The 144,179-nt window shown below is 40.9% G+C and overlaps 1 long non-coding RNA gene across 1 annotated transcript; it reads right to left on the reverse strand.

The window, feature by feature from the left end:
• Positions 1–51,338: 51,338 nt before the first annotated feature.
• Positions 51,339–90,381, reverse strand: LOC140906563 (uncharacterized). The gene is made up of 3 exons (XR_012157149.1): positions 90,223–90,381; positions 84,837–84,949; positions 51,339–51,510 (listed from the first exon to the last, which is right to left on the reverse strand). It is a non-coding gene; the product is annotated as an uncharacterized LOC140906563 (long non-coding RNA).
• Positions 90,382–144,179: the final 53,798 nt, after the last annotated feature.

Below are 144,179 nucleotides of genomic sequence, written 5' to 3' on the forward strand. Positions count from 1 at the left end.
TTATGTAAAAGAAAATTACAAAAATTAATGAAAGAAATGATGAAATGTAGCATCAAGGGACTTTGTTCAATACCAGTGACATTTTTAAAGTTTACTGTATTTTGGTTCCTGTAAGTGATATTGTGTGTGCGTAGTTTTATATAATAGCTCTTTAAAAAGTTTAACTATACAGAATAAAGTTTAATCGTGTATATCATTAAAGTTGAATAGTCTATTTTTTTTTATAAACAGTGTCTCCAAATCTAAAGGGAATCTTCATTTTAAATCACAGGTGTTCAAATTAATTTCCCCCCCACTCATACTCGATGAAATGAGTGTACAGAAATGTAATTATTGCTGTAACATAATATTCTGCCATGCACTCTGATTTACCATAATGGGGACCAGAAATCAGATGTGGTGATTTCTGAGGTGTATATAGTTAGGTGAATGCTACAATTTTTGCTTTCAGCGTACCAAACCTTTATGTTCCTAAGTTGTATACCTATCTGTGTGGGCAGATGAATTTTATGAAGCAGAGTTGATGGAGCATGAACCAATGTTCCCAAAGATTAATGCTCACCCTATGCCTCACCTGCTTTGTGGATGCCATTAACAAGGTCAGACGGGCTACCTTCACTCTAATAACATAATTTCACATCACATGGAAACAAAGTTAGTTGTTGTTTAATGCTTACTATTTGAGCACCACTCCCCCCGCCCTCCCTTCCACCCCTCTTTCTTTTCAAATTTTTACTCAGGGGGAAAGGATGGTTAAAAAGGATCAGCATTTGGTCCTGGACAGTATGTATTGCACACCTAGAGACACATTAGACCAGTGGTGGGCACTGGGAACTGTGGGCGGCCGTGCCTGCGGGTGGTCAATGTAAACAAACTGTCTCATGGCCTGCCAGCGGATTACCCTGGTGGGTTGCATGTGGCCCGGGGGCTGCAGGTTGCCCACCACTGCATTATACAGCTGGACTGTGGCCATATTGCCCCTTGTGATTGTGATGTGCAATCCAACCCTGGTAATCAGATCATAGTACTCTAGCACGCCTTAGTTCGAAATTCTGTCCTGCTGTTAAGTAGGTGCTCTGTGTGGGGAGAGACAGTGGCTCCGAAACCCTTCTCTCCCTTTTAATGCTCCACCATATTACAAGCTGGATTTACCCTAGAGTTTCATATTTAGCAGTTTAATTTTGCACATGCATATTTAAATCTTTCATATCTAACAACAACAAAAAAATCCTTGTACTTTATTCTGTGCTACGTGCTGTTCTTTTCTTTCTGCTTCCTTGAGATCCTGCCATTCGTGGTACTCTCATCATTCTGAACAGCCATACTATTCAATATCCTAAATAGGTTTGGACTCATGCCACATCTAGGAGCTTAAGTTGGCTCGTTGAAAGCCAGCTTAGAATCATGATCTTCACTTAGCTGTTACCTTGAATTTGATCCTGCCTCACAGGCATTGACTATACTTAACATATTGGCCTCTTAGAAATGTGAAGAGATAGGACCGCTGAATGAGGGTTTGCATTAGAAAAAAGCCATAGGTATTGTGAACCTGAGTCTTCCTTTCTAGAGTTCAGAAAGGAGTTTAGTGGATTTTGTAGGGAGAAAGATGATGCCAAAAATGTAACATAAATTGCTACATAACTATGTTAACGTATTCAAATCTTGTAGTGAGGTTTTGTTAAGAGCTAAATCCTTAGTTCCTATTGATGTCTAAGGACAGAATTTGGCCTTCTATATACTAAGACTCTCACTTTCCGTAGTAAAATCATGTAGGAGTCATCTGTATCTTTCCCTCAGGCATCATCTGCATCTCAGGATCTGACCATAATTTATCTACTGCAGCCTCTAAGAGAGAGAGAGACAGCAACTCATATAAATTTACATAAAACATGTACAGCACAAACTATGAGCCAAATACTGATTGAGAGCCAGATTGGAACAGGCGAGCATAGAACAGGCATGACTCCAACACTATTTTAATGTGTATCAGGGAACAGAATGGCATGGCTATCGCACATTGATAGGAGTGAAGCGGAAGGTTGGTGAAAATAATATTAAGATTTAGCACTTAGTACTCTCAATTTACAAAGTATGTTGTTGTTATTAATTAAGAATAAATGCAGCATTCCACCATGAAAGGGCCAGCAGATTCCAAGTCACACATGGGAGGATGGATGGGGTCACCAGATGTCCTCCTCCCAACATATTCAGAGGCCCTAGGAACAGCCACGAATGAATCTGAGCTTGGGAACATAATGATTGTGCCCAATATACCTGTAAAAGTTTCCCAGCTGCTTATTCTCCCATGATAGTATAATATTTCAACAGCTAGAATTAAAAGCTTCAGAAGAAACAGCATAGGTATACAGGTAACATGAATTATGTAAGGTTTATTTAAAACTTTAAAACTCCAGTGCTTATGTAATGTTAGTTTCAAACTCCCACCCTCAAACCTGAAAATCCAGTTGTTACTATCTCAGCAAGAAATGACAACCAGTTTAAGCACTAATGAAAAGAAGTGGTTATAATTATAGATTCCATTATCACCCAGACATAATGGAATAGAACAAAACAATGTGGGAAATTTACAGTCTTCAAGATATACGTCTTCTTAGTACCTACTGCTCAATTATTTTACATGATCTGGATGAAGAGCCTTAGGCTCAGTTCAAGATCCTGACAAGGAAGCTGTCACACAGGAACAATTCAAATTACTGAGTATCAGAATCATTCTTTTTCTAGTGCCTTAGGAGAAGAGGATTATTTATAATTCACCTGATCATCATATTTGGGGTCGGGAAGGAATTTTCCTCCAGGGCAGATTGGAAGAGGCCCTGGGGGTTTTTCGCCTTCCTCTGCAGCATGGGACACTGGTCACTAGCTGGAGGATTCTCTGCACCCTGAAGTCATTAAACCATGATTTGAACACTTCAATAGCTCAGATATAGATGAGAGGATTAATGCAGGAGTGGGTGGGTGAGATTCTGTGGCCTGCACTGTGCAGGAGGTCAGACTAGTTGATCATAATGGTCCCTTCTGACCTTAAAGTCTATGAGACCCTCATCTAGGCAATATTATCCACAAAAAGAAGCATAGCTACTAATGAACTGAGGTGGTTCAGTATTACACCCTGTCTCAGCGGTGGGCAACCTGCAGCCCACGGGCTGCACGTGGCCCATCAGGGTAATTTGCTGGCGGGCCGCAAGATGGTTTGTTCACATTGACTGTCTGCAGGCACAGCTGTCTGCAGCTCCCAGTGGCCGCGGTTCACTGTTCCTGGCCAATGGTTGCTGCGGGAAGCAGCGGCCAGCACATCCCTGCGGCTGTGCCAGTTCCTATAGCTCCCATTGTCCAGAAACAGTGAACGGCGGCCACTGGGAGCTGCGGGTGGCCATGCTTGCGGACTGTCAATGTGCCGTGCCTGCGGACTGTCAATGTAAACAAACTGTCTCGCGGCCTGCCAGCAGATTATTGTGATGGGTTGCAGGTTGCCCACCACTGTCTTATTTGCTCGTCAGAGCCAGTGGAATGGAAATAAAAGCTTTTGTAGATGTAGGGATCAGACCATATAATTTCTGAAAGAATAAAACAGCTAGAAACCTTACATACTCAATACAGAAGCCAATTCCAACTGATTCACAACTTGGGCAAATTACTGATTCTAGGAAAGATTAAGCAGCAGGAAATCTTAAATTCAGACAGTCACTTGTACAAGATTTTTTTAATCAGAATCTTGATGATATTTTTTTTTTTGGGTGGTGTCTAATCGTTAGCCAATTTTGGGTGGTGGTGTTTACTACTTAGAACAGGGGCCTGTGAATCAGGAATCCTGGTTTCTAGTTCTGCGTCAGTCACGGAGTCCCTCCATGGACTCACGCTCTGGCCATTGGCAAAGCATTCATGGTAGTCCCCATTAATAGGTTTTCATTTTCTGTTTGAAAATAATTCCTGTGATACAGTTGACTCATCAGTACTATCTCTCCACAGAATTGTTGCTTGGAAAACATTGAGACCAGTTACATGAAAGGTACTAATGAAGCTCAAACGTTATTATTAGTGAGTTCATAGTGGCCTGAGTTTACAATGCTATTATCTGACAAGTCTGTCTCAATATTGCGGAAAGATTTCACAAATACACCCTGTTGTTTTTTTTAATAAGAGGACAAGTTATTTGGAGCACTAACATAAGCCATTCAGAGAATTGACTGCAGAAGGGGACCAGAAATCCTTGTTTCAGAAGTCCCTTTTAAAAGCAAAACCCCCTTATTTCTGTTTGCCTTTCAGGACTATGTCACTTTGTCTTTTAGGCAAGTCATGTAATGCTGGTACTATCAGATAAAAACCACCACCAAAAATACACACACACAATTTTTGGATCTCACAATCCAGAAATGACTTTTTTCCTCAAGCCCTGTCTCTCTACCATGGGTGGATTCATTCACAAAATTTGTTCCTCAAGCCTACAAATAAAAATTGTTGCAATAATGCAACCACTATCAACAAGCATATGCTGCAAAATAGTTTCTAGAGGGTGTTTGTGTTCCACTAGTCTCATATTTGCAGTACTTACCATTCTCTGTACATGGTGCAAGGAAAGATCAAACTGTTCATAATGTAAGAAATATTGATTAAGCGATCAACTTTGTATTCTTTCTCTGTCTGGTGTGTGCTATATTAAGAAGCTAGGACTGCATTGGTATGAGGCAGGTAATGGGGAGTTTCAGAGGGAGTAGTGGCATACTCTGTGCTTGGAGGTAGTGGGATTGGATGAGTGGTGCATTTGGTCTGTTGGTGGGTTGATTGGTTGACTGTTTGTTTGTTTTGTATGTACAGGCTGCATATTTGGGCCGTGGGTAACAAGGGTGCCTTGCTAAAGGCTGAAAGGCTCTAATTCTTGGAACTTTGATCAACCTAGCTGTTTGAAGTCTGAATGGTTAACTCCTCCCTGGTGGTGAGGGATGAAGGTGAGCTGAGCCAAGCTAAGTAGGGGAGACTTGGTATAAAAAGTAACATCCCAGGTGAACAAAATAGCCACAAACAGAGACCACTAACAAGAGCACTTCAGAGGGAATGTGACAGGCTTTCCTTTCAGATTCAATACTATGTGTGATATCAAGATGGCCAGCAATAGAACTGTGATGACCTGCAAGAGATGTACATGTTCTCTTTCCTGCCTGAAAACAGAAGGGATTTAATGTGCATAACGTGCAAGTTGGTGGCTGTGCTGGATGAAAAGATTATTGGATTGGAGGAGCAAGCAGACATGATACTAAGATTCAGAAAAGTGGAGGAATTCCTAGAAGTTTGGGAAACTCCAAGGAAGAATGGAGCTGGTCACCAAGGAATCAGACAGAGGAACTGAGAGGGGGGCCTGGAAGTTCATAACCACCAGAGGCAAGAGGTCACAGCAGCATTCTACATGATTGGAGACAGATGAGAAAAGACAGGCTGTGGCCACCAGAGAGAAGAGGACCTTAAGAAATTCTAGACAGCTAGAAATTTTGAGTTGATACCAGGTCGTCAATGTGGAAACTTTGCAAGATATCTCTCAAGATCCAGCAGGTCCAAGGGAACACAGAGATGTACAGGACATATGAAGATGGTAGTTTGGCCCAACCTATAAGAAAATAAAGCTTGTCCACAAAGAGTTCTACTGTCACCTAAGAAAGACAGTTGACCCTTGTTGGAGATTCAATACTCAGAAGCATTGAAAGAACGTTCTGCAAGGGACAGCAGACAAGAGGACAGTGTGCTGCCTTCCTGGAGCCAAGATATGCCATAACACTAACATTGACTTTGGAAGCCTATCCAATGGGCAAGGATCTGCTGGTGATGGTTCATATTGCCACTAATGACACTGCGTCAGGATGAATGACTCATGGATGGATGACTTCAGGGAACTCAGAAGTGTGCTGAAGAAGAAGAAGATCCAGGTGATCTTCTCTGAGATCTTTTCTGTCCCCTGATTGAAGGAAAACAGAATGCAAAAGACTCTGGAAGTGAACAGTTGGCTTGGTAACTGGTGTACGGTAGAGGGTTCTGTGGAACTTTGATCCCCCTTCTACTGAGGTGGATGCCCTCCAAACTATACAGCCCTCTCTGTCCAGAAAGAAATGGACCAGTCTCCTCAGGGACAGGCTGACTAGAGTAGTCAGAAGGGGGTTAAACTAACAGCAAAAGGAGAGGGTAAAAAGAGGGATGATATGAGCACTCAGCACAAAATTGAGATGTTGAGAACAACAAAACAAAAACAACCAATTAAGGAACCAAATGATATGAAAAGAAGAAATTCTTTAATTGCCTATACACCAATACTAGGAGCCTGGGTAACAAATAAGAGAGATTGGAATTGCTCATCTAGTTGGTATTACTGAAACCTGGTGGGATGAGTTACATGACTGGAATGTTAAAATCAATTGTCATAAGCTATTTAAGAAGGCTTGCGTGAGCAAAAGAGCAGGAGCAGTGGCATGCCATCAGAAATGGCACTACCTGTCTGAGTCACTGATAACTTGGGGAAACAAATCTTCAATGCTAATGGATCAATGTCCTAACAGATAAAACACAAGGTGGGGTATTAGTTGGTGTCTGTTATAAACCACCAAATCACAGTAGGGAACAGGATGACTACCTCCTTATCTATCTATAATGTGTAAGGCTGGGGTGGGGGGAATAACCTGTGTGATCCTGATGGAGGGACGTATGTTGGAGGTGTCATGCTGCCAGTAATAAAACATCATTGGAATTTCTGAACGTTATAGAGGACAATTTTCTACTCAAAAAGTGTTTCAGTCTACATGTGGGAATTCTATATCAGCCCTTTTCCTAACAGATAAAGAGGAACTGATCACAGAACTAAAAATTAATAGTAGCTCAGGTACAAGTGGTCATGACTGGATCATATAATGTGGAAGCAGAATAAAATCCACACCAGTAGTAGTTTTTTTATATATATATCACACACACGCACTGATTTAAAGGGCCTTTTTCACAAAGCTAAAAACAGTTTTGAGCCAGATCAGCTGTGAGGAAGAATTTAATCAGAAAAATGGTAATGATAATTGGAGATTAATTAAGTACACCTTACTAGATGCCCAGAAAGCCACAACTGAGGAATAAGGCTGATCTGGATTTTTTTTAAAAAAGAAACTGGATTAGAAAGGAGTGAAGGCTGCTAGAAAAAAATATATATAACAAATGGAAGAAAGGGGAACTTGGTAGTAATGAATATAAATCAGAAGTTAGGAATTATAGAAAACTGGTAAGGAGAAAGAGTTAAGGACAATTAGAAGGAGTTTTTAAATATTCTATTAGGAACATAAAGAATCCTGAAAATCATATTGGTCCATTACTAGATGGTAGAATTATTAATAATAATGCAGAAAAGGCAGGTGCGTTCAATAAATATTTGTTCTGTATTTGGGAAAAACAGATGATATAGTCTCTTCATATGGTGATTCTATTATTTCTACTCCACTAGTATCTCTGGAGGATGTAAAACAGCAGGTCCAGATAGTTTGCATCCAAGAACTTTTAAAAGAGCAGGCTGAGGAGCTCAGTGGATCTTAATGTTGATTTTCAATAAGTTTTGGATGACTGGGGAAGTTCCAGAAGACTGGAAGAAAGCTAAAGTTGTGCAAATTTTAAAAAGGGTAAACAGGATTACCTGGGGAATTATAGGCCCATCAGTCCAACATCAATCACAGGCAAGGTATTGGAGTCGCTGATATGCTACTCTATTAATAAAGAACTAAAGGAGTATAATGTAATTAATGCACATCAACATGTATTTAATCAAACTATCTTGATTTTTTTATAAGGTTACAAATTTGACTGATAAAGTAACATGCCACCCACCTGCCTCCACAGGTGGGAAATCTGATGGGAACAGCATTGATTCAGACAGCCCCAGTTAGATGCGGGAGGAGAACTCATACTAAGCAGATGCAGAAGTGCTCCTTCCCTTCAGTCTCTAAACACTGATTGGCTAGTTTGGGGAGGATGGGAGCTCATTGGTCCCTCCCCCCACTACCTTTCATTAATTTAAACCCCAGCCTGTGTCACACAGAGCATCTTCCCCACCCTCCCAACACTGTACCGGTAAACTCAGTTGGGTTTTAATGATGCTGCAAGGTTTTGGGGTCAGGAAGGAATTGTTTTTCTCCCATAAGGACCAAATTGGCAGAGGTTGGGGGAGTTTTTCCACATTCCTTACAACAGTGCTGCCCAATTTTTCCTGTTGCACTGCCCTTTATCTGTCTCTCCCCCACCCCCATTCCTGCACAGTTGGCTCAGCAGAGGAGCTTGGGCTGAAGGCGGAGCTGGTGTCAAATCTAGGGATGAGGAGGAGCTTGGGGATGGAGAAGGAATGAGGACAGAGTTGGGCTGGAGCTGCAGCTGGGCCAGAGCTGGGCTGGGGGGCAGAGCTGTGGCTGGGGATGGAGCAGGGCTGGGGGCAAAGCGAGGCTGGGTGGCACTCCCCAACCCCCATGATCTCTGGCCTGGGCCCTCCCAGGTGCTCCCCGAACATTTCTCCATGCCTCCTAGGGGGACATGCCCCAGAGTTTGGATACCACTGCCTTACAGCATCCTGGAAGAGCAGTTAAATTAGATAAGAATAGAATTTAAAAATCAGTGATAGTACTTGGTAAGGATGTTAGTCCATTGCATCTTATGGCTGGCTTCCACTTTGGTTAAAAGGATAAAAGAATGCTTCTCAGAAACAAAAATTCCCTGAGATTTTACTGATGGACTTTGTGCTCATGGGACAAGGGAAGACCTTGGGGAATTCATGGGCCATAGTCCTTAATTTTAATACCTTTTGTCTCCCTTGCAGTGCAGTGGGTGGTGGGCCTCAGAAGAGTGAGCTGAGTCATAGGGGTAGGCTGAGGAGAGTGTACCCCAAGTTATGGGTTGTAAGGTAGGGGCCCTGGAACCCAACACTGGAATCACCTAAAATGCCTGGTATATGAGAGTAAGGATAACATGGTAGATCATCCCTCCCATCGCACCTCCCCTGTGTTAAGTTTAATAAAGTTGCATCCTGACACTTAAAATCCATCCCTATGTTTATCCTCATTCTCTGCCATGTCTACATCAATGCGTTGCAAATGGATGTGATTGTTGCCTTGACCTAGGGTTTTTTTTGCTTGAGTGTCCAGTGTTGTGAGAAAATATACCCAAGCAACTCTTAACTCTAAATTAAGGATCCATCTCTGGCTGAAAATAGTTAAAGTAGGTGTTCCCATTTCCTTGTTATGTGCCTCTCTTTTAACTAGTTTTAGTATTTTGTTCTTTTTATACCACGAAAGTAGCTGTACATTCCACTGAGACAATACATGGTCTAAACCAGGCTGTCATTTCCATGTAACAAAACTGATACCCAGCTATCAAACAACACATTTTTCAGTTGATAGGCATGTGAACTGCTCCACCAAGTGCCAGGTATTGTGGTGGCAAGTGAGAATGATGGGGGAACCTTAGAAGTTTTTCATAATCTGTTCAGACACATTCCACAAAAAGTAATGCCTCTCTGAAGATTATCTGACTTTAAACCCAAGTAGAGTTGAGTGGAGGGAAAATACTAGAAGGGAATATTTCACATTAAGAAAATATCAAAGCTGTGTAGGAGATGAGACGTGGGGAATTTAAATCAATTCTCATCTATTTCTGATCTAAGGGAGGGTCAGGCTGAGGACTTGTTCTCTCTAGTCATTTCCCCCACCAACAGGTGGGGGGGGAGCAACTTGATTTAAGGATTTTTTTCCCCAGCATTGTTTATATAATGGTAATCATGAAGGGTTTAAAGATATGAAAGAATTGTTCTGACATAGCCAGTTGTGCAGAATGAAAAACATTATACATGTATTATTTAATGATCACTACTCTTTGTTCAGAATATGTTCAGTCACACAATAGGTGGTGATAGGCAAAGTTCCGAAGATTCAGAAACAGTTTGAATTAAGCTCCCAAAAGTACAGGGGCCAGATCCTCAGTCCCGTTAAGGCCCTTTGTGCCACACCGGTGGTATAAATTGAATTTAAAGGTATCTTAACTGATTTCCTCAAGACTCCCCCAGTTTCAGAGTCTGTTTCCAGGTGGGACAGCAGAAGTATAGCAATGGTTCCACATGACCCAGCGTAGGTAGGGGGCACGCCCAGGGAAAGGGGTAGTGCCAGAGGAATGATAGGATGGCCAGAGTGTAAGGCTGTGTTGGAAGGGGGCTTATGTGGTGCCTTCTGGCTTCTGGACGGGGGAGCTAGAATGATGGCATAAAGACACCTTTCTCCCTCACCGCATCCCCATTCTCTGCCTCTGTTTCTGAACAAAGCACGAGGCCCTGTATGTTTACCTAAGTTACCAAACTATCCAGTCCCCAGGGGGCCAGATGTCTCATAGGAACAGGCTCACTGAACAGATTTCTGGTACTGTTCCTTACTGCTTTCAGTCAAGTAAAAAAAAAAAAAAGGCTCCATCCCCACTGAGTTGGGGGTAGCACAGGGGGTAGCACAGGCTAGCTGCCCCGAGTACATACCTGCACGGATCCCATGGGCATGAATCCGGAGGGGGTTATACCATGCCACCGCACGCCACTGCCCTTGCTACCATGGCTACACTGCTGTTTTTTTGTATGCTACCTCAAGCTGGGACTCACACCCTTAGCTCCAGGCATAAATGTAGCCATAGTGAAAATACCACTCTCAGAGACTCTAACACTCCACAAGCCTAACTGGGAAATTCTTCTTCTCAATTTCCATTTCCAGTTGTGACCAGAGGAGCCTTGCCCCAATCTCTCCCCATCACACCTGACCTGCAAAGTTGAACAAGTTTTTATCCCATGTATAAAAAATATTCACAGAAAATGAATCTTGAACTCCAACATGGAAGTATGCACATGGAAAACTCGATTCTAACAATTAGACAGTATGGCCACCATTTTGGCATGGCAACAGGGTTGAACTAGAGCCCTCCAGAGCTAAAAGCATATGTCTGTGTGATGCCGAGCTCAAGTTGTAAAGGGAGGATGCTGACCAGTGGGTTGCCTACACCTCTCCAATCAGGACACAGAAACAATATGATGTGATCCATATCTAAGATAAACTAACAAATGCAATTCAAATGGTAATTAGGGTATGCTAGCAACTGCTCACTGACAACCTATTGACCCAAAAAATGGCAGTAGCAGTTATTTCCGGAGTTACTTCAAGTAATGCATAGAGCTGAAAGCTTGTAAAATACAGAATAGTGAATTGTGACGGGAAGAAGAGGTTACATCAATCAAGTAAACCATTCACTGCACTTTTTCACTGTCTTACTGTTGCATAATTACCACACACAGTAGTTTTCATTAAAACCAAAAATCAGGCACCACCGTTCGTTCCAGCTGCACGTGTGAGTGTCAGGCAATAATGCCCAGCCTGCCTGACGGATGACTGATGATGAGCAGCCAGTTATGATGGGATTGGGTTATTTTATTAGAAGGCTTGAATCAATGTTTACTGTTTGGGGCACAAAACAAAAATGGAACCATAAACATTGGTTTAATGGTGGAATGTGTGAACTAGGAACAGGGTGGATTCCTTCTGGTGCCTTAGTTACCACCCTGAGACGTGGTATCTGTAACAATAACTCTATGGAAGACACACTAAACCGAAGTTATTTACCCACCATTTAAACCAAAGAGTGAAATGAGGGAACTATTTGTCTCTCTAGCAGAGGTAGAGGACCAAATTTAAACACTAAGTTTGGCAGGTGCAACTCCTATGGAACCCACTGGCAACTGCAATGCTCACACCAGCCTGAGTTTGTCCTAGAATGTCACTACACACTCACATTTTAAGGTGAGAAGTGGAAAGGAAAGCAGAAACACGTCTAAAATAAAGAGATTTTTTTTTAAGATGGAAAGCAGAGAATACTTGTTACCCATGTAAAGGTAAGTAGCAGCATTTGTAACATCATCGTTATTCTCTGAGTGTCTGTTTTGTTTGTAAACTTTGTTTTTCTTTTGCTAATGTTAGGGTTTGTTTGACTCCTTTTATGTCACCTGACCCATCAAGTTGATGCATCTATCTATCTAAGGTAGTTATATGGGTCCTCCCCCAATCACCATATTATCTGACTGCTTCACATTGCCCATGTGATGTAGAGACATGCTATTTTTTCCATTTTTACAGATAGGAAAGTGAGGCATAAACAGGCCCATGGCCACACAGAAAGTCTGTGGCAGAGACTTCTCCCAAGTCCTGGGCTACAGCACTAGCCACTGGACCATCTTTCCTCTCTAGCATCTATCCCCATTTTCCAGCTGAAGAAACTGAATCACGAGGCTATGAGGACTTGCCTAAGGTCATCCAGCAAGCCAGTGGCAGAGCCAGGAGTAGAACCCAGATGTCGTCCATTCTCCCTGTTGAAGGAAGAGGCTCTGGCAGAGACCATGGAATCATGGAAGTAAATGTGCAACTACACTGGTGGTTTCGGTGAGAGGGCTTTGGCTTCTTTGACAATGAGCTGAAGTTCCAGGAAAAAGGATTACTGTTCTGGGATGGGCTCCATCAATCAAATACTGGGAAGAGCATCTTTGGACATCCTTTAAACTAGGTTCTATGGGGATGGTGACAAAAATCCGGCCAATGCACTTCTAGGCTCAGGTAAAGACAACAAGGAAAGGGGATCCGGATTTGGGAATCACACCCTTAAATGTAGCCATCATTGATCATCACACTAGCACTCAGATCCCATCAATAGGCTGGTCAGGAAAATAATGAGACTTTTTTTCAAAAAATAGATTTTTATTTGTAGCTCACATGCCAGAAAAATATCCTTGTTTGACCACTGAGAAACTGTATGGAAAATAATATTGAATCTCATCCCTACTAGAATTTAAAATACAGCACAACACTGAAACAAATCATGCATCTTGGCAGGGGGTCACTAGATGACCCTTGCAGTCCCTTCTAACCCTGTGATTCTATCCACTAGGCCACACTGCCTTCAACCTCTTATCATCCTCATCTTTCCCAAAAGAAAGAAAACAGTGATTTTCAGCTTTCCATTCATACCAAACATTTCACCAATAAAAATATCCCAGGCTCTTGTAAATTTTCCAGGACATAGCTTTTTAGGTCAAGCTGAAGGTGGAATACAGTTTCCAGAAATATGCAGCACTTGTAGATGTGAAGTATCTCCATTCATAGGAAAAGTATGTGGTTGGTTTATCTTCATGTTTTCTAAAATTGTATATAGCGCTGTGACAGGGTCAGGCCAGATGGCTACAGGAGAGTGATTATATTGGGATCTGGGAAGAGGGCGGGCAAAGCCCCCCAGCCTAAGAGGGGGATCCACAGGACCTGGAAACCAAAAAGTACAAGGGACAACTAAACTAATGAAATAACAGGGACAGGAGTGTGGTCAAAGGGTCAAACAAAGGGAACCAGACAGGGACACCAAGAAGAGAACCCCAGACAGCGCCCACTGCTCCTCAAAGGCATCAAGGGAGTCGGTGGATGCCGCAGAGAGGAGCTCTGCCTGGATAAGTGAATGGACGGAGGATCGGAAATAGGCCCCACAGTCACGGGAGACTCCATCGGCCAACCTCCTCACTCCGGTTTTATAGATGGCCATTTTAGTTAGTGCAGGAGGAGGTTGACCAGGAGATCCCATGACTTTGTGAGACCACGGATAGGGAGTGCATAAATAAGAAGGTGAGGGGAAAAGTGCAACCAAAGACATAACAAAATATTTGTGAGGAGCGGAATAGGGGCTGCAGCCTGGCACACTCCAAGTACATGTGTGCCAGGGTTTCCCTTGCTCCGCAAAAGAGGCAGGTGTCTGGGATAGGCGTGAACCATGCCAAGTACACACCCGTGCTTACGGCTCCATGAAGGATCAGCCAACTGATATCTCTGGTGGGCCTCGGGACCAAGGTGGAGTATAGGCTGGCCCACCGGGGCTCCTCACCCTCCAGAGGTGGCAGGAGGTCCCGCCATTTTGTATCGGGGCGGGACGTGAGTGTGAGGATGTGAAGGGTGTGGAGCATGAGCATGTATAGATGTTTCCTTGATGCGGTCTGGAAGCAGACTGGCTGCAGCTTGTGCAGCCGGCTCACAGTGAAGGGGCGGGGGGGTCGGTTGAGTCCTTGGGGCAGGTGCCCAATGAAAAGGTGCAGCGGGCCTGGGGTAGAGGGTGGGCGGGACGTGGCCTTGTGCAGGACCCGGTCGAGGTAAACCTGAGCAGCGGGCGGCAAAGTGGCCCTCACCTCCTGAAGTATGCGCTGGTGAGTACGAGGCCTGGAGAGCCCCATGCACTGAGTGAGCGTGAGGGGATCCAGCCAGTCTCCCCAGTCATAGTCCAGGAGGTCTCCAACTCTTGTGACTTCTGCCAGGACCAACCTCTGGTGCACCGAGGGGGACTCCACCACCTGCACATGGATCTGGGGGTTGTATAGCAGGGGCTCCATGAGGAGATCTGCCCCCGCGGTGGCCGCCACGGACCTGTTCGCTGAGAACAGTTTCCAGGTCCGGAGGTCTTGAGGAAGACCTCTCAGATGGAGATAAAGGAGCTGCCGGTTGAATTGGAGCCCTCAGAAGCGGCACAGGAAGGCGTGCACCAGTACGCTCCACGCCGGACTACCTACACCATAAAGGAGCCTCTGCAGGGCCTGGAGGCGGAAGACATGGACCTGAGTGTGTAGACACTTCAGGCCCTGCCCTCCCTCCTCCAGGGGTAAAGGAGAGTGATTAAAGGTAGATATATTAGCCCCAGATTAAGCAGGTCTCTTTTCCCTGAGTAAGATAATGGGCTGTTCCAGAACAATCAGGAAGTTGCTGGAACCAATTAAGGCAGGCTAATTAGGACACCCGGAGCCAATTAAGAAGCTACCAGAATCAATTAGGACAGGCAGGCTAATCAGGGCACCTGCTTTTAAAAAGGACCTCACTTCACTTAGTAAGGTGTGTGCGAGGAGCTGTGAGCAAGAGGTGTGCAAGAAGCTGAGAGAGAATAGAGGTACTGCTGGAGGACTGAGGACTGATGTTACCAGACATCAGGAGAAAGGTCTTGTAGTGAGGATAAAGAAGGTGTTGGGAGTAGGCCATGGGAAGTAGTCCAGGGAGTTGTAACTGTCACACAACTATTACAAGAGACACTGTAGACAGCTGCAATCCACAGGGCCCTGGGCTGGAACCTAGAGTAGAGGGCGGGCCCAGCTTCCTCCCATTCCCCCAACTCCCTATTGGATACTGGATGAGTTGACTTGGACTGTGGGTCCCACCAGAGGGGAAGATCCCTGACCTGTCCCCCGACCCACTAGGTGGGCCAGCAGAGACTGCGAGAATTGTTTTCCTTCCTTTTTCCCATGCTGGCCAGTGATGAGGTTAGCTGAGTGGACAGCAGGTTTGAGCCACTAGCAAAGGTGGTGAAACTGAGGGCTGCCGTGAATCTCTGAGGCAAGCAAATCCGCCAATAAGTGCAGGACCCACCAAGGCAGAGGAGGAACTTTGTCACAGTGGTTATGTAGTTTGGCAGATTGATAGTTGGAGACTGAAGTTAGCTATTCATTTAGAGAATAAAGCATTGGCTGTGTCCCCAACTAGAGTGCTAATATAACTGTCAGAGACCAGAACAAGGGCAACTATACCTAGTGAGTCAGCAAGGAATAGGAGCTCAGGGTGAGATGCTAGGGCCAAGGGTGAGATCCAAAGTCAGGAATCAGAGCCAAGGGTTACAGCCAGGTTACCTGGAGTAAGGCAAGGCAGGAGCGAGGCTTGGAACTAGGCAAGAGCATGTGCTATTGAAGCTCTGGGCAAATGCTTTGAGTAGTCGGCAAACTACTGCTGCTAGGCTTAAGAGGAAGCCTGCTAGCATCCTTGGCCAATCAAGTGTGGTGTTCAGTCAGGTGGTCTAGCTCAGCATTTCTCAACCTTTTTGATACCAGGGACCGGTTAGCTGCCTTCCTAAACTGTGCCAGGGAGATCTCCGAGACCAGCGCCAGTCCATGGACCAGTTATTAACAAACACTGGCTGATGCAGCACAGATGTGCTCATTGGGCTGCCAGGAGACTGAGCAGCCACAGCTGCAGGGCCTTATGCCTGACAGTGTCTCAACATTGACTTGTAGAGGTGGCACCTACAGGTAAGAGAAATCTTTGAGTGCATTAATCCTTCAGATGCCGCTAAATACTAATTAGTACAGTTTCTCTGAGATACACACCTGTCATATGCAGCTATTTTTAGTCAAACAGTTCATTACTTAAATGTGGGTTATATTCCCACATTTAAATTCCCACATTTAATAATTGGTTTTCTGGGGCCAGTTTTGTTCAAATCTTCATTGATGATGGAATGGATTGCACCCTCAGCAAGTTGACACTAAGTTGGTGGGAGAGGTAGATACACTGGAAGGTAGGGATAGGGTCAAGAGTGGTCTAGAGAAATTGGAGGATTGGGTCAAAAGAAATCTGATGAGGTTCAACAAGGACAAGTGCAGAGTCCTGCACTTAGGATGGAAGAATCCCATGCACTGCTACAGGCTGGGGACTGACTGGCTAAGCGGTAGTTCTGCAGAAAAGGGTCTAGGGGTTATAGTAGAGGAGAAGCTGGATATGAGTCAACAGTGTGCCCTTGTTGCCAAGAAGGCTAATGGCATATTGGGCTGTACTAGAAGCAGCGTTGCCAGCAGATTGAGGAAAGTGATTATTCCTCTTTATTTAGCACTGGTGAGGCCACATCTGGAGTACTGTGTCCAGTTTTGGGGGCCCCACTACAGAAAGGATGTGGACAAATTAGAGAGAGTCCAGCGGAGGGCAACAAAATGGTTAGGGGGCTGGGTCACATGACTTATAAGGAGAGGCTGAGGGAACTGGACTTATTTAGTCTGCAGAAGAAAAGAGTGAGGGGGGGATTTGATAACAGCCTTCAACTACCAAAGAGGATGGAGCTAAGCTGTTCTCAGTGGTAGCAGATGACTGAACAAGGAGCAATGGTCTCAAGTTGCAGTGGGGGAGGTTTTGGTTGAATATTAGGAAAAACTATTTCACTAGGAGGGTGGTGAAACACTGGAGTGGGTTACCTAGAGAGGTGGTGGAATCTCTATCCTTAGAAGTTTTTAAGGTCAGGCTTGACAAAGCCCTGGCTGGGATGATTTAGTTGCGGTTCGTCCTGCTTTGAGCAGGGGGTTGGACTAGATGACCTCCTGACGTCTCTTTCAACCCTAATCTTCGATGATTCTATGGTTCCTATTACAAATCCCTGCCTGGATAACAATATTTGGCCACTGACTTTGAGTATTATCTGATCCAATGGTATCCCTGTTCTTGAATCACTTCACTGACCCTACTGTTAAAATGCTGCCTCTTCTGAGATGATATGGGCACTGTTTAACACCATGCACTTTGATAGTACACAATAATAATGAGTGAATATTAAAAAAAAGCTAGTGAGTAATCTAAATGAAGCTATGGGGAAATTTTAGGTAAAGAGAATATAGTTACTTAAACAGGAATTTTGCCAAGACACAGACTACATAGTTGTGCATTTTAGAAGTGGTACATTATAAAAGAGATGGAAAACCTCTGGATAAGTCTTCATAAGAAGTGAACTGCTTTCACAGACCTCTAGAGTAAAAAAGGTTTCTCTATTTTCTACAAGAAAAATTACTCAGAACATATTTTTCACATTTTAATATGTCTTTTCTTTTTATGCTCAATGTGATGCACTGATATGAAGCATTGGATCATGTTTAATGCACAGTGGTAAAAATAGGCTGGAATTAAAAAAAAAATCTATACAGACTGAATCTTGTCTGCAGCAGAGAGACAATGCCCCTGACAATGACGGAATGCTCCTGACAATGACGGAATGCATCACAACTAAATAGACATTTATACATTACAGAATCTCTTTGGAAGGAGTTAAAGTAGTCATCATTGATCATACTAGAGCTCCGATCCCATCAATAGACTGGTTAGGAAAATAATGAGACTTTTGCAAAAAAATGATTTTATCTGAAGCTCACAAGCTGAAAAAGATCCTTAATTGGCCATTGGGAAACTGTATGGAAAATACTATTGAATCTAATCCTTACTAGAGTTTAAAATACAGCACAACACACTGTAATCTTTGTGTAAGGCATACGGTTATACATTTCACTCTCCTACATAAGTAGTTCAAGTCCGAGCACTACAGAGGTCATTTTATATACCCGTGTTATTATTCACCTCACTGAAATATGCTCTTTGGTGCTCAAGAATAGAAACGTGTTTACATCTAAACACCACAAAACAGTATGCTGAATATAATATTAGATAACACAAAACTATGGGAACGACACATGCAATGTTGTAAAATTAGGACTATATTCCATTTCCTTAGAATAAAGACTTCTCGTATCAATATTTTTAAATAAAATGTGCCATGGAAAAAAAAAGAAAAATCACTTTAACTAAGTAACACCAAATATCAACATAAAGAATGCCTGGCTACTCAATATACCCCTAGATTTCTAAAACATATCCGCCACCATCTCCTCCCAATAAGCCATGAGAGTTGCAATTGTATGAGGATATTTATTTATAGAGTATTTTTTTTTTTTGGAATCTAACCATCTGAAATCTTTCCATGTTATGAAAGTGATTTGCAGAGAGGAAGTGAGCTTCTGCTGGAAAGGGAAGAAAAATAGATCTAAAAGTTATTACCCCTGGATGGGAAAATTAGTTAGAATTCATAATTGAGCCTCTCACTTCCAGAGTGCCTCTTAGTGTCCAGGAGCAGTGTTGCAAGGATTCTCTGAGTTTCGGACCCCCTTTAGTCCTTCCGGTGCCAAAACAGTTTAATGTGGCCTAGCCCTCCAGCTAGGGTATGTTTCAGTTCAGTCCCCTGTTGGGAATAGCAGAAGTACAAAACAAGAAAATCTAACATCTAAGCCTGGTCCTCAACACCCTACTGGGGCACATAGGTTCAGCCTCCTTCACTTCACCTTTTAGTCTGGGAAGGATAGAGGAACCCAGGTCCACCCTCTCTTCTGGGTTCCAACCTAGGGTCCCTCCTTTAGTCAGGTAAGGACTGTTTCTTCACCTCTCCACCTTTGATCTGTTTGTCAACATTTCCCCCAGGTTATGGGACTTTCTGCTATCCCCACCTAGATCTGTAGTTTTACGTTTTCTTCTTAGCCAGCTACGAAGGTGCTTCCTCAAAGACCTTTCCTAGCTCCTCTCCATAGAAGCTCGGCTATGGTTTAATTAATTACTGTGTCTTTCATCTTTAGGACAGTTATATTTACCTCCTCCAAATGGCAGTTCCTCCTCAGCCCTCTTCCTGGAGATGAGGTTTGTGTTTCTGGCCTCTTGCCCTGGAATAATCAACTGCAAAACTTTGCCAACTCCCTTCAGCTGAACATTCTCTTCCAATCTTATGGGTTTAGCCTGCCAGCCTTCTCCAGTCAGCAGAAGCCCTGTTGTGAAAGAGTTGGCAGCCTTTATGCTGGTCTCCTTCTCCCAACTCCATCCCACAATCTGGAAGAGCATATTGAGTGGGGTCCCACAAAGATCAGTTCTGGGTCTGGTTCTGTTCAATATCTTCATCAATGATTTAGATAAAGGCATAGCGTAAAGTAATAGTTATAAAATTTGCAGACAATACCAAGCTGGGAGGGGTTGCAAGTGCTTTGCAGGATAGGATTAAAATTCAAAAAGATCTAGACAAACTGGAGAAATGGTCTGAAGTAAATAGGATGAAATACAGTAAAGGACAAATGTGAAGTACTCTGTTCCTTCCTAAGTAATCAGTTGCACACATGCAAAATGGGAAATGACTACCTAGGAAGGAGTCCTGCAGAAAGGGATCTGGGGTTATAGTGGATCACAAGCTAAATATGAATCAACAGTGTAACATTATTACAAACATCATTCTGGGATGTATTAGCAGGAGTACTTTAAGCAAGACATGAGAATTCTTCTGCTCTACTCCATGCTGATTAGGCCTTTACTGGAGTAGTGTATCCAGTTCTGGGTGCCACATTTCAGGAAAGATGTGGACAAATTGGAGAAAGCAATTCCAGAGAAGAGCAACAAAAATGACTAAGGTCTAGAAAACATGACCTATGAGGGAAGATTGAAAAAATTGGGTTTGTTTAGTCTGGTCTGAGAGAGGACATAACAGTTTTCAAGTACATAAAAGGTTGTTACAAGGAGGAGGGAGAAAAATTGTTCTCCTTAACCTCTGAAGATAGGAGAAGAAACAATGGGCTTAAACTGCAGCAAGACTGGTTTAGGTTGGACAATAGGAAAAACTTCCTGTCAGGGTAGTTAAGCACTGGAATAAATTGCCTGGATAAATTGAGGAATCTCCATCATTGGAGATTTTTAAGAGCAGGTTAGACAAACACCTGTCAGGGATAGTGTAGCTAATTTTTAGTCCTGCCATGAGCGCAGGGCACTGAACTAGATGACCTCTCAATGTTCCTTCCAGTCCTACGATTCTATGAGTTTCTGATTCTTGTGGTGATTAATAGTTAAGCAAAAGATGCAGAGCTGTTTTGGGGAAAAAAGTGAAAATATGTAAAATGCCCTTTATCTTAATACAAAGAGTGTCCAAATTGATAATTATAGGATAAAATGAGCTCAAAATACTTGTGGTGCAATATAAGAAGTTTTAGCTTTAAACATTTTAAGCTATATCCTAGGCATGTCTAATAACCTCTGAGCAACAAAGTACAATGTACACTAAAGGGTAGGTAAGTGAACAAAATAATTGATATAACAGAACACAAGGCTATAGATAGCCCTCTTTGAACAAATAATATTGAAATCAATCCTAAACCTCCCTGGAAGCCAATATTGAGACCACAGTGACTGTGAAACATGCTGAGTTGATGTTACTAAATTCTAGAGAAATTGCAGTTTATTCAATACATTACTAGGAAGATCTTTACAAGTGAATTAAAATAATTGTACCTTGGGATAATGAAATCATGGATGGATGATCCTGCTGATGACTGTAGGTATATTTACTGTTATTATAATAGTGGTCAATGGCTGGGTTGCCCTGTTATGGTACAACCTGCAGGAGAGGACTAAGAAAAGGGGGAACATTGTAAGGAACTCCTCATGAAGTTCCTCTCATATTCAATTGGAGAGGTTGTTTTTGCTCCCCCTGTACCTTACAGATCCCAGGAAATCTGCAGGACACCCATCTCTTTGAGCATTCATATTGCTCCATGGCAGTTCAGCTCCAATGAAGCCATGCTACCAGTGTCTATCCCTGGCTGCAGCTGCTTCTGGGAACCCTCTTAAAAGAGGGCTCCTTCACAGCAGAGGGGGTTCTGTGGAAAAGCTCTAGGCTGTATCATCTCTCTCAAATCATCTCGGTAGGCCATGTCAGTGAAATTTCCCCTGACATAACTCTCATCCCCGGCTACCTAGTTCTTTTCCCACCTCATGCGATACCCATCTTTATACAGAACCTTCTGAGGAGTAAGGGGGAAAAGGGACAGAGCAGATCATGGGGGCATAACCTGGACCCAAATGTGGCAAAGCAAAGTTGCCTCATGGTTTGAGTGTAAAAAAATAAATACCCACAAAAGAGTGAAAACTGGAAAGGCTGATGCAACCTCCAGAAAATGTTGAAGACCAAGCAAAATTAAAATTAAACATTAATTAAAACAACAACATGTAAGACTGGGGAACATTGACATGAATCAGAGATTATTCAGCTGTGTTGACAGAGCCCCTTAAAAAAAAAAAGAAAAGAAAAGCTATCCATGTTCCATCAATATGGCAGTGATAAGTTAGATTTGCCACAACTGAACCCAACAAAAATATATACATTCTGAAAAGTAAGGGGTACAGAAAAGAACCATTTTGAGCCTTCACAATACTGTTCCAAATCATGGAAAATAACATCTACAGGAAAAAAAAAATAACTGTGAAAGAGTTATAGAAACTGTTTCCAAGTGATCCTGCAATGTGGTATGGTCCATAGCTCCCCCATCACTGATATAATTTAGTAAACAGGGTATCGCTCTGAGCTTGAGTATGTTTCTAAGCTACTGTTAAACTTTCTGTCTCTGAAAACTTCACCAATTTACAGTTTTATGTTCTATACACTGCACCTTTACATTGCTAAGAACTCTATGAGTGAAAAGGCAGCAGCCATTTTGTTTTCAGAACTGCAGCAGGCTACGCAGAGCACATAGTGCTCCCTCCTTGAGATTTTACTTTTGTGATAGCTCCTTATTTATGGAGACACAATTAGGTTGCACAGAACCAGTGCATCTCCCTGTTATAAAAGGTGTTTTATGGAGTTCTAATTAACCTTCTATGTTAGGAGAGACAAATAGGTTGCCACATAGCTTGAATTCCAGTTTTGTCTCTTTTGTTTCCTAGAGACTACTACACCATCTCTGGAATGCTATGCAGCATGAAGACGTCTAGTGGCTGAATAATACACTGCAAGTACATTTATTACACAGATGTCCCAGTTAAAGCTAACCAATGTTTAATACTGCAGCATCTTTCTTGGGAATACATGACCATGTCCACACTGTTTGACAGGCCAATAGATGACAATTGTCTACTCTACTCAGTGATGGGTCTTGTACAAAATTGTAGTTAGAGCAAAGTAACTGTTTATTACACCACAATGATTGGATTGTTAACATCTCAGATCTGAGATGAAAGTATTCACTTTCAAAAACTAAACTAGACAGAAAGGTGGGAAATGAATACAGAAACAAATCAAAATCTCAGACACTCACATCTGAATTGAATATCATAGTGGATAACCAACTGAATATGAGCTTCCAGTGCTATGTAGTTATTAAAAGGACAAAAGAGACCCTTGGATGTATAAATAGGTGAATATCAAGTAGGAATAGGAAGATGTATACATATCTGTTCTAAGGAATACTGTGCTCAGTTCTGGCACCCACATTTGAAAAGGATGTTGAAAAACTGGAAAGAGTTCTGAAAAAAACTAAAAGGATTTTTAAGGCCTGAAAAAAACTGCCTTACAGTGAGATTCCTAAGAAGCTCAGTCCATTTAGTTTATTAAAAAGTGTCTTCATCATGGTCTACAAGTAGAAGAAGATTTCAGATATCAGACTTTTTTTCCAGTTAGCAGACAAGGACAGCAGTTGGATCTTTTTAAGCTAAAACAAAAATAGTGAGGGTAATTAAGCACTGGAACAACTTACTTAGGATGTAGTAGATTCTTCATCACAGGAAATCTTTAAATCTAGATTTGGATGTCTTTCTAAAAATAGATGGTTTACTTCAATCAGAAGTTAGGGATTTCCCTCAGGAATTTCTGCCTGAAATTCTTGTGATGTTACACTCCATTTTCTTTAAGAATATATGCTTATGATATGGATATGACATATCTGAGATATACTTTATGCAAGATGGTTTATTATGTAAGATATCATTGTAAAGGTTATGATTTACTGAATGTGATTATCCAATCTGTATGCCTGTATCATTACTGTATCTGAAGTTAGGAATATTGACCATGTATCTGGATTTCAAATGTGCTGTGTTGGGTGTCACACATAACTCGTCCTTCAGATATAACAATGAAAAGCCAGACCAGGCTGATGGCCTATTAGCAAAGACAATGGACTGTGAAAGAGCTTAGTCTTCCTGTGGACACTCCAGACAGCCTATGAGTAATGGCTGCCACAGCCCTGCAGACACATGGGACTGAGTCACCTGGTACTCGACCCCACCCTTGGAATGCCAGTGTTTTTCCTCTGGAAGACAAAGGGTTCCCGCCATACACAAGAGCTATATAGGGCAGGGGAGTGCCATCATCAGGGTTCTCCTCTGCCTCCCCACCAAAAGAGACATTGAAAAACATCTGGAAGCAAGAACTGAACTGAGGGGAGAAGAATTGAACCCAGTCTGTGAGGGCATCCAGGCTGTGAGTGGAAATACCCAAAGTCTCAAAACTTTCAGTAATCTACCTTTGACAATCTTTAGGGTGAGAAATTACTATTTGTAGCCAATTTCTTTAGTGAATCAAGCTTAGTTTGCGTGTTTTGTTTTATTTGCTTAGTAATCTGTTTTGTAATGTTTGCTCTCTCTTTAACCACTTAAAATGTACCTTTTGTAGTTAATAAAATTTGCTTTGTTTATTATTAAACCCAGTTTATGTAATTTCTAACTGGAGGTAGGAAGCAAGAAGTCGTGCATCTCTCTCTTCACATTGAGGAAGAGGGCAACATTTTATGAGTTTACATTGTGCAAATTTTTCTATACAGTCCGAAACAATATACTTCTGGGTTTATCTCCCCAAAGGGGTGTTCATGGGAGTACTGGGTGAGCCTTTTCATACAGAGCTGATTTCAGTTTCTGTCTGCCTCAGTGTGTGGTCCTATCTGTGTGTGTGTGTGTTTGTGGCCGGAGAGCCTAAGTCAGCAAAACAGGGAGAGGGAATCCAGGATGGTGGAGTAGGAGAGGCTCAGTTAAACCCCAGTACATCAGGTGTGATCCCGGATGGGGGTACAACCTGTCACAATTCTATGGTCTTCTGTTATTACAGGAGGTCAAATTAGATAATTATAATGTTCCCTTTGGGCTTTAAAATGTATGAATTCAGATGGATAAATATATAAGGAAAAAATCAGAATGTCAGCCCATACATCAAATACAGCTTGATTGTTTTTTAAAGTTTCAATTGTTTTGTTTGACCCCAACAGAAGGGATACTTTTATAGATTTGGAAGCCTTTGATGGGTCTTTGTCAGGTCCAAAGGCATAATAATTAAATTGTGGGGAACCTCTGCCCTTGGAAAGACACCCAAGATCTAACTAGGACAGTTAGCAAGACTCCACCAGAGAAAATAATTTCCATAAGATATTTATTATGTCATATGAAATATAGGGTGTCAATGGTATGCAGAAGGAAGGAGGATATGGATGGGTTGTAGAGAAAGAGGAAAAAAGGAATACATTTCAAGTATTTGTATAAAACTCGGATTCTTATCTGCAGCTTATCTGAATCTAATCTTGAACGACTTTGAGGTTCACCTTCTGCTAAACCAAATGTCAGGACTTGTTTTTATCCACAGCTGTTTACATAGTAACCTCATAATTTTTTTTTACTAATTTATAAAGAATAAAGTAACCTTACAACTAAGGGTACTCATGCTCATAACATTGTTTGTTATTAGTAATACAGCTTGAACTAGATAAGCAAGACAAGAAGCAATGGGCTTAAACTGCAATAAGGGCTGTTTAGGTTGATCATTAGGAAAAACTTCCTAACTGTGAGAGTGGTTAAGCTCTAGAATAAATTGCCAAGGGAGGTTGTGGAATCTCCATCATTGGGAGATTTTTAAGAGCAGGTTAGACAAATACTAGTCAGGGGTGGTCTAGATAATACTTCGTCCTGCCATGAGTGCAGGGGACTGGAGTAGGTGACCTCTTGAGGTCCCTTCCAGTCCTACAATTCTAGGATTCTATAATCAAGACTAGATCCTCATAATTGTATGCATATATTTGGGTGTGCTTAATGTGCACAAATCTTCATGAATAGATCAGGTAATTTACACACGCACATGGCACCTAACTACGACATACACAAGCAAGAATCTGATGTGTGCACACAATGGGCATTTGTGTGCTTAGATATGTGCAAATGTCAGCATACACATGCCTAACTTTGACTGTTGGGTCCTTCTTTTTCATCATTGCCAATAAAGAGGGCTGGAGAAGTAAGATATTTCCAAACTATGAACATGACCATGCTCATTTATACAATGCTGAATTTAGTACCTTTTTGAATGACTGTCAAGTAGAACATAACAGCTAATAAACTAGCTGTTTATAGCAGCACCCACTCTGTCTGGTTGGAGTTAACTTGACATTTACCATCCTCCATTGTTAAGTTTACTGTGGTATGTGTGTTCTTCTCTGCTTTAAATACACAAAATACCACAAATACTTTTGCAAAGGTAAATATCTCAGTATGGTAAATATCAGGATTTTAACGGTATCCACTGTACTTCAATCCTATCCTTTATCATCTGTATTTCCAGCCTGGGCATCTTTTGCTTACTACTTGTGTTCAAAGGATAACGAATGCTGGCTTTGAATGAGCGATTCACACAGGCTTGAGATTTAGGACCACTAAACTCATTTTAGGTGTCCAGTGATTAAACTGCAAGCTCCCATCCCAATATTCCATACTTCTAAATTGCAAGGCAGTTTGAAATGTATTTTAGTATGCCTTTATCTTTTCTGTTTTCCTTCGTTACCACTTGACACTTCAAGTTGCTGGGCTTTCTCTTGGAAAGTGCTTGGTGCCCTTTAAGGTGATTACTTATATCACACACTCCCCCGCCATGCTTTTTTAAAAAATGAACGATTATGCTTGATATGGAATGAGAGGAGAAATGAGTTGGGTACTAAGCTTCAGTTGTAAACATCAGTATTTTCACTTTGTATTTTAATGGAAATTAGTTAGCAGTGTAAAATTAAATGCTTTCTTACAGATTTATGATGATAAAAGATGCATAGTGGGTGTAAATCTTTGGGCAGTTAAGCACTATTTTCTATGAAAAAAGATGAAATTAAAGTACAAGAATAATGTTTAAACCAATTTTTATGCCCTACTATTAATCATTGTTAATAAGAGACTATCGCACTTTAAATGGGTCATATATACTGAATAAAATGCTTTGAAGTATTGAATTAATCTATTAGGTTTCACGAATTGAATCCTGAGTTGGAAGAGTTCTTTAAACCTCTGTAACAGCTACAAAAGCAATAAAACTAACTGTTTCTTCTCTTGAAGAACTAGTTTCATGCAGTTTTGAAGATTTGGTCACAGCTCAGAACATGATTATTATGTCTTTTACATCTGTATGCACATGGTAATCCTTAAAAGCATCTCTATTAAATTATGGCAAACAAATCTGATGTACGTACAAAACAAGCTTGTTAATCTGAGCAGTCAGAAGGGAATGGAAGCAAGGTAGTAGTTTACTATTTAAAGCCACTAGTGTTTGAAAGGGAAAAAAAAAAGAAAATAAAATAGAACTTTTAAAAACAAAATTCAAGCACAGTAAAATCTCCAAAATCTCTTTCTACAGTTCAGACAGGGAACAAAGGGACCAACAGGTGCCGAGGCCATGGAAACCACAGGCACACAATTTAATTTTTTCAAAATATCTGGTAGAAAAGGTCACTAGAATAACCCACAATCAAAACCAAGAACAACCAGTGGCAGACTTGGAGGTCTGGTCAAATTCTGAAGGCAATGTGAGTTGCACAACACAGGCAGGTCACACAGTTATAGCAGGGATCTCTTTTGCCATGAGTCAGAGAATCATAGAATATTAGGGTTGGAAGAGACCTCAGGAGGTCATCTAGTCCAACCCCCTGCTCAAAGCAGGACCAACACCAACTAGTCATTAGAATGGAAGTAACCAGAATGAACAGCAGAAATTGACTGACCTGTTAATGGGGCACCCACATGCTGACTAGCTATTGGTTCATGGCCAAAGACATAGTGATGGGATTCCCCCCACTCATACATAGAGGTCTGAACCTCCATCGTGCCACAGACCACTGCTGAATAAGACCTGCTAGTAATTTTATTTTGTATTCCTCCTCTCTTTACATATTCCAGGAGCATATCACAGTGAGTATTTTAACTGTGCGATTTTTTTCTGGGTCCCTGAAAACTATGCAAGAGGTCTATTTTTTAAAAAAAAAGATAAAAAAATATGATTAAGTTGTGAAGTTGGCCTGGGGAAAAATCTTTATCTCCTTCTCTATGAGGCACCTTTGGCTTCTCTAATTCTTTAGCCTCTTCTCATTCAAATATATATATTTGGGGGCATTATCAGTTTAGTTCTCGATTATAGAATATAATATAAATATTAAACAACATAGAAAAGGCATAAAACTCCCAAAAAACATTGAGTAACATTTTCAAAAATGCCTACAACTTTAGATCCTAACTCTCACTGAAAACCAGTGAGACTTAGGCATTTTCCAAAATTTCAACAATTTACAGCAATTAATCAAGTCTAAGATTGTTTTAGAAGACACTCAGGCATTTACAAGGGAAGTGAAGAGGCTGCTAAAAGAAAAAAATACACATGTGTATTTTATAATGGTCCACCTCTTGTGATTTTTAAAGCCAGTTGAAGGCAGATAAAAAGGAGGAAGATGTTCAAACAGGATGTATACATCTGATTCTTTCTTTAAATATCAATGCATCTGAAAACATAACCAGATGTGTTGCCCAGTTCTGTACCCCATTTCTTACAAGAAAGATTACTGCAAAAAATAACATTATACATTACCATTCAGTATAAGCCAGGATTTGCCTTTAAGGCACAAGGCCCATGTTTTGGGTAGTGCAGAGGTTCACTGTCCCCTGTGCATCCTAGCATGCAAAGAGATTGTGCGTACTTCATTAACCTTTGGGATAGTGTAGGCTGCTCTTCCCAGAACATCTGGGCAGCTCCTCAGCTGGTGTACATTGCTACTGTTCACTTAAGTCCGGGGAACTCTGACAGTATATATCAGATGAGCAGCTGCTTGACCTGATCTTCCACATATTGTGGAGGAGGAGCAGCATGACTGTGACTCTCTGGTCCTTGAACAGTGCCCACTACAGGGTAGGTGTTTGCACCAGGATGCAAGAATTGGGGAAGGTATAAGTCCCAGTGACAATCTGGGCCTTCCAACGGAATATGCGCTAAAGTTGGGTATGTGTGTGTGAAAAACACCAAAGGCTCAGAAATTGATGATATCATATTTATTGTTAGTTCCATATGGTAAGTGAATTGTGAAACAGGCAGTGGACATGATCAGAAAATATTTGCAGTCTTGCAAATAAACAACATTATATCTGATCCTCTTTACTCTACATTACACTTTTTCTCCTGGTGTGGCATGTTCTTTCATTGGTTCATCTTAGGTATATGTGCAAGCTTTCCCCCCATCTGGTATTTCTCAGGCTATAGCATTGACCTTGTGTATACATTAGACACTTAGGATGCATTTTCCATCTTACGTTGCTGTGAGTTTAAGAGAGCACTGCATCATGGGATTGAGCATTCCCACTCTTGTCCTTAATATGTCCCTGCTTCAGGATTTACACTTCATTCTACCATACTCCTTCCACATATGTACTTGTGACAGGGTGGTCTGCTGCTTAGTGGAGTGGTATACATAGGGGAGGTTTTCTTGTCCTTACCTTTTAGAAGTTTCTGAAGTCTGTAAAATTCTTACGTTACATGTGGCATGATTAAGTGAGTGAATGTAATACAAATGGAGTATGAAAGATTTGTTCCCCCCCACCTCATTTTATGTCTCTCTATTCATGTTGCATTTTTCTGTTGTAGGTCTTCTTCACTTTCTTTTGGAAATCAGATGAGTACTAAGAGAGTGCTATCAGTTGGGTTACCATGACAATTGGCCAGAAAAAACATAAACTTAAATGCCCTAGTTTAATCCTGAAAGGCTAGGTGAAGATTCTTGAGGAAAAGCAGAGCTTGGGGATAATCAGGAAAGGAGAAACATCACATAAAGACAATTCTCCTGAGCTAAGAGTGACCAGTTTTAAATGCTGTAAGCAAAAGGCATCCTGCACCTGAATGTTGGGTAATTAAACTTTTCTTGTGTGGGGGTTAAACCTTGGAGGAACGAAGGCTGAAAATCCCACTTGGGAAACTGGAATTTTGACTTTGGGTTTTTGTGTTTGGAATGTTTATGCATGTCCTTTCCCAGTTTAGGGAAAGACAAATAAAATATTGATTTAGCCTTCCAGGGAGAAAGCACCTGTTTTATTAAAGGCAGCCCTATCACATGAGACGCCCCTTTGACAGCACTGATGGAACCAGGTCACCAAGGCAGTTTTTGCTCAACTTATAGCCTCTTTTACTAGTAATTTCCTACCTATCTTTACCATACCTAAACAATAAGTAGAATAGGGCTCTACATTTTTTAACAATGATAATAATTAAACAATAAAGTGTAATCTTTCTCTCGACTCTCCTGCTCTCCTTCTGCAAAAACTAGAAGCTATGAATTATCCTGATAATAACAGGTCTGAAGTTTATGGGAAATCCCTAGTATTGCCATGTGCTAGACTATAATTATTTCTATGTAGCACAGACACACTCAACTCATTCTGTCTATGAAAATCATACTCAAAATCATTTAATTCGATTTGCTAGCTGTGGAGAAACAGACAAAACCAGTAGCAATTATTTCTTGTTGAAGTAACCTTACAAACTGTAAATTAGGTCTGGTCTACCTGCTGTTACAGCACTGTTTGAACTCTGTTAGTTGATTTTTCTTAATCAAATGCAGTATGGTTTTATTATATTTGGTGGTTACTACAATAGACATGTGCTCATATATAGTGTTATATTTATACAGTCCATACTTGTGTGCAGATATAAAAAATGGAAAGCTGCTGGTTTCTTTCCCCTCAGAATAAGAAACAACAGATTGCTTTATGTACAGCCTCCAATAGGGTCTGGCAGCCTTATTCTGTCTTCACAGTGTAATGTTTATCTTGGCAGCTTAATTCAGAGTTGTCATCCTACCTGGGTTCATGGTCCCTGTATTTCAAGTAAAAATATAAACAACAATCCATATTTATTAATAAATCTAAGCTAATTATGTGTAGATGGAAACAATATATTTTTAAAGATTGTTGCATTGAATTGTTTTACTTTGTTATCCAATAGAAAGAACTAAAACTGGCAGTAGTTACTTGCTTTCATGTTAAAGATTGGCAGCTAGCAGGTCAAATCAGAATTTGCAGTGGCACTGGATTTCCAATATTTCCGAGGTTTAAAATAGCTCCAGAAATGTTATCCTTGGGCTATTTGTGTCCTTTGGCAAAGGAAGCTCATTTAATGAAATTACTTATCTCACACATTCAGAGAGAGACATCCATTTCCAAATTATTTCTTTAAAAGAAAAAACGAAGGCCAGATTGCATAAAGAAGGCCTTCCTTATGAGGAACAGCCAAAGGAGGTCTTTGTGATTAGAGAGAGGCCAAAGAGAAAACCTCTCTAGTGTATTAGTTGACAAATCTTCAGCACCCGAACTCTGTAAAGGTCACTGTTTCTGGGTTAATAAACTAAAAAATGTCATCAGCGAGCAGTAGCTTTGAGGTCATTCAGAAAGTTAAGGGTCATAGTAAAATGAATCTAACAGATGATTAAACAAACAACCTTTATAACAGTATTTTAATTTTTTAAAACAGACATTAAAACATAGCGGTCTCATGGCTGTGCTCACTTTGTGTACACTAGGCCAGTGCTCTCAACCTTTCCAGAGTACTGTACCCCTTTCAGGAGTCTGATTTGTCTTGTGTAACCCCAAGTTTCACCTAACTTAAAACCTACTTGCTTACAAAATCAGACATAAAAATACAAAAGTGTCACAACACACTATTACTGAAAAATTGCTTATTTTCTCATTTTTAACATATCATTTAAAAACAAATCCAATGCAATATAATATTGTACTTGCATTTCAGTGTATAATATATAGAGCAGTATAAACAAGTCATTGTCTGTATGAAATTTTACTGTGTGCTGACTTCGCAAATGTATTTTATGTAGCCTGTTGTAAAACTAGGCAAATGAGTTGATATGCCCTCTGGAAGACCTCTGCATACCGCTAAAGGTATGTGTACCTCTGGTTGAGAACCACTGCGGTAGGCTGAATGGACAGTCACTGTTTATTTTGGATTACATTGAAATTGACCGAAGCAGTTGCTTAATCACATCTGGCCAGTTTCATTCTTTGGAGAATGCCATGGATTCTAGCCAGGACTGGCATTAAGGGGTAGCAAGCAGGGTAACTGCCCGGGGAACCACGCCACAGGGGGCCCCACGTGGTGGGGCTCGGGCTTCGGCTTCAGAAATGTTGCAGGAATCCAATGTGTGATCAGGTAAGGAAGGCACGGTGGGGTCTCACTCCTTAGTTTCTGTCTTGGGTCCCACAAGATCTAACGTCAGCCCTGATTGCAATGAAGTTACATTAGCGATTAATTTGATCCCTGAATCACTGCTGAGTTTATTGTAGAATCCAGCTATACAAGTCTCTTCTGTGTCAGTTCATAGGGGTTTTCTGCAATCACTTTCTTCATGTTTAATATTTGTGGATTTGCATCACATGCATTTTGCTTTGTGTGAACCAGTTCCAGGTCTGAAATCAAATCTCAGATGAAACCACTGACCTTCACTCAGTTCTGTTTCAACCAGCTAGCAAAGTTCACATGGTTTTGATGTGAAACCAAAAATCAACCCTAGTTTCCTTGAAATTGGGCTCAAGTTCAGACTTCAGGAAATCTTTTGATGGAGCTGGGTACAGTTTGGCATGGGGAGGAGGTTGCTTTTAAATGAAACTCCACCACCAGCCAAGCTTCATGTGGTTTCTGAATTACTATGAACATTTAAGACAGGTTGAAATTCAGGCAACCTTCTGTAACTATGGTGCCCTCCTGGCCAAGATGGAGTCTGCTCTGAGGGTGGCTCTGGCCAAGAAAAGGCATGCATAGGAACACACCAGGAAATCTCTCTTCCACCCCAAGGGCACCTGTTCCAAACACCCCACAGTAATCACAGAAATACCAAAATAGTACAATGCATATAGAGAAGGGAAATATTTATTCAGAGGGATGAATGGCGAAAAATAACAGGGGAGAAGACAGAGATTACATCCACCACAAGTTCCGTCAGCCCCAGTGGTATCACAATACAAAAGGATAGATGCTGAGCACTGTGCTTAGACCCAGAATCCTGGGCAGCATTTGTCTGCCAGAGAATCTTGCGTGCTCATGGTTGTCTTCAGCACCAGTACACTTTATCCAACAAACCCCTCCAGCTCTCTCTTCTGCTGCTCTTTGCAAACCCACACAGAGCAATAACCTCCCCACTTAGCTAGCTACTGCCTCCCTCCTTATTCCCAATGCAAGGTCACAAGACCCAGTACTCATGGCCCCATGCAGCTCTGGGCAACTAGTGATACTGGGTCCAACTCTGGTTTGTCCTTCTCAGGTGATTCCTTCCTGGCACAGTGCACCTCCTGGCTTCTGTCCTGGGACATCCCCTGCTGGCCACTCTGTTCCTCTGGGGCTCCGGGTTGGTTCTCGGCTGCTTCACCATGTGAGGGCCTGTTCATTGTATGCCCTCTTGTCTGAAGCTAGGATGATCAGATGTCCTGATATTATTGGGGACGTCCCAAAATTAGCAGCTGTGTTGATTTAGCGGGTCTGGTGAACGCATGCTAAATTGATGGGAGAGCACTCTCCCATCCATTTGTGTACTCCAGCTCCCTGAGAAGTGTAAGGGAAATCAGTGGTAGAGCATCTCCCATAGAGACAGTGCAGTGTAGACACTGTGGTAAATGGATCTAGCTACGTTGATTTCAGTTACATTATTTGCTTAACTGAAGTAACGTAACTTAGCTCGATTTACCGCGGTAGTGTAGACCAGCCCTATGTGTCCCATATACCTCACGGAGTTCGGCAGAAAATCATTGATTTAGCTATCACCCCCTTCAAGCAGGGCACCACTTTCAGCAAACTTACTCAGTACCAGCAGGTAAGTCACCAGTGGAGAAATCAAACAATAGTTTCACATGATCCTCCCACCTCTCAGATTCTCTGAGAGGCAGCAGGCAACAATCTCTCAAACCATTCCTGGTCCCAGCCAGGGCTCACTTGCAAAGTGATTGCTGTTCTTCTTCCCAGTCAGCCCTCAGCTGAGCTGTGGTCTCCCCTTTTAGTCCCTCCCCCTAACTCTGACACCTACTTCAGGTGGCACAGTCAATGCTAATTGAGTCCACAGCAGCTCCCCATCACAAAATAATATAACAATGTAAAAAAAAAAAGAGCAAAATCACATTATCAAAATACAGTACCAATTTGTCACCTTCTGTTTCATTTGATATACAACTCATTTCATTGTTCATCAGTGAGGAATGAATATTTACCTGCTACCCAGAAGTATAAACTGACACACAATGGAATGGAGGAGAATTAACATTTTTTGTAGTCAGCATGAGTTGTAAATGTTAAAGAATTGTTGTTGCATATGTCAGATCTTTACATGATCCTTTATAAAGGTAGGGAGATTCTGACATAACTAATTGACACAGAAAATATATTCCCAGTAAGTGGGGGGATGGGAGGGGAGAGGAACCATTTAAAGCCAGAAACCTTTTGTGACTAAAAGGATCTGTGGATTCAGACAATCTGCACTTGGAATAACAAATTGCATTACAAATCCATGGGCAAAATAATGTGTTAAGGTAAATGTACCTGTAATCCTGAATCCATAAAAGTTAAATTGCATGCAATCCATCAGTTTTTAATTGAGTTGTGCATTTAAATAACTCTCTTTAGGAATAATTACATGTGGATGTTTTGCAGCATTATCTAAATATATTGTTTCCTTGTTGTAGTGATGATGAACTCTGAGTAATGAATTGTGATGTAAACTGTTAAAGAAAACATAGCTCTTAACCCACAGGAAACTAAATAGCATGTAGGGACCAAACTCTGACTATAGCATTGAGTGGCAGCTAGGGGAATCCTAGGCCTGGGAGTAGAGTAGATTTCTGACTGTGGAAGCTGGGATTCTAGGGTTGAGCAAGACCATTCTTGCTTCCTCAGTGGTACCACACCCACCGATGCTGACTTTTTCCAAGGCCTCCCTTAGATTGGGCACTGGCGATGTAGGAAGGCTGAAAAAGAAGGCAGATCATTAAAGGAGCAGAATTCTAGTGCTGGAAAGGATTGATATGGAACCCATAATGGCTAAATGCAGAGAGATGGGCTATTGGGCAACAGAAGAAGGGCTGGCAGTTTCAAGCTGGCTCAGTTACTCCAGCATATGAAGCTGAATCCAAAATCAATTGAACTCAATGAAAATCTTTAATGTGACTTCAGTGGACTGTGGTTCAGACCCTTGGTGCATAGACTGCCAGATGGAGAGGTAGCACTTGGGAGAAGCCTCATTGTGGGCCAGAATTTGGCATCCTTAATCATGTTGAGTAGTTCCTTACTCCACAAGCATGGAGTGAATGAGACTACTGGTGGATTTAAGTACTCAGTGAGAGTAAGGGTGACAGAATCCAGCTCTGTGTTTGGGGAGGATCGGTGAAAAGGTCACATATGAAGGAGAGTTAATCAGGCTATTACAAATGAAAAGGCATCACATAGACATCATTTAGCTAAGTGAAAAGTGTTGCAATGCCTGGAGTGACTCACAGCTGAGAATGCCAATGGGGGCAGCGGGAAGTGGCGCAGGCTGAGGGATGTGCTGGCCGCCACTTTCCGCAACCCCCATTGGTCTGGAATGGCGAACCGCAGCCAGTATGATCTGTGGTCAACCAAACCTGCGGGCACTGCAGGTAAACAAACCTTGGATTTTCTTGATGGGCCGCATGCCAAAGGTTGCCGATCCCTGCTCTAGTAACTAAACTATAAATTTATTAGCTAAGAAAAGAAATGAGTTATTAAAAGGTCAAAGCACATAAAATACATTATTATTGGATCAGAACACGAGTCCATTGTTAGCAGAGATATAACGTTTGTTCATTCTCCATAAGTCTCGTAGAGTCCTTTCATGAACCTTTCAGGGTCTCCCAAAATGTTTTTCTGGGGAATCTCAGTGGGATGGGTTCCCCCTGGGGTGCTGCCTGAAACTGGGATTCCACTGTGCCCGTCTGACCCACCAGCCTGGGTTCCTTTTAAACTGTACTGCTTTTCAGCTTGTCAAACCTTCCCTCAGGCCTCAGCCTGCACTTTACCAGCACACATACAGGTAGGGACACACCCAGCTGCAGAAACACACAGATGCTGAAATCAGATCTGCATGGGAAGGCTCAGCTAAGGAACTGCCCAGTATTCAAGGCACACCCCTCCTTTGGAGGGCAAACCCAAAATTATACCATCTTGCGCTGCACAGAGATCTGTACAGCATAAGCTCATGAAATTCACCCCCTCCCTCAATGTGAGTAGAATATACACAGCTTTATGACCCAAGTATGATTTCCATGCACTAGTTTTAGACAAATATTACACTAATATTATGATGGATTCCAGTACCAAGTCCAGTGACTTGGTCACATGTGTCTGTTGGGCCACAACAGCCATAACTCAGAGGCTGTTGGTAAGATCCTCAGGAAGGCTTCCCGGTGGAAGATTAGCATCTCCAAACACCTGTTGTTTTCCCTAATGGCCCTTCCCAGCCAGCCATCTGGACTGATTACATTCTGTTTAGTGGGTGTTCCCCAGGTGTAAACACATTTGTAATAGATGCATAGACAACATATCTAACTTCAGATACAAAAATGATACATGCAAAGAGGATAATCATATTCAGTAAATCATAACCTTTTCAATGATGTCACATGACCTATCTTGTATAAAATACATCATAGTTATGCCATAATCATAACAATATCTCTATGAAGAATATGGGGACATAGTGTCACACTCAGTCCAATGGCTCAGACTCCCCCAGTTTAGAGTTCAGCAGATCAGAGATGTTGGATCAGTCCCATGATCCCATATTTATAGCTCTCTGGTACAGAGAGAAAGCCAACAGGTGGCCTCCCAGAAAACCCTTCACAACATGTGTGTTCCTCTGACAAGGAATAGATACTTGAGTCTGTGAAAACTCCCAATAGCACTTGCTTTGAAGATCAAATGCTTTAGCCCTAACACTTCAGTCTTGCAAACCCAATGTGATAGTCAAACAGTTCTTCATTAAGCAAATGCTACATGCTAAATACGTGCCTTTTGATCTAATGACAATTGAGTACAGTTACATACATAATGCAAATGTAATACAGAGTTACAAGACATGGAAAGGATTTAGCAGCTACAGGTTAATTTGGTTATGCTGGTATACTTTTAACAGGATGTAAATTAATGCATTTAACATCTGTTCTTGATTTTTATCAACAGAAGTGAATGGATTTGTATCTTGTAACCTATTTACATTCCTTTATTACCCACACGCAGTGAATTAACACTGCTTTGAGGTCGTGCCCTGAGCTGGCTAGCTGTCAGCCCCACACCAAGTTAGGTTGATAGTATGCACATTTAGAACTTGATCCAAAACTCACTGAAATCAGTATAAGTTTTTCCATAGACCACACTAGGCTTTGGATCAGACCTTAATGAACTTAATTATTAGAGTTTTTCTATAGGTGTGACTTACCCGCAACTGCAGTTTCAGAACAATCAAGGAAACTATATCAGTAGGATCTCCTGTTACATGCAGTCCCTTCCACCCCACTTGTCCCTAAAAGAACTGTAATTAAAACTTTAGAGAACACTAGTCTTACCAATTAGAGCACAGCAGTGCAAGTTTACATGGCATTGGCAGTAAGCTACTTGTTTCTATCTCTCTATCTTGTGAGGTCGCTAAAACGCTAATCATAGTGCTGTCCAATCCCTCACTAGTGCCACTTTGTCTCTACTGTCAAGATGTATGAGTTATACAGTCACCCAGAGCAGAATGTGGTAAACAGAAGCTGTTTAGCACTAAAACCAAATGTGAATACAAGCAGTTTCATAACAATGTAGTTAGTCTCCAAGCCATGAAGTCACAGGTGTTCTAACTGTTAGGACACCACTGGTATACAGAGCAGCCGATAGCAAACCTCCAAAAGGATAAATTTTCCAATCTCCCACCTGTACTGAGAAAGTCACAAAAGTGGCAGTCCCTAAGATTGGGTTCCAACAGTGGATAGATATTCAGTGACATGCAATGAATAAGACATGGCCTAACTCAGAATCACGCAGCTTAACTTCTGCACTTTTTTGAGGTTCAGATAAAATGGCATCCAATTCAACACTGGAATTTGCAAGACCTGACCAAAAAGCTTGTTTCAAATGATAGGCAAAATACAGAAGCGGTTTTGTTATCTCTTGATTTGTGATTCCCGTTGCGGCCTGATTCTGTGATTTAGGCACCTAAATTCTTTTGTGAAACTAGCCTATACTGAATTGCAGGGGAGGCAAGGCAAGTCTAAATCCCTGGTCTGCAGGAAGAAGGATGAGGGTCCCTGCCAATGGAGAGGTAATGGCTGGAAGCCTGAAACATAAAGGGTCCCCCTTGAGCAGACTAGGGAGGGCTAGATTCACAAAGGGATCACACTGAGATTACTGGTTCTGTGGATGAAGGGAAAGCAGTGGATGTATTGTTTCTTGACTTTAGCAAAGCTTTTGACACGGTCTCCCACAGTATTCTTGTCAGCAAGTTAAGGAAGTATGGGCTGGATGAATGCACTATAAGGTGGGTAGAAAGTTGGCTAGATTGTTGGGCTCAACGGGTAGTGATCAATGGCTCCATGTCTAGTTGGCAGCCGGTGTCAAGTGGAGTGCCCCAGGGGTCGGTCCTGGGGCTGGTTTTGTTCAATATCTTCATAAATGATCTGGAGGATGGTGTAGATTGCACTCTCAGCAAATTTGTGGATGTTACTAAACTGGGAGGAGTGGTAGATACGCTGGAGGGGAGGGATAGGATACAGAGGGACCTAGACAAATTGGAGGATTGGGCCAAAAGAAATCTGATGAGGTTCAATAAGGATAAGTGCAGGGTCCTGCACTTAGGACGGAAGAATCCAATGCACAGCTACAGACTAGGGACCAAATGGCTAGGCAGCAGTTCTGCGGAAAAGGACCTAGGGGTGACAGTGGATGAGAAGCTGGATATGAGTCAGCAGTGTGCCCTTCTTGCCAAGAAGGCCAATGGCATTTTGGGATGTATAAGTAGGGGCATAGCGAGCAGATCGAGGGACGTGATCGTTCCCCTCTATTCGACATTGGTGAGGCCTCATCTGGAGTACTGTGTCCAGTTTTGGGCCCCACACTACAAGAAGGATGTGGATAAATTGGAGAGAGTCCAGCGAAGGGCAACAAAAATGATTAGGGGTCTAGAACACATGACTTATGAGGAGAGGCTGAGGGAGCTGGGATTGTTTAGTCTGCAGAAGAGAAGAATGAGGGGGGATTTGATAGCTGCTTTCAACTACCTGAAAGGGGGTTCCAAAGAGGATGGCTCTAGACTGTTCTCAATGGTAGCAGATGACAGAACGAGGAGTAATGGTCTTAAGTTGCAGTGGGGGAGGTTTAGATTGGATATTAGGAAAAACTTTTTCACTATGAGGGTGGTGAAACACTGGAATGCGTTACCTAGGGAGGTGGTAGAATCTCCTTTCTTAGAGGTTTTTAAGGTCAGGTTTGACAAAGCCCTGGCTGGGATGATTTAACTGGGAATTGGTCCTGCTTCGAGCAGGGGGTTGGACTAGATGACCTTCTGGGGTCCCTTCCAACCCTGATATTCTATGATTCTATGAGGGAGAAGAGATGGGGCAGGACTTAGCATATACCCCTCACCTTGGCATCTCCCCTTGGCTAGATGGCTTCTCATGTAGCATACTGGCTTTTGTGAATCCCATTCTGAGGCACTCATGCCTCCCCATTCATTGTATAGGAACCCTAGGTGCCTAACTCAGCCTTTGTAAATCCCAGTGATTTTTCTAGGCTCAGCATCACCTAAGTTTCTTTCTGAATCTAGCCCTATTATTATCCCCAAAGGCCTGGCCTTGCAATCCACAGCTCACACAGATACATGTAATATTTATAGATACAAACATTTATGAAAAGTCCCTACATCTATAGCATAAAGCACAACTCAATATAATAGTCTTTTCAATTTTCCATGTTTCCAAGGTCTTGCATTTGTCACATTCAGAATTCATTGGACTGGCAGTGACACATTCAATTGGAGGAAAGAAACAGGCTGGCAGATTTTGTCTGAGACAACTCACTCTATTAAGTGGGATCTCTTTTCACCTGAGCAAGGCAGGTGGCTCATAAAACAGGTGGAATAAATGGAGGTGGAATAGTGACTAGAGCAGGAGTAGGCAACCTATTGCACGCGTGCCAAAGGTGGCGCGGGAGCTGATTTTCAGTGTCACTCACACTGCCCGGGTCCTGGCCACCGGTCCAGGGGGGCTCTGCATTTTAATTTAATTTTAAATGAAGCTTCTTAAACATTCTAAAAACCTTATTTACTTTACATACAATAATTTAGTTATATATTATAGACTTATAGAAAGAGACCTTCTAAAAATGTTAAAGTGTATTACTGGCATGCGAAACCTTAAATTAGAGTGAATAAATGAAGACTCAGCACACCATTTCTGTAAGGTTGCCGACCCCTGGACTAGAGAGAGGATTTAGGAGGTAGGCTGAGCAGTTAGGAGGGAGAAATCTAGGAGCAGCCAGTCCTGGGGGGAAGACTTGAGCTGAACATTATTAAAAAAAACATTAACAATAAAACAAGTCAAACTGCAAGAAGAGGTGAATGTTGGGGTCTACAGTGGACTTTGTTTTCCCAACCCGATCTAAAACACCTGCTCATAATGAAACAATGAGTGTAGATCTAATTGCTGATAATGACTCATGCCTGAAAAATATTTAACCATTGTCAGTTATCCTGATAATATTTTAAGGGAATTGGCAGTGTTCCTGTGATTTGTGAATAGTGAATGTCATTATTGTATTGCATCACTAGTAGGGTGAAATGAATAAACTAAGGATAAAATTAATAGAAAAATAGATTAAAATAATGGTAACAAATAATGAGAGAAATTCTATCGTTATCTTCCTGTCACTAAGCATTATCTGTGCCTGATGTTTTGAACAGGACATGATTATCTGAGTCAGAGTCTCATAAATGGAAATGTTAATACAGCAAGAATGAATATTTATATAATTGCAGTTTTGAAAGAATGCTTTGAAAACTATAGTAACAAAAGATGGACACACACTGAGTTATTTTGTATTTGCTCCAGGTGTTGTGAATTAAGGCTATATTTGTCTCCCTCTCTCTTTTACTGCTTGATATTTCAAGGCACAAACAGTAAGATCATGTTGGATAAATTCACATAAAATACTGTGGTGTATCAGAACATTTTTAATGTCCAGCGAGGGCCACACTAAAAAAGGATTAGCTGGTTAAATAACATCCCAAACATCCCATTTGGTGTAATGTCTGTCATACCTATACAGATCCATTGCATTTATGATGGGATAGAAAGTGCCATTCATTTTTTGCTTCCTAAAAGAAGTTCACATACTGGATTCGAATTGTTAAAAATCATGAATAAATATATGTGTACTTGAAATACTAGAAGCCCACGTTCTTTTTCTCTCTCAACTGGATGCCAAAGAAACAAATGAAAAAGACAAGACAATGGAAGTGACATACTTTCATCCGTCTAGCAGTTGTTGATAAATGTTGGTCTGTTTTTCTGGGCTGATTGCATGAAAACAAAGTCAGTGATATACAGTCAGTCATGAAATTGCATGCCTTTATAGTTCTGCATTCACGTGTTTTAATGGAAAATTCCACTTTTTAATAACGTGTGTATAGATAAATAAGCATAACAAAAGGAATGTATACCTAGACTGTAAGCTCCTTGAGGCAGGGAGCACCTTCTTGTTCTGTGTTTGTACAATGCTTAGCGCAATTGGAGTCATTGTCCACCATTTGGGCTCCTTGGTGCTGTCACCATACAAATAATAAATAGTAAACAATAGTAATAATAATTACATGTCAAAACATTAAATATTTGCCAAGAAATCCCAATGTGTATTTCATCTTTTCTATAGTTCTAATGCTTTATGAGCTAGGTTAGTAGCTTTCTGGCTGTGTGTGGCTCTGAGGATATATACTGGCAACTCAGGTAAAAATCTGCCACCGTTTGCACCCTGTGCAATACCATTGATTTACATGGGACTGAACTGGATGCATCTCACTGCAGAATTTGGACCTACAGAGTTACGATAATGATTTTGCAAGCATGATTGTTACTAAATTTCAAATGTGCATAAAAATACCAAAAGTAAACTACACCCACATTGGTATTGCAGTAATTGATAGACTTACACATTGTAGGCCAGATCCTCAGCTCACCAAAGTCAGTGCAGCTATGGACTTGGTCCTATATCTGCTGCTCTTCAGTGATGCATAGGAGAACATCTTTTTTTGGTCCACTTTATTAGCTAAATTACCTCAAAAGAAGAAATAGTTTCTAGCCATTTATTCTCAGTATTGAATTACTATGGTCCTGGGTCTGGTATGACAAATGAGAACAATCTTGAGCCAATCTCTGATTAGAGGGAGATAAAATTAACAGTTTAACATATTTGAGCAGCAATTAGTAATCTGGCACTAGACCTTTTCTCATTTTAGCTTCAGTGTCTTTTAACTTGATAAAATGAAATAAAATCTAGGCTTTTTATCTGTCATTGGGGCTTTTCAGTTACAATAGCCCATGAATAAAGTACTAATATGCTGCCTAGGTGAACTGGCTGCTTTTCCAGACTGCAATTGCTAATAATAGAACTTCATAACATATTGTTAAAACTAATTATTTCAGCCAAAGCTCCTGCAGCAAAGAGCTACAAATCTACATGACTAAAGATAGCACACTAATTCTATATAAATGGGGCATGGTAGGAATATTTTAGTTAGACCTACTATACAGGAGAAAACTAGTAAGTATGTGGTCAAATGAACTACCAAATTCTGACTTGCTATGTGAAAAGCCACCATCAGTGACGAATGTATTCAGATAAGTACACACATTAGCCTTTCCACTTTAGACTTTTTGTTCTAAGATTTAATTATGGTCTTGCCTTCACCCATCATCAAATCACACATCATCACATCATCATACTGTATGAGGCCAGTACTCATTGAGACATTACAATTCATTCCATAAACCTGTGGTAAAATACTAGTAGCTAAAATAATGAATCTTACCACCAGCTTACTCACTGTAAGAGAAAAAAAACAGCCTTTTTAAAAATGCCACTTCTGGCTCTGTCAATCTGTTTTTTCACTTCAGCAGGTGGGTATTGTAGTTTTAAGAATGCTTGATAGAGATCTTGAAGGTGTTTGTCTCTGTCTGAGGGACTGGAGCAAATGTGGTTGTATATTAGAGCTTGGCTGTAGACAATGGATTGTGTGGTGTGTCCTAGATGGAAGCTGGAGGCATGTAGGTAAGCATAGTGGTGTGTAGGTTTCCGGTATAGGGTGGTGTTTATGTGACCATCGCTTATTAGCACAGTAGTGTCCAGGAAATGGACCTCTTGTGTGGATTGGTCTAGGTTGAGGTTGATGATGAGATGGAAATTGTTGAAATCATGGTGGAATTCCTCAAGGGCTTTTTTTCTATGGATCCAGATGATGAAGATGTCATCAGTGTAGCGCAAGTAGAGTAGGGGCGTTAGGGGATGAGAGCTAAGGAAGCATCTGTTCTAAGTCAGCCATAAAAATGTTGGCATACTGTGGGGCCATGTGGGTACCCATAGCAGTGCCCCTGACTTGAAGGTATTTATTGTGCCCAAATGTGAAACAGTTGTGGGTGAGGACAAACTTAAAAAGGTCAGCCACCAGATTTGCCATGACATTATCGGGGATACTGTTCCTGACAGCTTGCAGTCCATCTTTGTGTGGAATGTTAGTGTAGAGGGCTTCTACATCCATAGTGACCAGGATGATGTTTTCTGGAAGATCACCAATGGATTGTAGTTTCCTCAGGAAGTCAGTGGTGTCTCAAAGATAGCTGGGAGTGCTGGTAGTGTAGGGCCTGAGGAGGGAGTCCACATAGCCAGACAATCCTGCTGTTAGGGTGCCAATGCCTGAGATGAAACTGGACACCATTACATTAGGCTTGAATAAAGACTGGGAGTGGATGTGTCATTACACAAAGTAAAACTATTTTCCCATGTTCATTTCCCCCCACTACTGTTCCTCACACAATCTTGTCAACCGCTGGAAATGGCCCACCTTGATTATCACTACAAACGTTTTTTTTTCTCTCCTGCTGATAATAGCTCACCTTACCTGATCACTCTCGTTACAGTGTGTATGGTAACACCCATTGTTTCATGTTCTCTGAGTATATAAAATCTCCCCACTGTATTCTCCACTACATGCATCCGATGAAGTGCTCACAAAAGCTTATACTCAAATAAATTTGTTAGTCTCTAAGATGCCACAAGTACTCATTTTATTTTTGCAGATACAGACTAACATGGCTGCTACTCTGAAACCTGAGATGATGGGGCTTCCAGGATTTCCAGGTTTATGGATCTTGGGTAGCAAATAGAATACCCCTGGTCTGGTGTTTTTTTTCTCCTGCTGATAATAGCTCATCTTAATTAATTAGCCTCTTACAGTTTGTATGGCAATTTCCACCTTCTCTGTATGTATATTGTCATAATATAAAGGGAAGGCTAATCACCTTTAAATCCCTCCTGGCCAGAGGAAAAACCCTTTCACCTGTAAAGGGTTAAGAAGCTAAGACAACCTCGCTGGCACCTGACCAAAATGACCAATGAGGAGACAAGATACTTTCAAAGCTGGAGGTGGGGGGAAACAAAGGGTTCTCTCTGTGTCTGTGTTGCTTTTGCTGGGACCAGAGCAGAAATGCAAGTCAGAACTCCTGTAAAGGGCTAATAAGCAATCGAGTTAGATATGCGTTAGATTCTGTTTTGTTTAAATGGCTGATAAAATAAGTTGTGGTGAATGGAATGTATATTCCTGTTTTTGTGTCTTTCTGTAACTTAAGGTTTTGCCTAAAGGGATTCTCTATGTTTTGAATCTGATTACCCTGTAAGGTATTTACCATCCTGATTTTACAGAGGTGATTCTTTTACTTTTTCTTCAATTAAAATTCTCTTTTAAGAACCTGATTGCTTTTTTTGTTGTTCTTAAGATCCAAGGGTTTGGGTCTGTGTTCACCTATGCAAATTGGTGAGGATTTTTATCTAGCCTTCCCCAGAAAAGGGGGTGTAGTGCTTGGGGGGATTTTTTGGGGAAAGACATTTCCAAGCAGGCTCTTTCCCTGTTATATATTTGTTAGACCCTTGGTGGTGGCAGCAACAAAGTCCAGGGGCAAAAGGTAAAATAGTTTGTACCTTGGGGAAGTTTTAACCTAAGCTGGTAAAAATAAGCTTAGGGGGTTTTTCATGCAGGTCCACAAATCTGTACCCTAGAGTTCAGAGGGGGGAAGGAACCTTGACATATATATATATATATATCTTCTTACTATATGTTCCATTCAATGCATCCGATGAAGTGGGCTTTAGCCCACGAAAGCTTATGCTCAAATAAATTTGTTAGTCTCTAAGGTGCCACAAGTACTCCTGTTCTTTTTGCCAATTAAAAGGGAAGGCAATTGTCTCTTCTCTATGGGGATTTGGGTAGGCTTCCTCCCTGAGACTCATCTGCATAAAGGAGCCACTCCTATTTAAACATGCCTCACGGAGGATTGAGATTGTTACTTGCAGGGACACTCACTACTCTGTGCAGCCCCTCCATGCCATAGGAGCTCTCTCAATGGCCCTGCACCCTGTTCCTTCATTCCCTTTCTGAATTGATCAAAGGTGTTTGATCTGTAATACTCTGCTGCTGGGAGATCCTGAATGGTTCCTGCACCTCAATCCTACACCCATGCATGGTCTGCAGGCTGTTGATGGTTGCTTGTTTATTCCTTAATATCTGGACACTATGATTTGGGAAACCCCAGACCTGTGATTCCAAATTCTGTCATATAGGGGATAGCATTTGCTGCACCACAAGGGCAGTTAAAAAAAGGTCAGAGTCAGATATATTCATTTATGTGGAAATGAAGATCCACCATCCAATCAAGGTGCATCATAGCTATCTGTATATCATAGCACATAACATCTAGCTAGTCTTTTTCTTTATGACATTGCCTGGTTTTCCAAAATAACTCCAGGATAATATTTCTATTTCACTGAAATGTTAGAACAAAGCAAATACAAATTTAAGCAGGATGAATGCCATTTTACAGTATGTGAATTACAGTACACAGAGTTTAGATTTATGTTCACTTGAATAGAAGTATAGATTAGACCTTGGATTTATATAGCACCTTTCATATTCAGGGTATCTTAAAGCATTTTACAATCTAAGAGACTAGAAATGCAATCACTGTGGGAGCAGATACGTATTCAGCAATAGCTCACAGACATCTTCAAAGTTATTTTTATTGAGAGAGAGATATTGGAGTTACCCTGTACTTTTTTCAAAGAAAAATAAAGAAAGAATGACCAAGATTCTTTAACTTCCACCTGAACAGTCACAAGAGATGGGCAAAAGACAATTAATCAGATTACATAATAGCATATGAGCAGCTTTTGAATTTCAAAGCACTACACAAACTCCATGCCTGATTGTATAAATCCTTACTCACATGAATAGTTGCTCTGAATTCAAAAGGACTTCTTGGGTGAGTAAGGGTTTGTAAGAATAGCCTTTTTGTGCCGCCTCTTGCTCCCATTAATAAACAATGTAAACGGGATTTTTTTTGGGGTGTCTTTAATTTTTAAATTACAGGAGTCAATTTGCCACTGTTACCAGATTACCATTCCTTTTAAACTGTCTTGTCATCAGAGTGTACTTTTAGATGCATAATTGACACACTTGTTGTGGTTACAGAGATCAATTGTTTCTAGTTTGGACAATCCAGTGACAAAGATGAATTGTCCAAGCATACATTAGTGAAAATTAAAACAAAGCCTCTTTTTCAACATGTTAAAAATTTGCTTTGTAATCACATCTTGGGGTGCATAATCTACTATTCACCTTCTTGCCATACAAATTAACAAACTCTTGTCAGGAAGTATTGCACTGTATGTGCTATCTTGTGATTTTAGTTACCCATGAAAGAATGATGAATGAATTATAATCAAATTCCCAGTCCTTCTGATAAACACATAGCATGGCCATTAATTAAAGTTTGACCATTACACTCTAATGTATAGATGCCACCGAACTGACATCTGCTGTGCAGGGGGTTAGAGAGTAAAACATAAAAATGGCCACACTAGCTCAGACCAATGGTCCATCTAGCCCAGTATCCTGTCTTCTGACAGTGGCCAGTGCTTTAAAGGGAATAAACAGAATAGGTCAATTACCAAGTGATCCATTCCCTGTCATCTGGGCTCAGCATCTGGCAGCCAGAGGTGTAGAGATACCCAGAGCATGGGGTTGCATCCCTGACCATCTTGGCTAATAGCCATTATTGGACCTATTTTCCATGAATTTAGCTAATTCTTTTTTGAGCCCAATTAAGATTGGAGCAGCAAAGGTGCTCTTCACTCTACTAACATATGTACATAATAAAAATTACACTTTTTCACAAAAAATAGCTAGAATTCCTGTAAATATAAAGGGAGAATAGCAAGCAATATGTGAAAATTATTCTTAAGATGTTTCAGAGGTAATCATATGATTATTATCAGTTCAATTTAGAAGTAACGTGCAGCTAATGTTTGGAAATACATAATGTATAAATGTTGTATCATATTTTATAATTAATTGATAATATTTTTACTTCAACATTTTTAAATAAGAACACAGGTACTCATCCATGGGTATCCCATAAATTAAAAATCACCAAAAAGATTGCCCACAATGCAGCTATCTTAGTCCACACCCACCTCCACAACCTTTACAAAAAGAGCAGGGAGGTGGGGCGGAAGGCAGCAGAGGGAGATTAGCTGTGCAGCATGCCTAGTAGGTTAACAATTCTGAGCTCTGCTGAGCCAATATCCAAAATTAGGCACTCTTTGAAGAGAGTACTCTGCCAGGTGCTCTCTTTTCTTTATGTTGAAGGAGCGACAGATTGACCACCTCTGCTGATCTCAACGGTGGTTCTGTATCCTAGGTCGGGAATCACTCTCTCAAGCAACCAGGTCTTCAACCATTCCGTGATTTATACATTTAAACCAGCGGATTGAATTCCACTAATATGGAGTAATCCAGGAAGCCAGTGAGACTAGAAATTACTTTTTGTGTGAAAGATACAGAATGTCAGAAAAAAATGAAGCAAAATGATCCAACCCTCAAAAGAAAAAAAAAAAGGGAGAAACCCAACAGTAAATGCAGAGGAAGTGGATTCTGAATGCACTTACTGATCAATAATTCAGTTCAATAGTTCAGCAAATATAGAAAGAGGAGCTGCAGTGGTGAAGAATACCATTTCTCTTAGAATGCTCTTAAATTCACAAGAAACTACAAACAACTGAAATCCCAAATTCTAATCACCTGAAATTCAGTTCTGATCTTACAGTTTAATCTTTTCCATGAGTGGACAATTACCACAGTAACTCTAAAAAAAAGGAGGACTTGTGGCACCTTAGAGACTAACAAATTTATTTGAGCATAAGCTTTTGTGAGCTACAGCTCACTTCATCAGATGTATCTGATGAAGTGAGTTGTAGCTCACAAAAGCTTATGCTCAAATAAATTTGTTAGTCTCTAAGGTGCCACAAGTCCTCCTTTTCTTTTTGCGGATACAGACTAACATGGCTGCTACTCTTGAAACTTGTCATAGTAACTCTAATGTTCTTTCTAGGGCTTAAAATCAGTCACACAAATACCACAGAGCAATTCCAGCAATTCGAACATTGGAGCTACAAGCTTCTCTCAGTTTACTCCTAACTGGTTAAAAGGCATATTTTACAGCTAAAATTATTCATTCCAATGATTATGGCCTGAACTGAAAGCAAAGTACAATTTCATGTCAGAGAATATGAATGCTTTACTGGATTTTATCTCTGTGAATGTTAATAACAACTATAATTATATTCTGTCCAAACAAAAATGAGACAGAACTGAATATGAATATTGACCATTAATTTAAATATTTTCTCCTTTAAAATGTGTATTTGAAATTTAAAAAGTTAAATGAATGTTAAAATATTTGGCATTCCAAAGTGCAGTATATCTTGATTCTAAAGAGCAGTATTAGCTCTTAACTAGTGATGAGGAAACTTTAAAAGATTTGGCTCACCACCAAAGAAACATCCACATATTCTGATGCTTATTTGACCTCTTTGGCCTTCAGCTTGAAACTTCTTAAAATCAAAATTGTATACAGGAGGCAATGATACAGAAAAAAATGCTGAAAAATTGTAATTTTGTATCTGATTTCTACAAAGTATTCTACTTACTTTTGCATTGCACTTTTATGAAGCTTTCTACTGAGCCTTATTATGTGTGTGTGTGTGCTGAAATAATTCTGTTTTTCATTATTTAAATGATTTGAAGTGTTTGTGAGCTATTCCCAGTAAAATTACATATCATGCTAACCAATTCTACCAGATGATGAGATACTCTGGTTATGTTTCCTTATAAAATCAACTAAAAATATTATTTGCCTTTTGGAATATTTGCTATCTACAGTAACATATAAAATGTAGCTTTGTAACGATCTTGCAACTATGCCTTTTTAATATTATGATTATAAACTTTAAGAGACTAAGTGTTTGAAGTTACAATGCAAAGTATAACAATTTCTTAATCTCATACACAGTTCCGTACTTCCAAGGGCAATCAGATAAAATGTGTGATGTATCATCTTGCTTTAAAATAATGGAACACGATTGAAAATGTTATATATTATACAATCTTTAGACAAACCTTGAAGATAAACACTACTTTTTTTTAGAAATTGGGACACAGAACTGAAATGGATGTGATTTTCAGCACTGAACTTTACATTTTATTTTTGCCAAAACACTCATTTAATATAAAGCTTCATAGAAATAAGATTCATTAAAATATATTTGTCATTCATGCACTTGAAGTCTGATCACACTGCAGTAAAATTAACAGGACTTAAGACATCGGTTGTATGTTTATGTGATGGTGTGTACAAACCCCACACTGAGCAACAAGGGCTTAAGGGCTCATTTTGGGCTCAGCCAGCCCCGCCCTGCCACACCTGCAGCAAATGCTCCATCTACTGGAGGAATTAAAAGGCAGCAAATTAGCTCAGTTGGTGAGTAGTGCTGAAGGTGATCAGATCTGCAGCCCATAGCTCCAGCAGAATTATGAAACCTAAAGGCTCTGATGCAGCTGCCCAAAGGAGGCAGTGAGGAAAGGGAGGACCCTCCGCAGAGAGGGAAGTATTCTGTGGCCCTGGATGGTAGCGACTCCCTCTTGTTTCCTTGGAATTTGGATTTTCCTATGAGGTGACCCCAGGGGGGCAGACAAGAGGAAGAGCCCCAGGGAGGACAGCCTTAAGTAGTGTTGGTTGCCAGGCTACTGGTAGCTTAAAAGGGCCCTGGGTTGGAGCCTGGTGGAGTGGGAGAGCCCAGGTTTCCCTCCCCACAATCCCCTTGGCAGCCTGGGATTCTGACTGTGGCCACTAGGCCATGCTTTCCAGCCAGACCCTGAGTGGAGACCATTACAGTTTAATTATACTTAATTATTGGACATTTTACACTTCATAGCATCTTTAAGCCGAGGATCTCCTCATGGTTTACAGACTTGTATTAAGCATTTAAGTATTTCTGGGACAGGTCTATACAAGTGTATACACCTGATCTCTAGTATGTCTTCACAACACTTTATTTCTGCTCACATGCATTTTGTGTGTGTGTGTGTGTATGTACATCTATATATGTACACAAAAGGTGTGTGTACTTCTTTGAAAGCTCCCTGTGAAAAGATGCCTCCTGTGGAGGTGAGTAATTATGGTTCTGTCTATTCTACACATGGAGAAATCAAGAGAATGAGGGCCAACATTTTCAAAGTTTAGAACCTAAATTTAAGCATGTAAATAAGGGCCTAAATTTAAACATGTAAAGTCTATTGCAGTTAGTGGGAAGACTCCTCAAAGATATTTAGGGTCCTAATTCCTACTGAACCAGGTGAAGTTAGGCACCTAAATAATGTTGGATCTGGGTCTGTGTCCTAATTTTCAGAAATGTTAAGTACTCAAAGTCCCATTTCTGGGCACCTCTAAAAATCTGGGCAATTATTTAGATGTGATGCCTGGATTTAGGCATCTAACTGAATTTTCCCAGGTCTGAGCATTTGGGTTAAGTAAGTTACCCAAGGTTATACAAGGAGTCAGACACAGAGCTTATGAAATCCTGTTCCATTGAAATCTATGGCAAAACACCTATTCACTTCAGTAGGGCTAAGATTTCACCTCAACTCCAATTTTTCTGATAAATACCATGAAGAATGAATAAACAATACTGTGATGCTGGCAAAACAGGTGCCAGCTCTTGCCAAAGCTTTAGGCCTCAGCTGAGCACTGACATTCACTGCTGGAAACCAGTCTGTTTCACCTGTGTGTTAATATGTTTAAGATGGGTATTGAATTTATAACAGTGTTTAGACTTTATGAAACCCTTCCAAGATGCTGCATGCTTAATTTCACTTATTATATCTTTATAACATGCTATAAGGTAATATTTTTCCCCTTTATAACTGTAAAAAAAATGTTTGCCCTGAAACTGTCAATCTGTCAGAATTGATCATCTCCTGCTCATCAAAAAAGCTATCAAAACACAGTGGGCCATCGTGGGACATCACAATACAAATACTTTGATTGTCCTTTCACACCCATGAAGAGGTTTGATGCAAAAGGGCTCATCCCATCAGCTTGAATTCTGGAAAAAGAAAATAAAAATGGTCAACATGACATTTTTTCATCTGTTTTTCTGTTTGGACTCTCACAAGACTGGAGCTACAAAACAGAAGCACAGATCCCCATGGTCAACCTGGGTTAGCCCTAGAAGATCATAGAATATCAGGGTTGGAAGGGACCTCAGGAGGTCATCTAGTCCAACCCCCTGCTCAAAGCAGGACCAATCCCCAATTAAATCAACCCAGCCAGGGCTTTGTCAAGCCTGACCTTAAAAACTTCTAAGGAAGGAGATTCTACCATCTCCCTAGGTAACGCATTCCAGTGTTTCGCCACCCTCCTAGTGAAAAAGTTTTTCCTAATATCCAACCTAAACCTCCCCCACTGCAACTTGAGACCATTACTCCTTGTCCTGTCCTCTTCTACCACTGAGAATAGTCTAGAACCATCCACACTGGAACCACCTCTCAGGTAGTTGAAAGCAGCTATCAAATCCCCCCTCATTCTTCTCTTCTGCAGACTAAACAATCCCAGTTCCCTCAGCCTCTCCTCATAAGTCATGTGTTTCAGACCCCTAATAATTTTTGTTGCCCTTTGCTGGACTCTCTCCAATTTATCCACATCCTTCTTGTAGTGTGGGGCCCAAAACTGGACACAGTACTCCAGATGAGGCCTCATCAATGTCGAATAAGAGGGGAACAATCACGTCCCTCAATTTGCTCGCTATGCCCCTACTTATACATCCCAAAATGCCATTGGCCTTCTTGGCAACAAGGGCACACTGCTGACTCATATCCAGCTTCTCATCCACTGTCACCCCTAGGTCCTTTTCCGCAGAACTGCTGCCTAGCCATTTGGTCCCTATTCTGTAGCGGTGCATTGGGTTCTTCCATCCTAAGTGCAGGACCCTGCACTTATCCTTATTGAACCTCATCAGATTTTTTTTGGCCCAATCCTCCAATTTGTCTAGGTCCCTCTGTATCCTATCCCTCCCCTCCAGCTTATCTACCACTCCTCCTAGTTTAGTATTATCCGCAAATTTGCTGAGGGTGCAATCCACACCATCCTCCAGATCATTTATGAAGATATTGAACAAAACCGGCCCCAGGACTGACCCCTGGGGCATTCCACTTGACACTGGCTGCCAACAAGACATGGAGTCATTGATCACTACCCGTTGAGCCCGACAATCTAGCCAACATTCTACCCACCTTATAGTGCATTCATCCAGCCCATACTTCCTTAACTTGCTGACAAGAATATTGTGGGAGACCGTGTCAAAAGCTTTGCTAAAGTCAAGAAACAATACATCCACTGCTTTCCCTTCATCCACAGAACCAGTAATCTCATCATAGAAGGCGATTAGATTAGTCAGGCATGACTTGCCCTTGGTGAATCCATGCTGACTGTTCCTGATCAGTTTCCTCTCATGTAAGTGCTTCAGGATTGATTCTTTGAGGACCTGCTCCATGATTTTTTCCGGGGACTGAGGTGAGGCTGACTGGCCTGTAGTTCCCAGGATCCTCCTTCTTCCCTTTTTAAAGATTGGCACTACATTAGCCTTTTTCTAGTCATCTGGGACTTCCCCCGTTTGCCACGAGTTTTCAAAGATATTGGCCAATGGCTCTGCAATCACAGCCGCCAATTCCTTTAGCACTCTTGGATGCAACTCATCTGGCCCCAGGGACTTGTGCACGTTCAGCTTTTCTAAATAGTCCCTAACCACCTCTTTCTCCACATAGGGCTGGCCACCTACTCCCCATGTTGAGATGCCCAGCGCAGCAGTCTGGGAGCTGACCTTGTTAGTGAAGACAGAGGCAAAAAAGACATTGAGTACATTAGCTTTTTCCACATCCTCTGTCACTAGGTTGCCTCCCTCATTCAGTAAGGGGCCCATGCTTTCCGTGGCTTTCTTCTTGTTGCCAACATACCTGAAGAAACCCTTCTTGTTACTCTTGACATCTCTTGCTAGCTGCAGCTTCAGGTGCGATTTGGCCCTCCTGATTTCATTCCTACTTGCCCGAGCAATATTTTTATACCCTTCCCTGGTCATATGTCCAACCTTCCACTTCTTGTAAGCTTGTAAGATATTCAGTGCTGACAGGCTACTACAACTCTGTCACCTTCTAGAGCCATAAACTGTAACTCATTTGCATATATATGTTTGCCTGCTTTAACTTGTAAATAATTCCCTCATTTTTTTTCCTAGATAATAAATCCTTAGTTAGTTGCTATAGGGTTGGCCACACAAGTTGTCTTTGGTGTAAGCTCTAAGATACCGATTGATCTGGGGTAAGTGACTGATCCACTGGGATTTGGAGTATACTGAATTTTGGTGTGACTTTTGCTATAAGAAACCAGCTACCACTAAATCCAGCTTGCCTGGGTGGTGAGATAAACTGGAATGCCCAAAGAGAAAGTCTGTGAATCCATGGTAAGACTGTTATAGTGCTTTAGGAGTTCACACTTGTTGTTGGGCTGGTGAAATGTAATGATAGAACATACAATTTGGGGTCTCTGCCCTGCTTCTTGACAGTTTACCCTGAGGCTGGCACTCAGGTTCGTGAACCATTCCAGACAGCGTGATCTATGCATTTTAAAATCCTTATGTAGGAACGTTAATTGAATATAAAAATATCTAACACTATTTTTGGTAGACAGATTTTCTTTTAATAGATAAATAACACCAATAATAATTCTTCCTTTTACAGATATTGTCTTGCACTAAGTACATAATGTTCCAGAGATTCTGTAATGCAAACAATGTTAAACTTCATTCTTATTAGTGTTCGAATTTATTTATCTAAATGAACTAGAGTGGAGGCAGGTTGCCATAGCTACAGAAGAACTCTGGAATAAAATTTTCTTCTTAATTGCTACATATTTGTATCCAAACAGCTTATCCATATCTTTCAGTTTCAGTCTGAGACTTTGAAGTTGCAAGAATAACTTTGAATTTGAATCCCCTGCTGATAGAAGGGAGTCTATAAAGGGAGCCAGGAAAAATGAAATCTTTTCACTGTATAACTCCTAGTAGAGAAGCAATGATTTCTTCTTTAAAATATTCCTATCCAGGCTTTTTCACAGTGTTTTAGGGCTGCAGTCCTTCTAACAGTGCCAGATTTGTGAGATTATGATGTACATGTAGAATATTGTTTCAAGGGAAACAATGTCAGAAATTTACCCAGAAACAAGTATTTTAATTGATTGACCTGAAGTAGTGCAAGGTGCAAAGATTAACACTGCTTCCAAAGCCTTCTGTTGTTGGGCATTTCATTTTTTTTTCTTTGCCATCATTTGCCATTTCTTCACATTTTAGCTTATAAGTCAAACCCATTAAGAGAAACAAAAATATCTACTTTAGAGTGGTTAGGAGAAATATTTATTGTTGAAAGTTAAATCCACTCTTCATTTAAAAGGAGAAAATAATATTGGGTTATCATCCATTAGTGATATCATTTTTGCCCAAATTTTATTTTTTTCTGAGCCTCACAACATCCTCTGAGGTCAGTATTAATATACTCCTTTTACAGAAGCGTGAACTCAAGCACACAGACTTTTTAAGGCCAATATTTTCCAACTTGAAGGCTTAAAGTTAAGCACTGGTGCCAGGGTTGCATCTGTGATGTCCACTTTTAGCCTGTCAGGGTATAACTCACCCAGCTTCAGGTCTTAGCTGGTAGGTCACTGTCTCTCTGAAGTCTGAGGTAGCAGTGTTTGGCCATCTGGCCAATACACACTTCAGTCTTACCTCTTTTGTGATATTCAGAGCTAAGAGGAATCAGGGACATAAAACAACCACAACTCAAAATAGGGTCATTTAGGACTTGTGTTCAAACAGTCCATGCTTCCACCAATCCCTTAAAAGCTGGTTGTCCCTTCTAGCGAGGGATTATCTAGAGGGCACACAAGCTCAGTGCCTGGGTTGCAATCAGGCTTCTTTCCTATCAGGCCTTCCTGGTCAGGCCTGAACTGGGCTAGGTCTCCTCCTTTTAATTGCCCTCTCCATATTTGCTGCAAGTGTAGCAGGGCAGGGCCAGCTGGGTCCACAGGCTCTCCTTATCCCTTTTGTTGCCAGTATAGTGCTTAACTGCCTCATTAACCTCCTCATTGACAGTGTAGAGCCTCTGTGACCCGTCACACACCTAAGCACAGGCGCCAACTTACCATTGTGCCAGGGGGTGCTTGACCCCTGTCTTGGCCCCACCCCCACTCTACCCCTTCCCCTCAAGGACAGCCCCCACCCCACCTCTTCCCACCCCTGCTCCACCCTGCCCTGCCTCTTCCTACCCCGTTCCACCCCCTCCCCAGAGCATGCCATGTCCTCGCTCATCCTCTCTTCCCTCCCCACCCCCCAGCCTCCTGCACACCACAAAATAGCTAATTGTGGCAGGCAGGAGGTGTGGGGAGGGATGGGGAAGCACTGATCAGTGGGGCCTACCAGTGGGCAGGAGGTGCTGACAGAGGAGCTAACAGTGGGTGCTCAGCCCCCACCATATTTTCCCCATGGGTGCTCCAGCCCCAGAGCACCCACGGAGTCGGTGCCTATGCACCTCAGTCCGAATTTAGATACCTAAATTAAAGAGGACCTGAAGCACTTACTAAATACAGTGGGATCTCTGTGTGCTCAACACCTCTGAAAAACAAGCCCTAATAGTGCTTAAAAATATAGTGCTTAACTTTAAGTCTTTAGATTGGAATATATTGGCTCTAATGATTTACTCAAGGCCAAATAGAGAGTGAGTGGCAGATGTGGGGACACAACACAAGAATCCTGGCTCTCAGTCCTTTGCTCTAACCAATAGTGAATAACAACGTAGTGTAAATGTATTGACCTACTCATTTTTTACCTTCATTTCTGTTTAAGTAAACTGGAGGGGGCATAAAGGGACATATGTTGTACTTTAGCTTGTTTTGCGGCCTTTATTTCTTCCCTTTTGCGGGTAGAAGATCTCTGCCTAGGTAGTTTTGAATATCATCAGGCACCAGCTGACTACAAGAGGCTGCTTCTGCTGCTTCTTACAGGAGATAATCCTGATCCTCGGCACCTTCCTGCTCTCCTTTTCTCCTTCCCTCATAAGTCCCTGTCCAAGCAATCTTATGGCCTGGAGGTGAAAGGAAAAACACCCTCTTACTTCCCCCAAATAATTCTGCTGCTCTTGGCTTTTCTTTTAACTGGCAGTTTTTGCACTTCTCCCAGCAGCCTCCTGCCAGGACAGTCTTCCTCTGGCTCCTCCTTCAGCCTCCTTCTCTGAACTTGCGATTTGCACCTCAGGCAGATGAAATGGGAGATAGCTGAACAAACTCTGCCTGTTGATATTGTGGTCCCCATTCTGGTATCTGAGCACCTTACAGAGATCACGACAAATAAACAAGCAACTCTTTGACTCTTCATTCTCCCCAGGTGTTTAATCTGGGAAAGCTATGTTGAAAAGACTATTTCAGCCTGATGGTGAGAGCTCTCTCTGGCAGACAGGTAAAAGGACTGCAAGGAAGAAAACAGAGGCTGACTAGAAGCTGCTATTATTTTTGCAGGGCAGGTTAGACGGAACTCTGGATTTGGGTAGATTTACTGACTTCCCCTTAGTTACCCCTTCTGATCAATCCCAGTTATTCCTAAATTCCCCACCCTCTGCTTAATTTTTGCTGCCTCTCCTCACTCAATTCAGATGATCCTTTCAATCAAGTTATCATTGATTTTTTTGGGAGGCCATGGTGCTTTTTCCCTGATTTACAAGACAACAAATGTTTTTTGTGTATGCATGTATAACAAGCCATATTCTCCTCTCCCTCTCTGCAGTCTTCTTCAGGCTGTTTGAAGATGTCTTTTAACACATGGACATTTTTCTATTCTGATTAATGGAGATTGATGTTAAAAAGATTTACATTAGAAAATCCCCATGTTTACAACAAAACCTTAAAATATATCATATCAAATTAAGATACTGTAAATAGAGCCCACACCAAATTTAAAACAGGTTTGAGATCACTGTATCATTAGTCAAGCTATTGACCTCCTTTGGGTTCTTTCCTATGGTTCCCCTCCATCTTCTCAAGGCCTGGATAGCTACAAGTGTTTAGGATGAATGCGTCCTATAGGTTTCCTTTCTGCTCTTTCTAGTCAATGTTTTCATTTAAATGACATTCTCTCCTTATCCTCCATTTTACAAATATACCTGAAAGATCTCAATCTATCCTAACAGTCCTGACAGTTTTTACCATTGGAAAGGATGCATACACATCACACAATATGTCAGGGGCAGAAGATGACACTATCCATACTTGTCTATCCAGTGGTAGTCTGAGGTGGCACATAGTATACCCCAAGCAGGGACAAGTCACAGCTGCAGTCCTTGTGCAGTGACAGGGTGAGGCTAGCATTGTCAGCCACCACAAAGGGTACATGGAAGAGGCAGGACTAGCCAGTGGTAGAGAGAAGAACACGCCATACTCCTGGAAAGCAGCAGGAGACATACTCCCTCTGCACTCTGGAGAGTTCAAGGAAGCATTGTACCCAGTGTTTTCCAAAGCTCCCGCTATGAGTACAACACTGCCCTAAGGAACAACTGAACCCTCATTTTTTACTTATTCAGTGAATATATTTTCAGAGTGAGGACTGTAGGATTTGGTCCATGATAAATTATGCAGACAGAAAACTACTAGTGATGAACAATCATATTTCAGCATTTCCATTTTGCAAATAATTCTTGGCACAAACTGACATCTGGTTCTGTTTTTTTATGTAGTCACACAAACAAAAGCTTAAGAAAGACCCCACTTTCTAGATTTTTAAAATATCCAATTACAGCAATTATAATCAATTTGGAGATTGGCGGGTTTCCAGGGAGTTGTTTATTGCCATATCAAACAGAACCAAAATTTTACAAATCCAAGAAGACCCAGATTAGCATTAAGGGGCAAACTACTAATTCACTCTCTTCTTTATGCCTCACAGAACATCTCAACTCTACCAAAAATAACATACAACTTCCAAAGAGATCTTTATGATTTAATTTTATGCAGATACTTGACATCTGCTGCAATATATTAACATATAGGATTCGTTGTAATTGAAATTTTATATCTAAATAGGATCAGTCTACAATTCTATTACAAGGAATAATATTCATTTCATACTGACTGATTTTGATCTTACTGAGGAAAATTTGCTCATTATTTTATTTGTTCATGGATCTAATCATTCATTTACTGCCAGTGCGGTTTAAACAAATTGAAATGAGATATTCAAACACATATGTCTCAAATGATTTATAATATTTCCGAATCTGGATGATTTACTCTTTAATAGCTCTGTTCTCCTCATGAATACTATATTTATGACACAGAAGCTAGTATTCTAGAACTCAAGAATAATAGCATTAATAAGTAGTATTTTAAAGGTAGACTACTTTTCATCCTTTTTTCAGTCCCTGGAAAAATCATGGAGCAGGTCCTCAAGGAATCAATTCTGAAGCACTTACAGGAGAGGAAAGTGATCAGGAACAGTCAGCATGGACTCACCAATGGCAAGTCATGCCTGACTAATCTAATTGCCTTCTATGATGAGATAACTGGCTCTGTGGATGAGGGGAAAGCAGTGAACATGTTGTTCCTTGACTTTAGCAAAGCTTTTGACACGGTCTCCCACAGTATTCTTGCCAGCAAATTAAAGAAGTATGGGCTGGATGAATGGACTAGAAGGTGGATAGAAAGTTGGCTAGATTGTCGGGCTCAATGGGTAGTGATCAATGGCTCCATGTCTAGTTGGCAGCCGGTATCAAGTGGAGTGCCCCACGTGTCGGTCCTCAGGCTAGTTTTGTTCAATATCTTCATAAATGATCTGGAGGATGGTGTGGATTGCACCCTCAGCAAGTTTGCAGATGACACTAAACTGAGAGGAGAGGTAGATACGCTGGAGGGTATGGATAGGATACAGAGGGCCCTAGACAAAGTAGAGGATTGGGCCAAAAGAAATCTGATGAGGTTCAACAAGGACAAGTGCAGAGTCCTGCACTTAGGACGGAAGAATCCTGTGCACCGCTACAGACTAGGGACCGAATGGCTAGGCAGCAGTTCTGCAGAAAAGGACCTAGGGGTTACAATGGACGAGAAGCTGGGTATGAGTCAACAGTGTGCTCTTGTTGCCAAGAAGGCCAATGGCATTTTGGGATGTATATGTAGGGGCATTGCCAGCAGATCGAGGGACGTGATTGTTCCCCTCTATTCGACATTGGTGAGGCCTCATCTGGAGTACTGTGTCCAGTTTTGGGCCCCACACTACAAGAAGGATGTGGATAAATTGGAGAGAGTCCAGCAAAGGGCAACAAAAATGATTAGGGGTCTGGAACACATGACTTATGAGGAGAGGCTGAGGGAACTGGGATTGTTTAGACTGCGGAAGAGAAGAATGAGGGGGGATTTGATAGCTGCTTTCAACTACCTGAAAGGGGGTTCCAAAGAGGATGGATCTAGACTGTTCTTAGTGGTGGCAGAGGACAGGACAAGGAGTAATGGTCTCAAGTTGCAGTGGGGGAGGTTTAGGTTGGATATTAGGAAAAACTTTTTCACTAGGAGGGTGGTGAAACACTGGAATGTGTTACCTAGGGAGGTGATGGAATCTCCTTCCTTAGATATTTTTAAGGTCAGTCTTGACAAAGCCCTGGCTGGGATGATTTAATTGGGGATTGGTCCTGCTTTGAGCAGGGGGTTGGACTAGATGACCTCCTGAGGTCCCTTCCAACCCTGATATTCTATGATTCTACTATTTTGGGTTCATTTGAGTTTCTTCTTCTGAAAATTTAGTTAAAAGAATTTAACTAATTTCATGCAATGCAAACATACACTGTGCAAGCTACAGCGCTGGCAATGGACTCCGCTCTAGAGCTGCACCACCATGGTTAGGTAGTGTTCTCCTGGAATATGCATTACTCTTATGAGAGGCATCCCAGTCATTTCTCATTCCTGAAATTGGAAATGTTGCTCTTGCAGTCTTCTACTCCAAACTGTCATGCAAAGCTAAGTGAGAGATGGAGAGAAGCAAGTGAAAGGTCAAAGAAAAGGATAGACAGCATCAGAGCAGGATTGTGAGGGAGCAAGGAAAGGAAAGCTCAAAGTGAACTCTTTGCAGCACCCGCGATCAGTGATCTCTCCCCTACCAGAGGAGAAAAGAGAAAACAAAGCCTGTAGAGGATTCCAAGAACAAACTGCCTTGTGTGTTTTGAATTGGATCAGCTGTTTTAGTCAATGGCTTTGCCTCCAGTAATGACAGAACGATTCAGCACTTAATCTTGCAAGGGGTTGAGTGCTTCAACTTCCATTGATAGAGCTCAGTAGCGCTTGCAGGACTGAGTCCACAGTGAGGGCTATGTTAGTTATTTTCTACTAAATTTCATGGCCTACTGTGTCATTTTGACATAGTCTTGTATATTATTATCACCATTGATTTGCATTACAGCAATGCCACAAGCCCCAGTCAAAGGACAGGGTCCCATTATGCTGTGTTCTCTAGAAACAAAACAAAAGACAGCTTCTGTCCCAAGCCACATACTGTCCAAACAAGGACATGATGTGGCAGGTGGGTGCACAGCACAATGGAAAGGTGGGGATGGGAAAATAAAGATGACGGCAATAAGAATACAATATTGCACATATTAGCCTAGGTTTCATAGTTGATTAGTATCTTTTGTTTGCTTACTTACATAAATCACTAGCCACCTGTCTGCATATCTGTTACACGTAGAGAGTGGTCTGTAGCCAGCCTCTCTCATGCAGGCATAATCTCTCCCCGTGTTACCTGGTCGTGTACACAGTTTTCTCCACTCATTAGGATGGTGGCCCATTGCTTCCTCTGGTGCACTGTCCTCACCCCCTGGGCCAGTGAGGAGGAGGCCAGACTTCTTCTCCTTCCTCAACCCCTGTTAGTATAAGAGGAACTGGAGAAAAAGAGCCAGCGATTTCAGGAGGGATCTGAATAGTTTGGTGTTGCACCAGGGGTTTGGGTATCCAGCCTGGGGCGATGCAGCTAACAGACGAACTCTAGAGCCTTTGCCTGTAACACTGGCATGTTCAACAAATCTATCTGCTTGCCCACATCACTTATTGCTAATAAAGCACCTCCTTTTTTGTATCCTGCACCCACAGACCAGAGACCACTGTTGTATGCAGTGCATATACAACTCTGGAGGTGGGGAATATGAAGCTTTGTGTGTTCCTGTCCTGTGCAGCCTAGAAAAGACCACTGTGATCTGGCCTTATATACGTCTATATCTGGCCTTACATATATATGTTAGAATATTTTTTTACAAAACCTTTTTAAAAATGTCTATAAGCCCCTTTATGTTTTAATCCTGGTTAAATTCCACAGGACTTTCATATGAGAACTGGATATGGACTGAGTTTGGAAGTGTTAGGGAACCTCTGAATAGCAGGGCATTTCTAGAAGCATGCTCCCATTGAACCACCCAACATTTATAGACTGACAAATCAGGGGCTGCTGCCCTCTTGAATTCTCATTTTTTGAAGCACCATGCTTTCAGCAGTTGTACTTTGGGGAATGGCACCACAATGACAGATATTGCTGATTTGCTGGCAGTTTGATGCTTTTTCAACAGGCTCCCTCTTTTAGGCAGAGAAATCATGGCCACTCCATAAGAACGGCCATACTGGTCAGATCAACAGTCCATCTAACCTAGGATCGTGTCTCTGGCAGTGGCCATTGCCAGATGCTTCAGAGGTAACGAACAGAACAGGGAAATTATTGTGGGATGCATCCCCTGTTGCTGAGTGCCAGCTTCTGGCATTTGGAGGCTTAGGGACACCCAGAACATGGAGTTGCATTCCTGACCATCTTGGGTAATAGCCACTGATAGTTATTTTCCATAAACTTTCCAATTTTTTTTAACCCAGTTATATTTTAGGCCTTCACAACATCCCCTGGCAATGAATTCCAAGGTTGACTGAGCATTGTGTGAAGTAATACTTCCTTATGTTTGTATAAAACCTACTTGCTGTCAATTTCATTAGGTGACCCCTAATTCTTCTGTTATGTGAAGGGCTAAATATAACTTCCTTATTCACTTTCTCCAAACCATTCATGATTTTACAGACTTCTATCATATCCCCCCTTAGTCGTCTCTTTTTTGGCTGACCAGTTCCAGTCTTTTTAATTTCTCCTCCTATGGAAGCTGTTCCATTCCCTTAATCACTGTTGTTGCCCTTCTCTGTACTTTTTCCAATTCTAATATCTTTTTTTCAGATGTGGTGACCAGAACTACATGCAGTATTCAAGGTGTGATCGTACCATGGATTTATATAGTAATATTAAGATATTTTCTGTCTTATTATCTATCCCTTTCCAAATGATTCCTGACATTCTGTTAGCTTTTTTTAACTGCTGTGGCACATTGAGCAGATTTTTTTCAGAAGACTATCCACAATGACTCCAAGATCTTTCTTGAGTGATAACAACTAATTTAGACCCCCATCATTTTGTATGTATAGTTGGGATTATGTTTTCCAATATGCATTACTTTGTACTTATGAACATTGAATTTTATCTGCCAACATGCAGATCCCTTTGTAATGCTTCACAGTCAATTTTGGATTTAATTATTTTGAGTAATTTTATATCTGCAAATTTTGCAACCTCACAGTTCACCCCTTTTTCCAGATCTATGAATACGTTGAACAGCACATGTCCCAGTACAGATGAAAACAGACCATCTATTCCTACCTTTTGTTTCCTGTCTTTTAACCAGATACTGATCCATGAGAGAACCTTCCCTCTTATCCTATGACTGCTTACTTAGTTGAAGACCTTTTTGTGCAGGACCTTCTCAAAGGCTTTATGAAAGTCCAAGCACACAATATCCACTGGATCACCCTTGTCTACAGACTTGTTGACACCCTCAAAGAATTTTAATAGATTGGCGAGGTGTGATTGTCCTTTACAAAAGCAATGTTGACTGTTTCCCAACATATTGTGTTTATCTATATGTCTGATAACTTTGTTATTTACTATAGTTTCAACCAATTTGCTTGGTTTACTGACCTGTGACTGCCAGGATTGCCTGTGGAGCCTTTCTTAAAAATCAGCATTACATTAACTACCCTCCAGTCATCTGGTACAGAGGCTGATTTATACAATGAAATTAATAGTTCTTCAATGTTATGTTTTGAGTTCCTTAAGAATTCTTGGGTGAATACCATCTGGTCCTGGTGAATTATTACTGCTTAATGTTCAATTTTTTTTCCAAAACCTCCTCTATTAACACCTTGATCTGGGACAATAACTCAAATTTGTCACTTAAAAAGAATGGCTTATGTCTGGGGTTCTCCCCCATATCCTCTGCAGTGAAGACCAATGCAAAGCTTCTTCGCAACTACATTGACTTCCTTGAATGTTCCTTTAGCACCTCACTCATCCAGTGGCCCCGCTGACTTTTTGGCAGGCTTCCTGCTTTCGATGTACTTAACACAAAAACTAATAGCAATTTTTTTTATCTAGTTGCTCATCAAATTCTTTCTTGGCCTGCCGTATTATACTTTTACACTTGATTTTCCATAATTTATGTTCCTTTCTATTTTCCTTATAGGGTCTGACTTCTAATTTTAAAGGATGCCTTTTTGCTTCCAACTGCTTTTACTGTGCTGTTTAGCCGTGGCAGCATTATTTTGGTCCTCTCGATGTTTTGTTTTGTTTTTTTAATTTGGCCTATACATTTAGTTTGACCTTTTGTTCTGTTTTTAAATAGTCTCCATGCACTTTGCAGACATTTCATTCTGGTGGCTGTTACTTTTGATTTATGTTTAAGTAGCTTCCTCACTTTTGTGTAGCTGCCCTTTTTGAAGTTAAATGCTACTGTGGTGTGTTCCTTTGGCATTTCCCCCCTACAAGGATCTTAAATTGAATTACATTTTGGTCACTATTACCAAGCAATTCAGGTATAGATACCTCTACAGACTTCCATTTAGGATTAAATTGAGAATTGTCTGTCCCCTTGTGGGTTCCAGGACACGCTACTGTAAGAGGCAATCATTTAATGTGTCTAGAAATTTTATCACTGCATCCCTTCCTGAGCTGTCCTATACACAGTCATTATTAAGATAATTGAAATCCCCCATTGTTATTATTATTATTATTTATTTATTTATTTATTATTTTGTGCCTTTGTAGCGCCTCTAGTCTCCACGTGCATTTCACGGTCACTCAACATCCTGGTCAGGTGGCCAGAAGAGTATTCCCACTGCTATACTCTTATTGTTCAAGCATGCAATTTCTGTCCATAGAGATTATATGGTACATGTGAACTGTGTAATCCTAAGCGCTTGTCGGCTTCCCCCCAGCCCTTAGTTTAAAAAAATCCTTTACAACCTTTTAAATTTTATATGCCAGTAGCCTAGTTTCATTTTCAGTTTAGGTGAAGCCCATCTCTCCTGAATAGGCTCCTCCTTTTCCAAAAGGTTTCTCAGTTACTAATATACCTAAACCCTTCCTCCCTACACCATTGTCTCATCAACTCACTGAGACTGTACAGTTCTGTCGTCTTGGTCCAACACACAGAATTGGAATAGTTTCAGAGAATACTACCATGGATGTCCTGGACATTAATTGCATACCTTACAGACTAAACTTGACCTCCATGACCTCTCTCCTATCTTTCCCTATGTCATTGGTACCTAGGCCTATTCCCCAGAACTGCTCATAAATCATTCTAGATTTCTCATGAGATCCACAACCTTCATACCCAGCAGACAATTTACTGTATAGTTCTCCAGGTCATCACAAACTCAGCTATTTCTATTTCTAATAATCAACCCCCCCATTAATTAATCCCCCATTCTAATAATCATTCTTTAAGAGGGGTATCCTAAGTGTGAGAGGATACCATGAAATCACCTGGAAGGAAGGGCCCAACTATGGAATTGTTTTCTTCTACTCCATCTTGATGTTCTCCTTTCACCTTCAACAGCACAGAGGCTGTCAGACTGGGGTTGGAACCATACATTATGTCCCTGAAAGTTTTATCTATGTACCATTCTGTCTCTCTTAGCTCCTCAGTTCAGCCACTCTGGACTCAAGAGCTCATACTCTGTCTCTGGGGGCCATGAACTGCCAAGCGAGGGGGTGTGGTCTCCTTAGCTGTGACTGCCCCCTGGTGGGCAGAGCTGGGACACCCACAACTGGCCCGTTGGAAGCAGAGGGGCAGGATAGGAACCAGAAATATAAAGGGCCATCCTCCAGCTCAGTTAGAAGGGAACTGCCAGAGGATCAGGACGTCTCCACCACGCTGCTGGAGTTCAGGTCCAACCGAGGCTGCTACAGTGCCAGAGTCCCAGAGCTGCCAGACATGGGGACACCAAGAAGCTGTTGGGGCTGCCACTAGCCGTTTAGCCCAACAAGACGAACGACGACCCCGGAACGCACGTACCCCCTGAATGGGAGTGTAGGAAGGAGTCCAAGGAAGCTGAATACTGTTCGGCTGTGTTACTGACTGAATGTTGGCCAGCGTGTTCCCCAGGTCCCCACTCCCATGGAACAGGGGGAAACCCTCCTTGGACAATCCCTCACCCCTGAGCAGCAAAAGCAAGCGTGATGTCTGTTGGTGGTCTTCCCCCAGACATTAACAGCAGTACCAGGACAGAACCTGCTGGCCCAGCACATCATCTGGTCACCCCCCCTCCCCTTGGGGGAGGTAATTCATGAAACCTCCCAATCCCTTTCACGTCGCCTGTGGGCACGGTGGAACAAGAGGTGCAGGCGATGCTGGAGCTAGGAGTCATAGAATGGTCACAAAGTGAGAGGCACAGCCCCGTTGGGTTTGTCCGTAAGCCAGAGGGGACCCATTGATTCTGTATTGATTTCCAGAGTTAATACATTTTCTAAATTTGACACCTACCCAATGCTCCAGGTTGACTAACTCCTTGACCGTTTAGGTGAAGCATGCTATATTACAACCCTGGACCTGACAAAGGGATACTGGCAGATCCCGCTGGACCTAAGCTTAAAGGAGAAGACAGCCTTTGCTTCCCCCAGTGAGCCTTTGGGACTCCCTGGGGCCCCCCAACCTTATAGTGGTTGATGGATCACCTGCTCCAGTCACACCTTGAGTATGCACTGGCCTACCTATATGATGTTGTGATCTACAGCCGTCACTGGGAGGAGTACCTAAACCAGGTGGCGGCCATCCTACAGACCCTCTGAGCCACAGGACTGAGCCATCAGGCTAACCCCAAGAAATGCCGAATTGGATACCAGGAGACCACCTACTTGGGATATGTCCTGAGATGGGGAAAGGTGCATCCTCTAGTCAGGAAAGCTCAAGAACACCCTAACCACAAAGAAACAAGTGAGACAATTCTTGGCGCTGGTGGGCTACTACTGCTGCTTCATCCCCAACTTCACCTCGATTACTGTCCCCCTGATTGAACTCCCCACTGACGGACGACTCCACCACTGTTAGGGTCCTGGGCTGGGACACAGTGGAGTCGGTGGGCCTACATCCTCCAACCCCCACTGCCACCCCAACTGTGGGGGTGGCAGCCTCCCCACCTTTAAGCCAGGGAGAGCTGATCCCCCTAGACTGCTGTGTTGCTCTGCCTGATTGCAGGCCAGAGCCATTAACTGCTGTCCTGCCCTGGCTGAGGGACAGGGCTCACAGATGCAAGTGCTGCCCGGCCTGGACTGCAGGTTTGGGCCTATTAACTGTTGCTAATTCCCCAGAGGCAAGGTAGCGAGGGCATGTGGTCTCCCTCCCTGATGGACGGGGAGAGAACTGCGACCACCTTACAAGCTGCTTGCACTATATGCACACACACATCACCTGACCACAAGGCAGGCAATTGTACTTGCTGCATTCATGAAATAAACTGGATAGCTTCCACTCTGCTGCTGGACTTCTGCCTGCATTATATTTACAGCTGTAGGGTTTTTTGGTTTGTTTGTGTTTGGGTTTTTTTTGTTTTTTTTTGGGGGGGTGGTTACTGGCCTAAATTTAGAGTGTTTGTGAGGGAGGAAGTGTGCGAGGCAGATACATCTAACTACCCTTGCAAAACTCCTGTTTGCTGCCCCTGTTTGCTACCTCAGTGTATCACTATCTCGTCAGATCACAATCCAATGTATCAGTGGCAATGTCCTATACTGGGTTCATATACTAACAGCTGTGTCGTGAATATTTCACTGCCCAGCTCTCTGTTTAAATGTCATCTTCTCATTGCACTGTATTTTTCTGAAAGAGAATTGTTTGCCATATTTTATTAAGATTGGTTGTTTGTCTTGCAGAAAAAAAAGTATTGTAATGATTTCCTAGAAGAATTAAGCACCTTAAATTAAGCAATTATCTTTCTGAAAAACAAAAATTTAGTGATTAAATGGAGCAAAGTAACTTAGAATTAAATCACACGGTTAATAAGCCATTTTGTTAACACCTTACAAATGTTAATTATATTTCCAAGTTTAATTTCATAAAGTCTATGACAACATTTATCAGAAATTAAAAGTAGCCACTCTGTGTACAAATCTAATGTTAGATTCTAATGAGAATATTAATAATGCTAGGACTTGAACTATTAAACTGTTTCACAAGACGTCAGGAAAGAAAAGAAATTTCAGGTTACTGTATTGAACTGTCAAATATAATAATTGTAAACATAAGTTTTCTGAAATGAAATCCTATTAGGATAGGTCCATCAATAGGTATTAGCCAAGACAGTCAGGGATATAGCACCATGCTCAGGGGACCCTGAATCCTCTGACTGCCAGAGGCTGGGAGAGGAAGACAGGAATGGATCTCTCCAAGTTGTTCTGTTCTGTACACTCCCCCTGAAGCTCTGGTACTGGCCACTGTTGGAGACACAATACTGGGCTAATGGACCATTGGTTTGACCCAGTAAGATCATTCTTATGTTCTTATGATTAGTTCTAAATTTAACTTAATAAAATAGGCTGGCACCACCAATAATATATATTGCAAGAAGAAAAATACTAATGTCCTTACTTTGGGAGTGCAATAACTACCACTGACCTGCCTAAGACAGAAATGATAGTGAACTAGTTTTACTCCAGCTGAGAGCAAATTAACAGATCTCTAGGCTGAGCCTTGCTGTATTTTATATTTGTTATGAAATTCAGCTGAGAAAAAAATCATATGAAAAACTTAACATGGATGTAAGCCAGGGTCTGAATGAGCTCTCCCCTGACAACTACTGATGAACTGGGGGAAGCAAGGGGGAGAATCTCAGGAGCTAATCACATTTACATAGACACACCTATGTTGCCTAGGTGATCATCAGCCAAAGTGCTTAATTTTGGCTGGTTTGGGTTAAAATTCACTTTAATCTTGAAAGGAGGTATAATGAATGTTGTTACCCTTATTGTATGACTAATGGGCAGAAGAACTTTACTTAGAATGACTCCCTCAGTTAGGGAATATTAACTGTTAGATCACTTGCTAAGAATGATGTCATTGTAAATTGGAAGGACAGTCAGAGAGAGGAGATGAGGGAAAGAAAGAAAGACTTTGTTCCTCTGTGGTGAAGACTCTGTTGGCAAGTTTTTAGATACTATTTGACCTTTTTCCTCTGGTGTTTTCAGACCAAGCTGATCAGACTCCATTTAGAGTCCTTGTTTCTGCACAGTGTTCACTAGAGTTGAAATCACCAATGAGCAGGTCAAGGGGGCTGAACTTCAGACCTGCAGTAGGGACTATTTTACAATGAAAGAATTTAAAGGATGTAGATGAAGAGGGGTTCCTCACTATCTGGTGAAATCACTAAAAGCTGAAATCACCAGTTTTGGGCCCCACATTACAAGAAGGATGTGGAAAAATTGGAAAGCGTCCAGCGGAGGGCAACAAAAATGGTTAGGGGACTGGAACACATGAGTTATGAGGAGAGGCTGAGGGAACTGGGATTGTTTAGTCTGCAGAAGAGAAGAATGAGGGGGGATTTGATAGCTGCTTTCAACTACCTGAAAGGGGGTTCCAAAGAGGATGGATCTAGACTGTTCTTAGTGGTGGCAGATGACAGAACAAGGAGTAATGGTCTCAAGTTGCAGTGGGGGAGGTTTAGGTTGGATATTAGGAAAAACTATTTCACTAGGAGGGTGGTGAAGCACTGGAATGTGTTACCTAAGGAGGTGGTGGAATCACCTTCATTAGAGGTTTTTAAGGTCAGTCTTGACAAAGCCCTGGCTGGGATGATTTAGTGGGGGATTGGTCCTGCTTTGTGCAGGGGATTGGACTAGATGACCTCCTGAGGTCCCTTCCAACCCTGATATTCTATGATTCTAACTGGGCTAAGTGGTGGGACTTCAGAAAACAGGATCACAGCTAGCGGCAGAGATGGCAGTGGTGAACACCATAAGAAACCATGGCAACAGAGGTAAGCAACAGCAGTGAGCTGTGGCAGTAGAAGAGGCATTGCTCAGCCCCCGCTTTCGGGATGGGAAATGAACCCATGTGAACATGCCCCTTAATTCTGGGATTTCACTGATTTTGGACAACCAACTGTGAATGGGGTGAGAGAAAGGGACATTCATCTGTCAGACTTTCACATTGCAAGCTGGGAAACTGAGGCAACGGACTACTGTCAAAGTTACTGTAGGGTCAGTGTTTACCTGTGGTTTTCATCCTTTTGATTCATTGTTGCAGTGTTTTTCCAAATTAATGCTGAGTTCCCTCTCCCTTTTATGAAAGTTTTTGTTTGTTATACAGAGATTCAGTGCTTGCAGCTAGGGAAGTATGGTCTCTGAGAGGTGCCATGGGGTGGTGATTAGATTTCCCAGATTTCTGGATGGGTCTTGAGCTGGTTCTGTTTTGTAATGTTAAGAAGAGCATCTTTGCCAGCAGGCTGGCTAACCTAGTGAGGAGGGCTTTAAACTAGGTTCACCGGGGGAAGGAGACCAAAGCCCTGAGGTAAGTGGGAAAGCGGGATACCGGGAGGAAGCACAGGCAGGAATGTCTGTGAGGGGAGGGCTCCTGCCTCATACTGGCAATGAGGGGCGATCAACAGGTTATCTCAAGTGCTTATATACAAATGCACAAAGCCTTGGAAACAAGCAGGGAGAACTGGAGGTCCTGGTGATGTCAAGGAACTATGACGTGATCGGAATAACAGAGACTTGGTGGGATAACTCACATGACTGGAGTACTGTCATGGATGGTTATAAACTGTTCAGGAAGGACAGGCAGGGCAGAAAAGGTGGGGGAGTAGCACTGTATGTAAGGGAGCAGTATGACTGCTCAGAGCTCCGGTACGAAACTGCAGAAAAACCTGAGTGTCTCTGGATTAAGTTTAGAAGTGTGTGCAACAAGAGTGATGTAGTGGTGGGAGTCTGCTATAGACCACCGGACCAGGGGGATGAGGTGGATGAGGCTTTCTTCCGGCAGCTCACGGAAGCTACTAGATCGCATGCCCTGATTCTCATGGGTGACTTTAATTTTCCTGATATCTGCTGGGAGAGCAATACAGCGGTGCATAGACAATCCAGGAAGTTTTTGGAAAGCGTAGGGGACAATTTCCTGGCGCAAGTGCTAGAGGAGCCAACTAGGGGGGGCGCTTTTCTTGACCTGCTGCTCACAAACCGGGTAGAATTAGTGGGGGAAGCAAAAGTGGATGGGAATCTGGGAGGCAGTGACCATGAGTTGGTTGAGTTCAGGATCCTGACGCAGGGAAGAAAGGTAAGCAGCAGGATAAGGACCCTGGACTTCAGGAAAGCAGACTTCGACTCCCTCAGGGAACGGATGGCCAGGATCCCCTGGGGGACTAACTTGAAGGGGAAAGGAGTCCAGGAGAGCTGGCTGTATTTCAAGGAATCCCTGTTGAGGTTACAGGGACAAACCATCCCGATGAGTCGAAAGAATAGTAAATATGGCAGGCGACCAGCTTGGCTTAATGGTGAAGTCCTAGCGGATCTTAAACATAAAAAAGAAGCTTACAAGAAGTGGAAGGTTGGACATATGACCAGGGAAGAGTATAAAAATATTGCTCGGGCATGTAGGAATGTTATCAGGAGGGCCAAATCGCACCTGGAGCTGCAGCTAGCCAGAGATGTCAAGAGTAACAAGAAGGGTTTCTTCAGGTATGTTGGCAACAAGAAGAAAGCCAAGGAATGTGTGGGCCCCTTACTGAATGAGGGAGGCAACCTAGTGACAGAGGATGTGGAAAAAGCTAATGTACTCAATGCTTTTTTTGCCTCTGTTTTCACTAACAAGGTCAGCTCCCAGACTGCTGCGCTGGGCATCACAAAATGCGGAAGAGATGGCCAGCCCTCTGTGGAGATAGAGGCGGTTAGGGACTATTTAGAAAAGCTGGACGTGCACAAGTCCATGAGGCCGGACGAGTTGCATCCGAGAGTGCTGAAGGAATTGGCGGCTGTGATTGCAGAGCCACTGGCCATTATCTTTGAAAACTCATGGCGAACCGGGGAAGTCCCGGATGACTGGAAAAAGGCTAATGTAGTGCCAATCTTTAAAAAGGGAAGAAGGAAGATCCTGGGAACTACAGGCCAGTCAGCCTCACCTCAGTCCCTGGAAAAATCATGGAGCAGGTCCTCAAAGAATCAATCCTGAAGCACTTGCATGAGAGGAAAGTGATCAGGAACAGCCAGCATGGATTCACCAAGGGAAGGTCATGCCTGACTAATCTAATTGCCTTTTATGATGAGATTACTGGTTCTGTGGATGAAGGGAAAGCAGTGGATGTATTGTTTCTTGACTTTAGCAAAGCTTTTGACACGGTCTCCCATAGTATTCTTGTCAGCAAGTTAAGGAAGTATGGGCTGGATGAATGCACTATAAGGTGGGTAGAAAGCTGGCTAGATTGTCGGGCTCAACGGGTAGTGATCAATGGCTCCATGTCTAGTTGGCAGCTGGTATCAAGTGGAGTGCCCCAAGGGTCGGTCCTGGGGCCGGTTTTATTCAATATCTTCATAAATGATCTGGAGGATGGTGTGGATTGCACTCTCAGCAAATTTGCGGATGATACTAAACTGGGAGGAGTGGTAGATATGCTGGAGGGGAGGGATAGGATACAGAAGGACCTAGACCAATTGGAAGATTGGGCCAAAAGGAATCTGATGAGGTTCAATAAGGATAAGTGCAGGGTCCTGCACTTAGGACGGAAGAACCCAATGCACAGCTACAGACTAGGGACCGAATGGCTAGGCAGCAGTTCTGCAGAAAAGGACCTAGGGGTGACAGTGGACGAGAAGCTGGATATGAGTCAGCAGTGTGCCCTTGTTGCCAAGAAGGCCAATGGCATTTTGGGATGTATAAGTAGGGGCATAGCGAGCAGATCGAGGGACGTGATCGTTCCCCTCTATTCGACATTGGTGAGGCCTCATCTGGAGTACTGTGTCCAGTTTTGGGCCCCGCACTTCAAGAAGGATGTGGATAAATTGGAGAGTCCAGCAAAGGGCAACAAAAATGATTAGGGGACTGGAACACATGAGTTATGAGGAGAGGCTGAGGGAGCTGGGATTGTTTAGCCTGCAGAAGAGAAGAATGAGGGGGGATTTGATAGCTGCTTTCAACTACCTGAAAGGGGGTTCCAAAGAGGATGGCTCTAGACTGTTCTCAATGGTAGCAGATGACAGAACGAGGAGTAATGGTCTCAAGTTGCAGTGGAGGAGGTTTAGATTGGATATTAGGAAAAACTTTTTCACTAAGAGGGTGGTGAAACACTGGAATGCGTTACCTAGGGAGGTGGTAGAATCTCCTTCCTTAGAGGTTTTTAAGGTCAGGCTTGACAAAGCCATGGCTGGGAATATTTAACTGGGAATTGGTCCTGCTCTGAGCAGGGGGTTGGACTAGATGACCTTCTGGGGTCCCTTCCAACCCTGATATTCTATGATTCTATGATTCTATGATTCTATGATTCTATGAGGAACCTCTAGAAATTGAACCCAGTTCTTGTTGCTGCTGTCACCACCTGGCAGAAGGGTTACATGCACGAAGAAGAGTCCAATCCTGCCTCAATTGAAATCAATGGCAGAACTCCCACTGACTTTAATGGAAGCAGGCCCATGATTTTTACTCAGTTAATGCTGTGCTTGAAAATTCTCGGATAAGAAGCAAACAATTGATTCATCCTTTCACAGTGTTCACGTGGGTACAAAAAATCACATTTCATCCAGCCAGTTCTTAAAAGTGAACACTGTGTTTTGTTAGAGATATTGGAAGCAAAGTGGGAGCTGCTGACTGTTTGTTTTAAATTCAGATACAGGCTACTTCATTATTTTATCTTTATCTGATTTCCCAACTCTCCTATTTCTAGTCACATCTATATCCAAAGCATGTCATGTATCCAGGAGGGTAGGAGGAAGGACTGGAAGAAGAGGAAGGTAAAATAAGTGAATAATCTATATGTAAGAAAAATAATTACAAATTAGGAGAAAACATCATGTTCTTCTAAAGTTGTACTTGTGGTTTTTGGTTTTTTAATTTATTTCTTGGTGGGAGTTGGAGGAAAAGGGAGAGGCAAAAATAAAGAAGAAAAAAAACCCATATATGGTTGTCAGTGCCCCCATTTCTTCACTCAACTACCTACTCTCCCTATTAACAACAATAAAAACATATTTATATAGTTTCTTGCTTTCCAAAGGATCTCAAACCACTTCACACATCACAGTATATACCCCAAACCACTGAAGAGCAGTCACTTCTGGGGTGAAGTGCAAAAGCCCTTTAGTGCACAGTATGATACACATTAGTAGCCGGAGGAGAAATTTTGGCAAGGGAGGAAGGCAAACCCATATTGTTAAGAAAAGTGCCATGGGATCTAAGGCTGTTTAAACAAATCTGGGGGCACTGTGAAGTTACTCATCTGGAGTCAACATCTACAAGGCCAAGAATCAGTGTGTGACCTTCTTCCAACTGTCAAATGTTTATGCCATGAAAACTGCAATGGCAGCTGAAGGAAGGAGGCAATAAGTAATGGGTCCAGAACTGTTGTGTATTCATGGGTAGAATTAAAATAATAGTGAATGAAGATTTCCTGTTTAATAGGAAGAGGGTAACACAATGAGGCTTTAGACCCAGTACGGGCTGTCTGATATAGTTTGCCTTCTTGAGGAAAAGGTTAGAAGCAATTTACGTTTGGCACTTTGAGGGACTCCCATTGTTTGTGAACATACAAAGTAAACATAAAGATTCATCCCCCTAACAGACTTGAACAAAGGAGACACACCACATTTAGGGCATGTGACTATGACCAAACCCAATCTTTAAAAAGCCCATTTCCTTCCAACTTAGCCCATAAACAGACATCTGAATGGCTATTTGGGCCTCTGCAAGCATTTAGCATTAATGTTTGTATGGAGCTCTGAAGACATAAAGTGCTATGTTGATACTAAGTTTTACTACAAAGTTTTATCAACAATTCTTTATCAGAATTTCCAACTAATGTCAGTGAGGACATCTGCTCAAACTGATGACACAAAGTGGCTTATTGTTATAAAATTTGGGTCTACCGTTAAACCTACATTCAATAGAGGTTGTGAAGATGAGAAAAGTCTTTGACAGAACTTATTTGTGAAGTTCATAGAAAATGATTTCTTGCAGAAAAAGGCACAAGAAGTATATTCTAATCCAAACTCTGAAAGTAAAAGAAAAGAGAAAGAAAGGCTCAACAGTAATAATTGCATAAAATAATCTGGAATGAGTATGGTGAAATCTGCAGAGGAAAAGACAAAGATTTTTATACAGAATGACATGGTAATGAGATAAATCAAGAAGAAGGGACATTAAAATGGGGGAGAAGAAAAGAACAAACTATAATTTCACTTTTCCAATAAAAATATCCATTGATATACAATTGAATCATATCTCATCCATTCCCTGCAAAACAATGCTTTTATTAAATGATGAGGTATTTTTTTTGTTAAAGTTTACTTATTGATACCCTAGGTAGTATTGTTACACATATCCCCCTTGACAAATTATTCCATTTTCTAATTGACATTACTATTATAACTTTTTGTATTAACACGTAAATTATTTTTCTTGTTTTAGTTTCAGGCTTCTACTCCTGATTTTATAACCCTTCATCATCTTAAATATTCCTCCCCCCTCTTTTATGTTCCTATCTCTCCATTATTTATAGATACTTATATTCATCTCCATCCCCATCCTGCATCATTTTTTTCCTCTAGGTTACACACTTCGTTAATGTTTCTTCATAAGTCATATCCTCTTGTCTTTTGTCATCTTTGTTACCCATTTTTGGGTCCCCTCCAGTTTGTCGGTCTTTTGTTTTTAAAGAAGATTCAAAGCCTGAGTACAGCACTCCAAGTGCAGAACAACCAAGACTGCATATATAGGAATTTTTACTTCATACAAAGAGAAATTGTTAATGAATGTTAATAATGATTAAAACCTAAAAAATTAACACAAATGACATCTTTTCAGTGCAACTCCAACAGTTTTAAAAGTTTCTCTGTTTCCCTTGCCTCCCCATGTTGAATTTCCTCCCCCCTCCTTTTTTATTTATTTTTTTTTGTTCAGTTTGGTTTTATTTCAGTTTTATGAGGGTTTTTTGTTTGTGTTTTTTTTTAAGATGATTAATTGTACTGTATTTTTATAATGTATTCTTTAATTATAGTCCAGCACTTGGGCATCTTGGCAGGGGTTTCTTTGAATGAAATTCAGCTTTCCCATAGAAAGCCCAAGTTAGAGTGGGAAGCTCAGCTTAGGTACTAGATCAACATCCAATCACTTATATCAGTGAAAGGTTATAGCTGATTGATTACAAGCATGACATTATATTAAGTGAGGTGAAGATCACAGCTAAACCAAAATACTGCTAATTGGAAATAGTGTGGTAAGAATGGGAATTCAAGTAGAGATATTTGATCTTTTAGAGCTGGGCAGACATTTGTCATCATCTGAAGTTGACAGAGAGTCACACAGTAAGCCAGCAAGGTTCTGAAACTGCACTGTGATATCTGCATCATAACTTTAAACCATTTAGTGATGATATTGCATTGGCCCAATAATGTCATTATGTACTGATGCAATATTATGGCTCAATTATCCTAACATAATGTCAGAACATAGCATGTGATTATGATGTGATTTTCTGCAATCATACTGGATGCAAGATCATACCTTCACCCTGCTCCTTCCTCATCATGGCTGTTTGAAAGTAGCTAGGATTTGAAAGGCTTTCTTTCTCCCTTTCCTCATGGAGAAAAACAATACTCTTAACTGTTGGGCTGCTCTGTGCTCCTTGCTCAGAGATTATTGCTAGAGATGGGGTACAGGCTCCTCAAGACTAGGTTAATATTTTATTTCTTTTCATGATCATCTTTACATTGTTACCTCAGAGATTTGGTTTTCCATTCCAGACTTGATTATTTTTGTCCAAACTAAAATCTTGGCCTCTCTCTCTTGCCAACATCTCCTTGTGGATGTCCGACCATCAATTTGAACTCAACATGGCCAAAAGTGAACTCTTAGTCTTTCTTTCAAAAACTGTCTCCCTTTCTCAATCTCTGTGGAAAACACCACCATCCTCACTGTCACCCAAGTCTGTAAACTTTGACTTGGCCCTCTTTCTAGACCCATGTCTAAATTGTACAGCTGCTTTTTACAAAACATCTCTAAGATCCAGCCTCTCCCCTGTTCATACTGCTATAACTCTAGTCCAGGTCATAAGAACATAAGAACGGCCATACTGGGTCAGACCAAAGATCCATATAGCCCAGTATCCTCTCTTCCGACAGTGACCAATGCCAGGTGCCCCAGAGCAGCAGTTCTCAACTAGGGGTCCGAGACCCCCTTAGGGCACCGCGAGCAAGTTGTAGAGGGGCCGCCAAGCAGGGCCAGCATTAGACTTACTGGGGCCCAGGGCAGAAAGCCAAAGCCACACCGTCCCGAGCCCCATCACCTGGGTCTGAAGCTGAATCCTGAGCAACTTAGCTTTGTGGGGCCCTCTATTGGCATGGGGCCCCAGGCAGTTGCCCTGTTTGCTACCTCCTAATGCCGGCCCTGGCTTTTATATGCAGAAAAACAGTTGTTGTGGCATAGGTGGGCCGTGGAGTTTTTATAGTATGTTGGGGGGGCTCAGAAAGAAAAAAGGTTGAGAACCCCTACCCCAGAGGGAATGAACAGAACAGGTAATTATCAAGTGATCCATTCCTTGTTGCACATACCCAGCTTTTGGCAAACAGAGGCTAGGGACACCATCTCTGCCCATCCTGGCTAATAGCCATTGATGGACCTATCCTCCATGAATTTATTGAGTTATTTTTTGAACCCTGTTATAGTCTTGGACTTCACAACATCCTCTGGCAAGGAGTTCATAGAATCATAGAATATCAGGGTTGGAAGGAAACTCAGGAGGTCATCTAGTCCAACCCCCTGCTCAGAGCAGGACCAATCCCCAACCAAATCATCCCAGCCAGGGCTTTGTCAAGCCTGACCTTAAAAACCTCTAACGAAGGTGATTCTACCACCTCCCTAGGTAACGCATTTCAGTGCTTCACCACCCTCCTAGTGAAAAAGATTTTCCTAATATCCAACCTAAACCTCCCCCACTGCAACTTGAGACCATTACTCCTTGTTCTGTCATCTGCTACCACTGAGAACAGTCTAGAACCATCCTCTTTGGAACCCCCTTTCAGGTAGTTGAAAGCAGCTATCAAATCCTCCCTCATTCTTCTCTTCCGTAGACTAAACATCCCCAGTTCCCTCAGCCTCTCCTCATAAGTCATGTGTTCCAGTCCCCTAATAATTTTTGTTGCCCTCCGCTGGACTCTTTCCAATTTTTCCACATCCTTCTTGTAGTGTGGGGCCCAAAACTGGACACAATACTCCAGATGAGGCCTCACCAGTGTCGAATAGAGGGGAACAATCCGTCCCTCGATCTGCTGGCAATGCCCCTACTTATACATCCCAAAATGCCATTGGCCTTCTTGGCAGCAAGGGCACACTGTTGACTCATATCCAGCTTCTCGTCCATTGTAACCCCTAGGTCCTTTTCCGCAGAACTGCTGCCTAGCCACTCGGTTCTTAATCTGTAGCTGTGCATGGGATTCTTCCGTCCTAAGTGCAGGACTCTGCACTTGTCCTTGTTGAACCTCATCGGATTTCTTTTGGCCCAATCCTCTAATTTGTCTAGGTCCCTTTGTATCCTATCCCTACCCTCCAGCTTATCTACCTCTCCTCCCAGTTTAGTGTCATCTGCAAACTTGCTGAGGGTGCAATCCACACCATCCTCCAGATCATTTATGAAGATATTGAACAAAACTGGCCCCAGGACCGACTCTTGGGGCACTCCACTTGATACCTGCTGCCAACTAGACATGGAGCCATTGATCACTACCCGTTGAGCCCGACACTCTAGCCAGCTTTCTATCCACCTTCTAGTCCATTCATCTAGCCAATACTTCTTTAACTTGCTGGCAAGAATACTGTGGGAGACCATGTCAAAAGCTTTACTAAAGTCAAGGAACAACATGTCCACTGCTTTCCCTTCATCCACAGAGCCAGTTATCTCATCACAGAAGGCAATTAGATTAGTCAGGCATGACTTGCCATTGGTGAAGCCATGCTGACTGTTCCTGATCACTTTCCTCTCCCCTAAGTGCTTCAGAATTGATTCCTTGAGACCTGCTCCATGATTTGTTGACTGTGTGTTGTGTGAAAAAATACTTCCTTTTGCTTGTTTTAAACCTGCTGCCTACTAATTTCATTCGGTGACCCCCAGTTCTTGTGTTATTAGGAGTAAATAACACTTCCTTATTTACTTTCTGCACACCAGTCATGATTTTATAGACCTCTATCATAGCCCCCCTTAGTCATCTCTTTTCCTAGCTGAAAAGTCCCAGTCTTATTAATCTCTCCTCATGCGGCAGCCATTCCATACCCCTAATCATTTTGTTGCCCTTTTCTGAACCTTTTCCAAGTCCAATATACCTTTGTTGAGATGGGGTGACCACATCTGCATACAGTATCCAAGATGTGGGCATACCTTGGATTTATATAGAGGCATTATGATATTTTCTGTCTTATTATCTATCCCTTTCTTAATAATTCACAACATTCTGTTCACTTTTTTGACTGCTGCTGCACATTGAGTGGATGTTTTTAGAGAACTATCCACAATGACTCCAAGATCTCTTTGAGTGGTAACAGCTAATTTAGACCCCTTCATTTTATATGTATAGTTGGGATTATGTTTTCTAATGCGCATTACCTTGCATTTATCAACATTGAATTTCATCTGCCATTTTGTTGCCCGGTCACCCAGGTTCTGAGTTCCCTTTGTAGCTCTTTGCAGTCTGCTTCGGACTTAACTACCTTGAGTAGTTTTATATCCTCTGCAAATGTTGCCACCTCACTGTTTACCCCTCATTACCTTATGTCTTGACTACTGCAACCACCTCCTTTCTAGCTTTGACAACTACCATTTGTTGCTAAATATACTTACATGAAGTAGAAAGGTCACTGGTGGGTGAGACAGGGTACCAGAAAAAGTGGCACAATAGGCTCTGCTAGTGTTTCCTCAGCCCCGTTTAAGAAATAAATTGCTCATTTTAAACACACATTTTCCTGATATCTTGCAGCAGCTTCCTTTGTGCTTCCTCCCAAAATTGACTTGAATACCTTTTTCAAATACATAGTATTGTTCTCAGTAGGCTGGCCCCAAAATCTATTGACATGAAGTGGAGTCTCTCCATTTACTTGAGTGGGCTTTGGAGGTGACTGTATGTTCCCATTGTTCTTCCCCAAAATCTGATCAGCTACAATACACAAAATATGGGACATATAAATGAAAAGGGGAAGCCATGAAAAATATAGATGACAATGGCTATGATCTAATAAAGTTGTGAATAAACACTTTGTTAATAGGAAGAAACATCTCTCTCTTTTAGCCTGCTGACTCCTGGGCTAGATCCTGCAAGGGTGCTAGTGGAAGCGGATGGTATTCAGCATCTTGCATTTATCAACATTGAATTTCATCTGCAATTTTGTTGCCCAGTCACCCAGTTTTGTGAGATCCTTTTGTAGCTCTTCGCAGTCTGCTTGGGGCTTAACTATCTTGCATAGGTTTATATCCTCTGCAAATTTTGTCACCTCACTGTTTACCCCTCATTACCTCATGTCTTGACAGATGCTTAGCACCTGAGAGGCCAGGGCCTCAGTCTTGAAAAACCATTTAAAATGGAGACAGCAAGAAAAAATCATTCACCTGCACTTCATTTGTCTCAGTTACCATGAAGTGAATGGTGATAGAGCCAAAATACTGGACTAATACTATTGCAAACAGTGGTGTTCTGGAAGAAATTAAAGAGTTTTTATCTCCAGAACAGCCTCCTTCCAATGTATTTTATGGTATTTTCACAATGTTTGAGACATAGCAATGTGTGGCCTGTGTGTGTGTGGGCGGGTGGGTTTTGGAGTTTGTTTGATTTTTTTTTTTTAAATCCTCTCTGGAAACTAGATCGTCTGACTGCAGGTTTAAAAATAATCTTCAGCAGTCTCAGAATGCAAATCTCGCTTCCACACTTGTAAGACTGTTGTATGAATCTCTCCTGTGAGAAATCCGCTTCCTGATATCATGTTAATTACTAGTACAAGAACAAAAGGAACAGATGTTTGTTTGTGTTTACACCATGCAGTAATAATTCCTTGATTCCAATAGAGACCACCGTGTCAGCTGGAAAAAGGATCTTCACTCACTATTTTGGGGATGGGAAACATCTAAGTTGGAAGAGTAAGACATTAAAAGATTATCACAATCAGGGTCCAGACACCCCAGGGGGAGAACAGGGTCTGAACAGCAAAGAATAAAAAATGAATCAACTGATTGTATACAATATAATTCTACTACAATAATGGATCGAGTAAAGTCTTTTTATGAAATCTGGTGAAATGCTGCCCATGAATATCATTGTGTGATGTATGTACAGTGGTATGTAAAGAATTATGTATGTGTGCTGGAACTATGTTCCTAAAACATGGTCTGGGGAGAGCCGATAAACCAGCTTGCCTTAGAGAAAGGAATATGGATTTACCTGCCTGGGTCAAGCTTTGTATGCCAGCGAACAATGAAAGTACTTTTACTAATAAGGTAAAGCAATCAAGCTAAGAAGTGGCAGCTTGGTGATCACATCAGGGGATAGAATCTGCACCCCAGGAATCCTTCCTGACTCTTAAGCTGGAGAAAATGGACTTTGGATAATATAAGGGGAGCAAAAAGTCATTTTCATTATTCAGCACTTAGGGAACATAGTGAACAGTACTCTCTATGAAACTTGGATCCACTGGCCACAAGGGCTAGAGATGCAGGTAACTTGATACAAGTTAGAAAACTTCTTAGGCAAAGATTGTAACCAGTTCAAATTAAAAAATTTAGATGATTGAAAGCATGTTTTGTTTTGTTTGTAACCCTATTTGTATCTTTTTCTCTTGTTTAGTATCACTTAGATCTCTGCTCTTTGTTAATAAATTTATTCTTAGTTTTACTATAAACTATCTCAGTGCTGTGTGCTCTGTCTCTTTGGAGGCAGCAAACTTAATGATTTCTGTGAGTGTCCAGTAAGAGAGACTGGACATTCCAGGGAGACTTGGAAACTTCAGTGATTGTTACCTGCAAGGCAAGGTAAAGACTGGCAGAGTCTCGAGGAGTTTGCTGGCAAGGGAGACAGGCTGGAGTGCCAGGGAGCTGACACACAGCTTAGCAAATTGCTGAGGCAGAGGGTAACAAAATGGTTTACAGTTATGGGTATCCTGAGCAGAATGTCACAAAGATAAAAACCAGTGTTGAAAGTAGAGGGTCTCTTATTAAATAGCCTTTCCTGATACATATCAGATGATCACATCTTCATTATGTAATTCAGAAGAACTTGTTAAAATCTGTTCAATAAAAGCCTTGTATCTTATTTCCCTATTCACTATATCTAATTTCTGAAAGTAATTAATTTCTGCCTGCCCTATGTATACTGAATTAAATGACTAAATTGATTGACCAGCTATCCTATGAGAGGAAGAATATAACTGTGTAATGCTAAACTGAAAAAAAAATAGGTTCAAGAGTACAAAACAGATATTGCTTTAAGAAGTAAATTTAAAACATTACCTAGTATATATGTTTTCCCCTCCATTCATCTCTTAAGATATAAAAAACAAATTGAAGAATGAACTTTTAGGGGAGCTTAAAAATTCCCATTAATGTGAATACAGGCCTACCCCACACTGGTTAAAGATCATTTTTGCTCAACGAATTCTGTTTGTACCAAAGAACAGTAGAAATGACATTGATGGGGATGACCCGTCAACTGGGATTATTTAGTCTGCAGAAGAGAAGAATGAGGGGGGATTTGATAGCTGCTTTCAACTACCTGAAAGGGGGTTCCAAAGAGGATGGATCTAGACTGTTCTCAGTGGTAGCAGATGACAGAACAAGGAATAGTGGTCTCAAGTTGCAGTGGGGGAGGTTTAGGTTGGATATTAGGAAAAACTTTTTCACTAGGAGGGTGGTGAAGCACTGGAATGCATTACCTAGGGAGGTGGTGAAAGCTCCTTCCTTTGAGGTTTTTAAGGTCAGGCTTGACAAAGTCCTGGCTGGGATGATTTAGTTGGGGTTGGTCCTTCTTTGAGCAGGGAGTTGGACTAGATGACCTCCTCCTGAGGTCCTTCGAACGCAGATATTCAACGATTCTATGACCCAGTGACAAAGCCATTGCTGTTTTTACTGCATCTGTGTCACTAACATATTATTTCTATAGCCTTTGTAGCATCATCATGTTCTCTGTGCTGTTCTCACCTGAAGCATATAATTTTCCTATTCCTTGTTTGAGTTGACAGAATGATTTTTTGCACTGAATACTGTGTCATCAAAACTGTATCTTTTCTCCCCAAAAATGCTATATTGAAAAACAGTCATGCAATTTGGTGTTCATAATCATCATGTAATCAGATTAAATAGTCTACTTTACTTATCAACTTATTTAGAAAAGTATCAATCATATAAAATATAGAATGATAACCTCTTGTTAGGCTCGATTGCACCTTCCAGTGGGAAAACTTATTTGAGGACACTGTAGTGGAGGAAATTTCGATAAAGTTCTCCTTGAGGTGGATTTTTCACAAGTTGTTTCCTCCCATCCCCATGAAACAGGCAGTGAGGCCTGTCCACAGACTCAACAGTTTCCCAAAAGTTATGCGAAAGGACTTTTGAAGCTAGTGGCTGCATAAGGGATCCCTCATAAAGTGGGAAGCCCCAATGCAGAGCAAAGACAGCGGAAAATGAATCCAACCTGAGCCTATTATTTTTCCACCGTCAGCACTGTAAGAATCCCTCTTACCCAGTCTACTCTTCCCTCAACTTGCCACATCCCTCCTCATGGATCTCCCTCTATATGGTCTGAGGAGAAGGGTGGGAACACTGAAGCAAAGATGGCTGAGCCACCATTTCCATGAGTGGGGTGGCTGAGGCGATCTAAGCATAGAGCAGGGGTTCTCAACCTTTTTCTTTCTGCAGCCCCCCGCAACATGTTATAAAAACTCCATGGCCCACCTGTACCTCAACTGTTTTTCTGCATATAAAAGCAGAAGTAGCAAGCAAGACTATTGCCCAGGGCCCCACACCACAGAGGGTCCTGTGAAGCTAAATTGATCAGGCTTCGACTTCAGCCCCTGGTGGCACCGTTTCTGCCCTGGGACCCAGGGAGTCTAACACTGGCCCTGCTTGGCAGACCCCCTGAAATTTGTTTGTGTGCCCCCCTCAGGGGGCCCCAGACCCCTGGTTGAGAACCACTGGCATAGAGGACCCCTTCCATAGGGGAGGGATGATCAGTCTTATCATATTGGATAAATACATCAAAAAAGCTATGTTCCAAAATTAGCCCTATTCACTCCATTCCCAACAGTCAACAATACTAAAATAAGTTCCTTTAATAGCTCACTGGTTGTCATTTGAATTTAAGTTTTTCCATAAAGAAAATCTCTGTCAACTCTGTTGTTGCCAGTTATCTGTGCAGTGTAACTTTTTGATCCTAAAGAAAGAAGGGGCAAAAAGCTACAATATTTTTCCTCCTGAAAAAGTTGGTGATATGATGGGAAATGTCAGTAAAAATGTATGTCAAGTGCTGCTGAAAATCACAAAAGAGAGTTCCCTCTGGTCATTTTATATTTATATCAAAGTTGCTATTCAAGCTGAGAACTCTGAAAGTCTCTGTCTGGTAAGCTAGTGCAACATTACTTCAGCTCAGCTTAGTAAAAATGTCACATTAGAACTTCCTGACAACTGTCTTGTTTGTTAACAATTAAAACCTGTCTTTATGGCTCCGTAACGTTCCCTTCCCCATCCAACCCCTAAGTAAGAGATGAAACAACTTGATGTGTTCACCTGATGTGTTCAACGAGATGTGCTCGTTCACCTGCACATCCACCAATGTGATCTATGCCATCATGTGCCAGCAATGCCCCTCTGCCATGTACATTGGTCAAACTGGACAGTCTCTACGTAAAAGAATAAATGGACACAAATCAGATGTCAAGAATTATAACATTCATAAACCAGTCGGAGAACACTTCAATCTCTCTGGTCACGCAATCACAGACATGAAGGTCGCTATCTTAAAACAAAAAAACTTCAAATCCAGACTCCAGCGAGAAACTGCTGAATTGGAATTCATTTGCAAATTGGATACTATTAATTTAGGCTTAAATAGAGACTGGGAGTGGCTAAGTCATTATGCAAGGTAGCCTGTTTCCTCTTGTTTTTTCCTATCCCCCCCCCAGATGTTCTGGTTTAACTTGGATTTAAACCTGGAGAATGGTCAGTTTAGATGAGCTATTACCAGCAGGAGAGTGAGTTTGTGTGTGTATGGGGGTGGGGGGGATGTGAGAAAACCTTGATCTATGCAGGAAATAGCCCGACTTGATTATGTAAAGAGTTGTCACTTTGGATGGGCTAGCACCAGCAGGAGAGTGAATTTGTGTGGGGGGGTGGAGGGTGAGAAAACCTGGATTTGTGCTGGAAATGGCCCACCTGTTGATCACTTTAGATAAGCTATTACCAGCAGGACAGTGGGGTGGGAGGAGGTATTGTTTCATGATTTCTGTGTGTATATAAAGTCTGCTGCAGTTTCCACGGTAAACATCTGATGAAGTGAGCTGTAGCTCACGAAAGCTCATGCTCAAATAAATTGGTTAGTCTCTAAGGTGCCACAAGTACTCCTTTTCTTTTTGCAAACAACAAATATGTACTAGTAAAATGCCCTATGCAAAATTTCAAGGACAATGAAAGGTTGATATTCTGAATGAACATTAAACCAGGGAAAGAAAGCAATGATCAAGCCTGCGTTATATGTAGCATCCTGAGACAAGTTGTTTTGTAAATAACAAGGTCAGTTGTTTCTCTTATTGCTCAACCATGGAAAAATCTGCTTGCTGCTCTTTTTAAAGGAAGAACTCACAATTTGAAAGCCTACCAAGAGGTGCTGCCAGTTATTGAAGTTGCTGAACCCTCTCGCTAATTGCCTTTTCCTCTTTTATCTACTGTCTTCTGACTTAATTTACACAAATATAGATATGAATAAAGACTTAATAGTAATGATCAAAATAATCTTAGCACTAGTAATACTTACTTACCAATAACAACATTATCACCATTCCTATTGTCATTCTTCCTACCCATTTCTCTCTCTCTCTGTGTATGTGTGTGTGTGCGTTTTAAAAGAATAAGTACTAGATTGGGTTGGTTCTTGAATCTTGACTGGCCACTTCAGAAAACCCATCCTCCAAATCCACAAAAAGAAAGGCAATCTGATGCTGGCTGTACTACTTATTTAACAGTGCAAGATTAAGAAGTGTAAAACAGTTGTGTAAGATTCTCTCCACGAGCTCTATTTTTCCATGCAGGATAAAAGCAACTCCCACTGAAGTGAATGGGAATTACTCTTATCCTGAAATTGGGAAATATTTAGGTTTTGTTAATTACTGATGACTATATTACTATTGCTTTGTTTTGTGACACTTTATTATAGTGTAAATGAAATACCTGTAGAGGAAAAATTGAGGCTCATAATGACAAAAATTTACAGTTCTCCAGTCATGAAATGTACAAAACTATCTGCAAAGGTCTTCATCAGACCTCTTAGTTTTGTGTGGTATATAACTGTGCTGGAATTGCACACTTTACTTTAAGAGCCGTGTTGAGGATGCTTGCAGAGTAGAGGGCTCTACAGCAAAGCATGCAGCTAGCCATTATGAAAAGAGCCAGCTAAAAGTAAGATGTGTGGGTTGTGCCTCACTGTCTTAGGGAGCAGCTTGCCATTATTGTTTTTCTGTCTCTGTCTCTGTCTTTTTGGGTTCTTGTGTGGTATTCTGGAGTCTAAGAAATAAAGTATTGTTCTGTTGCAACCTTCCAGTAGCAGTATTTATGTTTTACCTCATTTTTCTGTGTCTATACTGTGAACATAACAAACATGGCCAAGATTTTCAAAAAGAACATGATTCTGAATGCCTCAATTTTTGAGTATCTTGAGACATCTTAGGCTCTTGATTTTCAGAAAGTGGTAAGCATCAGTGCATTGAAATTCAGGCCCTTATAAACCATCTCATGTGGAGCACTCAGAATCATTAGTCAGTTGCAAATTTCCTGCAAGAATTTTTGACATTTTGATAAAATTTGCCATCTCTAATTAGGACAAGTCAAAATCACAATAATAGTAATAATTACTAATAATGTTTGCAAACCCACAATCTCACGAAAAATTAGTTTGGGTCAATTGAAATGTTTCTTTTCAATATTTGCAAACCATTTTGTTTTAATTTTGATCTTTCCTCCCCTTTTAAACCTTTTTTAAGGGTAAGTTTAGTAAAGTTCATAAATAGAAAGTGGTAATGGCTCAAAAAAGTGAAAATTTCTAGTTTGACAGTCTTGAAAGGTTTTTAACCAATTTTTTTGTGAGTCAGGTATTTCGAACCCAACACTGTTTCACAACAGTTTCAATTTTTTCTTGCGCGGGAGGGTGGGGGAAGGGCAAAACATTTTTTCTTTTGTCAAACAACAAGGTGCTGAGTATCCTTAATTTCTGTTGACATCAGAATTCAGGGTGTTCAGCACCTAATAGGATTGTGCCCAAAGCAACTACTGAAGCAAAGTGTAAATTCCAGCTAGGATGAAAAGCATTTCTTCAGTATAATTCATTCCGCTTGTAACCCAAGGCCCATTTGAAAAGTTATAAAGTAGAAAAACAAATAATAAAGCCATCCCTGGTTTGTGAGAAATGACTAAATTAAATCTGAAATCTGGGGCTTATCCTGCAAGGTGCTGAGTGCCTCCTGAGGAGTACTGAGCCTCCTCAAATCCCTTTCCTTTCAGTGGGGCTTGTGGGCTCTCAGCATCCCTCAAGAGGCGCTCAGCACCTTGAAGAATCAGGCTTCATGAGAGAGACACTTCAGAGACATAAATTCAGTTCTTCAACCTATATTTTTCCAGTCCATTCTTCTCTCCATCTCATAACCTTACGTGCTAATGACTGCTGAACTGCGTAGATGTCTGCAATTTCAGAAGGTAATCATCGCTTCTGCTTTAGTGCCTTTCTGCCGCTTTCAACAATTTATGAACAATAGCCGATGATGACTAAATAATTAATTCAGCAGAGAAAAAAAAATCTTTGAATACATTTCATATTGTTAGGAAAAGAATAATGTCACAAGAGGGACAGCGGAAAGAAGGACAGGCTCTCTCTTGCTGTTTACATGCCACAGTTGCCCCTTTCCGTATTAAAGAGACAATACCAAGGTTTTAGAAGCTCAAAATGTCACCTATCTTCTTTCAAATTGTTACAATGAGTTTTTCTGAGGCTAATGATTTTCGTTTTGTTTTCTAAATTAAGTGCTCACAATTCTCACTTGTAATTTCACCCTATGACCTTCAATTCATATGGGGGCAACTGAAAGTGGGGGAGGGCAAGGAGGGAAATGGAAATATTGCAGAGGAAATATGGGGGGGGAAGAGGGGGCACAATGTTTTCTAGCTGCACAGTAGCTCATGGAGGTGGGAGTAGGATTCAGAGGAGGGGCTGGCGTGGCCACCATGGTCTGGAAATTGGGCCAAGTGTTGGAAAGCAGGCAGGATCAGTTCCTGTTTCCCTGTCTTCCTGTCACTGTGGGTTCTGGTGGAGACACTTGGCCAGGGAGAGGGGCAGGAGCACATGTGCCAGCAGCCTGGGTAGGGTGGGGCACAGGGTACTGCCACTGGGTAGGGTGGGGACAGGGGAGCATCAGTGCACAGGGCGCCAATCACTGAGCTGGGAGGAGAGCAAAAGGCACCAGGCAACTGAGAAACTGCCTTAGGAACAGCAGGAGGAACTGCTGGGACACCCTTTCACAGCCTGGCGCTGGCTGACTCTCCCCCGTCACTGACTTGCAGTAGCTCCGCTTGCTCCTCCTCCTATCCCCCCCCTTTGCCCCCCCTCATTCACAGCAGCTACTTCCCACTACATTCATTTTCTTGCTGTTCGTCATGGAGAATTGTATGTCTGTATCTGAGTACAGAATATGATCAAAAAAAATTTTTTTAATAAGTACATAAGCCTATCATTAAAAAAAAAGTATTAAAAATAGCCAACATGGGTCTGGTCTCTCTCGAGATCTCTGTCCCATTAATTTTAGTGTCAGTAAGATCCGGCTTATTTTTATGGGGCCCACTGAAAGGAATACATTGTGCTCCCTTACCTGGCTCTGCCATAGTAGTTAATAAGCAAACACTCTTCGCATAGCTGCTGTGACATGAATCAAAGAAGCTAGTGTGCAAACAAAAGGCCTGATCCAGCCTTCAGAGAACTCCTTCTGATGTCAATAAGAGATCCGTGCAAAGGTCTTGGCCCTGTAACCACCTAGGTGTTTCTAATTGTGTTTTATTTCAGTATAATTTTATGTGTGTGAGTAGTCCCATAAGGCTTGATTATGATTTACACTAAGGCCACTTACACCACTCAGGCAGTGAAAAGGTGAGTGCAAATGCCATTTACTCCCATTTTAAGGCCCCCTTGCACTGCCAGAACTGTGTAAAGCAATATTATGGTAACAGAGAATCAAGCCCATAGATTTCAGTGGGAATGCTCCCATTACTAAATTTTTGAATGGGCTGGAGCATTTTCAGGCTCACAGGAATGGTGGATAAAGTCCAAGGATGCTTGACAAAAAATACAATATCTTAAGGTATATTTTTTAGTCAAAAACAACCATGTCAATTTTAGTTCTAAATATCAACTTGGGGAGGAAAATTAGTGTAAGAAAAAGACACAAATGATCAGGAAAAACACATATTTCAAGCTCCTACATGCAAGGTTGTTAGAAAAAAGTATCCAGCACCACTAAAATCTCAAAAACCATGTCCTCAAATGTTTTCCACACTAGTAACTTGCTTATAAGGGAACATTTATTAGTGTTACTTAAGTTACACAAAATAAATAAAGCAGAGAGGTAGGACTGAAATCAACTAGAGACAAAGTGATGCAGAACTAGATATTGATTCTATATGCACATAATCAAATATGTTTTGTGAAAGACAAAAAATAGATTACACAGAAATTATTCATTCAGGTTTTAAATATACTTAGCACAATAAGTTAAATGTTTTAGAAAAGCAAAGAGAGGGAATTAGGCTCAGCACTTTCATGAGTGTGCTGTTGCCATTTTCATTTGGCATTTTGCTGCCACTTAAAAGGCATAATTTCTAAAACAAAAATGAAGTCAGATTATATAAGGGAACACAGTACCTGCAGGATTTGCAATTAGATTCCTCTTCTCGTCTTTCAATGTCTAATCCCTTATTCCCTTCTGATTATTAAGAGAGACTCCTACCCAACACCCTGCTATTTGCTACAGCCCCAGGTAAAACCTTTCCCTCTTTCCTTTCCCTTCTTAGCTTCCATAAATTTACCTATTCCAAAAATCAGAAGATTCCACTAAGAAGCCCAGCATAGATTAAACTAGCATTTCACACTGCCTGCTTCAGGTTGCGCAAGGGGGAAAGAAAGACCCAAATCAGAGGCATGTTTTTTAACAGTGGCAACACATTTGTTGGTTGTTGTGTAACTGTCCTGATTTGAGGTCAGACTCTTCAAGACATTTATCTTTAGTTCTGATTTTCTCCATAGGTACTCCCTATAAATCCTGTTGTAGAATTTATTGGTTGCAATTTTCACTAGCTCAAAGCCTGTGGTTGACAAATTTGTTCATGAAAATACAGAATTCTCCAAGGTCCCCCACAGAAACATGAGAATTTACTGCAGAGTTTGCCTTCTGCTAACCTGGCATCAGGGTCCTCATGCTCCAGTTCTGCTGGAGTACAGGGAGTATTATCTGGAATTCTTGCATGGAGAGGAAAATATTGCCAGAAGACCCAATGGGGAAGTCTCCGAAGGTTGATCCTTTATTTTCCTAGTATTTCTGGTGCACTGGGGGGAGGGAAGTAAATATGTGAACTGGATCATGACAATGATACTGAGAATTTTTGAAAAATGCCATTGTTAGATGATTCTGAGAGCTAGTAAATTGATCCTGCTCTGGGTAACTTCCCATTGGTCTTTGTCTCTGGACTAAACACTGGGCGCTATGTTTTCTGTCTTGTGTGTGGCCCAGACAGTCAGGCTATATTTATTGTTACATAAATTAGGATTGTATTAATACATTGTTCATCCAATCTAATATGGTTCCCTTTAATTTGGTCAAGTGTGATGGGGTGTACAAACCCCCCGTTGGGCAACAAGGGGTTAAGAGATTATTTTGGGCTCAGCCAGCCCTGCCCTGCCACACCTGTAGCAAATGCACTGATGGAGGAATTAAAGGACAGGGAATTAGCTCATTTGGGTGACAGAGCTGGAGGTGAGCAGACCTGCAGTGCCCAAAAAGGCCATCCCTGAGGGAAGGGAGGACCTATCCCAGAGAAAATGAGAGAGAGGAGCATCCTCCTCTCCCTTGTCTGTGGACCCTGGACATTGGTAACTCCTCTTACTTATTTTGCTTTGGACTTCCTCAACAGGGGAAAGCCCTGGACTAAGCTGATCTGGGGGCATGGACAAGAAGAAGAGGCCCTGGGAGGACAGCCTTAAGAAGGCTTGGTTGCCAGTTCACTGGTAGCTCAAAGAGCCCTGGGTTGGAGCCCAGTGGAGTGGGAGGGCCTGGGCTTCTCTCCCCACACCCGCACTTGACAGTCAGGTGTTGTGGCTGTGACCACTAGGCATGCTCCCCAACCAGACCCTGAGTGAAGACCATTACATCAAGTCAGATATTATCTGTATATGAGTGACTTGAGGAACATGCAGTTAGATGAAAGTTCTTCAAATTTCAAAAAGCTATAACTTGGTATAATGAAAAGAACTGCCTGCATAAAAGAAGATTTTTCAAAAATTCTGAAGTTATGCTTCTAAATCCATATTGAGTCACTGAAATAAGTGGCCTCATCTTCAAGAGTGCTGAGTACTCAACACATGTGAAAATCAGGCCACCTAGTCAGGTGACTAAAAATGAATGTAGGAGCCTATTTTGAGACTCCCCTTTTTGAAAAAGGAACTTTTAAAAGTGCTTAATTTAGAAGCCCAAATCCCATTGAATTCACAAATCCCAGCCACCCGATGCTAGACACCAAGTTTGAAACATAGGAATTGCCATAAGGAATCATATTCACGGTCATCTAGTCTGCAATCCTATCTCCAACAGTGACCACAGATGCTAAAGAGGAAGGTACAAGAACACCATAGCAAGAGCCCAAAGAGGAAATAATTTGCCCCTATGATGGTCTCATCTTTATCTCTAGCAGTTGGAGACTAAGGCCTGAAGCATGAAGTTTATATCTCTTGCAAAGCTCTCTGTTTTCATTAACTGTTATAACTCTTGTTACCATATACATATGCACTATCTCTTTAAAATCTTTTGGTGACAAACCCTTGAATGGGGCTCTGCTCAGGTACAGAAGTTTATCTGTGCAGAACTTGCAAGATTTGGGCTTTAACAAACAAGGAATTTAGGGTGACATTTTCCAAAGTTCCTAAATGATTGGGGCACAAGTGCCATTGAAAGTAGGAACAGAGCCCACTGAAAGATTTATACCTACCAAAATTATTTTCAAGCTCAGTGTATCATGTAAGGTGCCCTGCTCTTCATCAGAGCAGTCAAAAAAATAATTAGGTGCCTAAAATAGGCATTTGAGTGCTTAAATGTTGGTACAAGCAATTAAATGCAGATGTGGCATCCAAATTTAGGCCAAAAGCCTAGATTAGCCCTCAGAATCTCAGTGTCACCTGCCAAATCCATTGGGTTATAACATCAAACATGCATAAACTGCTTTGAGCTAACAATTCACCACCAACAACAATAACCCTCAAGCAAGTTCAAATCCTTGCCTCCTACTGCTTCTTTCATGGCTGTGTAGCATACCTTGTTATTGCTTTCAGTTTATTTGGCTCTCAGTGGTACTTCTCAGATACACAATGTTCACCTGAGAGATTTCAATGTCAACCTAAGATCAAGCTGGATGCAACAGAGTACACAGAAAAATATGTCTGAAGTGTAGCTGAATCATTTCTTGCCTCCCCATGTTTCCCTTTTAAAATGTCTTCAGACTTCTGGGATAAAGCCTGCTAAATTATATTTCAAAGGAGATAGCTCCATGTTTAGTAGTTTGTTCATCAATTGAGATAAAGTTTTCAAGGTAGACAGGATGCTATTCTTGAAATACCTATGAGGAAACTAGACCAGGACAGGGCCTCTGAATTAATATGATTCAACTATTGTCCCTGCAAGATGACACTTAAAGTATCTACCAATTTACCTTAAGCCTGTTTAATGCAGTAGAAAGACTAGGCCAGCATTTTCAAACTTGAAGGCCTAAAGTTAATCTAAATTTAGATGTAGGCATTTAACTATGCAGACAGCTCTTCAGAAATGCTGAGCATCTCGAGTTCCAATGAAGTCAATGGGAGCTTCAGCTGCTTGGCAATCTGAAAATCAGGCAAATTTTTAAAGGGTCTAATCTTTTTTAGGTGCCTTGCCTCTGACAAACAAGTTTCTCAAATGTGAGATTAGTAAATAGGGTTTTGTTAAGGGAGGTCATTAAGGCTGTCTGCTATAAATTCGCACATCTCAGCCCAACCTGCAAGTAGTATTTATATGTCACAGTATTTTTCTCTGTTAATTATTTCTCTCAATACTTGTCTCTCCTATTGCTGTTATTATCTATCAGCTTAAAGAAAGTAGGTACAGCTTCCTTTCATACATAGTCTTCTCTTAATTTAAAGATCTGAGGTGAAATCTTGCATTCTTGAAGCCAATAGGAATTTTGCTACGGACTTTAAAAGGGCCAGGATTTCATCATTGAATCTGTGCCCCTTCTTTTACAGAGATGGCCTAGTCCCAGCCCCGAGTGTCATTTTGGGGAAAAACATCTCACTTCCTCCAGCATAGGCCTGAAGAAGCAATTCAACATGACTTCTGCTGACCCTCTTGAATACAACTGATTAAGGATTGTCATAAATATAAAGGGAAGGGTAACCACCTTTCTGTATACAGTGCTATAAAATCCCTCCTGGCCAGAGGCAAAACCCTTTCACCTGTAAAGGGTTAAGAAGCTAAGGTTACCTCGCTGGCACCTGACCCAAAATGACCAATGAGGGGACAAGATGCTTTCAAATCTGGAGATGGGGGAACAAAGGGTCTGGCTGGCTGTGTGTTGCTTTTGCCGGGAACAGATCAGGAAGGCAGCCTTCCAACTCCTGTTAAGTTAGTAAGTAATATAGCTAGAAAATGTGTTAGATTTCCTTTTGTTTAATGGCTGGTAAAATAAGCTGGATACAGAGAAAACACTGTGGCCTGGATTTCACAAGGGGGAGGTCCCAGAGCTCAGGCTCCAGCTGAAGCCTGGAAGTCTACGAAGCAATGAAACAGCCCCACAGCATGTGCCTCGCAAACCTGAGTTGGATAGTGCGGGCCAGCCACGGGTTTTTCTTTTCTGTGTAGACATACCCTAAGACTAAAAGATTTGTTCTTAACTCAAGTTAGCTAATTTAGGGTAAAATGCTATTGAAGACAAGGCAGTTTCTAGTTTTCACGAGTTAGAAGATTGAGTTAAAGCGTAGGCTGCCCCATAGTCTTTAATTTGACCTGCTAACTCACCTGCAATCTATCAACTGCCATGCCTTTACGGGGATTTTACCTCAATTTAGCTCCTTCAAATTAAGAACAAAACTTTTTTTCTTTGTTGAAGGCACAGCCCTGGACTTCTACCACTTGATGAAACCCACCCAGTCCTGCTGGAAACTCAAAGACATGCTATGAAAAGATGCAATGACATTTTAATTGAGCTCAGAAATTTACTGATGTGAAACATTTTCATGATATGCTGAATTTTCCAGAAACTCCATTCCTTTGAATTTCCCTTAGTTTGGTAGTGATTATCACACACTCTTTTTCAAAAATCTTTTTCCCTAATATTAGATGCTGTTTAAAACTTGCTTTTTAAAATTCCTTCAACTCCCATGTTAATATTTGTCTTAGCTGAGAAACTCGTACACTGAGAACTGAATTTAGCTTTAAATATAAGGATTAAATGAATTGATGTCTGTGAAGAAAGGACTGGAGCAATCAGCGCTTTTAGTTTTTCTCATCATATTTTTAAAATTCCTTCAACTCCCATGTTAATATTTGTCTTAGCTGAGAAACTCGTACACTGAGAACTGAATCTAGCTTTAAATATAAGGATTAAATGAATTGATGTCTGTGAAGAAAGGACTGGAGCAATCAGCGCTTTTAGTTTTTCTCATCATATTTCCTTGTGGAATAAACTTCCATACTTCCATATTTCACTACTATAATTTTTTGAGGAAGTTAAAAAAAACCTGGAACAGTTGTGCTCTGATCATTCTAATTTCTTTCTAATATAACGCTAAGCCCACTTAAAGTCCAAGTTCAATTTTATTGACTCTTGGAGCTCTAAGTCCACCTGCTGTTGTGGCATACTACTCTTGCCGAGTGAGTGAGTGAGAGAGAGAGAGAGGGCTGGTTAGGAAGCAATTTTCTTCTCCCTCAAGAGTTTGAGATTTTGAAAAAAATTATCATCCTGAATTGGGATGAAGAGTCAAAAATGTCAACAAATTTCACAAACCAATAATCTGAAAAAAACAAACAAACAAAGAAATATTGGGTCAACTGAAACATTTCATTTTGCTCGTTTCAAAATATTTTGTTTTGCTTTTACTTTTTAAAACTTTTTTTTAGTATAAACTAATATTTCAAAACTAAAAGTAGTTTCAAACAAGAAACTGAAACTTTTCTTTTCTAGAATGTTGGAAAATTCCTGACCAATTCTCTGGTTTGTAATCAGTATGAGTTTAGGCTGGTCACACACTCTCATTGACTTAGTATGCTTTGGAGAGGCCTCTAGGAGTTTAAATGCAACTTGAAGAATGCAGAAATGTTAATAGTGGCTATTTTTAGACAGTCATTATTATTTATTTCATACTTAGTAAAATCCGGTGACCCCAAACATGAACAGTGTGCTAAGAATTCTTAGCACACTGTTCATGTTTGGGGTCACCGGATTTTACTAAGTATGAAATAATAATGATATTCTAAATTTTGCTCTATTAATTGTGAAGTTTTTAAAAAAAGATTCACAGAAAATAAAACACTAAGCTTCAAGTAAAGATAAAGTGAATAACACTTTTTTTTAAAGTCTCTTCCCCCACCTCGCTTCCCTTCACTAGGAAAGCTGCCTAACCAAGAGAAGGAGCCATTTGCTGGGATATGCCAAGTCAGAAGATTCTAACATATGCATGTTTTCAACATTGCAGGTATTGTTTCCATCAGAATGACAATAAATAGCAGTATTAAGAATATAATTTTTATTCAAATTTATCACGTTAATGCTTCAAACTTGAATTAAGAACTGTAGTGATCATTTCCGGTTTCTGACATTTTTTTAAAAACTGATGCTTCTAACATATCAAATTGTGGTATTAATCTTTAAATTACCAATTTCCTATAAATAACCCAAACTGTAAAGAATCATTAAAAGACTTCAGAAGTAGATTAATCTTAATTAAACACAATCATGAATTCAGATTCTAATTTAAATTGGGATTTCATGTACTACAATATAACCAAGTTAGGATGTTGCATCTACTTCAATTAAAGATTTATCACAGTATTTCAGCATGAAGAAATTCAAGAGCTGGAAGCTTTGTTCATCTAAGCACTGATAATTTAAAGTGATAGACACCTGTTTTAGATTATTGCTTTCTCCAGTGAAAATTAACACATTAGAGTGGTGTGAAAAATTAGCCTCCTTCTGCCCAGTAGATTAAACAAATAATCAAGGCAACAGTAGTCTTTAAAAAAAAAAAAAGAAAGAAAGAAAGAAACAAGCTTAGATGTGTTGTTTTATTATTACTTTAACAAAGAATTATTATTACTTTATTAAAGAATCACGTCAAACTGAAAAGATCCAAGGACAGTTTCATACAAAAGCATTTCCTTCCTTTGCAGAGAAGCAAGGGATTCGAGGATCTGGTTATAAAAACAGGAGCAGATGGTCGGTATGAAATTCTGGAGAGGAATTTTGTTCTGCATCTTTTTTTTAACCAATCTGCCTGAAAACATGTCTAATCCACAGGCAGTCAGAAAGTGTTGCAAACTCTGGCTGCAGTTGAATGAGTATTTGTCATAAGGATTATTTCATAACCTCTGTGACAGAAGAGCATCTGTGTGTGACAGAAATAAGTTAAAGCTACCATGCAACCTATCCATTCTCTATAATTAAGACTAAATTATGGTTATCTGCCATAAAACAAATTAATACAAAGTAGAGCATAAACACTAAAAAGGATGAGCCACTTTCAGCACTGAAACCTAAGACCTAAGAGAGTATAAACTACTGACCAAAAAAACTTGCCGTACTGTTGGTGTTTCCATTATTATACAAATTAAGAAAGTCTGGAAACATAAATATAGAGTTTCTGATCCCTAACTTTAGTGGGGCTGTTTGCATGCATAAGGATAACTGGAGTAAATATGGGTTGCAGGAATGGGCCTATTGTGGCTTACTATTAAGAAAAGTTTAAATAATTTGGGTTGTTACAAAGGATTCTCTTGCCTCAGCAAACCAAAAATGTTATATTTCTTTACCTTGGGACCTCAGAGGTTCCTAAGCCAAACCTCAACCTTCTTTGTAGCATGTAACATAAGTGGTTTCAACAGGAAACTGCTCCACTTTTGTTAACAAATAGACAAAACTTGTAATAAGCAGGTCTCCTAAGAAGAGTAGGAAAAGGTGCCTAAATTACTTAAAATCATCTAAATATTTTTACTCCTAAATCACTTAGATACTTTTGAAATTCCCACCTCAGAACTTGCTTCTTAATAGAAAGGGAAAGGGGTGAGAGAGGAGGGAGAGAAGTATTTATATGATGATCTTGACTTATCCCTCCAACCTGATAAACCCTCTCACGAGATTATACAGCATTTAACAACTGAAATGTATTTTTATCTAGGCAACCATTAATTAGACCAAAAAAAAAAATCTTAGGCTCAGCTCCATGTAATTAGCTATGTGATTATTTTAAAGACGTGAAATCTGGAACTTTTTAATGCAATTAGTATAAGTACTAGCAATCATAATTACACTACATCTTGTCAAAACCAAGCCTTTGTGTTGGAACTTAGAAGGGTGCGTGGCTTTGCCAGCGTTTTCACTTCAGTATCTTTGTGCAAGTGCAGGGTTTGGGAAGAAAGAATATCACAGTTCATAGGCAGGATTTAAATGGATTTGGGGACTGTCTCAATCTGGGACAGGATCTTGGCTAATTAGAAAATGGTATCAGATATTAGCAACTTTGTGACACTTTGCTCACTCCGGTATCGGTCTGAGACACTCTGTAATCTTATATATTTTTCACCTTTGCCTGTGAAATGCAACACAGCTTTGAGTGATTGGAACTGAAAATGGCCCAAATTTTATATAGGACTACAAGTGTTTGCCTTGTGTTTGCCTAATTTGTATAGGCGTGAAGCTTAAAAATGCTGTGTTGCCATTAATAAATGTGATTAGTGCAGGGAATAATATGAAAATATATAATTATTTTCAGTTCCCATGTACACATGTGCTCTTGGGGACTGATTCTGTGCAATACAGGGAGAGAACATAGTGCAAGTATGAGATACAAAGGGGAATGCAGAGGAACCCAAATCTTGGATTAATGGAAGAGCTGGCCAGCCGCGTGAGGAGCAGGATGCTGCACCACACAAAAGGCTGTAGTAGTGTGTGTGCAGATTGCTTCCCCTGAGCTGACTAAACTCCACATCATCCCTTATCACAAGGCAGGCTGTGCCCACACTGCAGCACCTCGCTCCATAATAAGGTACTGCTAAGTGGAAAGGAGAGAGGCAAAATTGGTGATATGAGACAGGCACACATAAATAAGTGACCTGTTACCAGGATAAAGATCACATTAAAGCCCTTGAAAAAAATTGCAAAATTCATTTGATTAACAGATTCAAAGACTTTAAAACCAGAAGGGCCAAGCATTGTGATTATCTAGTGTGACCTCACTGATTTCCAAAGACATTGCCTCCTGTCGTACAAATCTGACTTATATTCTTTGTTCCTAGATGTACGACATCATATTCAGCTGTATTAAAACAAGTTACAGTGAGCCCAACTTACCATGAGATCCAGATCATGTTATCTATAGAAGAGACATACCCTTATTTACCACTCCACCAATCTTTGTGTCCTTTGCAAACTTTACCAGCAACAATTTTTATTGTAATCCCTTTAAAAGGGTCGCTCCTGAAATACCACACTGAGCCTCTAGGGAACTTGCCCCTGGACTACTTGCCCCTTTTCCCAGATTGCCTAGGGTCCAGGGCAGAGATAGAACTGGCTAGCAGCACTGTCATAATCAAGCAGAATCCAGAATGCAGAGACAAAGGGCTTGGTTTGACTTGCAGTTTTGGCTGTGTTTGGAAAGGAGTATAGCAGTGAGAGTAGCATCACAGTCAGGGAAGATCCTTCTACCTTCCACATTTATACCCAAGGGAAGATTTTGAGCCCTTGTGGGATTTCTGGACATTGCGTAGAATCATTTCAGAAGAGACCAGAAACCCAGGAGGCTGAGGAGAATCACAATCAGGCTTCCAAGAGCCAGCCTAACTGTACATTGGAATCCAGACCAGAGAGCCACAAAGATGATCTGACCATCCTTAGTGTGGATACTCTGTCAGAACATCCTGTATGTTTATTTTAACATGGTGTTTTAAGCTGGCCACCAATTTCAGCACTGCATCAAAGACCGAGCCTAAACTCACTATTTACCTAGGCAGGGACTAGGAGGGAACACAGGGTGGTTTGTACTGGCAGTAAATGTGGGAGGGGTAGAGTTAATGTATTGTTTTGTTTTTTTATTATCCTGATCCCTTTTTCCATGATTGCCTATCCTGAGTTCCCCATATCTAATAAAGCTCCAGATACTGAGCTATCACAATTCTCACAGTAATAAATATTTTATTTGTGTGTGCTCTCAGGACACTCCTATGTATGAGATTGGGTATTGAATATTTCCCCAAGGGACAGGATCTCTGTGTTCTCTGCACAAGGAGAAGTTTCTGTAGATGGAGGCACCAGGTGCCCTTTTAGAAGAACCCAGAATCAATACCTCGGAGGATAAATGGGAGAAGGCTGCAGCCATACCTCAGGGCTGGGTTACACTATGTTTGTACAAAATGAGTTTTGTGCTTGGATAGCCTGGTTTGGGTGTGCCAACTTGCATTTGCTTAAGTGGAGTCAAGGTTTGAAATTAGGCCATAATTCTGGTCTTGCTTTGTTGTTTAAAATACTACCTTGAGCAAATTGACATCATATGCCTTATTTTTGCACGTTATTCAAAACATAGTTTGTACTTTACTGAAAGAAAGAGTTATCAGTTCTTCAGCTTGCAGAAATGAGTATCACTCCATTGACTTAAACAGAGTGATGCCAATTTACATCAGCTGAGGAGCTGACCTTTTGTTTGTGATTTTAAGTATTTGTCAGGCTATTAAAAATACACTCACTGCAGAGTTCTGTTTCCTTTATCCCAGCAATGCCCTGTTGCTATTAATAGTAGCAAGTCTCACACGTCACATAACATTTTACATTTTCAAAAGACTGTGCAAATACCCAATCCTCACACCACCTCAGACAGCCTTTATTTTCCTCTTTTTACAGCAAGGGAAATGAGACATAAAAGAAACTCACTTGCCCGAGCAATTCAGAGTAATTCCTAGTCTCCAGCCCCAATCTTGCTCCACTGCATCACATTGCCTTTGCATTTATTTAACGCAAGAACTAGGGACCACCAAATGAAGTTAATAGGCAGCAGGTTTAAAACAAACAAAAGGAAGTATTTTTTCACACAAAGCACAATCTGTGGAACTCCTTGCCAGAGGATGTTATGAAGGCCAAGACTATAATTGGGTTAAAAAAAGAACTAGATAAATTCACGGAGGATAGGTCCATCAGTGGCTATTAGCCAGGATGGGTAGGGATGGTGTCCCTAGCCTCTGTTTGCCAGAAGCTGGGAATGGGCGACAGGGGATGGATCACTTGATGATTATCTGTTCTGTTCATTCCCTCTGGGACACCTGGCTTTGGCCACTAGATGGACCTTTGGTATGACCCATTATGGCCATTCTTATGTTCTTAAAAGGTAGCACAAATGAGCTACTGTCAAAATTATATCAGAAATCGTGGCCAGATTGTGCAACTATGATCAACAGGCAAGAATGATGCTACTTGCACAGCATATTATTTGCTAGATACTGTATTTAACTGGTATGCATTTTATTTAGTGTAAGTTTCCAGGCATTGCATTTAAATACACTGCAGGCCTGATCCTAAATTCTTTTTATGGCCTAAACTTCCATTGAGTGCAAAGGTAATGAAGGATGAGGCCTTCAGATGGTAATGTAGTCATACCAAATTTTGACAACACATTTTTGTTTCCTTTCCCTGTAATTTTCTTTCTACATTTATCTCCTTGCCTTCTCCTCATTAACCTGCTCCCCTTCCTTCTACCGTCACTGAATGGAGGATGTAGCAATTATGTCTTCTGAGTTTGAGTAATGTGATGCACTTCACTTTTTTTAAGGTTCAGTTCTATTTAAAATTCCTTTTACCACTTACTATCTCTGTATGTTTGAACTAAACAATGGCAACACAGGTATCGGTGTGGGGAGGTGTACAAACCCCACACTGGAGAACAAGTGGTTAAGGAGCAGCTCTGGATCCAGGTGTCCTCAGCCTGCTACACCTGCACCAGCTGGAGGCAGAGTTTAAATAGGGAAGCAGAGCAGTGGGCAGTATGAGCCAACAGACTTTGGCTCTGAGGAAGCACAGCCCAGAAACTCTTGTAGCCTGAGACCTAACAAAGGAGACACTGGTGACTTTTGTGAAGATCAGAAACTTTATTTTCTGTTCTTTAATTTGCCCCATAAGGAAAAAAGTTTCTCAGTTAGGAAGTGATCCAGGAAAGCAGCAGCTTAGCACCATAATAGGACAATAAAAAGAGCCTTCACCTTGAGTGGAAAGACCCTGAATGCTCAAGGGTCCAACCCTCAACCCCCTGAACTACGGAGAAACCCCCAAACCCCTCAGGCACCAAAAGACTTTCCTGTTATCAGCCTTTCTTTTGTATACCCTGAAAGGACTTGACTGGTACATGAGACCTGGCTGGATGCTGAGCCACAAAATAAGGGACAGACCCCACATGGCTGAAACAGTAAAGGAATAGTGAGAATGTCAGGAGGGGAGACGACTTGCTGCTCCCCTGCCTCACCACTAGGCAGCACGGGTGTTGAGTGTAGCCTTTCACAATCAGCAATGTGCGATATCTCTATTAGTCTGAGGTGAATTTGATATAGTTTTTCCTATTGCCTTTGCCTCTCAAACCATACATACTGTTAGGTTGCTTGTGTAATCAGCCTGCAATATGAGTGTGCAAGGAACAGGATACCAAGCTGAGATGACAAGCACCGGGGAAAAAAAGTATTGCAAATTATTTTGTACTTTAAGGACATTAAAATGATTATACCTGATTTTAAAAATATATATATTGCAACTCCACAATAGCCATGCTAAGAAAGGGAAGTACTGGGTGTCCAGAGACTTGTCTGACATGGTCACAGTCCTCGCTTCATGTGTAGAGCAAATTCTCCCCTCATATATATATTTTTTTCCTATAATGATGCAGCTCTGCTTGGCTTTCAGCATTTTATTTTGTTATATGTTTTGTGTTGGAATCCCCTCCAAGACCTTTACCATTCGGCTTATCAAGAACACTTTGTCCAGTTCTAGGAGAATGCTTCAAAACACTCAGTTTGACTCTGTATTTTGTCACTCGGGTTCCTTTATTTGGCATACAGCAAAAGCTATGCTGAGTTGATCAGACTCAAGCATACCGAATGGGTATAGGACGTAGGTACCACACATCCAGAGTCACACAGACCACCTCTTCCTTTATATACATTTACACATTACATTGCGTTTGCTCTACATTTACCTCCGCGTCTGCAGGTTCAGCCAATCGCATCTCCCACTGGCCGCGGTTCGCCGCTCCAGGCCAATGGGGGCTGCGGGAACGGCAGCCAGCAAATCCCTCGACCCGCGCTGCTTCCCACAGCCCCCACTGGCCTGGATAGGCGAACTGTGGCCAGCGGAAGCCGCGATTGGATGAACCTGCGGACGCGGCAGGTAAACAAACCGGCCCGGCCTGCCAGGGGCTTTCCCTGAACAAGCGGTGGACCAGCTTTGAGAACCACTGCTCTACATTACACCATGCATTTTTGAATTGGATTGGTTACTTTGCAGGAACCCATTCCTGTACAGCATGCTCTGTCCATGTGGTTTTCCCGTGGGACCTGATCTTTACATTCCAGCTTTATCTTGTCCATAGTCCCTAGCATCAAAATCTTGCTACTTATTTTAGCTAGCACAGGCATCCTGACTCCAGCATACTGTTTGTCAAGTCCTATTTACAACTTAACCTTCTGTTCACCTTCCGAATTATGCCCACTAAAAATGAGGCAAGTTACTTATGTCAAGCCAGGCCTACCCTTTGTTTTACCTGTTTATTATTTTTGTTTGCAAAGTGCTCCAGTTGTCTTGGACTGGAGTCAGGGAATGATAATTAATGTTATCAAAATTATTAATTACTACTTACTGTCTACCTACCAACCAGGAAACAGCCAAATATGGAAAAGGACATTTCTTTCTAAACCATCATGTCTCCGTTAACTTGCTGGCTAGCACAGATGAGTTGCCCACAGGATGAACCATGGACCATGCTGACACTCTCGAGGTATGTCTACGCTGTAATTAAAACCCTTTGACTGGCCCATGCTAGCTGACTCAGGCTCAAGGGCTGTTTACTTGCAATGTAGATGTTTGGGTTAGCCAGGAGCCTGGGCTCCAGGACCTTGCAAGGTGGAGAGTCCCAGAGCTCAGGCTCCAGCCCAAGCTGGAATGTTTACACAGTAATTACACCCCCTTAGCCTGAACCCTGTGAACCTGAGTTAGCTGGCCCGGGCCAGCCACGGGTTTTTAATTGCAGTGTAGACATACCCTCAGACTCAATCTGGTTCCTAGCTCTGTTTCTCTGACAGTGCAGCCACTCTTGTTGGTAGTCCAGCCTTTAGAAATTATCAGGGTTTGAACACTTGTTTGTATCTCTCAGTGTATAGTCTTCTTATCCTCCACCTTTATGGTATTATGTTGCTTCATGTGGGTTTCACAGAAAAACATTTTATATGTTTGAGTTTTGGGATCTTGACTAGATTTAAGAACAATACAATTAATTCAGCTAGTACAGTGAGTGCAACTCAGTTTTGTGGGAAAGAGTCAGTTGGATGCATTGATATTATCAGGATAAATATTTTGGCTTTGAGCTTTCATCACCAATTTAGCTTTCTTCAATATGTAGGAAGCAGTTAATTTTTTTACACATTTAAGTCCAGAAGGTTAAGTGCTGCTCTTTAGATAGAAGATACACATTTTCTGTAAATTGGGATGTCAGGGAGCAATTAAAGAGAAAAACAGTTTATGTATTGGCAATCTATTTCCCAATGTTTCAGTTATCTGATTCTTTTAAGAAACTGCAAATGGTGTGTAAAAGAGTACACTGACAAAAGGAATTCACAGACGATAATAGAAACAAAGCTATTAAGCTTTGTGGAAATAGTTTGTAATGCAAGATATTTCTTAGAAGTTTTAATTCAAATTCAAATTATAAATAAGAAATGGATAGAAAGGAGTGTGTGCTCTCTATTTGTAATTTTACTTTAGTATTAAAAATGGCATAAAATTCTGCATGACAAAGGAACTTTGCCAGTTATATAAAGGGATAGGGTATGTGTCCTACAAAAGAGAATAAATCGTGGGGAAATGGAGCAATTGGTTAAATTAGGAGATTGACAAATATTTTATTCTCTTCAAAACAGGCTTCTTGTATGTGAGGTAGAACTAATTAGATGTGGCTTTCTTTTAGGCTAAGAATGTTTCAAACTCAGTGGCTTTGCTTGACATAGACCCAAGCAGACATTTTCTGCAGTTTCCATCTGTGTAGGACCCTCTCTGTTCCCAGATTTCACTGCTACTATCAGTGACGCGGCAGGTAAACAAACCGGCCTGGCCCGCCAGGGGCTTTCCCTGAACAAGCGGCGGACCAGCTTTGAGAACCACTGCTCTACATTACACTATGCATTTTTTGGATTGGATTGGTTACTTTGCAGGAACCCATTCCTGTACAGCATGCTCTGTCCATGTGGTTTTCCCGTGGGACCTGATCTTTACATTCCAGCTTTATCTTGTCCATAGTCTCTAGCATCAAAGTCTTGCTACTTATTTTAGCTAGCACAGGCATCCTGACTCCAGCATACAGTTTGTCAAGTCCTATTTACAACTTAACCTTCTGTTCACCTTCCGAATTATGCCCACTAAAAATGAGGCAAGTTACTTATGTCAAGCCAGGCCTACCCTTTGTTTTACCTGTTTATTATTTTTGTTTGCAAAGTGCTCCAGTTGTCTTGGACGGGAGTCAGGGAATGATAATTAATGTTATCAAAAAATTATTAATTACTATTTACTGTCTACCTACCAACCAGGAAACAGCAAAATATGGAAAAGGACTGCTACTATCAAGCTAAAACCCCCCAGAAAAATCTCAAAGTGAATCTCAAAGTCATTTCAAGTCAAATCAATTCAAAGTTGCCTTCACACGTGATTGGTACAAAATCCTCCCATATTTAACTAATAGAGATTTAAGGTCTGAAGGCGCCATTAGATCATCTAATCTGATCTCCTGTATATCTCCTATATAAGTATAAGTACAGGCCATTGCATTTCACCCAGTTACCCTTCTATTGAGCCCAATATCTTGTGTCTGACTAAAGCATGTCTTTTCGGAAAAGCATCTAGTCTTGATTTGAATACATCAAGAGGTGAAGACTTCCTGGGGTAGTTTATTCCAGTGGTTAATCGCCAACACAGTTCTTTTTTTTAAAAAAGAAGCCTTATTTCTAATTGGAATTTGTCTGCCTTCGTCTTTCAGTCATTTGTTCTTGCTATGCATTTCTCCACTAGATTAAAGTACCTTTTAGTACTCCCAGTATTTTCTCCCCAGGAAGCTACCTAGCACTAATCAATCAAGTCACCTCTCATTCTTCCATTTTGATAAAGAGCTCAATCTGTTTAGCTTAGTTTGTTCAGTGTTGATAAATGCAAAGTAATGCACATTAGAAAACATAATCCCAACTCTACATATAAAATGATGGGTTCTAAATTAGCTGTTACCACTCAAGAAAGAGATCTTGGAGTCATTGTGGACAGTTCTCTGAAAACATCCACTCAATGTGCTGCAGCAGCACACTAACCTAGGGGACCCCACCCTGAAATAAATCTTTCCTAAACCCCCTCTTATGGCCTTCAAGAAACTGCCCAGCCTCTCCAAACTCATCATCAGAAGCAAGTTCCCGATAGACCAGGACACACCAACTCAAAGTGGCATCAGATTCTGCAAAACCTGCAGACACATGTCTACTGCTACAATGATCAAAACCCCCACAACACCCCTTTCAAGATCCATGTGCCCTACACATGCCTATCACTACATGTGGTGTACCTCATTCACTGCGCTAAATGCCTCAATAACAACTATGTGGGTGAAACCAGACTATCACTATGCTCTCGAAAGAACTCACACAGGAAAATGATAACAGACAAAAATACCATATCACCTGTGGGTGAATACTTTTCACAAGGCAGTCACTCTATATCTGACCTTGCAGTCCTCATCCTCAAAGAAAACCTGAATAACACTCCTAAAAGACAAGCCCGGGAGCTTAAATTCATAATTTTGCTTGACATTAAAAGTCATGGTCTTAATAAAGACATTGGATTTATGGCTTATTAGAACAATTTGGAACCGACTGTGACCAGAGTCCCAGTGGGGGCCAGCTAAGGTCACTCAGTTAGGGTGAACTGCAAAGAATGGGGCAGACAATCCCCATAAAGCTGGTGGATATTTCAATACTTAGATTTACCAAACGAGCACAAAACAGCTTCGTTATTACCTTACTGGTTACTCAGAAGTCCAAACAACACAGTTCCCTTAAAATGATCCAGCCTCAGGCCTCCATCCAGATACTTAAGTCAAAAATGGTGATTTCTGAAAGTTTTATTTCATCATTTAAAAGAAAAGGTTCTACCAATCCCAAAGGATCGGACACAGTACCTCCCATGTTAATGAATGTTTCAGATCTTACTCAAATACACTCTACAGCCAATTCTTATTAATTAAACTAAAATTATTAAAAAACAAAGAGAGAGAGAGCATAGTTAAAATATCAATATACATACAGACATGAGTTCAATTCATTTTGGTGCAGATTCATAGCAGAGATGGTGAGCTTTGTAGTTGCAAACAGTTCTTTTAGAAATCGTTCATAGGTTATAGTCCAATGTCCAAATATCATATTCAGGGCATACCAGCATAACTGGGACCTCAGTCTTGTGACTCAAACTTCCCCTGATGAAGCCTAAGCAGATCAGAGATGACAGAATCAGGATCCAAGGATCTTTTATACAATTTCATGTCCTCTGTGACAAGTTGGGAGTTCCTCTGGGAACAAAAGGTAATTAGGATGACTTTGAAGGAGGTCTATCACCAGTATTAGCTATAGAATTAACATAAGGCAATTTGCTTGTTCCTCCACCATTCACAGATTTTTGCTGTACATTTCAAAGAGAGATGACTACAGAGATATCCCGTGTTTACAATTCATTTAAGTGTCAGGATGTTCTTTTGATCTCTGAATTATCAGAATACAGCATAGACAGGGACTGTTGATTACATTGTTGACCTTACTCAGACATATGTAAATACATAAAAACACAAACATGATCTCCCCACGTCTTTTGAGTATGTACAGTTTATTTTGCAGGATATTTAACATTTTCTAGCCATGAGTCACACCCTCTAACCCCCCTTTTTGTCCTATTACTGTGGGGTGTTAACAGGCGACTTCATCTTGAATAGTCCCTTAGAATATGTGCTAACTACTTATGTTAAACTATCTGTTTGATCTTGTATTTAGCAGTTAAACTCTGAGTACCTTTCCTAGCCCTGAGGAAGAGCTCTGTCTCTCTGACCAACCAAAGTTGGTCCAATAAAAGCTATTACCTCACCCACCTTGTCTCTTTAATATCCTGGGACCAACATGGCTAGAACAACACTGCATACAATAAAATAAATAGATATTTCAAGGGAGGGAGGTTTCAGGAATATAAAAGATTTTCTCTTTGGTAAACTGATAGTTTCAAGCAAAACTGTATGCAGCATGCATTCACCAAGCAAGACTTTCACATGTAGACTTGACACTTTTTCCCTATTGTTTCCGTTCAAAAGGAAGATTTTTCCTCCTATGTATTGGAAGGAAATCATATTTTGATAGTTGGAACCAAAACCTCTTTTTTCTAGGATATATAAGATTGTCACAGAAAAGCTTTTGCTAGCATATGTTCCTACTCCTGAACCCTGGGCCAAAGATATTGCCCCATGAAAGGAAATCACCCTTAAAAGGCTAGCTTACTCTGCTGCATTGATTCTGAACCCCCCCCCCCCTTAAGCTGTTAGACAGTCAAACATGATGAGTGACTCGAGAAATTCCACAAGATGTGGAGGCTCCATATAGTTGTATTTTGACTGAAGATGTCATGATCCTAACTTCTTGCTTTAATCCCTCCCTGCCCATTTCTCACCCTGCATTTCCCTTTCTCCTTTCAGATTTCTCTACCATGTCCCTTGGCAGGCATGGGCATGTGCATGTTTCTAGCCTTTTCACTGTCCCACCCTCTCCACCTCACCCTTTAAAATGCTTGATGAGAATGAGGACAGGTTTACTTAATTTAGAATCCAAAAATGAATATACATTTCTTGTTCCTTTTCTCCCTTTGATGTTAACTAATAATAATAAATGGAAACACTTTCATATTCTGCTTGCCTAGCTTCATACTTCACAGGTAACTGATGAACATAAGAATGGCCATACTGCGTCAGACCAAAGGTCCATCCATCCCACCATCCTCTCTACCGACAGTGGCCAATGCCAGGTGCCCAAGAGGGATTGAACGTAACAGGTAATGATCAAGTGATCTTTCTCCTGCCAACCATCTCCACCCTCTGACAAACAGAGGCTAGGGACACCATTCCTTACCCATCCTGGCTAATAGCCATTAACGGACTTAACCTCCATGAACTTATCCAGTTCCCTTTTAAACACTCTTATAGTCCTAGCCTTCACAACCTCCTCAGGCAAAGAGTTCCACAGGTTGACTGTCCACTGAGTGAAGAAGAACTTCCTTTTATTTGTTTTAAACCTGCTGCCCATTAATTTCATTTGGTGGCCCCAAGTTCTTATATTATGGGAACAAGTAAATAACTTTTCCTTATTCACATTCTCCACAACACTCATGATTTTATATACCTCTATCATATCCCCCTTTAGTCTCCTCTTTTCCAAGCTGAAAAGTCTGAGCCTCTTTAATCTCTCTTCATATGGGACCTGTTCCAAACCCCTAATCATTTTAGTTGCCCTTTTCTCAACCTTTTCTAATGCCAGTGTATCTTTTTTGAGGGCTAGATGGTGGCAGGCCTTCACAAGGACCTTTGGTTTTGGTTTTGTTTAAAATTTCCCAGGGCTTTGTGTGTGTTCATTACAAAATTTAAACAGGTGAAAATCAGTGCAAAAATTAACTTAATAATTTTCTGGGTAAATATCAGGGTTAATATTGGGGAGACAGAAGGACAGAAAAGCAAGCAACAAATAAGACAAAAGTAAGAGTACTCCTGACCCATCTCCCTGGTGCAGAAGGGGAACTGGATCTGGGGAATTCTGACACCTCTTTTCTTAGAACTTGAGCACTGAGGTATATGTGTGTATCTTTCACTGCATTGCCTTCCTTTAACAGTCTAAATATGAATGGAAGGTTGTCTAAATTATTAATACAATTATATCTACCTAAGGTATTGATCTTCTTAACATAATAAGTATTTTCATGTGGTCCATAATTTGGGTGAAAAACCATAAAAAAAGAATAGCAGCTTTCTGTAAAACTCAGGATTTTTTTGAAAAAAAAAAAGTTAAAAATCAAAAATGAAGGACTTTGCCCTTACAGCAACAAATGCATCTGAGCTGAGGCAACAGACCTACGTTACAAATCTAAAACATAATTTAGAATAATTACACCGCATTTTGCTTGAAAATGTAGCATCAAGGACTTTTTGGGGAAAATGCAGCAGTGGATATCATCACAGCTAGGAATACATTTAGTAGTTAATTTATATTGTGTTCTTTAGAGTGATCTGACTTGTGTGACATTTTACATTTGTAATGCATTTTAGTGCTATGTGATATATAAGAAGAATACATCCAGTCATCAAAAAAAGTGTATAATCTTCCTTTTATTTTCTGAATGTTTTTTACAATTATGAAAATTGCTTGCAAAATTGATTTAATATTCAGATTGGAATAAAGCATCTGCTATAGCAGATGGGGCAAATGACATCCAGTTCAGCTGGTATAATAACCCTGTAGGATCAATGTGTAGTTTACAAAAATAATTTGTAACTCATTTTGGACAAATTAATTTGAATTGATGGTACTCCATCAAGGCATGGTGCAGCTGCTCACAGCACAGTTTGTAGGCAATTAAATACTACTAGTTACAGTTCTTAAAACCACATAGTCAAACAAGAGATTAAGAGACTTCTTCGCACTCTATGCAGAGACTTGAAATTTCCATATGATATAGATACCTTCTGTGCATGCTTAAATAATTGATTTGAACTGGGCAGCTTTTAAAATTTAAAGGTTTAGGATGAAGAGTCACTCAAACCATAAACCCCAAAGAGAATTTAAAACTCACATACGTAAGTCAGTCTCAAGAGTTAAGAGGAAAAACAGATTCTGCAAAATCACGTCAACTTACTCAACACCATTTGTCAAAATATGTTGGGTTTTTTTTCCTTTCTTCTCCTGATTTTAAGGCAATTTTTGCAAGGGAAATGATTCAAAGTAAAGGAAGAATGAGTCAGTAGCAAATGAATATTAGGGTTTTTTTTCCTGGTAACTGGATAAAAAGTTACCGCAATTAATAGACATCAGTGTTTCTAGAAAAAAATATGCAGGACTATTGAACAAGAGGAAATGGAAAGTAATATGTTTCAGAAACAGCAACACTACAAATCTAGCCAAAGCAATAATAATTTTTGTTAAGGTCTCTTATGTCTCTTTTTACTATTTGTTGATGATGGGTTTACATTTCCTGCTTCTGTAATTTTCTTGATGAGCCCAAGTGAGGATCTGCTTGTTTCAGTCAGAAGCTTGAGCAGCTGCAATAGCATGGGGCAGTTCCTCAGGTTCCCTTCAAAGGGAACTAACCCCTCCTCTGACTGATGTAGTGTGAGGTACATACAATGCATCATACTTTCATTTAATATTAATCTTTCCATTGTTATCTTTTGCTGCATCTTTGACTTCTACACATTAAGAATATGAGGGAACTATATGGACACAGTTGAGTTCCAAATAACTGTGTCTAATATCTATATACAAACACAGAAGGCCTAAATACAGATACACACTGCTGCTCTGTGAGGGTTCTGGTAGCTTTTGCTAACCAAGACAGAGAGGCTCACTATTTAAAGGGACACTATCCAATTCCTAAACACCACACTTTTATAATCTTCTGCTACTTATGAGAGTCTCACTGAGGTATTTGTGCAATCACTTGATCTGTGCACAAAGGAACTTTCATAGGCATCATATTACTCTATCAACACCCATCCTCCATAGTTGTTAATTTGTTCCAGGAAACAAAGATATAAGGAAAGCATGTCTCTACGATTAACTTAGTGAGGTATATTCTAACATAGCGTGTTGTAGAAAAGGAAAGAATATTGGCATCATACCATAAAAGTTTCTCAGGGGCCTATTTGATGTCATTCTGCTTTAGTTATTTCACCAATTTATTTGACTCCATGTCTCAAAGTTTCTGTTCAAATGCACGCTCTACAATTTTTACATCATTTACTGAACTTTGCTATCTCCCCAGTGAACAATGGCAGTACTGAATCCCAGGTTTCATGGAAATGGCACGGTGAACCCATGGGAAGCCCTCTATTTCCCTCTTTGGTTGCCAGCAAGTCCCTGAATTAATTTCAGGTTTGTATGGGGACAGTGTTCCACAGCAGAACAATACAGAATGGTTTTGTAAATACATTAACTAGTTAATCATCACAACACCAGAGAGAGGCACCTAAGTATGAAGATCCCCATTTTGCAGAAGAGGGAACTGAGAGAGAGAGAGAGATTAAGTGACTTCACTGAGGCCACACAATCAATTAGTGTCAGAGCTGAGTTTAGAACTTAGGACAAGAGCTAGGAATGAAACGTTTTTCTCCTATGGAAATTTCTGATGAATACTTAAAAAAAAAAAAAAAATATATAGATTTTTTGTTAAAAACCCAAAAAAGAAAATTTTCAGTCAGAACCAGAAAACGTTGAGGTCTTTAGCTTTTTTGATGAACATTTAAAATTTTCTGTGGAAAGTTCCTTTTCATCAAAGATAATTTTCCACCAAAAAAACCAAACCAAAACAAACACACACAGTTTTGATGGACAGTTTTTGACCAGCACTGCTCAGGACTTTTCAACTTCCCTATGCTCATTCCAGTGCTGCGGCCTCTCTAACGTTCATTTTCCTCTATGATCACTCATTTTTCAATTTAATTACTAGGTATAACTTTCTAGGTGCTTCAGTTGCAGAATGAAGCACAGTCCATTATAGACTTTCATTTCCATTCCCTGTAGGTTCACTTGGAGGATCAGACTCCATTAGAGCCACCCCCTTTCTAATCTCAGCCCCAGAATTGCAAATTCTTATTTGTCTTAGATGTCTTTTAGGGGTTGGGTGGCTGTGGTCTAACGTTCATCTTCTGCCTTCTGGGTACATCTTCCCCAAGGTCATTAGAGAGATGTGAGGTAAGGAGTGCAAAGTCACTAGAAATAATTCTAGGTACAGACACTGGTAGGAAGTCTTTTCCCCTTACATAGGGCAGCAACAGAGGTGATATTCTGCAGATAGTTTTCTCCTGCTGCAGATAATGCTCTGTAATATCTAACTCCTGATTAATAGCACAGGAGAGAGAGAGAGAGAGCCTGGAGCCCGGGGCCTTGTGGAATATCAAAGACCTGAACCACAATCAGCAAAGCTGGCCATGCTATGAGCAAAAGATCAGGCCCTGACATAAAGCAGACGTTTGCTTATAAGTTCACTGCCTGGCACATGAACTTGGCAAAGGTCCGGCTAGCATTGCTAAAATACAAGCACTCCTAAGAAGTACTAAATAATAGGCGCTCATGTAAACATATTCCTAGAAGATAGTACAGGAACACCTCGCGTTCTGAAGTAAATGCATAAACACATTCCTAGGAGAAGGTACAAGAACATGCCAACCCCAAGTAAGATAAGAACAGGATGATAGAATAATGAATGGGGATGTTTTATTTGAACCAGCAGGTACAAGGTGTACGGTTGGTAACTAACCACGTCAGGAGTCTAATACATAACTTCTTTGTATCAATGTATAAAAGGAGAAGTCAGCCTAGGGGGTAGCAGAGACTCCCGCTGCCGACTCAGCTGATCCATTGTCACAGGCGTTAGTGTACCTGTAACCACAAACCCAGGGTGCGAAGACCGTGTTTTGTCAACAGTAAACCTGGCGATGACCTTCACCACACCTTATCCACCACATCTTCTCATCACACCAAATGGTCTTTCTTTATGAGTAACACTGAGGTCTGCTGAACTATCAGGCACCATTCTCTGTCAGTGCTGATAACACTGGAGCTCCAAGAACAGAAGCTCTGAGCAGTTGTAACAGCTTAGCAGCCTAGACAGCATTACCACAGCAACAACAACATTCCACCTTTCTACAAATAGAAAGTCTCTAGTGTTTCCAAATTACTATGAATGGGATTATGGGACTGCATGTAGCTGGATCAATAAATGTGGCAGGTGGGCAGGCAATGGGTGTGTTTCTCCTCTGCAATGGCATGATGGGGTCAAGGCAGGAATATTCAGCACTCTCACAGCTATGAAATCCTTGTATAGAACTGGGCAGCGGCCTTCCAAATAGCCTAGTTTGGGTTCAGACCTCACAGTGTCTGCTAAAGATTCCAGGGCATCGAACTCCAGGAGGTAGGGTCTGTGCACATGCAGAAACCAACTGAAGTAAAGATAGTGAGTTTTGGGACTTTGAAAGATTGGGGGCAGTTGTGTGTGCCTGAAGGACCTTTAGCATCTAGCCCACTTCAAGTACATTTGTACACAGAGTCAGATTTTCATTACTGCTTTTTAGTTACCTAAAGCTGCAGATAGACACCTAAATAGCTTTGAAAATCTGTCCCATAGACTGATTTTACAGACTGTATTAGTGCTTGAACTCACTGGGATTGTTTGTGGGTTCAGGGTTATAGTCAAACCTTTCAACAGCCCTGTTAAGACACTAGCTACCTTGACTTTAAACAAAAATAAATACACTGTCATTATGCATCCCTTTTGCTTTGATTTCAGTACTTGTGGACAGACTGTACTCCCACAAGATTCTCACTTTGAAAAACACCTTGTTTACTCCTTGATTGCAGAATGTTACTGCAACAGAGGGCCCAATGCCTCCAGGAAGATGTTTCCCTTCATATTTAATTTCTCTTTCTGTTCTGTACTTGCTCCAAAACTCCTTTCAGATTTCAATAATAAATAATCTTCTAACATGCTGACAGAGAAGGCTATCAAGAAGTGTGGCTTTTTGTTTTTTTCTGTCCTGAGATGATTTAATTTATGATGTGCTGTGGTACAACTGCAATAATATAGCCGTGCATGATCTCCGCTTTCTTCTGAATGAAGAAAGACTCAAAAGAAGTGTTGCTATATTTCTGCATTCCATTTCATTATATTGCTAAAACATTAAACGTGAGAGTTCCACATTGCTTATGGCATTGATGTACTACATTATACAGATTGAACAGAATACAATTTATTCCTAATAAGATTTTCATATGAGAAATGACTTTCAGAAACTTTATTTTGTTCTTCACAAACTTTTAATAACTATTTTAAGGGGGAACTTTTGGGCATATACAAATGAATTTTAATGGTGTTTTAAAGTAAGAAATTCTAATTATCTTGTAAGTATTCATCATAATGTTCTTGTTAGCACATGCAAAAATCAATGCAATGGATACTGTAACTATGCATATGCATGCAGACTATAAAGTAACAGTAAGCTTGTTAATTTGTTTATAAACCATTAGATATTCATTTATTAGTAATTATGCTGTGGAATGACTTCCCATATAGCTCACAATTACAAAAACTAAATTATTCCTATTGACTGATTCATTTTCTGTAATTCAGCTCACTAGAAAACTAGAAGAAGTAAAAGGGGGAAATAGCCTTATAAACACAACTATGAGAAACCTGCTAATTTCAGTTTACATGGTTTCAGTGGGGAGTTACATTCCTTCCCACACACCCAAAATTCAAAACACAGCAGTATTACATAAAACCAACAAACATCTTCCCATCACCTCAATCCTGCAAGGCCACAACTTTCTTCAGGCCCCAAGAGCCATCATTTACCTCATGAAATCTTCCCAATACACTACAGTCCCACAGTTCTTTCTGTTGGAAGGAGTGGGTGAGATTACATTCATGTGACATTGCTATTTGGATTATCCAAATTTTACACAATCCTCCGATAGAGTGAAAACAGAGATGATCTCATATTTCAAATTTTAAAAATAAGCAGGTTTTTTAATGTTATGGACTCATCTTTATATATAATGTAGGGCAAAAGCAGAGAATTTGGGGGCAGGGATTACAATGCTGTTTAACTATTTTAAAAATCGCATATTAAAACACCACATGCTTGCATAATAAGTCACAGCCTGATTATTTAAAACAAGGTGGATGAAACCCAGGCCACACTGAAGTCAACAACAAAGCTACCACTTACTTCAATGTGATCAGGATTTCTGTCAGTGCCTACAAGTGCATGCACTATTGCACAAGCAAATTTGAATCAGACTTTTACCATGACAAACATAAGTCTTACATTTCAGTTCTGGCATCAGGTTTTTGCTCTCTGTTCTAAATATTGCTGAAAGTGTTAAAAATGGCACACAATGTTCTCAGTAATATCATGCACAAGGATGATCTATATCAGTTATAGCCCAGCTCAATCTTGGTAATCTTTTGAATTTCAAGGATATTTTCAAAGCCACTTGCTTTTAGTTCAGTCCCATTTACTTTTTTACTTATCACATTCTTGCAATCCTATGTGTGATACCTTATATTCCTCAATATTAGATTTCATTTGCCATGTGTCAAGCCAATTACACAGTGAAGCCTGAACTGTCTGAATTCCTTTTGATGCATACACTCCTACATTAAAACTGAACTTTGAAAAAGTACTTATTAGAAAATGCAACAAGTTGTTAATTGGGTTTCCTGGCAAGGTGATTATATAAAATTAGAAAGATTGAACACCTGAGCACTGACCCTCTATCACCTGAGTTTATACCTCCTATCCTCTTACAACTCCTCTCTGATGTGTGAAGCTTTTTCTTCTGATTCCAATAACTCTTCTTTCTGTGATATTTTTAAACCAACTTTTTCTCAATTGTCGTGTTTCATTCTGATGGCCACAGCAGAATCTCGTTTTATAATTTACTAAAGGATTAGGAAAATCCCCCCCAAATTCTTTCATATAGGCAACAGTGGTCAACATCTGTTATCTCCTCCAAAATGGCAAAGAGGTTAGTTAGGAAAAATGTTCCCTTTCTATATTCATTTGGGAGATCTGCTATTATCTTATTATTGCACAGGTGTTCTTTTATTCTATCCCTCAGTATATTCTATTAATTTGCTTACTCTGGGGAAAAGATACCGTACTTTAACTTCCACAAGCTTTTTAACATATGTGAGAAAATGAGATGAAAGGTGCAGGCTGTGTAAAGAAATTAGTTTCCATGAAACTCTTGGTGCATGTGTGCCTGGTTACAAATGATATGACACTACTGTTATTTAAAGAATCAGCGATACAGATAAAATGTTAACAAAAGGCAGGAAGTTATACTCCAAGAACTAAAATCATCCACAATAAACAGTTCTACTTTTAAACAACATCCTTTTATTATTTGCCAAGCCTCTGCTATGCTATTGCCTGTACAGAACAAAGGGAAGATCAATGGGCCAAACTCTGAGTCCACTTCCACTAATGGAAAGTCTGCATAATTCCATTGACTTAAGTGAAATTACTTGGTTTTTTAGACCAGTATCCATGAGAACTGAATTTGGGACTGAAAAAAGTTGTACTTATAACAAGGGTTTGTTTGTTTGGTTTTTTTTGCCCCACCACTTCCATTATAAAGCACTCCTCTTACAGTGGGGTTCTGCTTTGAAAGATGACTATGTCAGATTGGAAACAGAAAATGCAACTTTAATTATTATTTTTTACAGAAAAGACAGGAAAATGGTTAAAATTAAGTTTTTAAAATACAGAAATCAAGGAAGGGCCCAGATTCACCAGACTAGCTGAGCTAAACTTGGCACAAGGGTATGGGACAAATGTGGCATTAAGACACATTCATGGTTGGGAGGAAAGAAGGAAGAGAAGGGAATATCAGGAGGTTGCCGTGGTTCCTTGGCCACACCTCCTTTGGCCATATCTCCTACTCTGGGGATAGGCAGGGTATTGGCATTATAGGAGGTGGTAGGTCAGGGGAATTCCCAAGTAGCTGGTTAAACCAGCCTTAATTCTGCTTTGTGATGCACTGTCTGAGCAATGCATTTGTCCCAAGGTTTAACATACCTGAAAACAAAACAAGCAAGGGTTAGACATAGAAAATAAATTTAAAAAGCAGGAATTAACAAGCCATGTGGCTATCATCCCCCTAAAAACTTTTTGTGTATATAGTATTATCCCTTTCTCCCCCTTTTAGTCTTTCTCTCCCACTCCTCCTTTCTTATTGGAATGCTAGGTCCTTGGAGCATGGATCATGTCTTTCTATATGCTTGTACTAAGCTATGGTACCTAATTTAATGGGGACTTTTGCATACTACAACAATAATATAAATACAATTATTATAATGATTATTATAGCATAGCTGTACAGGAACTGTCCTAATGTAGTCATAAGTGCATTAAACTCAGACATTAAAAAACTCACTCCTGAGAAAATGTTGACATAACATGCTTAGCATACAAGCCATTTTATTTTACATTTATAAATTTTTTTCAGTAATGGATTTACTTGGATTTAGCAGCACCAGAATGCAATCAGAAATGCTAACTTTAATAACATTTTTGTAAAAAATAATATACAACAATATTCATAGCCATTATGGTTTTTAAAAAAACCTCTTAATTGATCACAATGTTAATTGATAAATTAAACAGAAGTCATCCACAATGCAATGTTTTGTTTCCAAAATTATTTTAATATTCCTACCTATGATCCTAATGGTTCATCCAGCAGTACATATTAGGATAGATTTAACAATAGACCAGAGCAGCTTCAAAATGCTATTACACTACAAACCAACAATGTTTAAAGAAACAAAAATAATAATAATACAAAAAAGAAAGTATTAACAGTAGGTAAGGTCATTTCCAATACAAGCCATATGATATTTGCCATAATGAGAACAATCTTGGCTAGCTATAGCTATTACACAAGATATAAAGTAGCCACTACCTCTTCATTTGTGGATGGTGCTTTTCAGAGGTAAAGTTCTATAACTTGGAAACTCAAAAGAAGAGATGAAGGTGGCTGGTAGTGAAACCTGTCAGTAAACAAGATTTCATACCTTTGAGAAGAGAAGACAGCACAGAAGATGACTAGTTTAAAGGAAGGTAGCAAGGACAGTATAAAAGTGACTGAAAGACAGCTTTCTTAACTTTGTGTTTCTCCAACTCTGCTAGGAAAGTTCAAAAGGAAGTTTGGTTAATGACCTGACTACAGGGATTCTTAGAGAGACAAAGTGGGTGAGGTAATATCTTTTATTGGACCATCTTCTGCTGGTGAAAGAGGCAAGCTTTTGAGCTACACAAAGCTCTTCTTGTCAGTGTAGCGAATTTTCTTACATAAAAGGAAGGAAATTGGAAGGTATGATTAGCACTATTAAATTAACTCATGGGTAGGATATAGCAACTGACTCCCACTTGGGTCCTAGTAGTAGGTCTTGAAAACAAGATCTCTTCTGTAGTCCCTGAATAAATATTCCCATTAGCTTATTGGTAAAATGGCTATGGATGTCAGAGAAAAGTTCAATGAAAGGAGAAATGCAGACACTATTATTGGGTATTAAAGGACGCAGTTTAAGAGGCTAGTGGTGTACGAAAACAAGAAGAGTTAGGGCCTGTCAACTTCAAAAGTTACAATAATAAACAAAGTGACAGTGATTAGTTATGCTAGTCCAGAAGAGAAAGAGTGACAAAATTGTGATGATCTCTTTATACTGGACAGCTAAAAATAAAAGGACATGTTTTCAAAAATCAGTCTCTTTCAAGCCATGGAAAGGAGCAGGGTGGAGCAATAGCCACAGTGACAAGATGGCAGGGTATCAATTTATACTTCATAATTAAATTCAGCGATAATTACATTCAAAGGAGAGCTGTGCAATTGTGTAAAAAAGAAAGTCAGTCAAGTATTCAGAGAAGACTTAAGTCATTCTATAATATGTTCAATACATTCCATCCACTGATAAAGTTTAAAATAAATGTGGTTTTGTCTACTTTTTTGCCCACAATATGTGCTGGTTCACCCATGCTTTCAAAGAAACCTCTTTATAAAAACAAAATGTTTTGGGAACATCTGAAATACTTGGATAAGTGGGGGGTTCAAAGAGAACAATTGGTTCATTGTGTGCTACCATCAGGAGACATCACTACTTCAATTAAGCAGTCATGGGATAAGAAGAAAAGTCCTCTTGTGGATCCGTAACTGGTTACAAGATAGAAAACAAAGGGTAGGAATAAATGGTCAGATTTCACAGTGGAGAGAGATAAATTGCAGGTTCTGCCATGGTCTTCACTGGAACCTGTGCTGTTCAATATATTCATAAATGATCTGGTAAAGGGGGCGAACAGTGAGGTGGGAAAGTTTGCAGATGATATAAAATTACTCAAGTACAAGTGATCTCACAAAACTGGTTGACAAAATGGCAGATGAAATTCAATGTTGATAAGTGCAAAGTAATGCACGTTAAAAAACAGAATCCCAACTATACATACAAAATGATGGGATCTAAATTATCTGTTACCATTCAAGAAAGAGATCTTGGAGTCATTGTGGATAGTTCTCTGAAAATATGTCCTCAGTGTGCAGCAGCAGTCAAAAAAGCTAACAATGTTCGGAACCAATAGGAAAGGGATAGATTATCAGAGTAAAAATATCATCATGCCACTATATACATCCACAGTACACCCCCTATCTTGAACACTGCATGAAGTTCTGGTTGCCTCATCCCATTGGAGATAATAGTAGATAATAGTACAGAGAAGAGCAACAACAACAACAACAAAAAGACCGGGACTGTTCAGCTTAGAAAAAAAACGACTAAGAGGCAATATAACAGAGGTCTATAAAATCATGACTGGTGTGGAGACAGTGAACAGGGAAGTGTTATTTACCCCTTCACATAACACAAGACCCAGGGATCACCCAATGAAATCCACAGGCAGCAGATTTAAACGAACGTAGCAAAGTACTTCTTCACACAACACATACTGACCCTGTGGAACTCGTTGCTAAGGAATGTTGCCAAAAGTATAACAGGGTTCAGCAAAGAATTTGATACGTTCTTTCTGAGCCATCACTGGCTATTAGGCAAGATTGTGTGAGATGTAATTCCTTGATCTGGGTGCCCCTAAGCCTCTGGTTGTCAGCAACTGGGACAGGACGACAGGATGGATTACTTGACAATTGCCCTGTTTTGTTCATGCTCTCTGAAGCTTCTAGTATTGGCCACTGTGTGAAGACAGAATACTGGGCTAGATGAACCATTGGTCTGACCCAGTGTGGCCTTTCTTATATGACAACATAAAATGAACAGCTAACTTCAGCCCTCTTACTTTTGACTGCATTGATCCTAGTTTTCAACCTTTACCAGTTGCTGTAGCAACTTATAGCAGCCCTGCAAGGTTTAAGCCTCCATCCACATAAGATTTCACATTTGAGATAATGGTACTGTAAATTAATTCTTGACCTTTATCTGAAGCAAAATAGGTTCAGTTAACTATTAATACTTAAAGTTCTTTGCAATATCCTTTATTCATTTGGCCTTTGGTTGTTACTGGGTTCTGGAAGCATCCATTCCTTTCATTAAAGGATACTCTGGTATACACATTAGGTCTGTTAATATGCATTGGATTATATCAGTCCCCTAGAAAAAGCGTTCATTAGGGTCATTATTTTTATAATCAGTCTGGATTATTATGAGATCTTGGCGTTAGGACCAAACAGATTTTTGCTACTATTACCTCCTATGTTTCTGTTGGGAAAAAAAGTCTGTTTTCCAGTTTTCCCCTCCTCGTGTATTTCATTATTAATTACATCTTGCATTTCTATAGCACCTTATATCCAAGAATTTTATCTTTACAAACTTTATCATCCCCATTTTACAGGTGAGGAAACTGAGGCACGACAGGATTCTGGCTACTCTTCTATAAGTGTAGAATGTCAGAAACCTGTTTCCTACTTGTGGTCCTGTGTGGGGGGGGTGGGAGAGAAATCAAGCACTCCATGCTCCACAAGCATAGTGGGGAAGGGATGGGAAAAAGCATTACTTTTGCAAGCACCGTGCTTCTTCCACACCAACTGAAGAACTGGGGACAGCATTAGGGGGAACATATGCTTTCTTTGTGTTAAATTGTGTGAGTGACTAATCCTATGTTAACAGGTATGTGAGCTCCCACAGTGGCCTTTGGCTGCATTTGCTTTCCATAAACCTCCAAGAACTGTGTCATTAGTGTCATGCCCCTCTATAAACCAAATAAATGTCTGTGCCTTTAACACCACAATTTGGCTGAAAGGGGTGTGTTCTAAGTCATTTTGGAAGAGCTGTTACAGAGCTGAAAATAAAATTCAGGACCTCTGATGTCTAGCCCTGTAGCTTAACTATAAGACCCCTTTAATTCCCAATACCATCTCACATTGTGTTTGGCTGAGATATCCCTCCACTCCCAAAGCATAGAGACACAAATATTTACTTCTGAAAATGTCAGTGCTGTTAACACTAGGAAAAGCAGATTTGTGGCCATTGCTGAGCCATCGTTACTGCGGAAAATATTATTTCCCCAAATGCATTTTTTCATCTATACCATTCAATCCCCACCAAATTGTGGTTTACTGATGCATGTGACATTATGGTGAGATTTTTATTGTTTATTTGAGCAAAGCAAATATACATAGATTCCAGTGTACTCATGTTTTATTGATTGGGGGATTGGCTTGTTGTTGTTCTTTGTTTCTGTTTTTACCCTGTACCTTTTAAACTGATGTCACCGATACCAACTCATTCTCACTTTTTCTGTCTATTAAAAAGAGCTGAACCATATTAATTTCTGTTTTATAGAGTCTATAACAGCACTTATTTTCAAAGGAAAGGGGTCCAATTTCCTTGTGATTAATATTTTCTTTTAAAGATTTCCACTCTTTAATCTGGACACTCCCAAAATTTGACTAGATGCATGTGCACATTAAACTTATCTTATTCTCTCATTTTCATCTCAAGTAGTGGGCTCCTTGAGTCAGGAATTTTCCATTTGTAAATGGTTGTAAATATATACATATATATAGGGGGTTTTTTTTTAAGTACTTGTGTGTCTGTCTTAAGGTTCATATTGCCTCCTACCACTATAGCATCTGGATGCAATTTCTCAGTACCCACAAGTAATTTTCAGGCAAGTTATTCTGACCAAAAAACATCTTGAGAGTTTGCCATTAAGGATCAGACACAACAACCTCTGTTACTATGAAAAAAATAGACTCATTAAAATGAATCTGTAATGGGACACTCAACTGAAGTGCACTTCCCAGGCACCTCTTGCCCCTACTGCCTCCTGCCAGCTGACTTTGTTGGGTCTTCAGAAAGCCAAGCCACAAATTCCAATACATAAATAGTGTATCTGCCCTCAGTAGGGTCTTCAGCCCCAACTCTTGCCTTTTAAATTCAGCCTTTTGTTCAGCTCACAGATAAACTCTGTCCCCTTTTTGGGATTTATGTCACTCTGAATTCAATTAATTGCTTCTTCTTCCCTGGGCATCTTTCTATCTGACCCATTTAGCTACACCCTTAGATCAGGGTTAATGTTCTTAGGGCCCCTCTCTCCCTGCTAACCAAACTATGCAAAATAAATCCAGAAAACAAACTCTAAATAACCCTCTATTTCCTTTCGGCAGAGAGGAGAACCCTTCCTTGCCTCTCTGGTCCCAGTCAGGAACTGACCTGCTAAGGCCAGACATTTCCTTTTATCTGGCCCACAAGAGCCCTGATTGACTGTTGCTAGCCCTTCTAGCCCTTGGAGAACCAGGTATCTGTGGTTTCTAAAATGTCTACTCTGGAGAGTCCTGTCTCAGCAACGACCCACCTTTGCTACTCTTTTACTCTCAGCTCACTGCTTTTTGGGGCAAGGTGTAGGACCACAGGGCTCCAGCAGGGAGTTGCAAACGCCAAATACACCTCGTCATGTTATCATATATGACTTAAGTCTGTATATTTAGGATCTGACTTACAGAAGTCTGAGCATCCACATTGATTACACAGTAGACGCTTGTCTGCAGCAACACCTTGTAAGAACAATGACTCCTTATCCCCGAGAACACTTTCCCTACTGTGAATTTTCAATAACAGCAGCGTAAGAACAACATAGCAAAAGGGCACTGATAACTTGTTACTAATAAGCATTTACTGTATCTCGGGTTGTGGATGCACAGCACTTCTGAAAATCATAAATTATGTTAATATTAAAATATACACTTTAATAAGGACTCATTTAGATTTTGAACCTGGGAACGCTATGGCAATACTATGCAATACCAGGTTCTCCCTCCCGCTTTACTAAAAAAAAAAAAAAAAAAGGCATTTTGTTCTGCAAATAAAAGTCCCAATTTTGCTCCCATCAATGTTAGTGGTAAAATTAGCAGGCAACCTCAGGGGGTGCAGGATCAGATTCAAAGGATTCTGAGGTTACGATAACCAGACTCCAGTAAACGTGTGATACACAGAAGAACTGGTAAAAGACATGGGGCTAGATTTACAAAAGAACTTTGACACCTATCACTTTAGGCACCTAAGTCCCAGAATCAGGCTTCACTGGGATTCACAACGCTTCCACACAGCTGCCGCCAAATGCTATAGGCACCTACACTTACTCAGTGCCTAAAGATTTGCAGTTAAATGTCCCTAGGTGTCTATCTTTCTTCTTCTGGGCATTTGCCCTGCAGCCTCATAACAGGCCTCTACACATGTAAACTCCAGAGTAATGTACAACCTGGGGAAAGATAAACATTTTCCTCCACCTAACTCACCCGAAGAGCCCAATCCAGAAAGTGTGCTCAGAGCTCACCTCTAGACTAGATTCCACAAAATGGCCTCAGGGAGGTGGACTACCTCCTTCATAACTTTTAGCCCACTGTTTTGGGTACTCGCCTGGGTGTCATTAGAGGACGAACAGGATACTGGTCTGGGTGAATCATTGTCTGTTCCAGGTGGCCATTCCCATGCGGATGCATGTGCGTGTGGGAGAGAATTGCTTGCTGTGCGAGGAGCGATGGCCCCGCTTCTTTCTAAACATCTGCAAACCACTGTCTGCTTTGGTATTGCAGGCCCTAAGCTGCTTTCTCTGCCCCCATTTCCTCTACACCACAAAGGATTCGAAGGAAAATGATTCTACCAGTGATGTCATTCAGTTCAGCGAACCGGGACTGATGATCTGGAGGATGGCATGGATTGTATCCTCAGCAAGTTTGCAGATGACACTAAACTGGGAGGAGTGGTAGATATGCTGGAAGGTAGGGATAGGATACAGAGGGACCTAGACAAATTAGAGGATTGGGCCAAAGGAAATCTGATGAGGTTCAACAAGGACAAGTGCAGAGTCCTGCACTTAGGACGGAAGAATCCCATGCACAGCTACAGATTAGGAACCGAGTGGCTAGGCAGCAGTTCTGCGGAAAAGGACCTCGGGGTTACAGTGGACGAGAAGCTGGATATGAGTCAACAGTGTGCCCTTGTTGCCAAGAAGGCTAACAGCATTTTGGGCTGTATAAGTAGGAGCACTGCCAGCAGATCAAGGGACATGATCGTTCCCCTCTATTCGGCACTGTTGAGGCCTCATCAGGAGTACTGTGTCCAGTTTTGGGCTCCACACTACAAGAAGGATGTGGAAAAATTGCAAAGAGTCCAGCAGAGGGCAACAAAAATTACTAGGGGGCTGGAGCACATGACTTATGAGGAGAGGGTGAGGGAACTGGGATTATTTAGTCTGCAGAAGAGAAGAATGAGGGGGGATTTGGTAGCTGCTTTCAGCTACCTGAAAGTGGGTTCCAAAGAGGATGGATCTAGACTGTTCTCAGTGATAGCAGATGACAGAACGAGGAGTAATGGTCTCAAGTTGCAGTGGGGGAGGTTTAGGTTGGATATTAGGAAAAACTTTTTCACTAGGAGAGTGGTGAAGCACTGGAATGGGTTACCTAGGGAGGTGGTGGAATCTCCTTCCTTAGAAATTTTTAAGGTCAGGCTTGACAAAGCCCTGGCTGGGATGATTTAGTTGGGGATTGGTCCTGCTCTGAGCAAGGGGTTGGACTAGATGACCTCCTGACGTCCCTTCCAATCCTGATCTTCTATGATTCTATGATTCTAAGGGGGACTGGATTTCGGGCCTCCCACATGAGTGCACGAACCACCAGGCTACAGCAGTCATTCTCATACTCTCTCTCTCTGGACCAATAATTCCTTAATTGTTTAATCCATGGTGAAACAGCTTGAACAGGAGAGATTGAGGAAGCTGCATGTCAGAAAATCCTGTAGGTGCACAAACCTGAGAGGTAGAAGAGCTTTGTTCAAATCCCTGCTTCCCCTCAGATCGGGGGAGGAGGGCACTAGAACACTGCATTGCCACACTTAAGGTTCTTTGTGAATTTAGCCCGAAGAGACCAATGTTTATTCCTTAGTTTGAGGCACATGATATGAGTCAGGGATACAAAAGTTATTTTACCTTTATCACATGGTAGGAATGCATATCCCGACTCTAGGGCCTATTGCTAAATTATGTTTTTCTCTCAGAGAAAAGCCTGCTTTTCTGTTGCATACAAAGTAAGCAAAGGCCACCTTTAAGGAAGCAAGGACTTTAAAATCTTTTGAAATAAAATAGGAGCTATGCAGCAGGTGTTGTAGATGAAAATCTAAGAGAAAAGGCTATTTTTAAAATACCTGTATTCCTGATGAATACTTCTCTTTATCTCTTCTTTCTTATCTCTACTGCTCTTTCAAAATCTGTTTTATTAGCAGATTTTGCATTTTAAAAATTGGGCACAGTAGTTCTTATTTAAAGTATAAACTGCATATAAAATGCAAAAACAAGATAATGTTTGTGGATAGATAGCAAAGCATTACATTACCAGAAAATTTAAATGTACATAAATATCATTTTCTGCTAAAATGTATTTCATTGACTGATTGATGCTGGAAATAAATGTGATATTTTCAGTGTTATATTCGAGTGCTCTAATCTCCACTAAATCATTTTCCCCAGGTGTCACCTCCAAGACAATGATTAATGATATACTAATAAAGTTCACTTTGGCAGTCTGAAACTAAAATGTCATTTCTATTGGGCATGAATAATTTTCAGCTAAATAGAGCCTTGAATCAGCGCTGTGATGTTCTTATTCAAGGACGTTATTTTTAAAATGTTTCAATACAGCTGAAAGGAAGAGAAAGGTGGATGTGAATTATCTGCATGATGAAGTTATGTTTTTGTTGGCTGATTCTTCCTTGACTCTTGGTGCTCTACTCTTCTGAGAAATGAATTAACTATTATCAATCACTACCTATAATTGGATTTACCAATCATCATACAGCACTGTAAGCCAATCACAACTGAGAACATGACTTATACCTGCTCATAAGACCCCCTCTCTTATCTGGATGTGCTTTGTGTGAGAAAGGAAACCAACATTCTTCAAACTATGTATTATTATTCATTAATTATGAAGTGTTAATAATCTGCTCAGCACTGTATAAGACACAGAACAAGGATGGTGCCTGCCCCCAGAGAGCTTAAATTCTTAAAGACAGAGCTATCATGAGGACACATTGAAAAGTCCACAGGAGGAATACATTGGACCACTGTTTGTTTTAAGCTAGACTCACATCTTGAGGATAATGTAGATGAGAGTTTTCAGAAGGGATTTGAATACAGAAAGAAAGATAGATTGGTGAACAGGATATTCCATGTGTAGGCAGGAAAAAGGGTGCAAAATGTGCTTTAGAAAATCTCACTCTAAACAGCCATTTCTATTATTTATCTTTCCTTACACTTACTCCATCAATCTTGGCTTTCTGTTTCTGTTAGTTTTATTGGGTTCTATTCCCTTCCTTTGCATTAGAACCTCTATTTTGTTCACTTTTCTTTGTTCGTGTTTTAATTAATCCATTGCATTTTCATATATGTTTACTGCTTTCTAATTGCTCTACTTTGCTGTTTCTAAATATTTTTTTGTTCCTTTCTCGCTCCATGTCTTGTATCTGTTCGTCCTCTCTACTCACAGTCTCTTGAGTTGGTTTCCATGGCTCACAAACCCTGATGGTAAATTGCATCTGAGCAAAGTGACAATATGGTAGACTTTAATGTAACTTTTTTTAAAATTAAATATTGGAAAAAAACCCCAAAATTCCATCATGTGGAACCATTTTGATTCCCACTTGGTCATAAGCAGGATTGGGATCTTTAGATCCATAGGACAGTCCTTTGCCTCTTGAGTTGACTGATAACAGTAGAAGATAGTGGATTTGCCACTAGAGGGGATGAATGTAAACACTTGCCAGTGAGTTTCACAGCTATTTGCTAGACAACAAAGGAATGGTGAAGAATGGGTCAAATGGCACGTTCTGGAGAATAGTGTGGTATAGTGGATTACAGACACTTCTGCCCCATCTTTTCTCCAGCCAGTCTTCAGTTCCTGCCCATAGTTTCCTCCTCACAGTGACTCTTGCCCTTCCCCATAACTTCTGTCCTCTCCGCCAGCTCCTCTGCTTTTACTCCTAACCCCTCTCCATCCTGGCTTTTATCTCCCCTTGCCCTGCATCTCTTCCCTTATCATCCTGTTTCTCACCACCCTGGACTCAAATCAGGATGAGTCCTCCTTAAACGCAGCCTGGGCAGCAGCAAGGGGAGCATTGAGAGCACAAGAGAGACAGATTCCCTGCTCTCAGTTCTGGTGCCCAGCACCCAGAGGCCCTCAGCAGCATGGAGAAGCATTTGCTCAAGAAATGTCTTGCTCAGTCCCTTAGCCTTGGGATGGAGCACGTATAGGGCCCTACCAAATTCATGGCCATGAAAAATGCATCATGGACCATGAAATCTGGTCTCTTGTGCACAATTTACCTTATACTATACAGATTTCACAGGAAGACCAGCATTTCTCAAACTGGGGGGTCCAGACCCAAAAGGGAGTTGCAGGGGGGGTTGCCAAGTTATTTTAGAGCTGGGTAGCTGGAGAGCAGAGGCTGCTGGTCAGGATCCCAGCTCTGAAGGCAGTGCTGCAGCAGCAGCAGTGCAGAAGTAAGAGTGGCAATACCATACATGACACCCTTACTTCTGCACTGCTGCCTTCAGAGCTGGGCATCTGGAGAGTGGCAGCTGCTGACTAAGGGCCCAGCTCTGCAGGCAGCAGCACAGAAGTAAGGGTGGCAATACCATACCGTGCCATCCTTACTTCTGTGCTGCTGCTGGCGGCAGCTCTGCCTTCAGAGCTGGGCTCCTGACCAGCAGCTGCTGCTCTCCAGCTGCCCAGCTCTGAAGGTGGCAGTGCTGCTGGCTGTAGCACAGAAGTATGGGTAGCAGTACAGAAACCACGCCTACAATAACCTTGCGACCCTCCCCCCACCCACAATTCTTTTTTGGGTCAGGACCCCTGCAATTACAACACTGTGAATTTCAGATTTAAATAGCTGAAATCATGAAATGTACAATGTTTAAAATCCTATGACTGTGAAATTGAATCGACCGTAAATTTGGTAGGGCCCTAAGCATGTACGTTCACTCTGTGGGGATGGCACATGCATAGCACATAGGAACTGTGAGCAGTTGAAGCATGCTCAGTACAGATAGAATCTCCAGAGAATTTATGTGCCAAACTCTAACAAGAGTCTGTTGAGCATTGTGAACTGAGATTTTTCAGAGGCTTATAACTTGGCCAGATTTGAGCAGATTTTCACAGGGACAACAAAAGACACATTCCTGTAACTAAGGCAACTCCTCCCATATTTCAAGTCATTGAACCAAAGCAGGGAAGTGTTCAACAAAACAGCTGTAAGAATTTTTTTACCTGGTCTAGCTAACATTTTCCCTCATTTTATTCTCAGAAATGCGTGAACCAAAATCGGCCTGAGGGAGACACCCAGCATGGAAAATATCAGCTCAAACAGTTAAACTTTGGCAAAATAAAAAGTAACTTCAAACGGGGTCTTATTATAACAGAAAGTGTCAGGCAATTTTAATAAGGCATCACAACCTGTGCCATCTATAATAGTAATAGTAAGAGAAAGGGATCACCAGTTTGGGGTAGGAAGATGAACTGAATGGGATGATGAGAATGGAATCAATCTTGGGCACTTTTCTTGAAATAATCATTGGGGAGGGATGTTCTGAGGGAATCTGGTTGTGGGGAACAGCAGACTTTCCTAGATGGTATTATTTGTAAGAGAGTCATTTTCTTGGAGTGGATATGTTGAACCAAGTGGGAGAGAAAAACTTAATGTTTTGCTCTGTTCATATCCAAACCAATCAAACTTTTGAACATTTGGATTCAGTTCTTTCAAGGCCATTTGAAGGACATTTGAGATTACTTCTGCTTTGCTTTGCCCTTTTCTTAATTGCGATCAATAAAAAGTGAGGAGGAAGATGCATTGACCTTATGCTCCACCTTCATTATAACATGATGAACAGTTCTGGTTTGGGGAAGTTCTGTTTTTCTGTTGGATATTAGGAAAAACTTTTTTTGGATATTAGGAAAAACTTTTTCACTAGGAGGGTGGTGAAACACTGGAATGCGTTACCTAGGGAGGTGGTAGAATCTCCTTCCTTAGAAGTTTTTAAGGTCAGGCTTGACAAAGCCCTGGCTGGGATGATTTAATTGGGGATTGGTCCTGCTTTGAGCAGGGGGTTGGACTAGATGACCTCCTGAGGTCCCTTCCTAATATTCTATGATTCTATGAAGCAAAAGGCAGATTTTTCAGTATAATTTTTGCTTTAAATTTATTAAATTGATCCATATAACAAAAGCAGGTTATATGTCCAGTACTGAAAATAATGATTAAGCACATCTCCCTCATTTTTTGTTCCATACAATTCTGCTGATCACTGGCAGCTTTTATCTAGACTTGTGTGTGGAAAAATTCATGCATCATATACATGTTTAGTTTTTTCTAGGAGTACTGGTAGAATATTTGTTCAGCAGAAAGATATTCCACCTGTACTGGAAATGTTAGAAACTGTACTGAAATAAGACTAATTGAAGTATGCAAAAAAGTGATCTATAGGAAAGGACTTGTTTACAACACTAGTGAAATAAGTGTCTCTTGGTCTACTTTTCTACAAACAATCAGATACTTTATTTCAAAATACATTCTTTTTATTGGAAAAATACATCCTTTTATGAGTAATATTCCATGTGGAAATAGCTCACTAACTCCCATCATGTTCACAATAATAAGATTTCTACAACATTCCTTAGCAGCACACAGTTAGATGTTACCACTTGGTAATATCAAGATAAACACAGAATGGGGAAGCATGGAAATACCATTGGGAATAAGAAAAAAAATCATAAAATCATAGAAAGATAGGGCTGGAAGGGTCTTTAAGAAGTCATCAAGTCCAGACCCCCATTCTGAGGAATATCTAAACTAAATTTCCCTTGTTGCAGATTACATCCATTATTCCTTGTCCTACCTTCAATGGACATGAAGAACAATTAATCACAGTCCTCTGTTTAACTGCCCTTCTCATAACTAAAGACTTACCAGGTTCCCGCGCAGTCTTTTTTTCTCAAGACTAAACATGCCCAGTTTTTATAACCCTTCCTCATAGGTCAGGTTTTCTAAACCTTGTATCGTTTTTGTTGCTCTCGTCTGGACTCTTTCTGATTTGTCCACATCTTTCCCAAAGTGTGATGCCTGGAACTGGACACAGTACTCCAGCTGAGACTAGCGGTGAGTGGAGCAGGACAATTACCTTCCGTCTTACATATGACACTCCTGTTAATACGTATCAGAATATTAGCTTTGTTTGCGATTGTATCATGTTGTAGATTCACATTCTATTTGTGATACACTAAACCCCAGATCCTTTTCTGCAGTAATACCACCTTGCCAGTTATTCCCCATTTTGTAGTTGCTCATTTAATTTTTCCTTCTTACGTGCAAAGTACTTCACTTATCTTTATTTAATTTCATCTTGTTGAATTCATACCAATTCTCTGATTTTTTGAGGTCATTTTGAATGTTAATCCTCTCCTCCAAAGCATTTGCAACCCCTCCCACCTTGGTGAGAGCAGAAGTATAGTCCTGAAACCAAAGTGGCAGCCACAGTAGATACATATAAATCAGTGTATTGGCACCATGGTGGTTGCTGTGATTTCTCCTCTTTCTTGCCAGCTCATGCACACTGCACCCTCAGCAATATGTATATTGAACTGGGTTTGACAGCACCACACAAACTTTCCATGCATATATAGCCAATTATTTATGATGGTTTTGGGGGCTTTGTAGCAAATTAGCAGTTTTTCATGGTGTCATACAGATTAAATCTTAGCCAACACTCCTCCAATATTTGCTTTATTTACATCCCCGTTACTCAGAATTATGAACATGCTGCAGTTCTCTAGTACATGGCTTCATTCTGAGGTTTTATTCAAGTTAAAAAACTGCTTTAAAAGAACTTTAAGCTTGTTAAGTCATGTAATCATAATCCATATGTGCAAGGGGGCTGAATTAAAGTTGTCTGTGTAGGGCAGTGTGGCCCAATAGCCAGCATCAATAGATTTGCCCCAGTTGACAGGGTTGTAAGGCCTAGAGGCCAGAGTGCATAGATTCACCCCCCTTAGCAGGGCAGTGAGGTCTAGTGGCCAAAGTCAGTAAATTCATCCCTGGTAGCAGGGTAGTGAGGCCCAGTGGGCTGCTTCCTTCTGTAGTTCCCGCTCCTGCAATCTGGGTGTCTCTACTGTCTCTGGGTTTCCCAGTCTGTGCTGTCCCCGGTGACTCCAGACTCTACAGGACCTCCATGGGTACCTTGGCAACTGCCGAGGTTGCGGCGTCTCCGGCTCCCATGAAACAATGAGATAAAACTCCTCAGCATGGTAAAGAATGGTCAAACCAGCTGCCTTGACATTGTCACGTTTTTTTGTAGGTATCATGGCAGAGAAGAGTCTTAAGGAAGAACCTGAAGGAAGAGAAGAAAGTAGGTTTTCAGATAATGACAAAGAAGTCTGTCTAATCATACAAAACCTGGGAAATAGCATGAAGTGGCTTGTTGGAATTTCTTTTTTTATAAATAGACAGTTAAGACGGGCATCATTTTCAGAACCACAGCAATGGCTGATGTCTTGAAACTTGTAAGAGTTGTAGTCAGGTCAGGGATAAGCCGTGGAGGGCCATTGAAGTGAAGACAAGTAATTTGTCATTTGTAATTTTTGTTGTGGAGAAGGAGGAGTCAGAAGAGGAACACAGAGTGCAGGGTGATATGATCAAAGCAAGGAAAGCATTCTTTGCAGCAACATTTTTAATGGATATAAACAAGGCAAGCTGGGATTTGCCAAGGCCAGACAGGATAGATCTTCTTTATTATTTCTTACTTTTGTAATTCAACTGTTCTGAGGACTAGTCACTCTGGTTATAGCCTGGTGCTTCCCCTCCTACATAAGAGGGGCACCGATAAAGTTTCATATAGTGCAAGAAAGCAACATGGAACAGGTACATCCATTCACTACAGTTGCAAACAATTACAGTTAGGTGAAACTATGGACAGTTAATTGAAAATTAGAGAGGATTGCTGGATGGGCCAGAGTAAGACAGAAAGATTACAACAAGGGGTGGTTGTTTTCAGTAAATTGTTTCCTGTGCTTTGTAGTTCATAGAAAAAATGGAATTCTCTGAGTTTGTGTTTAGGCTAATCCTAGTGGAATTTGCATAGGTAAGTGGGCTGTCAAGGTGAGATCATAAGGCATTTGCTTCATTTTTGCTTTGGCTGGAGTGTTATCAGTGCTATGTTTAAAAACAAATCTATGTCACATTGCTCTGGGGAAAACACGGTAAAATTACCGTGGGGAAAGTCTCATGAAGCCCATGGAAGGGGGAATAGTGCTATTTTCCAAGGATATTTTTCTGAGTGACACATTCTTAAGGCCTGATCCTGAGAGGTGCACTGTATCTTCAACTTGCACTGAAGAAAATTGGAGTTGCAGGCACGTAGTACATCTCAGGAGGTGCTCGATGCTTTACAAGTTTGAATGTTGGGCCCAGTTGTATTGATGCTTTGTTATAGACTAGAAATAAGCACTTAAAAAGGGAACCAAGCTTGTTGATCTCATTACAAGAAGTCCAAGGAGCTGAAATCAGAATCTGTAAGATGCAATAAGGAAAATATTGACAAAAAAAACCTGTGAATGCCAGGTAAATGTTCCAATATATTTTGTATGTAGGTTCAACCAAATGTTTAAAAGTGTCACTGTGTTTATGCCCGTTTTAGTTGCACTTTCTATAAATATCCCAGAGACTGTGTTTACTAGCAGGAGTTTTCACTATCTCCTTGTTATTTTCAAAAACTGAAACAATCTTCTTCATATTTTCTCTAAAGCTGCTATTTTGTCCCTTCATTTTCTTCATTTTGCTCTGCATGCTTTGGCATTTTGGGGCACATAAGTAGGGTGAAGGCTCTATGGTATTTGACTCCAACGCCATCTTCAAAAATCCACATTTATACATTTTTTAATACATTTAATACAAATACCTCATGGTCTAAGTTTCAGGTTTCAAATACTCCCTGGACCACAATTTCAAACACTGCTTATCCCACTTCAAAGAATATTTACTGGTGGTACATAAGTATACATAGTAATACTTTATCTCTACTCAACAGAAACCATAACAAACCCTATCCAAAACTCAGATTTTCCTCCCAAACTCTTGGGAAACTATATAAGTTTGAAGCATGAAGAAGCTCAACACAGGTCTGGCTCTAACAGTTAAAGGGATAAATTACTCATTTAGATTTATTTAGCTCATTAACAATTACCTATCTAGGGCTGTAGGCACCTTTTTTGCCATAAATTACAAATACAATTTTACAAATATTAAACAAAAATAAACTCAGCAGCTTCCATAGGGACTGGAGCAAGGATGGTCATTCCTCATGGTTAGAGGCATTAGCCTAGAACCAGGAGTCAAGCAAAAGGTCAGAGACAGAGTCAGGAGTCAATCCAGGGGTCAAACCTGCAGCCAGCATCAGGGGTAGGGCATAGAATCAGGGACCTGGAGAGAGGCAGGAAAGCAGGAACTGGGAAGAGGCCAGGGTCTGGGATAAGGAGGACAGGAACCAGGAGTCAGGGTCCAAAGTGCCAGCCAGCCAGGGAAAAACCTGGTTGCTCAGACAACTTCCGGTATCTCTCCCAGTCAGGATCTTCATGGGTGGATCCTTTTGTGAACTAAAGCTTCACTAGCTGCCTTCTCCACAGGTTTAGGTGGGCTTCTGGGTGGTGACCATTGTCTGATCAATACTTACGAATCCATAGGCTCCAGTTCAAGGTCCAAGAGACTTCACGTCCATCCCCTTGGGAACCCTCTGGAGGGTAGTGGGCTGGATTTTTCCAGGGAGATTTAGGTGGAAGGCATTTGCCAGATCAGGAACATGGACATTCTTTAGGACCATAGTCTTCCCAAACCATGGGATACCAGAGCTTATACTGTCTGATTCTGGCATCAAGGATATCAAGGATGATAAGCATGATCTTGAAAATGTACCAGCAGCGGGGTTGGGAGCAGTGAGGAAATAGGCCCTGAATGTGGGGCTTCAGGAGTGATATATGTAAAACTGGCTGTATTCAGAGACTACAGCATAAGTAGAGTTAAAAGATAACTGGGTTAGTTTGCCAGTGAACTCTGTAGGAGCTAAGGAACTGGTAGTCCAGTTTACAAGGTGGTCTATTTGTGTGAAGGTTTCTCATTAAGAGCTATATCTTCTGGTCTACTGAAAGAGCAGGCCCTAACTATTATCGATGGTCTGCATATCATCTGTAGATCTTCTTGGCATCCTCCTAGTGAACTTTTAGGTCATATTGGGTTTAACGTATCTGTTATATTCATTCCAGGGCTCCTGGGTTGTGGAAAGATGCGGGTAGAACCGAGGGTGAAACACATAGTTAAAAAAAAATGGGGGCATGTGCTGTGGTATTGTACACAGACTCTACCTAAGTTAGCAGAAAGAACAAGTTGTTCTGTTGGAAGTTTATGTAGCATTAAAGATACTGCTCCAGGAGCTGGTTGGTTCTCTGCACTTGATCATTTGTCAGAGGGTGGGGTGGTAGACAGAAGACAGGTTGGAGCGGATGCCCCAAATCCAGAGAGCTTCTCTCCAGAAGCAGGAGATAATTGCACACCATGGTTGGATACAATATGCTCTGGGAGGCCACGAAGGTAGAAAAGTGTGTTCAACTAGAATCAGACAGTTTCCTGGGAGGAGGATAGGCCAATGAATGGGATGATGTGTGCCATCTTTGTGAGCTAGTCCGCTCTTTTCAGAATGGTCATGAACCCATTGAACTCAAGTAGTTCTACTACAAAATCTCAGGCAGTGACTGTCCAAAGCCGGGTGGAGTCTGAGGGGTTTATTGTGACACACTGGATCGGGTTCATACATTGCAAGAAGCCATATGGGCCTGCACTGTGGGTAGCATGCAAGGCTACCAGAAGATATCAAAAACTAGATGCTGAGCTTTAAAATGGCCAAAATGTACTCCTGGTAGAAGTCATGACATACTTGTAGGGCTACAGTCCTCAAAGGTCAGATGGAATATATATACAAATAGATAACCTTTTAAATAGATAACCTCATCTTGGACATTGTGGTGTTCCTTACTGATGGCTTCCTGATCATCAGGAAGGATCCCATGGACCAAGGCTGATCATTCGAAAGTGAGCAGATCTTCACAGGAAGCTGTGGCCACAGAGTTATGAGGCTTGAGGATTCAAGAGCTTTTAGAGTTTGAATCCGTTGAGTCAGCATAATATTTGCCCTTCTGGGACAAGGCATCAGCCTTGCTATTTTTGGTTCCTGGATGATAGGAAATTACAAAACCAAAGCATGAAAAGAATAAAGCCCACTAAAGTTGTTGGTTAAGGCATTACGTAGATATTCAATGTTCTTAGGATTGGTGTATACCTGGGTGGGCCCCTTCTAGACAGTGGCATACGTTTTTGAATGCTATCCTAATTGCTGGGAGTTCTTTGTACAAAATATCATAATTTTGCTCCGCAAATATGATTTTCCTGGAATAAAAGGTACACAGACGTAGCAATTTTTTAGGATCATGCCTTTGGGACAGCACTGCTTTGATCGCCAAGTTGGAAGTGTCCAATGATGAAAACTTGCGTGGTGTCATGGTGGACCTCTATGGGAGTAGTGGTAAATCTGAGTTTTGATTGCTCAAGGACCTGCTGGCCTTGGAAGACCAAAGGAACCTGGTGTTTTCGTGGAGCAGAGCAATTCACTCTGAGAACTTTGGGATGAAATGCTAATAAAAGTTTGCAAATCCCAGGAAACATTGTAGTTTGTGAACATTCTGTGGTGCTGTCCACATGAGGACTGCCTTCACCTCGCACAGGTCTATTTTTATATCAGCAGGAGATAGAATTCCTAGGTTTCACCCTTTGAAGGACAGATCAAAGGCACTATTTTGGTATGGTCAGAAGCATATGACTGTGGTCAAAGCAAGAACAAGAGGTGACACTGATTCATGAAGCCTCAGAATTTGGAGCGGCTCCCCTTGAAATGCTCAGACAGAGGAAAACAGCAGGTCCCAGCTGGGGTGACAGTATAACCAGATAGGCCCAATGCACAGCACTCTCTGAGTGGTGTTGATGGACTTGCTCTCACAATGGCTGATTTTCAATGGCCAGCTGTGCGTTCTGCACCAGCAATGCTCAGTTGTCTGCCTAGAGGCAGATCATCAGCTCATGTAGTGGCAGTACCACTTCAGGCCTTCAGGGGAACTATGCTGTGTCCATCCTTGGCTGGGCCCACTTGGAGAAGCTGGAAGTGGCTAAGCAAGCTGCAGGGCCTGGGGCCTGAGTGGTTATGCCTAAAGATTAGAGTCAGGAGCCTGGAACCAGAGCTGGGGTCAGAGCCAAGGGCCAAGCCAATGGTCAAAGCTGGAGGCAAGCCAGAGGCCAAAGCCAGAGTCAGTGACAGGGCATGTGGAGCAAGGCAGGAACATGTCTTGGAGGTCAGGGTAAGGACGACAGGAACCAGGAACAGGCTGGGAAGCAGGGTTTACAGTAACAGCCAGCCAACAATTTACCTAGTTACTCAAACAACTTCCTGTGCCTCTTTCTGGTTTTAACAGTGTATCCCAGCCAATTGATGAGGCTGGATATCTCCTGCAATCAGGAACTTTATTGATGGGGTCATTTGTAAGCTAAAGCTTCACTGGTCTCCTTTTCTTGAGGTTCTGCTGCATGGCAGCCATGGACTGAGCACTGAATAGTAACCTGCAGACTGGAATTCAAGGCCTGTATTTCCTCAAAACTAGAAAAGAATGTAGGAAAAAGCCATAGCACTCAATCCACAAATTCCAAGCTCAGCACAAGTCTTCTTTAAAAGCCTAGGAAGACCGAACTTGTAGATGGTCTTAAAAGTCACATGATCTGGGCAATTTCATTCCACTGTAATAAATTCTGAGTTCAGAGCATATAAAGGAGAGTGACCTGCTGAACTCTAAAATCACAGAGACTCCATTTAAAATGCTTCTACCTTTTGCATGCAGATGTGGTCGCCTCCTCTCAAAAAAGATATAATAGAATTTGAAAAGGTTCAGAAAAGGGCAACAAAAATGATTAGGGGTATAAAATGGCTTCAGTATGAGGAGATATTAATAAGACTGGGACTTTTCAGCTTGGAAAAGAGGCAATTAATGGCGGATATGATAGAGGTCTATAAAATTATGAGTGGTATACAGAAAGTAAATAGGGAAGTGTTATTTACTCCTGCTCATAATACAAGAACAAGGTGCCACCAAATGATATCAATAGGTAGCAGGTTTAAAACAAACACAAGGAAGTATTTTTTCATGCAACACACTGTCAACCTGTGGAACTCCTTGCCAGAGGATGTTGTGAAGGCCAAGACTGTAATGGGGTTCAAAAGGGAGCTAGATAGATTCATGGAAGATAGGTCCATCAATGGCTATTAGCCAGGATGGGCAAGAATGGTGTCCCTAGCCTCTGTTTGCCAGAAGCTGGGATTGGGTGACAGGGCATGGATTACTTGATGATAACCTGTCTGTTCATTCCCTTTGGGGCACCTGCCATTGTCAGAGGACAGGATACTGGGCTTGATAGACCATTGGTCTAACCCAGTTTGGCCATTCTTATGTTCTTATGTAACAGTGAGATTAATTGTGATTAATTTTTTAATCATGATTAATTTTTTTGTGTTAATTGCATGAGTTAACTGCAATTAATCGACAGCCATAGAATTGACATAACATCAGCTTGTGCCATCTTTCAACTAAATAGCATTATATATTGCTGATTTGTTTTATAGTACCATAGATAGGCATGACTCTTTATAAACAAGAAAAATGTCAAGGGTCCAAATCCTACTTGTCAAGAGTACTACAAGTATTCTTGGTCCTTAATTGGAAAATGTTTGAGAAGTAAACAGAAAATAATAGGAAATATATAATGTTTTTAATAAACACATTCTGAAAAAATATATATAGATATGTGTGTGTGTAAAAACTCCCTTTCTCTAACTCAATAAAGACAAAGCTTAGAGATTTCTCAAGATTATTTGGGGTTCATTCATGTAAAGAGATTTCCAATAATTTGGTTCTTGCAAAAATGGAATAATATATCCACTCAACATTAGCTCAAAACTAAAGGAAATCAAACTTTAGTAGAGCTGAGTGATGGACAGAAGTTCCATTTCATGAAGGATTTGGATATCTGGCTTTGTCCAAGACTGGAGTGAAAACTGAAATTTTTGAAATCCTCCACAAAAGAAAATTCTGAAAAGAAATAATTTTGGGTTGATCACAACATTTTGTTTCCATATTCCAATGGAATATGTTTCCATGGAAGTTTCTCTGAGCAGCTCTCTAAAATGTAGCTTCTATGTGTTTTTGAAAAATGACAGGAATAAAGAAGTCACACACCGCAAGTGAAACCACAAGACATTAGAACAAGATTCAGTGTAGTTAAAATGGAATGATCAACTCATACTTCAACTGTAGACAAGATGTGCTGTGGAGCAAAAAATCCAATAACGTTGCAGGAACTGTATTGATCTGGTTGAAGTAGTATGGGTTTGTATTAAAATATAACAGATGGGTCTAATTCACTGTAGCCTGCTCCAGTTTATACTGGTATAACTCCTTTGAAATCAACAGAATTACTCCAGCATAAAACTGGCACAATGTAATGGTGAATCAGACCTGGAGTCTTTAACTGATAGGATTCATGCTGAAAGCAGAAAACCTTCAGTTCAGCAAATAAAAGTATTGTGATGAATCTGCTAAGCAAGGACTACATGTCCCAACAGCTCCCTCCCCAGGGCTCTTCTCTTTCCCCAGGTGACGTAAGGAGAAGGGTCTTGAACTGAGAAGCGGCTGGACTCTGTTGGGAAGCAACAACCACATGGCTAACCAGGAGGAACTATAGAGAAGAACTTTGCACAGAGCTCTGTTTGGAACAGGCTGTGACTGGTCAACATTTCAGTTGGGTGCTGGTCTGCATGGGACTTATGGGGGAGTAGCAGTGGCTGGGCAGAGATCCAGTGCAGAGGGGCCCCAGTGAGAAACCCTAACTGAGCCTGGTTTGGAAGTACCTATTTGCTTAGAATAGAGACTGGACTGGAGAGGGCACCCCAGGCATTAGGCCTGAAGAGACATAACCCTTGATTGGACTGCTCCAGGGGCCCAAACTTTTACCCCTATTGCTCCCTTTGACCTGTAAATGTTTACGCCTCTCTACTGAGGGTGTCTGCAACCTTTCCTTTCCTGCCAGATCTCGTAAAATATGCTTACATTTAGCAATATGTCTGAGTGTTTATTGGGACCCACCAGGCCTTCCATCTATAAGGCCTAGCTGCTGAAGTACCTAATGTGTTGGCCTCCAAGTCATGGTGCACTTGTACACTACTGGCACCTTAGAGATATATTCCACCACTGAGCAGCCTCAGTAATTAGAGTATGGAGTGATTAACAGTATTATTTTTAACCAGTTTTTTTTTGCTTCAAAATACACGCAAACCTGTTTATTTTGTAGCCACAGATTTCAACATGGAATGCATCTCATACAATGTAATTCTATTCCAGAATCTAATTTAAGTTGTGACTGTTTAGACCCTGATTCTGCAAACCTGTGTGTGTGTGTGTTTGTGTTTAACTTTGTAGTTAGTGGGGCTGTTCTCATGTGTGAAGTTGCATATGTGCATACGTGTTTGTTGACTAGGTCCTTATCTTTGTATGCATTGTATATCTAGGACAAAGAAGACTATGAAAGACAAAAGAGACTACGAAAGCTATATAGATCATACCTACATAGACCATTCCACCTCTATTTTGATGTAACTAAAGGATCACTATACTTTCAGAGATCAGATATTAAAAAGAACAGCTTTCCCCCCTTCTTTCATGAAGAATCAGTTATTTAATATTTTAGCTGAAAAAAATGGGAACTAAACTCAGTAAAACCAGACCATCTGGATCAAGTCACCTCCACAGAAATAGATGACCCTATTTAGTCACAGACTAAGTCCTAGTCACCATCAGGTTAAGCTCACTTGATTACAAACATTAACTATTACTATTTTTTCCTTCCCTGAATTGTTTTGTTGGGTTCCAGATGCAACTATACTACTGAGGAGTAGTAAGTTCTGCTCTCTCTGTGGGCTTGATTTTCCTCTACTGAGAGAATCCAGAATCAGGCCCTTCAACTTTATTTTTCTTCCTCTCATATAAATTCATTTATTTCTAGCTCAATTAGTTAGTTAATTAATGAGGCATTTTGTATGGTATACTAAGTGGCATGATTGCCTTTATTTAGATGCTCGCAATTAGAGTTGGTTTGGTAACGGGGTGGGGGATTTTTTGGTGCTTTGGGGATTTATGAATATTTGACTTTTAATTATGACAGAAGTAAAATACTAAAATATAATTGATTGAACTTTCTCTGAGTATCGAATGCAGACAATATATTTCATTAATTGTGGTGAGGTTTTTATAATTGGAGTTAATTGATTTAAAACATATTTGAGGCACTACGTTAAAAAGAAGAGCTCCTGAACGAGGAAGATAGCAGTTTGATGTGTGGAGAGTAACAAGGGTTTCCTTTGTAAATGGGTGGTAATATAGCAAAGAACAAAGACCCTGTTTCTTCCCCCACCTCTTATGAATAAGGCCCTAATGCTGGAAACGCTTATGAGGTGCTTAACTTTAAGCAGGTGACTAGCTCCATTCTAGGGAATGAGACCACTTGTATATTTAAAGCCAATCATAGGCTTCAGTGTTTACAGGATTGAGGCTTTAACTGTAACTCGACTTAGAACATTTTTTTAAAGCAGATAGGCCCATTAGAAAAATTTACTGAGTTGTCATGTATTGTGTCTCAGTGTAATATTAATTTTATGAGGGACATTTGCCTTTTAAAAAGAAGAAAGAGTCTTTGAGTATATACCCTGAGCAATATAAAAAGTGAATGCTGCACATACTATATTCGTAATCCCTCTCTAGCCATAGGGCCATAAGTGCATCCTATTTGAAGGATAATTTTTGTTGTGTTTAGGCCCCCAGATGTAGCGTGTGTGTGCAACCCACACACCTCCAGGGTGTGGTGTTCTGTCCCAGCTAGTGTCACCGAGACCACCTAGAGAGAGATATAAAATGAGTCTGCTCTACAGCCTTAGCTAACAGCCAGTTGGCTTTTAGCTCATGCTGTAGAGGCTCATGCACTGAGCTCCAGAGGTCCCAGGTTCAAACCCACCCGCCAAAGACCAGGGTCTGTCAGTGTTACAAGTGGGGGCTCATCTGGGATTTCAGCTGGGAAGTCTCTGAAGCTTGGGAGGTGCTTCCTCAGGTAGGGGAAATATGTAACCCACACACCGCCTGGGTGTGGTGTCCTGTTTCTCTGAACACAAACGGAGTAAACAATGGGAGACAGTGTCCTTGCTCACAGATCCATGTCTTTCAGCTGGCTCCCCAACCCACACACACAATTCCACCCATCCAAACCTAGCCCCTCCATTTCAAACCCTTTAGACCACAAGGTTCAGTTTCTACTTAAGTTTTTTCACATGCCTGTGTTTTCGGTGCTACTGTTTTTATATCAGCCAATTCTTTACAATGGTTTCTTTACATTTATCTTCAACAAAAGGAAGCAATTATGCCCAACCCATAACAATACTACAGGGAGAACTCTTGAAATGGGAAATGAACTAGATGACCTAGCAGGGTCTTATATTTCACTCATTTGTAGGACTAGATGATATAACAAGAGAAAATTGAGTAGACTCCCAAGATTCCCCACAAACATTAAGTTCTACTACAAAAATGTAAAAGACTATCAAATTTAATAGCTCCAACACACAGCAATATCTCAACAGAACATGGGGACCCTAAATTCTCATTCCTTAATAGAGAAGCTTCTTGGAATTAGGGAGAATTGACTGGCTGGCAAACGTTCTCTAAAGATAAATTAATTTGTATGAACCACAGAGCTCAGCTAAAATTGCTGTTCAGCAGCCTAGTCTGCCAAGTTAATATTCCTTACTGCACACACATACACAAAATCCTGATTCTTTCCTGCACACAAGAAGCAGAAATACTTTCTATGAAGTCAGTAAAGTTATGCTAGGAGGTGTGGTTAGATTCAGATTGTTATATTGCAGGGTGATTAGTGTATTCAGAAACACCTAATATTTAATAATCCCTTTGGAGTACGCTTATCTCAAAACAGAAATATTCCAATCATGCCCTAGATAGGCTTGAACATCTTATAATGTTGATCATGAATGCATCAGCAAACGGACACTCTAAATCTGAAGGTTAGACTTAATTCTCACTGAGATTAACCACAAAGCACATGCAACTTTTATAAATAACCTTTTCTTAATTTTCTACCATCTTGCTTTATTTTTAAAAATTATAGAGTAGGTCTTTGCGTCAGAAATCAACCTACATACATGAAAAGAAAAGGAGTACTTGTGGCACCTTAGACACTAACCAATTTATTTGAGCATAAGCTTTCGTGAGCTACAGCTCACTTCATTGGATGCATACTGTGGAAAGTGTAGAAGATCTTTTTATATACACACAAAGCATGAAAAAATACCTCCTCCCACCCCACTCTCCTGCTGGTAATAGCTTATCTAAAATGATCACTCTCCTTACAATGTGTATGATAATCAAGTTGGGCCATTTCCAGCACAAATCCAGGTTTTCTCACACACACACACACACACACAAACCCACTCTCCTGCTGGTAATAGCTTATCTAAAGTGACCACTCTTCTTACAATATGTATGATAA

Source organism: Lepidochelys kempii, chromosome 2 (assembly GCF_965140285.1).
Source record: "Lepidochelys kempii isolate rLepKem1 chromosome 2, rLepKem1.hap1, whole genome shotgun sequence".
Lineage (NCBI taxonomy): Eukaryota > Metazoa > Chordata > Testudines > Cheloniidae > Lepidochelys > Lepidochelys kempii.